General features: G+C 36.0%; 12 protein-coding genes and 1 long non-coding RNA gene across 19 annotated transcripts; 6 read left to right on the forward strand and 7 right to left on the reverse strand.

Moving 5' to 3' along the window:
* Positions 1 to 3,437: 3,437 nt before the first annotated feature.
* On the reverse strand, positions 3,438 to 3,917 carry LOC142550867 (monothiol glutaredoxin-S10-like). The gene has a single exon (XM_075659910.1). The coding sequence runs from the start codon at positions 3,874 to 3,876 to the stop codon at positions 3,568 to 3,570; it is 309 nt and encodes a 102-aa protein (XP_075516025.1). The 5' UTR covers positions 3,877 to 3,917; the 3' UTR covers positions 3,438 to 3,567.
* Positions 3,918 to 26,878: 22,961 nt separating this feature from the next.
* On the forward strand, positions 26,879 to 31,995 carry LOC142551283 (ribonucleases P/MRP protein subunit POP1). Of its 3 annotated transcripts, none has more exons than XM_075660431.1 (11): positions 26,879 to 27,146; positions 27,296 to 27,785; positions 28,038 to 28,134; positions 28,343 to 28,450; positions 28,521 to 28,736; positions 29,208 to 29,326; positions 29,416 to 29,871; positions 30,389 to 30,497; positions 30,563 to 31,140; positions 31,247 to 31,418; positions 31,518 to 31,995. In XM_075660431.1, the coding sequence occupies exons 2-11, from the start codon at positions 27,346 to 27,348 to the stop codon at positions 31,710 to 31,712; spliced, it is 2,490 nt and encodes an 829-aa protein (XP_075516546.1). In that variant the 5' UTR covers positions 26,879 to 27,146; positions 27,296 to 27,345; the 3' UTR covers positions 31,713 to 31,995. The 3 variants fall into 3 exon arrangements, with proteins under 3 accessions (XP_075516546.1, XP_075516548.1, XP_075516547.1); XM_075660433.1 differs by having other exon boundaries at positions 27,686 to 27,785; XM_075660432.1 differs by having other exon boundaries at positions 26,879 to 27,142.
* A 1,368-nt stretch (positions 31,996 to 33,363) lies between these two features.
* Positions 33,364 to 34,296, forward strand: LOC142550684 (uncharacterized). The gene has a single exon (XM_075659759.1). It carries the CDS (start codon positions 33,364 to 33,366, stop codon positions 34,294 to 34,296), a length of 933 nt encoding a protein of 310 aa, XP_075515874.1.
* A 3,571-nt stretch (positions 34,297 to 37,867) lies between these two features.
* LOC142551284 (uncharacterized) lies at positions 37,868 to 41,845 on the forward strand. The gene is made up of 2 exons (XR_012821558.1): positions 37,868 to 38,005; positions 38,995 to 41,845. It is a non-coding gene; the product is annotated as an uncharacterized LOC142551284 (long non-coding RNA).
* Positions 41,846 to 42,818: 973 nt separating this feature from the next.
* Positions 42,819 to 44,307, forward strand: LOC142551285 (uncharacterized). Its single transcript, XM_075660435.1, has one exon. The coding sequence runs from the start codon at positions 42,974 to 42,976 to the stop codon at positions 44,189 to 44,191; it is 1,218 nt and encodes a 405-aa protein (XP_075516550.1). The 5' UTR covers positions 42,819 to 42,973; the 3' UTR covers positions 44,192 to 44,307.
* A 432-nt stretch (positions 44,308 to 44,739) lies between these two features.
* On the reverse strand, positions 44,740 to 48,063 carry LOC142551286 (uncharacterized). The gene is made up of 8 exons (XM_075660436.1): positions 47,869 to 48,063; positions 47,493 to 47,633; positions 47,259 to 47,374; positions 46,731 to 46,823; positions 46,227 to 46,329; positions 46,046 to 46,120; positions 45,870 to 45,965; positions 44,740 to 44,958 (listed from the first exon to the last, which is right to left on the reverse strand). Exons 1-8 carry the CDS (start codon positions 47,956 to 47,958, stop codon positions 44,902 to 44,904), a joined length of 771 nt encoding a protein of 256 aa, XP_075516551.1. The 5' UTR covers positions 47,959 to 48,063; the 3' UTR covers positions 44,740 to 44,901.
* Positions 48,064 to 58,933: 10,870 nt separating this feature from the next.
* Positions 58,934 to 61,552, reverse strand: LOC142551287 (heat shock factor-binding protein-like). Its single transcript, XM_075660437.1, has 5 exons — positions 61,391 to 61,552; positions 59,845 to 59,898; positions 59,640 to 59,663; positions 59,514 to 59,556; positions 58,934 to 59,242 (listed from the first exon to the last, which is right to left on the reverse strand). Exons 1-5 carry the CDS (start codon positions 61,391 to 61,393, stop codon positions 59,103 to 59,105), a joined length of 264 nt encoding a protein of 87 aa, XP_075516552.1. The 5' UTR covers positions 61,394 to 61,552; the 3' UTR covers positions 58,934 to 59,102.
* A 776-nt stretch (positions 61,553 to 62,328) lies between these two features.
* LOC142551288 (xyloglucan 6-xylosyltransferase 2-like) lies at positions 62,329 to 64,171 on the forward strand. Its single transcript, XM_075660438.1, has one exon. The coding sequence runs from the start codon at positions 62,630 to 62,632 to the stop codon at positions 64,013 to 64,015; it is 1,386 nt and encodes a 461-aa protein (XP_075516553.1). The 5' UTR covers positions 62,329 to 62,629; the 3' UTR covers positions 64,016 to 64,171.
* Positions 64,172 to 73,839: 9,668 nt separating this feature from the next.
* Positions 73,840 to 81,798, forward strand: LOC142551291 (putative histone-arginine methyltransferase 1.4). Its single transcript, XM_075660442.1, has 15 exons — positions 73,840 to 74,128; positions 74,652 to 74,714; positions 75,082 to 75,184; positions 75,649 to 75,789; positions 75,971 to 76,074; positions 76,166 to 76,264; positions 76,381 to 76,450; positions 77,391 to 77,487; positions 78,069 to 78,123; positions 78,812 to 78,895; positions 79,718 to 79,795; positions 80,326 to 80,429; positions 80,639 to 80,811; positions 80,898 to 81,049; positions 81,570 to 81,798. The coding sequence occupies exons 1-15, from the start codon at positions 73,931 to 73,933 to the stop codon at positions 81,627 to 81,629; spliced, it is 1,581 nt and encodes a 526-aa protein (XP_075516557.1). The 5' UTR covers positions 73,840 to 73,930; the 3' UTR covers positions 81,630 to 81,798.
* Positions 81,799 to 82,362: 564 nt separating this feature from the next.
* LOC142551289 (isoleucine--tRNA ligase, chloroplastic/mitochondrial) lies at positions 82,363 to 91,763 on the reverse strand. 3 transcript variants are annotated; one of them, XM_075660440.1, is made up of 22 exons: positions 91,563 to 91,763; positions 90,649 to 90,847; positions 90,362 to 90,516; positions 90,181 to 90,282; positions 89,824 to 89,893; positions 89,367 to 89,479; positions 88,910 to 88,978; positions 88,686 to 88,793; positions 88,379 to 88,526; positions 88,035 to 88,239; positions 87,397 to 87,683; positions 87,150 to 87,286; positions 86,838 to 86,985; positions 86,581 to 86,712; positions 85,836 to 85,964; positions 85,233 to 85,360; positions 84,997 to 85,158; positions 84,623 to 84,748; positions 84,193 to 84,266; positions 83,751 to 84,000; positions 83,448 to 83,627; positions 82,363 to 82,806 (listed from the first exon to the last, which is right to left on the reverse strand). In XM_075660440.1, exons 1-22 carry the CDS (start codon positions 91,653 to 91,655, stop codon positions 82,567 to 82,569), a joined length of 3,255 nt encoding a protein of 1,084 aa, XP_075516555.1. In that variant the 5' UTR covers positions 91,656 to 91,763; the 3' UTR covers positions 82,363 to 82,566. The 3 variants fall into 3 exon arrangements, with proteins under 3 accessions (XP_075516555.1, XP_075516554.1, XP_075516556.1); XM_075660439.1 differs by having other exon boundaries at positions 90,181 to 90,277; positions 90,348 to 90,516; XM_075660441.1 differs by lacking the exons at positions 90,649 to 90,847; positions 91,563 to 91,763 and having other exon boundaries at positions 90,181 to 90,277; positions 90,362 to 90,488.
* A 2,193-nt stretch (positions 91,764 to 93,956) lies between these two features.
* On the reverse strand, positions 93,957 to 105,481 carry LOC142551292 (kinesin-like protein KIN-13A). 3 transcript variants are annotated; one of them, XM_075660444.1, is made up of 13 exons: positions 105,369 to 105,481; positions 104,711 to 104,961; positions 103,964 to 104,185; positions 103,674 to 103,865; positions 103,434 to 103,538; positions 103,250 to 103,327; positions 102,896 to 102,977; positions 97,063 to 97,225; positions 96,480 to 96,809; positions 95,581 to 95,799; positions 94,897 to 95,500; positions 94,720 to 94,785; positions 93,957 to 94,500 (listed from the first exon to the last, which is right to left on the reverse strand). In XM_075660444.1, exons 2-13 carry the CDS (start codon positions 104,894 to 104,896, stop codon positions 94,318 to 94,320), a joined length of 2,430 nt encoding a protein of 809 aa, XP_075516559.1. In that variant the 5' UTR covers positions 104,897 to 104,961; positions 105,369 to 105,481; the 3' UTR covers positions 93,957 to 94,317. The 3 variants fall into 3 exon arrangements, with proteins under 3 accessions (XP_075516559.1, XP_075516558.1, XP_075516561.1); XM_075660443.1 differs by having other exon boundaries at positions 105,296 to 105,427; XM_075660446.1 differs by lacking the exon at positions 105,369 to 105,481 and adding an exon at positions 105,113 to 105,134.
* Positions 105,482 to 106,780: 1,299 nt separating this feature from the next.
* On the reverse strand, positions 106,781 to 109,217 carry LOC142551293 (translationally-controlled tumor protein homolog). Its single transcript, XM_075660447.1, has 5 exons — positions 109,045 to 109,217; positions 107,996 to 108,069; positions 107,740 to 107,868; positions 107,504 to 107,661; positions 106,781 to 107,079 (listed from the first exon to the last, which is right to left on the reverse strand). Exons 1-5 carry the CDS (start codon positions 109,070 to 109,072, stop codon positions 106,962 to 106,964), a joined length of 507 nt encoding a protein of 168 aa, XP_075516562.1. The 5' UTR covers positions 109,073 to 109,217; the 3' UTR covers positions 106,781 to 106,961.
* An 18,476-nt stretch (positions 109,218 to 127,693) lies between these two features.
* LOC142550685 (uncharacterized) lies at positions 127,694 to 128,392 on the reverse strand. Its single transcript, XM_075659760.1, has 2 exons — positions 128,206 to 128,392; positions 127,694 to 128,091 (listed from the first exon to the last, which is right to left on the reverse strand). Exons 1-2 carry the CDS (start codon positions 128,390 to 128,392, stop codon positions 127,694 to 127,696), a joined length of 585 nt encoding a protein of 194 aa, XP_075515875.1.
* Between the last annotated feature and the right edge of the window lie 15,049 nt (positions 128,393 to 143,441).

Here is a 143,441-nt window from a genome sequence, read left to right on the forward strand (position 1 = left end):
ATATTTATTGTAAGTGGGCTGTTTTAAATGTTTAACTTTTCTATGGTTGCATGTGTTTGTTTTTTAAAAAAAAAAATCAGTCGAGCACCATCTTCCATCTATACGTTTTCTTTTGAAATTTTGGTACGTTACGTATTGGCACTGTGAGGATTCCCTGAAAATGGGTGAAATTCCAACATATGGCCCTCCACGGTGGGATATAACCGTTTTATGGCCTCGCCCCCTTAGAGGATTAAAATTTAGAGACTGACGTCAAAAAACCAAAGAAGGTGGAAAAATCGCAGTGCTATTATGGTATGAATATGATGTTACAATTATGAAAAGCATGATGTAATTATGTGTTATTTTCGAAAATGTTGTAAAATTTTTATGTTGTGCTCGATATCCCCACTTGCTGAGTATTTCCCAAAATACTCACCCCCCTTACAACCTGTCCCAGAGAAATAAAAAGAAGAAATAGAGAAAGAAGAATCAGACACCAGTTTTGGGGCTATTAATGGACGCATGAAGAATTTTAATTAATAATATGTTCTTGTGAGTTTTTAATTCAAGTTATAAACGCTTCCGCAGATTTTTATCAGAGTTACTCTTGTAAAGACGATTGTAAGGAATTTTTAGGATTTTATTACTATATTTTTTGGGTACTTATATTTTGAGGCGATATATTGAAATCCCTTGGAAATACACTATTAAGTCATGCATATCATGCATAATTTCGAAATTTGAGGAATATATTGCAAAGATGAGAAGGTAATATACTAAACCTAGAAGATTAAGGTATAAATATTGCATATTTTCGAAAATCCCCTCAATTAGCCACCATTTTCGAAAATATTAGGGTGGGAATCAAGGATTTAAATCCCACAAAATTGGAAGATAAATCAGCAACAATGGCAAGGAAATTGGAGTCAAATATTGTGAGATTTATGCCAATCTTGAGCATGATTTTAGTGCCATAATTAACTCCCTCTCCCTCACCTATAAATACCACATCAAAGCCTAGCATTCCCTAGACTAAAATCTCGAGTTCCCTTGCTGCAAAATTTCGAATTCCAGCAGTTTTCCCTAGCCAAAACTCTGCCCGAAAATCGTCCCGAAGCTTGCCTAAAAATCGAATCGAAGCGCTGCCTGTACGAGGGACGCGAAGTGATCCATTCCCGAAGCCAAGCAACCACGTTTTAGCACCAATATGTATTGTAAGTGGGCTGTTTTAAATGTTTAACTTTTCGGTGTTGCATGTGTTCGTTTTTTTTTAAAAAAAATTCGGTCGAGCACTGTCTTCCGTCTATACGTTTTCTTTTGAAATTTTGGTACGTTACGTGTTGACACTGTGAGGATTCCCTGAAAATTGGTGGAATTCCAACATATGGCCCTCCACGGTGGGATAGAACCGTTTTATGGCCTCGCCCCCTTAGAGGATTAAAATTTAGGGACTGAGGTCAGTAAACCAAATAAGGTGGAAAAATTGCAGTGCTATTATGGTATAAATATGATGTTACGATTATGAAAAGCATGATATAATTATGTGTTATTTTCAAAAATGTTGTAACATTTTTATGTTATGCTCGATATCCCCCACTTGCTGAGTATTTCCCAAAATATTCACCCCCCTTACAACTTGTCCCAGAGAAATCCGAGGAGGAATCTGACCAGTTTTGGAGCTGGTGAATGCGAGACTTCAAGATTTTAGATTAAGTGTAACTTTTAATTTAATTTTATGTTTCCGCAATCAAACTCTGTCGTTTTTTTGAGATTCGGTATTGTAAGACAATTGTTATTTAATTTGAATTATGATTTATAAACTGGTTTCGGTTTACACTGTGCTACAAATGCTTGTTGTTTCGATTGTGTAATTGTTAAATAACGCCGGTGTCAATCCTGAGTCTCGGGGAATGACAATTAGTCGTCCTTATTTGTGAACGATCATAATCTCTTAATATTGAACTAACGAATGATATAATTAAAAGTTCATTGATTTTTCATATGTGGCGAAGATTCGAGACGCCATAAAAATCATCATTCTATCTTATACGTGTAAAGTAAATTTTGCCACCCCAATCTCCCTTTTACGTAACAAAATAAAAAATAAAATCACGAAATATATTCCGTGGAAGTGGCGCAGGTGGAGAAAATAAATAATACTTTTCAGCGGAAAAAGGTATATCAATTTTATATTTTAAGATTTCGTGGTTTTATTGATAAAGTATCATTTTAATCGAATATCTTAAATCTTGGATATATTATAATTAAAAAGATTAAAGTAGACAAAAATTGGTTTACGAGCTCGTGGAGGTGTATATTTAATCAATAATCATGAGTTCGATTTTTCTGACAAACACTTTTTTGGACGAGTTTGTTGCTCGGTGCGGTTTTTCTGGATAGCATGGTTAGTATATTACTGCGTTAACCCGGAGTTTACGTAATACACATCGAAAAATATTTACGACGAGTTGTTACGTCACAGGAAAAAGTTAGATATAAGTTATATCTTTAAGGTATATTGTCAATCGTATCATATATATTAAATAATCTGTGTATACTCTGGATAAAGGCAATTACTCGTTTTTTTTCTAAATTGAAGAGAATCATGGTATACGCAGAAAGCCATGTTGATGACATAGGGAATATAGTAAAATGGAGGGATTTAATTAATCAAACTTTTTATATATACGACATGCTTGTGTCTCTCTACTACACACACGAATAAGTAAAAAAAAAACCAAATCACTAATTTACCCGAATTTAATATATTGTATATCCTCGTGCAAAAATCAAGTGGATCGACGTATAACTTTTTGTGCCTTAAAAATTCGAAGAAAATTGGATATTTGGCTAATAAATGAAAAATGGGCTAACATGACACTACAATTGAGCAACACTTCAGCAATATATATAAAGACCACATATATATAATTTACTTAAACACGTGAGGTTCATGGTTGATCCTACATTAAAAAAATTATACAACGGTGGTCGACGTTGGAAATACCCCTAATATAACAAACACCCTCGAGGTGCCAAGAACTCATCCAAATCGGCATCTTATATACTCCGGTTGATCTTCAACCGTAGCGACGCTAACCGACCCCGATATCGTAGGATGGGGTGAGCTCTCCTTTAAAACATGCATGGGGTTGTCTCGAATCATTGATTGCTCGTCGGCTGATTTACATCGAGTGTACGTGCGTAGAAAGTGTATAAGTTTTGAATGATTGTAACCTAATTGTAACTTCATCGGGCAACTTAGGTAAGAAATTAAATCTCGTACTTACAAGGAATATATGGTTTTTACAATCTCACGTATATATATATAAAGTTTTTTATATTATTTTCTGCCTTATTATTTGAGATTTTACTGCCTCACTCAAGCACAACCAAAATTATATATATATATATATATATGTTCTCACATAAGTGTGCACGATAGACGAGCAACATATCAAAAATCTATATAAATATATAAAAGTTAGACAAATTTCTTGTAATAACATTGTTATCACAAATACATCCATGCAAAAAGGATGTCAGAAGACGGATATTGATCTTATACAATCCGCGAAGCACTTGTCAAAGCCAAAGAGCTCCAGCATCTTTGAGCATTTTCTTCAGTGATCCATCAACTTGTAGAGTTAGTACATTGTTCGCCCGCCCAACAAATTTGCCCCCGATGAACACGGCTGGAACCGATGGGTTGCAACCGAGCCTTACTAAAGCACGTTCCATTTCCTTCCCATTTGCAAGCTCGTCTAGCTCGTACACCATCGGGCTGACGCCTTGCTCGTAGAAAAGCCTCTTGATCGCGTGACACATGCAACACGAGCTCTTGCTAAAGATCACCACTGCCTTTTGTGAAGCGAGTTGGAGTATGTAATCCATTATTTTGTACTAATTGGAGTGGACTTATGATGGAGATGATGAGGTTTTGTGTGTGTTTATATAGAGAAGTGAAAGATGTTGATATATATGAATATTTTGAGTTGTTTAATTCAGAGAATGTGGATGGAAAAAGTCAAAATTCTTTAAGATTGTGAATATATTCCATCATATCAAGAGGTGGCTAGCTAGCTATTTGCTGGTAGTAATCTTTGTTGGGGGACTTAATTGCACCAAATCAAAATTGACGTGACATTAGTACTGTCAACTTGGAAAAAATATCAAAATTGTAAAAAATTAACCAATAAATCGGAGTAAAACAAGAATTTAAGAATACATATGATCAGAATCGTAAAAAGAGAAATATATAATATAATTAACAAAAAAAATATATGCAATTTTTGCTTTTTCGTAAAATGCATATCATCATTATGATTGCTTATAATTTTTTTGTTTTTTTTTTCTGGTGATAGATACTCTGATGCATGCCTCGAGTTCATGGACACATAAATAATACGTACAATACATATATAATTTTAAGTATATGAGCCAACTTGTGGTCATGAGATTTATATGAAGTTATTTTGATATATTATTTATTTGATAAATGATAATTTTACGCTGGTGTTCTTTGTCTGTATGTATATCCACATTTTTGTACAAGTAAAGATCTTGAGATTGTTACAATATAAACGAAATGTATGTTGGACTCAGTTTTCTCGCATCCAAGCCACAACATAAATTCTAATTTTTTGTTTTGGCGTTCGAAATTGTCCTTGGACATCATAGGTTTATTTAACATTCATAGGATGTTTAGTTTTTATACCTGTGCGAATATAATGCTGCACACCAAACCAATCCGAAGTTAGTGGAGATGGTCCTTCTTGTATATCCTTACGAATAGATCTTCCTTCTCTTAATCATCAAATCAGGTCCACAATCAGAGACTGTGTTCCTCTCTTGGATCAAACTGGAGAAGCCAAATGATTCGTACGTTGAGACTGGATCATCCGAATTTCTAAAATCCGGAGTCGGTACAGCAGCGCAGGGCGCGGCCGTGGAAGACAAGCAGTGGCCGAAATTTTTCTCCAAAAGTTTGGTGATGTCCGAGAGCTTCAAAGGAGGGATGATGAATTTTTGTGAATTTTGTGTGCAAAAACTCGGGTTATGTTTTATGCCCCTTATGATATATGTATAGAGTGTGTTTCCTGATCCAATCAGTCATCTCTATCCCATCAGGATTCCTAATCCTTGTCTCTCTAGAACTCTTTAATTTTCATTAAATAAAATTCTCATATTATTATATCATGTATTTATCAACTTTTGATAATTCATTATATATTAATATTATATATACACATATTTTATATCTCCATATAAAAAGTGTGTATATATATAAATATATATACACATGTACATTTGATACATGCATAGACATACCATTATTTAATTTATATAATTAACTCATTAGTTAATTAATTCTAAATCATTCTAGATCATTTTATGAGATTTTGTACATATTAATAGTCATCACTACTGGTACAATCATTTAAATAGTAAATTCTTAATTCACTAAATAAATGATTTCAAACTCATTATAACCCTGATCGACGATCTATGTGTGAGATATATAAGTCTTTTTCATATAATGAAATCGAAAATTTCGAATATCAAAATTTTCACTTACCATATTGGACAGTTGTTAGTTTAGTAAACTTCTTTACCAAAATAGACAGTTCCACTCTCCTTCCTCAAATAGCAATTAAGCTAACTTCCATTTCTTCCATCTTATAGAATAAACTTATAAACTCCTTTATAAGCATCATGTTTCTATTAAATTATAGTCGTCAAATTCAACTCCTTGAGCTCTGACTTTCTCAACGGAAACACAGAATCTAATACTTGTGTGACCCTCAATGATTCAGGGATACAGCTAACTGCGGGTTCACATCTTCATGTGATTCAGAATAACCGTTATTCTTATCCGAGGTTAACCTAATTAGCCTCATTATTTTCTTCAACTCCTTGATCAAGAATGTCAGAACTCATTTCTGATTCCGTCCATCGGATCATGGTAAGAGCGTCTCGTAACATCACCCCATGATCCTCTAGGTATCGCTGATAGTGCCTGCAAGAACCTTAAGTCAAGATTAGCGTACAATACGGTCCCTTCAACACATATATCTCGATCGAATCTGCAAACATTGATATATCTAGAGTTGCATATGAATCCGATAACGATGTGATTTATCTTTTAGTCTAATAGTGGCATAATATGCACAACTAGGAAAACACCTTTCCCTAAAGCACATTTCTTGCTCTGGCAAGAGATTCCTTACATTATTAGCACATCAGATCACATAGGATATCTTCACTCGTAGGCAAACCGTAAATCCCCGACTACAGTACATTTGCTCCTACATATTTCAAAATTACACCCAACCTCGCCACCTGATGACCCTCAATGAAATTGTAAATGGATCAAAGTACATGCTAGTATGAATAACCCCTACATTGTCCCGGGTCAAAGGACTAATGGTGTACCATAACCACGGATTATTCCACTCGATAAGTGAGAATCACTTGGACAGTCCGATGGAGGGTTATTCTGTGCATCATCATATGATCACTTATCTGTATCAATGAACATCTTCATGCTCTAACCAATGAAACATGACATTTACATCACAGATACTAGTCTCAAGCTCAAGCGACCTTTATCCATATTTTAGGCGGTTAATTCGACTAGGAACATGATTAGATTATACAGTACACTTCCTAATGAGTTTCATGATCTTACATTGCAAGCAGACATGATGGTACCTATTGTATATTTAACGACTTTATCTATACAGCTTGCATGAGTATATAGATAAAACATAATGTCATAATTGAATAAAATTATAAAATATTATTAAAATAAAGATCATTTTACATTAGAGTCAATAAAAACTCAAGCCACAAGTTGACTTGCTGTGCACCTACTCAAACAATGTGGTTGTGTAAGAATTAGCAATTATGAAGTATATTAATTTCTAATTGATTTAAACCAGAATCCTAATGGACGAGTTGTCGGCGTCTATTCAAAAGGATATTGATATGCTCGATGGTAATAATATTTGTTTGTTATTGTTGTATTTATTAGCACAGATGTTGTGTTTTCGTAAGATATGATTGGATATGTGTGTCAATTCGGATGGGTCGGATCGATGTATATTACAATTTAGAAATTGCTCAACCCGAATTCGACCCGAACCCGATCCATATCAAAAACTCCCAACTTGAATACGAACCCGACTAATCTGATTTTTATAAAAAATTAAATAAAATTTAAAAAATAATTATAATATTTTAATTTAAACACAAAATAACAATATCTATAAATCTAATTGTAGAAAAATAAAGTATATTTACTAAATTAAATAAACAATTGTTTAAAAAATAAAAATATACAAAATAAATATTAAATTATGAAAATTTATAATATAAATATACAATAAATATTTTTTCAGAAATACAATATATAAAAATGTAGGCAATATGTATTAATTATATTTTGAAAAAAAAATTTGGGTCAACCGGGAACCCGACCCAACCCGATCATTTTTTTGGGGTCAGCTATCGGGTCCAATCTGATCTGACCCGAACCTCAAACCTCAAACCCAAACCTAATTTTTTTTCCGGGTTAAACTATGTTGGATTGGTGAGTCGGGTATGATTTTACACCACTATGCTTGGACACTAATTTATGACAAGCTCTGAAGTAATTGATTGAGTAATCTTACGGAGTGTTTGCAACATATTCTGCTTTAAAAAAATGAATAAATTTATAGATTATGAAAAAAATGACGAAAAATCAAAAGCTCATAATGTTAAAAAAAGTATAAAGCTGAAATTTATGAATAATGTTTGATAAATAAATTATTCCAACACTGATTTTTTTCAAAAATCACTTTTGTATAAGTAGAATTAATATCTCATCAGTTTTTGGATTTCAATTAAATTAAACAAAAGTTAACACAAAATTTGAGTTCAAAAAACACATAAAACTGATCTTTTTAAACCAAAAAATCACTTGTTTTTAGTGATTACAAACACTTTTTTAAAATTTATAAATTTTAGTACATTATTTACATATCCATGTAGATTATGAGTCTATTTAATGGAAAACTTAATTATTTTACTAGTTAAAGTAACTGATGTGATGGATTTTTTCATGAATCGCTGTGGGCAAAAACGAAGCTTGGTTTTCAAATCATAATATATTTTTTAAAATTTTTAAAAGAAAATAGTGATGAGTATACGATGCCTTAATCACACTCTCTTAATCTACCACGTGGCCATTATATTCACTTGCTTCTGTAGACATATATATTCACTTGGTTTCCCACACAAGCCATGTTTATATGGGAAACCGTTGCCGTTAATTTTTAGTGTGGATCAGGTAGATTTTCAGGATAGCACAATTGTTTGCAAACCACACATGTTAGTCAAATAAATCACATTGAACTCATCCAGTGCTAAAGACTCGTCCAAGCAAATGTTGGTAGAGAAATCGAACTCTTGACTATTAGTCAAGCGCTCAGTTACTTCACCATATCGAACTCTCGTGTTTAAATGTAGGGAAAACAAGTTTTTTGATTCAGTAAATTTTCTTATTTTTGGTTTTGGTCAACTAATTTTCAAAGTTAAATTTTGATACAATAACTTTGATTTTTGTAGGGTTTTGGTTCTATGTAGCCGATGTGCTGACGGAACATTAGAAGCACGCTGCCGCAGCGTGCTTTTAATGCGCGCCGTTAATAACATATACATTAGAAGCACGCTGCAGCGTGCTTCTAATGTATATGTTATTAACGGCGCGCATTAAAAGGACACTGCGAAAAGTATATAATATTTACGCAGCGTGCTTTTACTGTATATGTTATTAACGGCGCGCATTAAAAGCACGCTGCGAAAAGTATATAATATTCAGCGTGCTTCTAATGTATATGTTATTAACGGCGCGCATTAAAAGGACACTGCGAAAAGTATATAATATTTACGCAGCGTGCTTTTAATGTATATGTTATTAACGGCGCGCATTAAAAGCACGCTGCGAAAAGTATATAATATTTACAGCACACATAAATACACGATGCGGATATTACTTTCCGCAACGTACTTTTAATGCACGCCGTTATTTCTGTCAAGTGCAACAATATTAACAGCGCACATATTGATGCACGCCGTTAAAAGTACTATTCACAGCGTGATTTTAATGCACGCTGTTGATGATGTGCTGCGAAAAATCATTTTTCTTGTAGTGTGTAATTGAAAATTGCTGACTTGTATGATATCACGTCAACAGTTGAACCAATATATCTAAAAATTAACAGTTAGTGTACCAAAATAAAACTTTGAATACTTAATGAATCAAAAGCCAAAATTCAATGAGCTAGTGGACCAAAATATTTATTTTCTGTTAAATATATTTTGTATAATCTATCAATTCTTATATTAAATAATCGATACTCCAATAAACAAGAAAAAATGGTAAATAATCGATTCTATAATTTCCCGGGATGAACGTGTATGTATATCAGAATATGCATGCATACTTGACATTTTATAACTTGAATTATATAATGGTAGGAGAATAATATAATTTGTCGAATGTTTTTAATCTTTCAAAACTGAAATTGTATTATCTTGCAGTATTAATGATTTTTTCTTTATCATTGTTTATTATGTGCGCGAATAACAAAATAAAGATCACAATAATATCAGGATTTTAATGGAAGTCAAAAAACCTACGTCTATAGGGTCACTCCCAGATATCAAAAAAATCTACTAAACATAAAATACTAGGACTTAATCAAACTTAAAATTAAACACTCTCTCTTTTTTAATGACACATATGATGAACATGTTCAGTGAACTTCACTTGGCGAGGCGAGCATAACTAGTTTTCAACTCCGATTTGATTGAACTCTTTTTGATAATGGAGATTGTTCTCTTTCGGAAACGACACCTTCCTCTCTCGGGGAACGAATCACGAATCTATGAATGTGTGTATACCACCGACAATTGAAAAATTCTCAAAACAAAATGAATAAGTGATGCCGACATAACTATGTTTTAACAGTTGTCGCGACATAAAAAATGAGCATTTGACATTTTCTTCTTCTTCAAGGTCGTGTCTAACAACCGATACCTTCTTAGAATAATATATGTATTAACATGCTTGCATCTTCACCAAATTTTCATGTGCAAATCAAACAAATCTTTGTCTACATCTTGTCATTATCAATTATAGAATTTAGAATATGAACAATACGAACCTAGAACTTTTTCATTGCTTATTCATCAATCTTATCTAACCAATCACATATATTTATCAAATCTAAAAATATGGAAATAAAATCTCACAATAGGACATATCTTTTTACCAAATTTAACCTCAAGATAATTTCAAACATAAACCAACAACCACATCAAAATATCCTCATACTCAAACATCCAAATATATCATAATATTGAAAGACAAAAAATATCAAAACAAGCCAATAATAATAAGACAATACCAATTAAAAAATATTAAAATAGTTTTTTTAATAAATTGTTAAAAACTTATTTTATAAATAGTCCCTTCCAAATTTTTTCTTCAAAGATATTTCTATATAGCTTGTGAGTTGAGCCAAACTATTCTCTTAATCAAGTGGAAAATTATCATCGTATTTTTAATGACGATGAAACTTGAGGCCGCCACCCTCGGGTACACACTAGATAAATCTTTGGGGTTGACGCAGTATCCAAAAAATATATATCATTGTTTTGTTGCGCTAATCCGTGTGCCGTAATATCGATGAAACGGAACAATTTAAAGTGATTCTACCTACAAAGTTTGAGAATTTCATAAATCTTCTAGACACCTGATATGTAGAATCCTACTAGGGTTGTATGAAGAATATATCAATCATAGAGAATATTGGTAGAAAAGGAAAGAACTTATAGACGAGTACTTGTTGGAAAATTAATTAAACGAACTAAAAGATGCAATCTATGAAGGAATTTTTCTTTAAATCTTTCTCTTTTAAGAAAAATCATAGACACGTGAAGAACATATTTTAACTAACTCTAGAGCAATCCCATGCTTAATTTTAGTAGAGGATTTATAGCATTCCATGCCTGAATCTTCAATTTAAACAAAATATCTCAATGGTCGTTGGATGAACTCAACTATTTGATCAGATTGTAAAATAATTGATTTTTAAAACATACATATATTCGACTCAGATAGGTTCTTTAAGGAAAAAATACACATTGCGTCATTTGGTTAATTACATTTTCATGAATCTATTAAACGTAAAAGATTATTTAATATTTTATTATTACAAAGTTTAATGAAAAAAATAATAAGTTCCTCCATCTTTGTATATATAAGAGACTTGAATAAGCAAACGAGAAGCATTCATATATCTCCTATAAAGGAATTTTTTTTAAAAAAAAATCATTTTTCGTGTAAAATATTTTAAAAAGAAAATTATTTTTTTGATCATGCTTGTTTGTTTGTTTTTTTGTGATTTTGATTCTTTGTGTTATCATGTTTCAGTTTTAGTCATGCATCTTCCGATTTTTTACAATTTTAGTCTTTTTTTATCTGGAGTGCTGATGTGGTACTACACACGTCAGCACTGTATTGATGTCATGTGTCTCCGTTGTTAAACATGACTTGTTGTTTACAGGGCATATGGTACAAACTCAATGATTTTGGATCTGTTCACTAAGGTTTGATACCCACAATTTTTCTCGAGCATGCTGCTCGTATGGGTATTGTGCTTCCTCGTGATATTTAGTTTCAGTGGGACTTTGTGCGTTGAAATGCTCTAATGTTAAAAGTATACCTTCATTATTGGTTTGGAATTTCGGTTAAGTAAATTTCTAATTTATTTACACTTTGTTTTGTTAAGACATTTGATCTCACTAATATTTAAGAGAGTACCAGTTGGATAAAAAAAACATATTAGATCGCATTACATGTAATTTTCATGCTACATGTCCATTTTTTAGATCATATTACATGTAATTTCCATGCTATAAGTCCATTACTTTTATCTATGTCATTGAATTATGTTGGCATTTGTGATCATTGAAGGTTTAGTTGAGATCAATTCAACGAAGACCTCCTTAATCCAACATTGGGATAATTATATTGGATGGACAAGATTGTGCGGGATGCATTGGTTCAAGATAGAAAAAAATTTTAGCGTTCTTTGGAATGAATACATTTCTGGTTTAAAAAATGTATCTCAAGTGGGAGATTGTTGGAACATAATCGTATATATATTTAATTAAATGTTTTCAAGAATTGTTAGCTTAAAATATAGAAGTTAGAACCCAATTAAGTAATCTACTAAAGTTATATCTTATTTGATTGGAAGCATCAAATTTAAATATGTATATTATTTCGTGTAGATGTCTATTTTCTTATTTACTAATTTATGATGAACTAAATTAGAATTAAAGGAAGCTATAACTCTTTTAATTTTAATATGAGTTGAGGTCCCCATTCCATATGAAACTTTAAATTTATTGACATTCCATCATCATTGAATTCTTAAGAGATAGATTATTGATATGGAAGATTTCAACGTTTGTATCTTCATCAAACTTATGTCGTTAAGAGATAGATTATTGATATGGAGGCTGGATAACATTCAATATACGTAATATCTAATCGACTAGACAATGTGGCTGTGGCCTGAAAAGTGAGTCCAATGAACAAAGGATTACCAATTCGGGTATATGGTTCATCTGAACAACGTGACTTCAGTCCGAAAATGCGAGTTTACCTTAGTTCGTAAATGATCTATTGTATGGAGTCTTATATGAGTGTGTGGAGAAAAGTGTAACACCAAATGTTAGTGAGAGCCACTTCCTTAGCTCACGTTATTAATTTAATTAGAATCCAAAACAATCACTTCCTTATTCTAAAGCTGATTTCAGTGTCACAGTCATAGCATATTGGAATTTTGTACTGATATATTATTATTTGACTAGATGAATAATTAAAAAACCCGAGTTATTATCATCATTAAATTCTCAAAAACTTAACAGCTATTTTTTATATTTATGTATAAATTCTAAATATAGAAGAACAAAAAACATTTCCCGAAGAAAATTAAGGCAAACCCGTTGAATAAATCATGTTATGTCATATTGTGTTGTATTATCGTTTTGGCTTGCACTATTGTGACAATACATTGTAATTAAATAAATATGTGTATGCTTATGTTATTATCAGTTTGTTTAATTAGTTTATGAGTCGGGGCTTGCAGGTGGTATCAGAGCTAGGTTTATTAGTTAAAATATCGTACTAGTCATGTAATTCTGATATAAAAATATCATGATATATCTAATATTATTGTTTTATGTACTCCAGGATTACTGACCCCCACATTATGTACCGATAGTCATGGAGACCAAGATAGGCCGTTCGCAAAATGAATTGACTCACTTGTAGAATGAGATAGGACCTTAACTGGGAAACTCAAGGCTTATGAACAAGGATTAGGATATACTCAATATGTGTACGAGTATATGAGATTTTGTATGATTGATGTCCACGAGTATTATGAGCGCGAACTGAGGAGTTTATTAAGAGGATTGCCCGATACTTTGATACAACATGTTCTATCGTCAGGTCAGGATATGGTGGATTGTGTCTTACAGCACTTACAACAAGGCTCAGAGCCAGTTAGTATGTTCGAGGTATGAGAGACGAGCGCTACAACAAGTCGCAAGAATGCTCGTATGTCCATTCCACCTATTTCTGTAGAGATGGGACAGCCCGTCGTCACCCCTGTCACTTACCCTTTTCTCATTGTCACAATATTCTCATTTGATCCTCTGTTCAGTGTGTCTGGTGATTTCTTTACCAATTTGTTTGGGCTAGAGCCAGAACTGGTACTGAGAGGAGAGTTCCTGCCAATTAGTGACATAGCAGTTGCAGTGTCCACTGCAGTAGCACCATCACTAGAAGTACCGTTAGTTCCAGCTTGGATCCATGTTAGTGAGGAGTCAGATCCCTCAGAGTGTACCCAGTCAGAGGAGAGGGGGTTATGTAGAACCCGTAAGTCAGTAGACGTATAAGCCGTGCATAATTCTAGATTTTTAAATTTAATTGACTTCATTGCATGATTATTTTAAATGCATTTATTTGAAGTTAATTATTTTATTATTTCAGTTCAGTAGTTTGATTTTTAGCATTTCAGTTATTTCAGTGAGGCCGGACCGGAGTTGGAGTTTTGAGATAGAATTTAAGATTCGAGAAATATTTCCAGAAGTTAATTTAGCTAGCAACCAAGTTCATTTAAGTTAGAAAGGGAGGTTTGAGGATTTAATTTAATTATTTGAGGTGATTAAGAAATGAACTCATTTAAGTTATTAAATTAAGGGGTTAGCTCACTAAAATTATTTAAAAGATTAGTAAGGCTTTCAAGGATTATTAGTTGACTAGATAACCAACATTTCCCCTTTATTTTATTATGCATTTTTCGGCCACCCTTAGTTGCTAGAAGATTCATTTTCCAACTCATCAACTTTGACCAATTCTTTGCATGTAATTAGTAGGATAATTCTAAGATTTTTGAGAGCACAATTTAATTAATTAATGGACATATCCTAGACTAGAAAACAAGCTAATATTCGGCCACCTCATCCCCAAGTAGACTTGATATCAAACAACAATTCAAATTTCAAAGGAGAGTGGACTTAGTCTTGATTCATTCCTTATATCTTGCACCCTTTCTCCTCACCTTCCTAACCATTTTTCCCCCTCTCTTTTCTTTCGAAATCTGAGTGAAATTTTAAGCTGAGAACCGTGGGAATCCAGTAGGAAAATAAGGGAGAGAAATCGAGAGCAAGAAAGGTAGACAAGAAGCGCTCCACCTCCTCCGTGCCGCGTCGTCGTCGTTTCGTTCGTTTTCTTTCGAAACGAAACCAGGCATGTCTAGATCTCTTTCAAACCTCAATCAAGTCATATTATTAATTATTTTTTAGTACATGATCAGATTTTATCATTTCAAAAACCGAAATTTTCAGCAAAACAAGAAAGAAAATTCTGCACAGATTTTTATCGACTTCCATGCTTCACGATTGGTATGTTTTGTTTCGATTTCAAGGATGGATCGTTCCAGGGGCTCGAGGCTTCATATAGACATGTACTAGGACATGTTAGGGCCATGATAGATCGTGAGTTTCAGTTCCATACATGCTGGAACGAGCACATGACAGCAACCTCCCCATTAGTGCAGAATGTTGTTCGAAAAATTCAGTTTCTTGTCATGGAGGAAGGATCTGATCTTGGCTGCCCCAAGGGCCTATAGCCATGGTTGGATCACTTCCCTAGCATGTCTAAGACGTGACTAAGTTGCCCTTTTGGTGGCTTGGTCCATGGTTCATCGGTTTTTAATAAAAACGTCAAAACAGCCCCTATACCCCTTCGGCTTCTTCATTTGTTCAGCATATGGTTTCGGTTTGTGGTTGCTTGGTGTGGATCTTGGTTGGCCTATGGCCCTTAGCCACGGTTCATATCATGCTCCTAGATGTCTAGATCGTGCCATGGTCAATCAAATGGCCACTGGAACGACGCAAGACATCGATCTAAGCAAAACACTACACACGCATGCACGTTGGTTCTAGGTTGGAGTTTCGGTTGAGTTATGGTGTGATGCGGATTGTGGCTGGCCTAGGGCCCTTAGCCATGGTTCAAATCATTCCTTGGGATGTTGGTAAGAGTCTCTGGTCGGTGGTTCACTCCCCTAATGGCCGATAGTCTCGAAACCAACGCAAGTCTTGTAGTTGCGCAGCTGCTGGAAATTACAGCAAGTTGCTGTGTCGGTTCAGAGGCTCGTTCGAGTTCTTGGTTGGCTTTTAGCCCATGGCCTTGGACTGGACAGTGCCTCATTGAGTTAGGAAGGTCATGTTTTCGACCGTTTGTCATTTGGATCATTTTTGAGGTCGTACGAGAATTTACGGTGCAATGTGCCAAATTGACTCTCGAAAAAGCGTTTCGTATTTTGGCCTCCATTCCACCTAGATTTCGACCCTATCATTTTAGGAACATTATTTTATGATTTTTCAGCGTATTTTAATCATGACTATACGTCGGTTCAGTGTCGGTTCAGGTTGGCTCGGAGTCATGATTAAATGCGAAGTCATTAGGCGTCATAGTCGCATCTTTTGAACGTAAATTGCATAGTTGGTCAAGTTTAAGCTATTGCATAATTTTCATGGCACAGTTAGGTTGCAGTGAGCCTGGGAACGATCCAATCCAATCCAGTTGGTAAAATTACGGGACATTTTCATTATGCCAGTTAATTATTTTACGTGCATTAAATAGAAAATGATTATTTTTGAGATTTATGCGATATGGCTTGTGGTTCATTCACTATGTGAGAGTGTTATTTTATACGGTCGCCAGTGACCGATCAGTTCAGTATGGTACCACCCGGTCGCCAGTGACCGGCCAGCTCAGTTCAGTTTCAGCCTCCCCGGTAGCCAGTTACCGATCAGTTCAGCTTAGTGCAGTGGCCACAGGCGTAAAACATAATCTCAACAGAAAATTTTACCAGATATTTCAGTACAGGCTCCAAGGAGCAAATATTTTTACAGTGATTTCCAGTTCAATTATGCACGTATTATAATTGCTCAGTACAGATTATTTTCAGTATGCCTCAGGACAGGATATGTTAACTCATGCATATTTTAATTCAGATTTTTACTCGTTACCTGTGATATATGCATGCTGAATCTTTAGGCTCACTAGACTTGATTGTTGTAGGTACTGATGAGGCCAGGGCCGAGGGCGGGGACCAGTGAGCCAGCTTAGGTCGGCAGTAGTGGCACCCGAGGACCTCAGAGCAGCAGTTGTTATTTTTTTTCCGCAAACAATTTTATCAGTCGCTGGATATTTTTAAATCGTTGTTGTTGGCAAAACTTTAATTTTCTTCCGCTGCAATATTTTGAAATATTGAACTTGATTCACCAGTGATTTTATGAATGAGGCCATTTAAGTTCTTTTAAAAAGAAAATTTTTAATTTTCCGCAAATTTTCAAGAAAGGAGTTTTAGGCCCTTCACAGGTTAGGTTTTTTTACACTAACCATGATTTATGCCCGCCATCCTAGAGTATTCATGTTGTCGGATAATGAAGACTAGGATGTGCACTGCCATCTATAGTCTAGTGTTACTTGTAGCCAGATATGTAGATTCGTCTTTTTTGTTGTTGACTGACGACTTTTTTGCTAATATCATCGTTCTTTTGTTATTTTAATTCAAAGATGCATGTATTAACTACTAGTTTGACTATAAATGATGAAAAAAATATGTAAAATGACCTTAGTGATGCATTTTAATGAAATATGATATTATGTATTAAAGCATACATGTTATTCTATCTTTTTACTTATTATGACAATGCATTAGGATGTGACAGGATCGATTATGGGGATTATCGTTGAGTTACAATAGCTCGGTTCTTGATATATTGAACATCGATGAATTAAATCGAGTTTGATTTTCAAACCAAGCGGAAGACACTCAAAATAATCCTTCGTAGAAACTGATTAAACATTTTTGTAAAACATTTAAAATATATGAAGTTTAGTAAGTACAAATATTTTGTTGAAGCATTTTATAAAACAATTCGTATGCTATATTTTGGTATTTGAAGAACACATAAAATACTTCAACAATGCATCTTTAAAAATAATGGAAATGATAAATAAATGCAATAAATAAATAGACACAAATTTATTTATGGATGTTCGGATATTTACAACTCCTATGTCACCCCTTCTTTCCCTTGGGAAGGATCCACTAGAAGATTTTGATTTATACAACACCTTGTACAAACTCATTTCAACTTAGGACTTATCTCTTGCCTAATTGAAACTCCTAGCACACTCTCGATTGTAGGCCGAAACCTCACAATCCGCATAATATTTAATGTCTCTAATGCCAAGACTACAAACACAATCTTTAATGTCTTTGTGTGAAAACTCACTCAACTAAACTTTGAAGTTCAACTCTCTTGTATAAGTGTGAGTAATTGTGTGTGAGAAATTTATCATTTACAGCGTACATCTCAAATGCATCCTCACACAAGATTTTGTGCTCTCAACTAGCAGATTTCTTCATGCTAACTGACCATGCTTTGAATCCCTTTCAAAGGCTCTTGTTTTATCTTCAAGATGTTGTATTTATAGGCCCCAACAATGATATGTACATTAGATACAAGAATATGATCATTTGGAAAATTTATGTAATGTTTCTGAAATTGCAACGGTCAAATTTGCCTTGCTGGACATTTTCCTGAGCCTAAACTGGTCAACTTGGGTCAATCATTCAGAGGTTCAATCTGGTCAGCGGTTCAATCGGTCAGCAGTTCAACCTGTCAGCAGCTCAATCTACTCAGCAGTTCAACCGGTGTGGCTGATTTCAGTTTGTGCATAACCAGTAGCTTCATCATCATTTATCAGCATCTTAAGCTTTGATTCAGACTTTGACTTCTGAATATGATTTGTAGATCATCGTCTTCTCTTTCCAACGCATACTGAATTGCTTCATTCCATTAATTGATCTGAGAGATATGGCCAAAATACTGCAACTGCTCATACCCAACTGATTGCTATTTTCGTGTAATCAGTTTGGTCATCAGTGAATGGTTTGACCTAGATAATATCCGATTTTCCCAACTGACGTGAAGTACGACTCGTTCAAAATTGAGTTTTTTGATCGGTCCAATTGGCGGATTGTCATTTGAATCCTCCAGCTGAGAGATATAATCAAAACACCGAAACTTGCCAGAAATTCAATTTGGCTGAATTCTGTTTCAGCTTTGTTCTTGTGTTAATAACTTCACACTTGAGTAAATATGTTAGAAACAGAATAACAAGTTTTGTTAACATCAAAATCAGGAATGAAAATATGAAATGTTCCAACATGATGTCATCATCACATAATTCTTATACAAGACATAATATGGATAACCGAAATCAGGGAGAAATCCGCAACTCCCCACAAAATATAGAACAAGAAGAAGAGCAACCACGACCACAAAGAGTACCAAACAAAAACGTGTTCAAAATTCTGCAGCAATTTTACACTTCTGTTAACAAGTACCACCCAAGAATATCAGAAGATGTGAAAAAACTATGGACAAAGCATTGGAGTGCTTCTTAATGTTTTATCTGCCAAAATTTTATGGATCACCAAACGCTCAACATGCAAAATAATGGTTACTGAAACTTGAGAGAATTATTGGAGTACATAATTTCTCAGATGAACAAAGAGTCATTTTTTTATATCAATTTGAAGATGTTGCTCATCGTTGGTGAAGAGTTATAGAGCATCAACTGCAACAAGACTGGATGCAGGAGTCTGGGACAACTTCACCCATTTGAAAATACGTATATAACCCAAGTAACACTCTATATTCAAGAACGAGAATTCACATACTTAATATAGGGTAATCAGAGTGTAGTAAATATGAGGCCGAATTTCATCAATTGATACACTACGCACCTCATTATATGGATGATGAACCAAGAAAAACCAAGAAGTTTGTTTGGAAGCTAAATCTCGATATTCGTTTGGCCACACTATCTACTGAAACCACAGACTATGTGTCCATTGTCAACCAAGTCTTAAGATTGGTATTCGACATCAAATCTTTAGTCCAGAAGGAACAAAGAAAGAAAATTATGCTTATCAAATCCGGGTGAAGGAAATAATAAAAGAAGAAATTTTTGAAAGAAATGAGTGAAGGATTTGTCGGACAAAAACATCAAGGTGAAGCTGGAACCCGTTATAAGAAAAAAGTGTGGTTATTACAGGTTACCCAATAACGATGAAGCTAGCTATTGGAGGAAGAACAATAAAATGTTTGATTTTGGAAGAGAGCAACACCACATTCAATAGTATACGAAGAGAACCTGAAGGCACCGCTACAAAAACCGAAAATTCCAGCAAGAGCCTATGCTCTAATGGGAAATAATGAAGCTGATTTGATAGCCGTCGTGGAAAGTAATGTTACTCTACTCTCAAAAATTGGGAAAGTTTTGTTTGACCCTATTGCAACACATTTTTTATTTCCTTGGCTTTTTTGTGACTTATCAGTACCATTCGAACAATTACCCTATCACCTAGAGATCAATTTACCAACACGAAGTAAGTTAACCACTAACATTTTCTACAAAAAATTTCCATTGAAGTTCCACAATCAAGAATATCTAGCAGACTTAATTCAGCTGCCTATATACGATTATGACATCATATTATGCATGGATGGGTTGTTTTGACATCAAGCACAACTGAACTGTTACGCCAAAAAATGACTCTTTTAAGTCACCCCACTCTAACTAGTTCTCAAGATATCGATTCCAGGGGAACTTTAGAAGTGATTTCGACATCCAATACCCGGACCATTCTCAAAACAGGAGGACAGTGATTTTTGGCATATCTCTAAACATAGATTTTCTGATGTCTTTCCGTAAGAAATTATTTCCCTACCTCCTCACCACGATATCAAATTCACCATTGAACTAACTCCTAAAGCCAAGCCCAAATCAAGAACTTCATATTGGATGGCTTATTCAGAGTTAAAATAATTAAAGTTGTAGCTAGAGGAGTTGATTAGGAGAAATTACATCTTTTCAAGTACATCCCCCTGGAGATCTCTAGTTTTGTTCGTCAAAAAGAAGAATGGTACAATAATAATGTGTATAGACTATCGAGAACTCAACAATCTTACAATCAAAAATAAATATAAATTGCCTCGAATCGATGAAATATTTGATGAGTTGCAAGGATCGACATTATACTCCAAGATGGATCTTCGACAATGATATTATCAAATAAGGATATAGGAGGAAGACATCCCCAAGATAGCTTTCAATACCAGATATGGAAACTAACGAGTTTGTAGTAATTCCATTCGGTCTGATTAATGCTCAAGCAGCCTTCATAGTTATGATGCATCGAGTATTTCAACCATTCCTCGATAAGTTTGTTGTGATCTTCATTGATGATATCTTGGTTTAATCCAAAATCTGGGAAGAGCATTTGCAACATTTAAAAATTTTCCGTCAAACTTTAAAGAACAACAATTATATGCCAAATTCAGCAAGTGTGATTTCTAGCTAAACAAAGTAAACTTTCTCATATATTTTATTTCAGGAAATGGACTTGAAGTAGATCCAGCTAAGATAGAAGCCATCACCTAGTGGAAGCAACTTAAAAATGTCACGGAGGTGAGAAGTTTCCTTGGATTAGCAGGGTATAATCGAAGATTTATCAAGAATTTATCACAAATAGTTGTGCCAATCTCGCACTTAACCCACGAGGATCTTACACTCATATAGAATGAGGAATGTGAGAGAATCTTTGAGAAAGTTTTAAAAAAAAACTAATTACAACTGCTCCAGTACTTGCATTACCCAATGAAGTATATGGGTTTGTGGTCACGGATGCATCCGAAGCAGGTCTTGGGTGTGTACTAATGCAAAACAACAGTGTTATAGATGTGTCTAGAAAATTGAAAAATAATAAGGTTAACTACCACATACATGATCTAGAGTTGAGAGCTTTAATATTTTCATCATCCAAATGGTGACAATATTTATATGGAACGACTTTAGACATCTATACAGATCACAAGAGTTTGAATTACTTATTTACTCATAAATAACTTGATATGAGGCAGCGAAGATGGATGTAATTATTGGAGGACTATGATTGTTCTATACTATATTATTCGAGAAAAGCTAATATGGTAGCCGATGCGCTAAGACTAAAAACCCATCTTTTTCATTTAAATGTCAAAGGAACTTGCATCCCATCAAGGGAAAAATTACACATTCGGTCTTATGGATAGGCTATCGGGTTGAAAATTGAAACAGAATTCTACAATAGAATTAAATCAGCTCAAACACTTATCTTGACCTTTTCAAGTTAAGAACTATAGAAGAACACAATCCCGATTTTGCCACTAACTCGAGTATACTACTCTCCGAAACTGTAAATGTGTGCCTAACTCTGTGAAACAATAAATATTGGGAAAGGCTCATAAATTCTGATTCACAAACCATCTTGGAGGTTCCAAAATGTACCACGACTTGAAACAATGCTTTTGGTAGAAGTCAATGAAAAGAGATGTTGATTTTGTTAAACAATGTCTTTCATGTCACATGATAAAAACAGAACATCAGAGGCCATCGAGGCTTCTACGACCTTTACCCATAGCTAAGTGGAAATAAGATAACATCACCGTGGATTTTGTAACTGGACTTCAAACACTCTCAGGAGGCCATGACAACATTTGGGTAATAGTAGACTGTCTTACCAAATGACACACTTTACATATGTTAGTAAAAAATATGTAGTAGAAAATACCGACCCTATTAAAAAAGATCATTCTGTTACATGATATTCTTAACTATAGTCTCATACCGAAAATCCAAAATTTACATCAAGACTATGGAAAAAGCTACAAGAATGTTTGTGAACCAAACTAAACTTTAGCACAGCCGCACATCCAGATACGGATAGGCAATCGGAGTGCACCATTCAAACGCTAGAAGACATGTTGCGTGCTTGTGTACTGGATTTTTATGAGAATTGGGGAAGACACTTACCGCTTGTGGAATACGCCTATAATAACAGCGATCAACCTACAATTCAGAATATTACTTTCAAAGCTTTATATGGATGTCGTTCTCCTCTCAACTGGGACATGGAAAAATAGCGAAGTACCAAAGACGAAAAAACCATAAAAGTCTGATCTCATACAAGAGGCCATTGAGCAGGTATGAACCATCAAACAAAGAATGCAAACTGCGCAAAGTCAACAAAAAGTTATGCTGATAAGAAAAAAAATATTTATAATTTGAAGTAGGCAACTATGTACTTTTGAATGTAAAACCTAGAAAATTAATTCTTTGAGGGGGAGAAAGAGGAAAGTTGCAGCCATTATTTATTGGACCTTTTGAAATCATCAAGCAAAGAGGATACATGGCATATCAGCTACTGCTACCAGAAAACATTTCAGAAATACACGACCATTTTCCATGCAACTTCGAAAGTTAATGAACACAAATCAAGTTATCAATGACACCCATCAAATTAGAAAGATCTTTATCATTTGAGGAACGATCAATCCAAATAGTTGATGAAAAAACTTAGGAGCTACGCAATAGACATGATCAACTCGTAAAAGTGTTGTGGCGCAACCACAATATCGAAGAAGCCACCGGGGAAAAAGAAAAAAAGGTTAAACAACAGTACCTTGAGCTATTTAAGAGCAATGAGCAAATTTAGATAACAAATTTTTTTAAGGAGAGATTGTGACACACAAACATTAATCAAATATATAATGATTAAATAATAATAATGACATTAGTAATATTAATAATTATATGAAATTTAAAAATAATAATAATATAAACAAAAACAAAAATACAATTACTTTTATATATATATATATATATATATATATATATATAGGTTTTCTTTCCTAATTTAGTTATAATTAATAGGTGTCAACATATCCTATATACTTGGTACTATGTTTTTCATTTATTTTGCCTATACATAGCTATTTTGTCAGACAAAATAATGAAAATTCATTTAAGAAAATCAGAAGGAAAAAAAAGATTGTAAATGATGAGAAAAATGCAAGAAATAAGGAAAAATATTAAAAACTCTTAAAAAATTCAACAAAAATTACCTGAACTCCCTTTTCCAACCGGAAACAAGTTGGTACATGATGTGTAACAATATCGCTGACGGATTTGAACCAAAAAAATAAAAATCGTGAAGTTAAACAAAGTCTTAGCCCATAAACTATCTTGATCAGGAAATATCGAATTTATTGAAGACAAAAATAAACAAATCCGTAAGTTATAAAGGTGAGAATTTCTACGGTATATTTTATATCGTAAGGTTAACTACCGATTTCTTGGATAATAGCTTTGAAATCTGGCATGGAATTTACAATAAATTTTTATCAACTATTATTTTCACATTGCATCACACTGTGCATGTCGTAAATTTATTGATAATATTGTCCTGCATATTTGACTATCTGGTGAGTTTGATTTCTGATTAGTCGTTAATCTACTACTATAAATGGGTGAATGATTGAAGCTCGAATAACAGTCAATGTACCAGATTACTAGTGATCTACTGAACAATGTGGATTTGGCCCGAAAAGTGAGTATAATGAACAATAGATTATCAATTCTGGTATATAATTTATTTGAACAATGTGACTTATGTCCGAAAATGTTGGTTCGTATTAGCTCGTAAATGATCGATTATATCAAATCTTATATGTTTATGTCAAGAAAAGTGATACACCAAATGCTGGTATGAGTCATCTCTTTAGCTCACATTATTCTTTTAGAATCCAAAACAGGCATTGCCTTATTCTAAAACTGATTTCAGTGTCCCGATCATAGCATATTGAAATTTTGTACCGATATATTATTATGACTTAATCAATAATTAGCTAACCCAAGTTATTATCTTCACTAAGTTATCAAAAACTTAACCTCTATTTTCTTTTTATTTATCTGTAAATTCCAGATACAGGAGAACTGGAGCCGCTTCCCGAAGAAAATGAAGGCAAACGTGTTGAATAACCACCTTATGTCATATTATGTTTTATTATCATTTTGGCTTGCACTGTTGTGACAGTTACATTGTAATTAAATAAAATATGTGCATGCTTTAGCTATTATTAGTTTGTTTAATTAATTTATGAGTCGGGGCTCACATTAATGTTGCATTTGGATTGATGATTTCAAATCCATTGATTTAAATGTATTTTTTTTATAGTAATTTTAGATAAGCAGAATCATAAACTTCAAATCCACCACTTGCATGTTTATATAATGTTTCATGTTAATTATGATTGATATAAAGTTTACCCAATAATAGATGCATTTGAAATTCATTTTTCTTTGTACAACTAATTTATAAATAAGTAAGGTATGAATTTAAGATTTTGTATATTGTTTCATTGTTAACAATAAGATTATAATTGAAATCTATATATTTCAAATCTATATATCCAAATGCAACCTAAATACATTTATAGACTTTTATGGATTTGATAGATTTTTATTGACTTTCACTGAATCAAACAGATTTATAAACATATTTATGTGGATTCATGTAGACTTTTTTTGCAAGATTTTTATAAACTTTTGTGAATTTTTTTATAAAATTTAAATAATTTGTACTTAATTATAACATATTATTTTTTTATTAATTTCTTTGAACCAATAATTAATTAACATATATAACATATTCAGTTTGAAATAGTTTTTCAATATTTATATTAATATATGAATTTACTTATTTAACATTTAAATCATTTAATCTTTACATGTGTATATATGTGGGTTTGTATGCATACTTGTAATTTTTTTAAAATACATCAATTGATTAATATGTAACTTTGTTTTTTATATTGATAATATACATGTGAAAAAAATATTTGTGTGGATATAATTTTGTATAAAAATATCATAGCTTACATATTAATTGAAATTGAAAATGCTAAAAAGAATTTAAAAAATCATGGTTGTTGCGAGGCTATTCAATTATTAAGAATTAAACGATATTTTTTTGGATCATCTTTTATTATTATTGCATATTACATTAATTTGTATAAATCATAAATTAAAAATCACAAAATCAATTATGGAATTCAAAATTTCTTATGATATTAAAATAAAAATTATTAAATGAACAATCAGTCAAAAAATTAAAAATTTAAAAAAGAAAGATGAAAATATATATAGAGACACACTTCCAAAATTTGAGAGTGATAGAGTTAGATGAGAGGAGAGAAGATAAGAAAAGAGACGATGTGAAGCGTCAGAGAGAGAAATAAATAGCTTGTGTATGAGTTAGAAGTTTTAAAAATCCATCCAAATCTTTGGGTTGAACCAAATACAATTTTTGACAATTTATAGTTGTACATCAGGCTTTAATGTTTGTATGTTGATGAATTCCATTAAGTTATCAAAAGTCTATTGAAAATTTGAATACCTATAGAGTTTTATAGAGTTTTTAAAAGCCAATTGTTGAATACCACTTGACTTTTTAAAATTTTATAAAAGTCTATTTTGAATACCACTAGACTTCTATAGAGTATGTAAAAGTCTAAATTGAATACATCTAAACTTTTAAAATCTACAAAAGTCATTAAAAGTCAATAAATCTCCTACATTGAATACATCCCCTTAATCTCTAAAATGCAAACACAAAAACTCTTATGAGATAGTCTCATATATCAATTTTGTGAGACATATCTCTTGTCTGACTCAACCCTTCTTACGTGTAGGGGTGGGCGTTTATTTTCGGATATCGGGTACCCGATCCGACCCGATCGGGTTTTGGTATTTTTTTAAAAAAACTGGTTCGTCGGGTACCCGATCGGGTCGGGTGCCCGAAAATTTTTTAAAAAATACATTATGGGTCTATCCGTCTATTTATTAAAAAATACATGTATTTTTTTGTGGCTAGTCATAACCCGATATAATAACAAATGACTAATCATAAAATGATATAATGACATGATATTTTGTGAAATGTGAAAAATACATGTGCTTTTTTAATTTATTAGTCATAATATGATAAAATGACTAGTAATAACTCGATATAATGACATGATTTTTTGTGAAATGTGAAAAATATATATTTTTTTCAAAAAAATAAAAAATTAAATTTTTTTTTCCGGGTACCCGAAAATACCCGATCATTTCGGGTACCCCGACATGAACGAATTGGTGTCGAGTAGTAGAATTTACTATCTCGGGTACCCGAACCCAAAAACCCGACCCGCGACCACCCCTGCTAACGTGTATAAATTCAACTGATTTTTTTTAAAAAAATTTAATTTCGAAAAAATATATATTTGATTTAAACCCTAAACCCTTCCCTGGGAAAATTTATGAACTTTACCTTCAAGGCTTCAACATCTGAACACTGTCGAACCTTCTCTGACGAATTATCCGCCGCCCGCATCTTCTCCGTCTCCGCCCATAACCTCTGCTACTTCTCCGCAGATACGTCACATCCTCCCACTTCTACACCGCCTCCGAATTCTATTCTTCTCTCCATCCAAGTCCTAACTTCCTTGCCCCCTCTCCCCCGGCTCGGGGAATTAATATGACCATATTACTACCTGCCTCCATCCGCAGCGGCAGTCATTTGTAGGTAATTAATTTTACGTGAATTCTCAAGTATATTCGATTTTTGTCCGGACCATCTTTTAGGATTAGGAAGATAGCAAATGTTGTTTTTGCTTATATATTCTTTAAATATATCGTTTAAGAAGCTAACTTTAAAATTTTTCTTTCGTTTAGATTGTGAGCTCATAGCTAAAATATTGAGTTGGGCATAGAGCATTAGGAATATGGATGTTAATGCGAGCAAACCCCGAGTTTCAGCGATTCCACCACATGAACTTAATGTGAGGAAATTTGCAGAATCTCGAGCTTCTGAACTCGAGAGTCTTCACTCGGTGGTTGCTAATAGATTAAATAATGATTTCCGGTCTCAAAGGAATAAGAGGAAAAGAACAACTGGACATGACAACCGCGTTGCACATAAGAAGTTTAGAAAAAAGAAGAGAGTGGAATATGGAAATTCATGTAACAATGATTGTTTGAAAAAGCATGAGAAAAAAGTTTCCCGTCGCATACGTAGGAGCATTGAACTTAAAAAGAACCCACAAATTGGGTTTTGTACTTCAGGGGATGGGACGAAGAGACTGAGAACACATGTTTGGCATGCAAAGCGGTTCTCAATGACAAAAATTTGGGGATTTCACATTCCCCTTGGTCTTCATGGAAGGTAATTATCTGCAGCTTTTATTAAATTTAATTAAAAGTAATGTCGTATTTTAAATGACATATATGCTAGTTTTTAAACCAGTTTAGCAAAAGTGCTATGCAAGTGTTGTAACTTGTAAACTAATGAATTGATTTGAATGGCTCACAAAGTCTATTTAGTTTGGTATAAAAGTTTGGATTTTTCTAGTTATGAAGTTAAAATTTCCTATTTAACATAAATTTATTAGCAATTCACAATATATATGGGATACAGAGGAAGAGGTTCAAGGGCTCTGTTAAAGAAATTAAGAAGTGGAGTGCTTATCCATGATGCAAGTTACTATGGCACTGTCCAGTTGGAGGGTCCACAGGTAACAGTTTCCTTACCTTTTAACATATAACTTATACCTTTATTTCCTAGAGAAAATTTAACTCCAGTTCTTGTTGGTAGTTTCTGTTTGTATTTACAATGACAAACTTTATGGCAGCGGCAAATTTTTGTGGATATTTAGCCTATTATTGGTGTGGAAATTTAGTGTCCCTGCACAGTGATTTAATTTATGTGATGAATGTTTCCAGGACAAACTACTATCGGTTTTGAGTTCTGTTTTGGTACCTTCTCCATCAAAACACGATGGAGAAAATTTTGATGATATTCTTTCTGGTGACATCTTTGGAAGCGCTGTGGTAGGTAAATCTTTCTTTCTTGTTATTTTTTTAAAGTTCCTTACTAAATTTCTCGTATGTCATTTTTCAGCTTCATCATACTGGAAAACCTAGCTTCCCATCCGTAGCTCCTGTAACCTTCATGTGGCGACCTCTTCAACATATCACTATTCAAAAAGAAGGCCATAATGTCAATTTGCTTGATGAGTTGCAAAGCCATGATGATGGGACTACTTTCCGCCGGCTTTGGCTGTGTATACATGCTGCTGCTTTGAAAGAGGCATCTGAAGCTTTGACATATGCTTGTGTTAGTCACCTATTTACCAAAATCTTTTGAAACTTTAGCTGTTAAACTGTAACTTTCAGGAGTTCTATTCTAGTTGAAATTTCTTATCTTATGTCTCTACTTTTTACTTCAAACTACGAGTTAGAATGTTTTATGCGTCCAATAGTGATAATCTTGTCATAAAGTGAACAAAAGGAATAGGATAAACCAATGGCTTGGATACATGACTATTAGATTTTGAGTTCCATTAGTATATATTTGATTTAATTTTTGGTATTTGAAATGACTAATATTTATCCATCTTAATTTTTCTCGGTGATGAATTTATAAATTGGTTTTATATTGACTGTTACTTGTTTACAGTGATAGGAGACTACGCCTTGAGGCGTTACTTTCTAGAAGCATATATATGTACAATAACATTTTTCACTTCAATATACGCTCAAATGTTTATATATTTGTTTGAGTCGTGTTGAGAAGAAATTATTTCAGATGGATATGACTGGTGGTTCAGCTAGGTGTGTTTCTCTGGAGGGTGAGCTGGCAACGTTAGAATTGATTGGATCAAAAGCATCAGATCTTCTTGAGAAGATGCTACAACCTTCCTGCTGGTAAGACATACTCAATATTTTGTCTTCTTTCATGTTAATTCAGGCATGTGCTTTTGCTATGGTTCAGTGGAATTATATGGCTGGTGCAGTGTTTCTGAGAAATCATGCTATCCGAAGAAATCTAATGCAGATGAGAATAGCGATGCAGGCAAACTAGAGAAGACACCTATCTCTAAGATTAATAATCAGATTTCCTCTTCTTTAGTAATTCCATTAACTGTCAAGGATCCTCGTGCATTGACAAAGAAACAACAATCAATTGTTAACGAAGGAAATTCTTGTAACTTCTGTTTTGGAGAAGTTGAGACTAAGCATGAAAGTGAAAGTGTTGCCAATTACGGTGATTTGTGGGATGTTAGTGAAGGGTTATGTCCTCCAATGGAAGAAAGTGTTGCTTGCATGGAAAAATATTATCAGCGAAATGAGTATATTGGACTGCGCATTAAAAATTTTGGGAATCAAAATGCTCCAGCGAAGGTGAAATATTCTAGATATTGCCCTGTTTTGCTACTGAAGAACGAGAATCATGAAGATTCTGTCAAAAGGTAAATGTTCCCAGCAATAAATTTTAGTTGTCTTAAAAAAATATATCTTTAATTTGTTCTTTTCTTATTTTTAGAAAAAATGGGCTTGAAACTCATTTTTATCATGGTTTCAAGTGTAACTTGTTTTTTATTATTACAGTTATCCAGTACTTTGTGGCTTTCATGCATTGTTCGTGAAAATCATTAGTAACTTATGATGATTATTTTGTTCAAAATGATCGACACTTGTTTTATTCTTGTGATTTTGCAAACATCCCTTCTATGATCTGATATGCATGATTGTGTTCTTACGTATCTATGTAGATGGTAGAAAAAAATTCATCTGTTAGTAAACTTTTTGATGAAGAGATAAAATGTACTTGTGATAATTCCCTGATAATATAATTGGACTGCTTTCATGTTGTGTCTGAAAATGTGTCCTTGTTTCATTAATTGTTGTTTTGAGAAAAATTGAGGTAACTATGACAAGGATCTATTACATAAACATGATCGGTTTTGTTTTTTTTTTGTTTTTCAGGTGTTCAATTGTTCTCCCTCTAAGTTGGGTTAAAGTATTTTGGAATGCTTTTATTTTAAATGGTGCTCATGCCATAGGTTTAAGAGAGAAGCACTGGATTGCATGTGAAGTAAGTGCACAAATTTCATTCCCCCTAAGATTATCATGATTCCTAAAATCTTTTTCTTTATGTAGATTGGATTGCCGTATTTTCCATGGGACTATCCAGATTGCAGAGCTTACTCATATATTATGGAAATGGATGCCACTGCCACGAATCAGAAAGCAACACTACGTCCTCCATCCCAGCGGCCACTAGAAATTCCCATACCACCTCCATGGGATTGCGTGAAACTTATTGTGACTTCATCAAGTGAAGTGGATGATTCTCTTAATCATGATGAACGACATGGTTCTGCTGATGTCTTAGGGGACAACTTAGTGAGAAACAGTGTCTGTGGGCTATCAGATGCTACCACTATGTCATTTGAAGGTTTCGTGGCAAGGACTTCTTTCAGTCTGAATGATTTCTTGAACAATATCAGTGCCAATCATTTGCTTATATTCCCAAGAATGAAGGATCAAAAGATTAGCATGTATAAAGTCATGAATGATGAAGGACTTCTTGAACAAAATGCCAATGTATCAGGAATGCAGTGTGGCAACAAACAATGTTTTCTTCGAGTTCATCTTCACGCTCATAAAGAAGGTGTTTTTGAACAAGGGGCAGTGGTTTGTGCACCTGATGCTGTTGACATACTGTCGTGGAGAAGGTTCTCACTTTTTCAGAATTTTCATTTAGTCGTTTCTTGTTCTCACTTCTTGTGTTCTGACAAATTTTCATCACCAATTACTTCTTATGTGCTCTACATGGTACAGATCAGAATGTGACGAACATCAACTTCAAATACCTCAGTCTTCATTGAGATCGTACTTTGTTCGGTTGCCATCCGGTAAATGGGCACTTCAAATTCCTGAAGATTCAGCTGTCAGAGAATCATATAGGTGTCCTATTGGTTTTATTACTACTGGTTTTGTCCGGGGAAGGCAAGTTCTCTTAGCACTTCCATTATTGAAGAGCTTATTTTAAGACATTCATGGTCAAGTCAATTCACCACTGTTCTTCACCTTTTTTTTGCCATATAGCAAGAAACCAGTAGCAGGTGCGCTTTGTGAGGCAAGCTTACTTTCCAGGCTCAGATTGGAACAGTGGAAGGCATTACCTGCGAGACGGAGGAGGAAGGAGATTTTTGTCTTGGTCAGGAATATGAGATCCACAGCATATAGACTTGCTCTTGCTGCCATTGTCTTGGAGCAACAAGAAGAAGATGTCAAATTCATGTGATTTTTTGCTGCCCTTTTCGGTTGCTCACTCGCAGCGGATTCTGAGGCTCACTCAGGTCTTTTCATGTAAGAATTGCTGGAAATCATTGAACATATTTTTTTTTAATATAAATATAACACAAAAATATGATCATTGTTAATGCACGAAGCAACACATAGAGGAGTAAGTTTATGTCTCCTATTTCAGTTGTAATGCCACTTAATATAGTTCAATCTGTTAGGAATAGCGAATATGGACGGAAGTCGTCCTCATTTTTTCTTCAAACGCCATGCCGATTGCTTTATGTGTTCTAGATGCCACTGGGCCTTGCTCTTCAAGGACCCTTAAATATGCTAACTTCGGTCATGTATTGAATGCTGCAATAGTTCTATTTAAGTTTATCAATGCTCGAATTTTAGGTCAAATTAGTTTGTTTCAATTCTTCTTCCTGAGAATGTAGAATGAATGCTAGTTGATGAACAACTTAAAATGAGGTGCATTTCTGTAAAGTATGTTGATATTTTATTTCTTCTAATCCATTAAGGCAACTTTTTTGCACTTTTTTGGCCCCTACTCTCATTAAATGCCGTAAGAATTCGGATAAGATATGAGACATTGAAAATTCGCACACTTATTTTATTTTTTAGGGGACGAGTCACGAGTTCACAGCAAAGCCTCAAAAATCGAAACATAGTTTTCAATTAAAATGTAAATTATGTCTTTAAATAATGTGATGAGATTGTTAGTTTTTTCCTCAATCCGTTATTTGAAATTAAAACCATTTTGGCCCCTTGTTTTTTGAATCTATGAAGGTTCACCGACTTCAATTTTAGATTTTTTTTCCCGATGATATTGATTCATTGTTAAATATTAATGGAAAATGTGATTTGTGGGGAAAAAGAGGGATTAAAACAGTTTTGGTTGCCAAAAAACAAGAAAAAAATTAAGGATGAAAAATGTTGTATTGTTGTTTTTCTCCCATTAAGTGTAATTAACTTTTACCCTTTGACTTGGTAACAAAATAAAACATATTAAAGTAAATATTGACGAATGAAAGGTAGAATTAAGGAGGATAAATTATATGTATGAGCTCTTTGACTTACTTACGTGTGACAAAATGTGATGAATGTCAATATCGAATAAGCAAACCTTATCTCAACCATATGTATATTTGACTTCAGAGTACAGTAAGTATTCGGTTGAGCAATTATATATATTAGTTATTCTACGATCTTTTTTATCATTATCGATAGACTAAAGTGAAATTTGACAAATTATGGATGGACTAAATTGATATTTGAATTTTTAAATAAAAAATAAAAATAAAAGTGTGTGTTGAAATTTTTTAAAAAAACAAAAAAAAAATGTAATATTAGTATTATATAAGGATAATATTAGTATTATATATGTGTGTGTTCAATTAACAGTTGAGACAAATTAACATGCTTGTTTAATTTGGAAGAAAATTTTAATGAATTTTTTTTAAACAAATTTGTTTTGTTTCACAAAGAAACCATATGAAGGCCAATTTAAAGGGAAAATTATTCACATTCTAATTTTCAAATTAGGGCTTATATTAGAACACCGAACGAGAAAAATTGCCGGGACAATTTATCATGAATCTCGCCTGCAGAAAACAGCTGATGAGTTTTCTCCATTTTCGTAAACGAGTATGCTGAGCCTAATCTGCAGAAGAAACTTGGGCTCTCTAAGTAAACCCTATTTGCTCCAGTTCCCTTCGTTTTCATCGTTGATTAACAGTAGTACACCTGATTTCGATTCGGGAAATGGGAATGGGGATCCATTTGCGACCAGTTATCTCATAGAAAGATTTGGTTTTTCTCGAGAACGGGCTATAAAAGCTTATGCCCTGGTCAAATTCAGAAGCTCGGAAAAGCCAAATTCAGTCATTGCGTTCTTTAAAGAACATGGTTTCAGTGATGCCCAGATCAAGCGTATCGTCGAAAAAGGTCCTCTGGTTCTTAAATTGAAGCCCCGAGATAGCCTTTTACCCAAGATCGAATTTTTCCGTTCCTTGGGCATCTCTGATGGTGACATTGTCAAAATTATAACGACAGCTGGATTTATAATGACAAGAAGCTTGGAAAATCGAATTGCGCTGACTTTTGAGTTCGTCAAGAATATGCTGAAATCAGAAAAGGATGCAATACAAGCTATCAAAAGATTTCCCAGTATTCTTTCTCAGAATTTGAAAAAGAATGTGCCTCTGAATGCTGAAATGTTGCGCGAGGCAGGAGTCCCAGAAATTAATGTTGTATATTTGTTCAAGCGCCATCCAAGATCTCTAATATCAAGTCCTGACGAATTTAAGAAGCAAGTGGAGCGTGTTACTGAACTGGGGTTTAGCCCGCTGACAACTATTTTCATTTTAGGGGTAATTGCAATGAGAATGCTACCTAAACTGAGTTGGAACAAGAAGATGGACATATACAAGAGATGGGGTTATTCTGAGGATCAATTACTCATCGCTTTCAGAAGGTTCCCGCAGTGTATGGTGACTTCCGAAGAAAAGATTAATGGAGTATTGGGTCATATTATAAATAAAATGGGTTGGGACTTGGGATCCTTTAGTCTTTATTGGTAATCCAGTCATAATGTCTCTAAGCTTGGATAAAAATATCATTCCGAGGTGTTCAGTTTATCAAGTTTTGCAGTCAAAAGGTTTGCTCAAGATCAAGAAAAGAACTAACATCACGACCATTCTTAAGATATCAAAAAAATCATTTTTGGAGAAGTTTGTGTCGCCCTTTGCTGATGAAGTTCCCGAACTGTTGAAACTGTGTCCCTGTAATCAAATCTACCAATGGTTCCTGTATGATAATATACGGCTCAAAGAGTGTCAGAGCAAAGAAAGGAAAGCATACCGTGATGAGAAGATTTCTTCGTAACATATTTTCGGGCTTGTGCAACAAGAAGGGAGCAAACTCTTCTATGATGCAGCATCTTCTCTTTAGGGCCCCTATCCTTTCTAGCAATACAAGAAAAATGATTACGGGCATACTTTCTTTCTATTATGCCTCTAAACAAAGTGCTTAATGTAGATAAATTTTCTTGCTTTTTTTAATGCAATGATGCATTTTTAAAATTTACTTACATATATACAAACTCACGTATATAAACACACACAAATTTACTTACATACATACAAACTCACATATATAAACACATACACACAAATATATATAAGGATTAAATAATGGTAAAAAATTGTGTGAGACGGTCCCACGGGTCGTATTTTGTGAGACGACTCTCTTATTTGGGTCATCCATGAATTTTTTTTTTACTTTTTATGCTAAGACTATTACTTTTTATTGTGAATATCGGTATGATTGACTCATCTAACGCATAAAGATTCGTGATACCGTCTGAAAAGAAACCTACTCATAAATAATTTAACTTTTAAATAATTAAATTTATTTACTAATATGAATTTTAAAAAAAATATTTTAAACTGGATATGTTATCTATGTAAATTAATTATTAGTTCAAAAAAATTAATAAAATAACAATATATTATAATTAGGTACAAAACCATAAAATTCTATACAACAAATTTACAAAAATATATATAAATTTTGCAAAAAAATTTTATAGGAACCCAAAAAATGTGTTTGTAATTATGTGAGATTATGTAAAAATTATTATAAATCTATAATATTTTTCTAAAAAAAATTTTTGCCAATAATGTGCAATAAATTTAATAAAAGATATTAGAAGAAAAAAATATAAAATAAAGCAGAAATATTTTTATTTTGCTATAAAAAATTTGGCAGAAAATAAAAATTAATATATTCTCTCTCCAAAAGTTGTCGTCCTACGTTGTATGTGCTCAAATCTCATTTGTTCAATTCCCAGGTGCCACTCCGAAATTACTCACGCCACGCCACGCCACCTTATCCCTGTGTCAATAATAGCAGTTGCATGCAACTGTGATTCTCCACCGAAACGTAATCGCCGCAGTAATCTTAATGCCTGATGGCCATGAATCGATGCCGTTTCTTTCTCCGGTTGCCTGCGATTCTTGGTCAGTGTCTGCATGCTCGGGCGGAGTTTGTGTTGGATGTCGATCTAGTGAATTCTTTTCTTCGGTTGTTTTGTTTTGTTGGTTTTGCTTGTGCTAGAATTATAATCTAGGTTATAGAATTAGGAAAGTGGGGTTTCCCCTAATTTTCTTACTAAGTTGAATGTGTTGGATTTGGATGATTGAGATTCATCGTTGTGGGTTGTACTTGGATTTATGATCTATTGGGTTAATTATTGGAAAATTGAATTAATGGGTAGCTCTCAAATTAAAATAAGAGAGAGCCTGATTTTTTATTGGATTTTTGTGGAGAAATTTGTATATCTTAGATTGAGATATCGCAGACATTCGACTACGATGCCCCTTTTGTTATATGTAACAAATAATCGAAGATATTCTCCTTTGGTAGAGTACCCAAGAGTTTACTTCACCTTGTGAATCATATATATTTTAAGAAATACAGTTGGAATTAGAACAGTTTTCATCCGATCGGCCCTTCTCTCAGACACCAAAACTTGTCTCTCCTCCCCCGCCGACCCCAATGGATCATACTTTAGGATGCGACGAGTCATTGATTCAACTAGGTAGTAAGGTCGGCAGAAAATTTGACATCTTGTCATGAGTTCGTATTCATTTAATTCGAACGCCGTTTTTCCTCTTTTTTCCTCCTTCAAGCTCCGGAAAAGGGTTAACTTAATCTTCTAATTCCATGGCCTCGACTTTATGGAATTTTTACATGATTAAACATTATTTTTAGTGTGCTGTGATCATGATTAAACATTATTTTTAGTGTGATGTGTAATCAATACCATGTACAGCGAAAAAACAAATGGATAAATTCTTTTGTACAGAGTACAACAAGAGAACAAGTAAAATACTTATTCTACCTTTATTTGCATACTCTGTCAGGCAGACTAACACTTTACACAAGAGCGTGTAGGTTGCATATTAGCCCACTTTTATCCTCTCTTCATCATCGTTAGTAGTGTGCATATGTTCCTACATACCCAACTCTGACAATAAAAAACGTCAATGCCTGGATTAGAAGGTAAATATAGAAATGGTCGTTATCATATAGTATGTTGTGTATGGCACGTGTAGCAGAAATATTCCCATAATAAGTTCAGCTAAGTGGATCCTGTGTAACAAAATGAATTTAAGTTCATGACTGGTTACAATTTGAATTGTCTTTCACATGGGATGCATAGGATTTTGATCAATTAAGGGTTCATCTCTTACTTCCCCACAAAGTAGACGGAGATTCATAGACGTGGATTTTGGCCTTTCATGTGCTTGGTTACATCCATCATTTGTAAAATGTTTCTATTTTCGTTGTTGGATGGTTAACTTTCTAAATTCAGTCATCCACCTTCAGAATCTGGCAGATTGATCCCTAGCTGCTTTGGCAGATGGACTTCAGGCATTAAGATTTTTGCTGGGATTACGACACAGTAAAAGAAAACTGTAACCCATGTGCAATGCTCTTGTTTATTTTTACAAAGAAAAATGTGTGACACACAATGCAGTTAAGGAAGGGAAGTGGCATTTCATTTATGCTTTTTTTTTGTAATACTTGAGCATGCCAATCTCGCTGGTGTCTTTTGAATCTTACATTAAATAAGATGATACTTTCTAAATTTTATTGTCTTGACTTTTTTTTGGGAGAATTTCAAGTATAATGTCTTTGGCCTTACCAGATTTCCAACTTGCTTGAATCGAGCCCGATTCTTGGTTTTCAAGTAGGTAGGGGGATGGTCTTCCAGAGAGAATCTCCTGGCTGGAAATCTACATCAAAGATGACTACAAATTCACAAGCCTCAACATAATCCTGTTTTTTAAATCTTCTAGAATGGCGCCCGTTCCTTGTTTCATACTTTATAATCACACCTTTCTGGATCCATTTTTGGCACTCTAATTTGACCGGTGCCTGCCATTTAGTCTTCGAAATCTATATGCGGACAAGATTGTAACAGAAAACTTATGCAGATTACATCTGGATTCTGGGGCTGAGCTCTATACCCGTAAGAATTCATTGGTGGAATCATCAAGAACCTACACAATGAGTTAATTTGCTGGCCATGAAAGACTAGATACAGCTCCAATTGATATCTTATAAAACTATTTCAAAAAGAACCTTTTTTCATTATTTATCTCGTTGCTACACATTTTTAAGATTTGATTCTACGCCGCACAGTACGAATTTGAAAGCTTTAAAATCAGATCGTTTTCAGAGTGGATCCTATGCACGAGTCCACCCCTATGTACTACTGGTGTAAGCTTTTCTTCATTTGTGTTTAGCAGCTTTTATGAAGCTTTAAACACTGTTATGCTGTGTGTTCACTTTTATTGTGTTTTGAATTCATATTGATATTTTTTTTTCACTTTTTGTAATAATTTACAGAAACGTTGATTCATAGATGCTCATGGGATGTTTTAGTTTTGTATATGATAGGATTCTAATCAACTGCTTCTTCTATATGGAAATTATAAACTGGAATTTGTTGTGTTACATGTAAAATGCTTTATGTCTTGTATACATATTATGATCAAATCTTAAAAAACTTTTGGGGCTTTGGTGAAGTATTATGGTAACTGCTTTATGTCTTGTATACATAATTACATATTATGATCAAATTTTAAACTACTTTTGGGGCTTTGGCGAATTATTGTGGCAACGAAGTACTTTTGTACATTAACTTACTATATTTCTTATACGAGATTAATCATTGCTGTATGGAATTAAGTGTTCTACCTTTACGAGACTGAAGACCTACCTTTAAAGAAGTGGATAACAAACAATTATGCTCAACAATCTCGTACATTTGATGCAACAAAAAGTGCAAACAAGTAGATTATGCCAACCAATTGAACTCACATTTTTTATCAATCAAATAACTTGGAGAAAGAGAGAGAGAGAGAGAGAGAGAGAGAACATGCGACCGATTTGTTTAATTTACTGTGCAACTATGAAAGTATGCATGCTCCTCGTTATACAATATTAGAGATTTAGAATAACCAAGATAGTATCGTGGAAGCTCTGAGTTATAAAGTTATTGTTTGCAACACATTTCACTTCTCATTCAAGAAACTTAAACTCTTCATTTCTTATTATTCAAGAATCTTCAACTTTCTTTGAATCGTATATGCATGTAGCTATGTAATATGCATAGAATACTTCAATATCATGAAATTTGGAAAGGTGATTGCTTCTGATTCATTAAAATCTATGTGGTTATTCAATTGATTATTAACTGATGACAGGTATCATCGAAATGAATAATGAATCATTATTTCTGTGGAAGCCTGCTACACGATTGATGCACTTTATATGACCAGAAGAAAGCAGGTAAAGACACCAGCATTCAAACTAGAAACTCTAGTGTTTTACCTCCTTTTCGTGATTGGAATTTGAGCCAACACCATCTGATAGTTCCTTTTTTCTCCATCCGGTCTTCTTTTATGGTATCTAGCTGGTACTCTGTGTATCTTTCATTTTCCAGACATTTGACACATGATAACGATAGCCATGTAGCCCCGTTCAAAGAAAAGTATAATTGACATCCCTGTGAATGTGTAAAGTGCAATTTGTACAAGAGGTGCAATTATTTGAACTCTCATACTCTCCCAAGTATAGTTGATACTTCTCGTGGGATGGTAAGGATGATATGTTGAATCTAGACTCTAGAGTCAAAACATATGAGACATAAAGAAATTAAGGCGGTGATGAAGGTTGTGGTTACAATGCTTTAGGCAGCTTAGTTTTTTGCTTTAAATAGGTGTAGGGAAAGGCATGGGCAAGGACACATTAAATGGATTAGGTGGAAGATGCACCAAAGGACTTATTCTGTGGAAAGTAAACTTCTTGGTTTGAGAGACACTCGGAGTGCATGCAAATAAAGTTGATGCAACGTGGTACTTGCTAGCCGAAATTCTGGCCTTTTCAACAATGTTGCAGTTGAAGAATTAAATATGGATAGTTTTCTTTTGAGGACTTTTACCTTGAGTTGAATACAAAGGTAGAGGTGCAGCTTCACTTATTATCTACCATAGGGAAGTTGCTCCTTTAACCTGCGTTGATTTTTATTGATTTTAGTTTGCATAAACTGTCTTGCTTTCTTTAGTATGTTCATTACAAAAATTACAAATCTAACCCTATTGAAAAAACCGCCAAACTACCATTATTCTTCTTTTCTAATCTCAATCAAAGGAAGGGCAAGAAATGAAAAAGTTTCAGACCTGTAATTAACTTCTATCCTTCCCATATCTTTCCCCCATTTTGTGTCTCTCACTCATCTTTCCTAATAAACCTTCTTTTCCAAAACCAGCAAAACTGAATTGTTGAAATCCAAAACCCAAAAACAGAAATGATAACGAGGTTCAGATGGTCCTGGAAACCTACAAAGGCTGAGAGGGTTAAGTTGATGGAGTTACTGCTGAGAATTTCATGAAAACTATTGATCGTTAAGGTTGTTTTGAAGCTATTTTTCTTCCATTATAATGTTATTGATGCGATCAAAGATACTACTATTTTACTATGATTTTTTGTTAGACTAGGGCATTATTAACACGTTTAAACCTTTCTAACATTTATTGCAATTGAAGGAACTAAACATAAAATTAAAATGCAAGAGGTAAATTTATATTTTCAATTTCCTTATTTTCAGTTTCTACTGAAGTGTCATGAGTTTTATTTTTATGGGTTAATTTTTTTTCCCTGTCTCATTGTCAAACTTCCTTTGAATTTGGAATTCGATGGTCGTAGGCATGCTGCCTGTCAAACATGATTTCAAGTGACAAGTTAAATTTATTTTCTTAAGAATTTTTCCATTTGCCATCACCAAGTTTCCAATTTATATATTAGGTGTCATTCTTTATTATATTTATGGTGCTGTGATGAAATAGATATATTATGCCTACAACATGTCAGAAAAAGTGTGCTGATAAATTTTGTATTTATAGCTTTTCTCTGGGAATGCACCACATGCTATAGGATGTGGTATACTGCATGCTATAGGATTGATGTATGATTTTGGTATAATAGAGTACTGTAGTTAGCAATATTCACATAGCATCAAAAATACCTTTTAAAGGAAAATGGCGACAAATCAGTAAACTAAATCTGCCTTCCACTATATTATGTGATTTACAGTGGGTGAAACTGGGAAGTCATTTGTGGGACATCAAGTAAGCCGATTTAAATTTATTATTATAATTCCTGTTGGTTATTTTCCTCATCTTCTTTGCATTATTTAGCCAAAAATTTGACGGAGAGAAGCTAGGAAATAAATGATAGCTGTGCTCTTTTTCTGTACCTTTAAGTGATCTAAACAGCCTTGTGTGTATGCCAAGGAGTTACAGAAACACAGTTCATACTTTGGAGGAATGGGGTTCTTTTGCTATGTCTAAAAAATGAAGTACTGTTGCTATGGATATTAAGTTATTTGGTTGCAACAAGGGGACCTATGCTGTGTATGTTAGTTTGTTTTGTCCATGGATTATGATATTCTATGGTGTGTGGTTTTATTGGTATGGTATTCTATTTATAATGCAAACAAATTTTGTATTGGTTTGTGAATTGAGTATCTTTAAATGGAAGAAGCTTTTATTCATATGGAATTATATTTGTTCGATATGTGGATATAATTGCATGTGGATTCATGGATATAACTGCATGTGGATTCACTATATCTCTCACTACTATGGTTGTCAGCATATCAATGTCCCTATTCAACTACATTTTTTATGATGAAAATTTTGTTTAACATTTATTAAATTTCGTGGCTCTATTACGGAAAACCACCCAGGGCCTGCAACCATAAGGTAATTCCCAATTTTCCTTGGAATTTTATCATCTTCACTATAGATATTTATTTTTATTTTATGTTATTTGTTAATTTTTGTTATCATTTTCTTGTTGTGAAAGATATTATTCAGAAAATTGGAAGAGAAATGATGTTCATTTAGTTTCCTGTAGAAAACCAAATGAATTTTGGTGAAGATGCAGGCAGCGTTGAAAGCATAAATGGTGCTTTCTTTTATAGTGTGGATGGTCTTGCCAAGAAAATGGAAACTCTAATAAGAGTGAAGGTAATAACTTATTCACCACATTGCATTTAACTCTATCACTTGACGTTTTTAGCTACAGAGTAATATAAAATAGAGGCATTAGATGGTTTGAAAGTGTAATCTCAACTGAGTTTGGTTTGTACAAAAAGTTGTAAAAATCAAATCTTCTAGTGGAACTCTCCGAAGATTTAAAAGGATTTGCGTTTCGAACTTACATAAAATATTTTGCCTCACTTAATTTCTGCAATCTCTTCTCACTTTTAATATCAGTTTTATCGGTTCTGTTGAATATCAGCCTTCAGTGTGCTTGAATTGTTTCAGCAGATCTGTTAGAACTGTTTAGGTCCTACATTGCAGACCAGACATTAGGGTTTGAGCCATAATTTATCTTCTAAAAGTAAATAAATAAATACTCATAAATCTAGGTTTATTTATTATTTGCACAATCAAATTTGTACTACAATTATTATAACATATAAAATTCCATACAAAATTTCATTTATCAAAATCTTGTGATAAATTCAATACAAAATCTCATGAGTTAATAGCAAAATCTGACGACATTATTGTTGTAAATATCGATTTACGATATATTAGTTGTTTTATATCACTCTTATTACCCAAGTATCTAGCAAAAATTTTCAGTCGTAGAGTTTGTTCAATACGATTTATCTGAATAAATATTGAAAGATATCGACTATTTGTCTAGAACAATACTATATAGGTAACGTTTGGTTCGTGGTATGAGATAAATGATATGAAGATAAGTAATATTTTTTAATAATAAAATAAATATAAATGATAGTTAATATAATGTCTGATTTGATTGATTAATTTGAATATAATTGAGATAATGTGATATTAACGTTTTATCATTTTGAAAAAATTAATAAAATATTTATAATAATGCATCAAACATGAAATCAGATTAAATAAAATATAAATATAAATATAAATAAATAATATAACAAATCAAATGAGTAAAATATAAATATAAATATAAATAAATAATATAACAAATAAAATGATACTCATGATGTATGATGTAACGTCAAATTGGGGTTTAGGTTTATATGAAAGACGAACAGCGAAAAGTCGCCAGTATCTTACTTGATGGTTGATCTCTCCGGTAGAAGATAGCGGGCAAGTCTTCTCTATTTTTTTCCAATCGAGCATGCTAAACGTATTTTGCAGGAGAAATTTTGGTTCTGTGAGTAAACGTCATCTTCTCCAGTTTCATCTTTGTTCTTCGTTAAGCATAAGCACTCCTGATTACGATTCGAGAAATGGAAATGGGGACCCGTTTGCGGTCAATTATCTCTCGGAAAGATTAGGTTTTTCTAGGGAATGTGCTTTAAAAGCTTATACCAATGTCAAATTTAGGAGCTCAAGAAACCCGGATTCAGTCCTTGCGTTCCTCGAGGAAAATGGCCTTAGTGATGCCCAGATCAAGCATCTGATCAAACGTGTTCCCCAAATCCTAACATTGAAGCCCCAGGATAATCTTTTGCCCAAGATCGAATTCCTCCGTTCTTTGGGCATATCTAGGGATGATATCGTCAAGATCATGGCAGTCGCCGGAAGTTTCATGAGAAGAAGCTTGGAGAATCGAATCATCCCGTCTTTCGATTTCGTGAAGGATATGCTGAAATCAGAGAAGGATGCAGTAGATGTTATCAAGAGGTTTCCTAGTTTCCTATATATGGATTTACAAAAGACTCTGTGTCCGAATGTGGATATTTTGCTCGAGGCAGGGGTCCCGGAGATCAATGTTTGGCGTTTGTTCAAGCAACGTCCAAGAACTCTGTTGATGGATCCTGATGAATCTAAAGAGTATGTGGAGCGCGTTGCCGAGATGGGTTTCAGCCCCGAGAGTGCGAATTTTGTTGTAGCTTTCGCAGTGATGAGGAGGTTCTGTAAATCGAGTTGGACTAAGAAAATGGACGTGTACAAGAGATGGGGTTATTCGGAGGATCATATACTCCTTGCTTTCAGGAGATACCCGCAGTGTATAGCAAAGTCAGAAGATAAAATTGATGCAGTATTGGATCATATTATAAATAGAATGGGTTGTGATCCATCGGCTTTTATCACGTTTCCGGCAATGATGTCTCTAAGCTTGAAGATAACTATTATTCCAAGGTGTTCGGTTTATCAAGTTTTGAAATCAAAAGGTTTGATTTATAATGGAAGCATCACAGGTTTTCTTAGGCACACAAAAGAAAAATTTCTTGAGAAGTTTGTGTTGCCCTTTGTGGATGAAGTTCCGGAACTCTTGCAATTATATCCCTGTGATTTGAGTCCACCAAAAGGTTCATTGATGGTAATACATCGTCCTAAGAATGAAAAATGCGAAATGCCTGAACAAAAGGATGGTCCTAGGGGTAGATAAGCTAGATTGTAAATGATCGAATAGGTGTCCAACAAACCAATTTTGGCCGTGAGATTGATTTAATCATCCTTCTGTCAAACATTCACATTATTCAGTCAATGATAATTTTATTTTTTTATCCTTTTTGTCCATATACTCAATCTAGTGCACGGATAAAAACATAGAGTGAAATATGGTTGCGCAAATGTTGACGATCATGAAATTTAGTCTCCATACCTATTCGTGGTCTTAGGGTTATTTGTTGAGAAGGATATTGATTTGTTTCCTGCATAGCCCTTTTAATCTCTTATACGTATGTAGGGATCTTGAGTGATGGAGCTGGCTGAGTGTTAATCACGATTTAGTTGATTAAACCGAAATTGAGTTAAACCATAATGAACATGAAATATAAAAAATACAAGAAACATCAACTTAATTCTTTCAGTCCTGTATCGAATAACATGTTCACGTGCATATTTTTTTTTAATTTTAGATCGAAAACGGTCGAAATTATATTTCATTTCATGCTAAAATGTAAATTTAAAAAAAAAAATTGAAGAGAAAATCAATTGAAGAAGAGAAATCTTTTCTTCTAGGTTTACAGAAAATGAGGCAGTTTCAAAATAGTCTTACAAGTTTGGTTACAATCCTTTGGTGATAATATTTGTAGACCATGCAATCTTTTATCATAGCAAAATAATCTGAGTTTCAAATTCCCGATCGAGATTTGTTTATTCAACGTTGTAGAAAACTTTCGTCTGTCCTTTCTTTGTCCGAATTTGAGAAACCTGAACAAAGAACACCATGTGAATCTAAAAAATACAGTAGTGGATCTCTTGTAAGACGGTCTCACGAATTTTTATCTGTGAGACCGGTCAACCCTACCGATATTCACAATAAAAAGTAACACTCTTCGCATAAAAAGTAATACTTTTTCATGGATAACCCAAATAAGCAATCCGTCTCACAAAATACGACCCGTGAGACCGTCTCACACAAGTTTTTGCCAAAATACAGAAGGCATGGGGCTATTTCAAAGACGCAACACGAATAAAACGAAACCAGTTTGAATTCAAAGAAGTCGATATCGTCGTCTTCACCGATCAATCCTGAAAGACGGATTTTGGACATGGAGAAAGAACATCAAAGCTCAACGTCAGATACTCGGGATTTAAAAACATAATAGGACTATTAAAAGGAACCTAGGAATCCATGTGCATCAATTGCATCTCTCGTTTAACCAAGTGGTTTAAGAGCTTGCCTTTATGTTGCATTCACGCATTTTAAGTCAAATCTCCCTTCCAACATTCGAGGTGTAAAAATATTTTCCTTGCACTAACCAAACTAATTCGATTTCTTTGTAATGGCTTCTCGTGTTTCTAGTGGGGAGATCTTGGCATAATCCCTCTACCCACTATATCTTACCGTTTTCAATATTAGTCTACAGTGGTTCTCGAATGAATGCCGAATATATGCAGTGTTTCACCAAGTAAGGACGACGTAAATGTTAATCTCAACAATTGGTTAATCTCAACAATTAGCTACGCAAGATTGAAAAACAGCAAATTCCCCAACAACAAGATCAAAACAGACATTTCATTGGCTAGACAATCTCTTAACAACGTGCAAGTTGTGACTAAATACCGGGTACAGTAAAAATGATATATTTCAAATGATTACACTGTATGAAAGGGGGTACCTTTAATCTTGAAATCTCGCTTATGTCACTAACGTGAGTACCTCCGCAGGGACATCCTGGATTATCGTCAAACTTTACTATCCGAGGAGTGCTGTCCTGAAGAATCGGAAAGCAAAACGATGAGCAGAATAGCTGATGAGGACACAGTTAGAAGTATACTAGGAATAAGTTGTGACCTTGGGTATATAATCAGGCAGCGATCCACCACATAATTCAGAAGCTTTATCATATGGTAGGACAAAGACTGAAACCTGAATCACATATTAAATCATCGACAGATACATACACCATTATGAGTATAAAGTTCAATCAAAGGAGATAATTGTTTCAATATCGAATATGAAAGCATCTGCTTACTTTCCCGCCTTTCGTAATCAAATTGTTAGCTTCTACTTCGAGTTCGTTTTGTTTAGTTTTCAATTCATCCTGTGAAATCGCACCTTTGTATTCCACATATGGCCTGAAAAGATTTTTTTGATTATGATTAACTTGAATTGATAACAACTTGCAATCTGATGGCACTGCATATAAATACGAAAGAATCACGAGTAAATGAAAAGGTTAACATTGTTGGAGTGCCAAAATTGGTTTCAGGATGTACTTTGAGGAGTGGAAATGACATTGTGATTGTGGACGAAATGGCGCTGAGCAGTTAAAAAAACTCCCTCGATTTAATTTCCCTTTGGATTCGAAGGGAAGTCAATGATGGTGTTCGACTGGTTGATTTTTGTTTATTTTGGTAACCAAATTGATAATCGAGAAACATCAGATGCTAAAACCGATTTAGTTAAGTACATTTGGCACTGAAAATATACAAACTTTTTAATTTCATATGATCACAGAAACACCATAGATGCATACCCGTCTGGAAAATGGTATCCTTTAGTAGGCTCCAAGTGATCCCATCCCACATTTTTCATACAAACATCGAGCAAATGTCCAGCTGAGTGTAGCCTACAAAGTGGAAAGACTTGAAGTTACAGGGGAAAAAAGATGAGAATAGCAAGATTACTTGTATAACAGAATGGTTTTATTGACACAATACAGATTCTAGCAAATTGCTTGTACCAAAATGAAAAACTCTATATTCAAGAACCACTATTAACTAGCAGCACGAATCACCGATTTAGCGAATGTGTTTCCACCAGGGCACAAATGCACATTTGAGTAGAAACTATTTAGATCTGTCTTTGATTTTGAAGCAAAGTTAATCCGGTTCTCCAGACGTTAGTTTGAAAATCAACACAAATCTTGATCAGCTATACATGAAATGAAGTCGAGAACCAACAAAAAATTTCATCGAAAACGTCTATCCTCCTCGCACAATCAATATCCAATTTCGAGAACCAACATCCCACATACACAAGCTAAAGATCAAACATTTCATACCTAGAATTGATCCTTCGCCTCAGTTCATCCACGCGTAACAAAACTTGACTACCGCTCTCAATATTCCTTTCCGATGCCCCATCTTTGGAGCTCTCAAAATGCCCATAGTGATACACCTATCACATAATGAACCTAAAAGTAAGCGCAGCATACATAGAAACAAAAACAGAACTCGCACAAGACAGCAAACAGCAAAAAGAGAGAGAAGTTTAAAATTGGAACCAAGAAACACACAATTTTTTCCTTGGATCGAACATCTTGAACGACAAAACTGAACTCTGGATTGGATATGGAACCAGTATCTGAAGGTTGACCACCCCCTTGTGGATGAAAAATTGTAGAATCCAGCACCAATATATGCCTGCCATCCTCTCCCTTTTCAAAAACCCAATATCAAAATTCACAATACATTAGTAATTCTTCAACACTATTTCAGCACAGTTAAGTGTACCGTACCCTTCTTAATTTTTTCAACAACCCATCACCAAAATCGTAAAACATCAGTGAATCTTTAATACCACATACACTTCTAACACTGTGAGTGTTCAATAGTTAATATTTTCAATAACCCATCAAGAAAATCACTAAAAACGTGTGAAGAGGAACTGACCATCGAGGAGGAGAGGATGGTTCCAGTGGATTGAAGTTCCCGCATGTCATCATAGTATTTTAATGTTGTTGGTTTAAGATTCGGATTCATGATGCCAACGTTTCTGTTTCTCACTTCGTAGGTTTCACAAATAACAAGTATCCAACTATATAAAATCGAAAAAGGAGGAAGTATTCAACATTCAACGATAGATAATAATAATAATAATATTTTTCTTGATTGGTTGCCACAGTAATATCCTTTCTTATTGGTGAATATAAAATATTAGGGATGATATTTAAAATACAGAAAACAAACTTTTTAGAATTGTACAAGAAAGCCTTCAGATCAGTTGTTTCCCCGGTTCTGTCTTGTATTGAATATTTATTTTTTTCTTAGCAGGTTCACTGTAGGACGGTCTGGTCAATTTTGTTTTTTTTCATAATAATAAGTAATATTTTTTTAAGTATGAGACCGTCTCACAAAATTGACTCATGAGATCCTCTCACAAAAATTTTTTTTGAATAATTAAATCATGTTTTCTTTTCATTTACGTCGAAGTAACCTTGAATTTGTTGGATTATACATACATACATACATACATATATATATATATATATATATATATATTATATATATATATATATAATATTGGGTTGTGTGTGTTAATTAGCTTTTCATGTGTATGGATGGAAATTGAGGTTAATGAGATCCTACATATGTGCGCACTACCCTCACTTCATTTCAACGGGTAAGATCTTGCCACACATACAATTTCAGAAAAAAAAGTGGCTATATATGCATGGACAAATCTTGGTCACCCATCCTATCATGGGGGCAATGCACACATGGGTAGGATGAAATAAACCGGAAATTGGGGAATGATGAGTTTGTCCCATATAGGAAAATTAAGGTGATATAAAAGAACTTATATTGTATTACACTTTATGGAAGTGTAAGAATGATTGGTCAAGAGGTTTTCTCTCGCGTACGCCAGCATAGGGGCCTGATTTGAACTCGAAAAAGCTTGACGTGTGTGCAAGTGTACGAGCACGACCTGGATACGTCGAATGTCGGACAAATCAAGATAAAAATCGCCTAGCTAGGCTACGTCACTTTTTTTTCCCTCGGAAGAGACCTTCCACCTGCCCTGTGAGACCTTTCATATGCCTGACTGTTGGTGCTCAATCTGACTGGTTGTTGGCGTTTCGGATGCCTATTTATGGCAACCTCTGGCCTTCCGTGTGGATGTTATCGGCGTTTATAAATAGAGGATGTGCCAAGGCCAGAAAACACATCAACTTTCTCCTTCGTTCCTGCATTATGCCTCTTGCGTGCTCCGCTTATAAAGTTCAAGTATTATTTCGTTTATCAGTGTAGTGATTTGTGCAACACCACTGCAGGTCTACCCATTGTATTCTGAGAAACAGTTGTCCGATAAAATCCTCGAAGCACATACCGGAGAGGACGAATTTATTTTAAGAAAATTGTACAAGCTATAGGTCTCGGTTTAGTTTTGTTCTAATATACACGATATGTTAATATTTAGACTTGAACCAACTCAACTCCAAAAGATAGCTCAAGGGGGAGGATTGTCAAAGTTTATATATACAACTCCCATGTATTTTATCCAACAGATTTGAGACAACTAACACACCCTCTCACGCTCAGGAATGAACATTTGGAGCGTGAAGTTTACAAATGACCCAACTATGGGTAGAACGAGTGACCCAACTATGGGCAGTCTAACACATAACAGTGAAACTGAGCTATGATATCATATTAAGATTGAGACTTGGACATAATTCAACACCAAAAGCTAGCTCAAGAGGATAGGATTGTCCAAATCCATATATGCAACTCCCAGATATTTTATCCAATCGATGTGAGACAACTAACACACCCCCTGCAATGTGTTTTGTGAAAAGAAAATAGCTAAAAACTATGGAATCCCTTGACAGAAAGTAAAAAACCTAGGATGTTGGGGCCAAGAATTTTCTTGTAGACCGCTTTCTGGATTTTAAAATAGTGGATTATAAGCCGGTTATTAGTCAAGTTCAAGAAGCTCAAGTGATTCTTCATGAGATTCACACCGAAGGGATAACTTTGAGCTAATATTTTTCAAGTGGCCGCTATTGTTGAGAAGCTACCATCAGTTTGGAAAGATTTCAAAAACTATTTGAAGCACAAGCGTAAGGAGATGAATGTTGAAGAACTCATTATTTGAATTCGTATTGATGAAGACAACAAGAGTTCTGAAAGACGATTGTTTTTGTCCAGTTGCTGCCAAGGCAAATGTTGTCGAGCATGGTCAAAGCTCGAAAAAGAGAACATTTTCTTCTTCCAACAAAAAGGTGAACCTGGGACCCAAAGGAAGGATTTCAAATAAGAAGTTCTCTGGAAAATGAATGTGATGGTATGGGTCGCAAGGCCTCTGAGTGTAAGAAGCCGAAGAGAAATCGAGAGGCGAATGTGATAGAGAGCATTTCTCAAGAGGTTTCAAACATGAATCTCTGTGTTGTAATATCAGAAGTTAATTTGGTGGGTTCAAACCCAATGGAGTGGTGAATCGATACCGGTGTCGCTCGCCATGCTTGCTCGGACAAGGAGATGTTTGCAAATCTTGAGGAATATGAGATGAGAAATTTCTCTACTTCTAAAATCAAGGGTCAAGGAAAAGTGGTTCTAAATATGACATCTAGAATAGAGCTGACTCTGAACAATGTGCTGTATGTACCTGACATCCATAAGAATTTGGTGTTCGGGTCACTTCTTAACAAGCATGGTTTCCGCATTGTCTTTGAGTCAGATAAATTTTTTTTTGTCTAAAAGTAGAATGTTTGTTGGCTAATGTTATATTTTTAATGGTCTATTCAAACTAATGTAATGTCTATTAAGCATGTGATTAATAAAGTTAACATGTTTGCTTACTTGCTTGAGTCTTCTTGTTTGTAGAATAGTAGACTAGGACACGTTAATTATGATACAATCCGTAGACTAATTAACATGAAAAACATTCTTGTATTCCAAATTGATAAACACAAATGTGAAACTTGAGTTAAGGTAAAACTAACGATGTCATCTTTTCGAACAATTGAAAGAAATGGTGAATCATTGATATAATTCACATTGATATATGTGATTTAAAAGATGTGCAAACACGTGGTGAGATAAATACTTTAGTACTTTTGTTGATGATATCATAAAATTTTGTTATGTATATCTTCTTAAAAATAAAGATGAAGCAGTTGAGAAATTTGTTCACTACAAGAGTGAAGTTGAAAACCAATTTAGCAAGAAAATTAAGGTGCTAAGAAGTGATCGTGGAGGTGCACATGAATCACCATTTGCTGAGTTTTGTGCTCAGCATGGGATCAAACATGAAATAACAGTACCTTATTCTCCTCAGTAAAATGGCATTGCAAAGAGATAGAATCGCACCTTGAAAGAAATAATGAATACATTGTTATTAAGTTCTGGTTTATCATAGAACATGTGGGGGATAAGTTGTTCTAACAGCAAATTACCTTTTTAATAAAGTGCCTCGAAATAAACAAGATAAAAATCCATACAAGTTATGCAAAGGAAGAACTCCTTCCTACCAATACTTACGAGTGTGGGGGTGTCTTGCCAAGGTAATAATACTCACTCCGAAGAGAGTAAAGATAGGACCAAAGATTGTTGATTTCATTTTCATTGGATATGCTAAAAATAATAGCGCTTATCGCTTTCTTATACATGAATCTCGAATATCTGATATTCACAAGAATAAGATAATTGAATCTAGAAATGCTTTAACATTTGTTTACATTCAAATCTAAGGAAGAACCAAGTTCTTCCAAGAGATCATATGAGACAATTGAAAAAAGACAAGAGGTCAACCATGAGGTTGAACCTAGACAGAGTAAGAGAGCTAGGACAGAGAAATCATTTGGTCCGAATTTTCATCACCTTCGTGATAGAGATTGAACCTCAAAGCTTCAAGGAAACAACATATTCATCTGAGGGACCTCAATGGAAAGAGGCTATCAATTCTGAAATAGAATCTATTTACAAAATCATACATGGGAATCAGTGGATCTTCCTTTGGGAAGCAAACCACTAGGCTGTAAATGAATTTTCAAACAGAAAATGAAATCATATGGAACCATAGATAAGTATAAAGCCAGATTGGTAATCAAAGGTTACCATCAACATGAAGGTCTTGATTACTTTAACAAGTATTCTTCTGTAACGATAATAACCTCTATTTGTCTTATACTTGCAATTGCCACCTTGCAGAAACTTGAAGTACACCAAATGGATGTAAAGACATCTTTTCTACATGGAGATTTAGAAGATGAAATTTACATAGAACAACCTGAGGGATTTTCTGCAACTAGACAAAAAAATAAGATTTGCAAACTGGTTGGTGTGCAGTCGTTGACCCACCAAATTTAAATTCCTACTCTCTAGATAAAATTAGTGTAATGGTGAGCATGATCGAATCCACAAGGAACATAGGATGATTTCTTTCGAGCAAAATGCAAGTAAAATAAGGGGTTTTTGTATTAGAATTAAATAAACTACTAAACTAAATTTATCCACGAAAAAAAAACAATAAATTTAAATGACAATTAATCAACTAGAATAGAGTGAAGAATTTAATATGAGAAAGATCTGATTCAAATGAGCTCTACTATTTAATTATATCATTGTTCATCGGCTAACAAATAATTTATTCAAGTTGTTCCAAGCAATTAACCTTAGGATTATAGGGATAGCCGCTAAAATTATTGTGTTCTCCTAAATTAATTGACCGAACCCAGCATCCCGTCAAAACTTATCAATAACCAACTTGGCACGATAGCATTCCATATTAATTGATGATAGCTTTTAGATTTGTGAAAACAGTTAATCCTGAAATCTAACAACCGAGATAGTTGCAGTTGATAAATCCAGTTTTATTGATTTATTTAGATTAAATATATTATGATAGCACAACACATCTAATCTATGATACTCGTGTACCAATCATTCATGACAATTATGGATCACTGAATTCATGGTTAGCAGTAGAAAATCATATATCAAATTAAATTATCAGACTAATCGATATACAATATTCATATAATTAAATCATAAATCGACAAATACTTGGAATAAAAAGAATATTAAATCTAAGAACGAATACCTCACAGTGATAAATTAAACAATTAAAACAACCCTTAAATCAGACTAGAAAATTAGCCAAGCATAGCTCGGTTTACAATCTCCACAAAAATAAATAAAGAAAACAAAATTACTAGAGTCATGGAGAAAATTGAAGAAAATCATTCGCCCCCTTTTTTTCCCTTTTCTCTGCGTGAATTGTTGGAGAGGTTGGAGAAAAATCTGATTGTGCCGCCTCCACTGTACTCGTTGATTAGGTTGGAAAGAAAAAAAAAAGTATTCTTATTTTTGGGTAAAAAAAAAAAAGTATAAAAACCCCAAAAAATCTAAATATAAAACATAATCACTAAAATTTAAAATATATTAAGAAATATCCACTAAGAATATAGAGTTTTTTATGGAAAAAACTCTATCTTCTATTTATTTCTAAATATGAAAATTCATCAACTCTCACTAGGCAGCCGAGGAGTAGTCACAAGACGTGATCACGCTTGTCCAAAAACCACTTCTGCATTTTTCTGCTTCACGTCTTCCACTAAGATCAAATCGACAACTTTAATTGTGATATAAAATCACCCTTTTTAGCCCAGATTTATATCAAGAACAGAAAACTTCTTCCTACAATAAAATCACACAAAAATGTGTCAATTAAGCGAGTTGAAAATGGTAACAATGAGAGATATGACAACAAAAAATACAAACTATTATGAGCCTATCACTGGTGAAGTCTCTATTTGGTTTAAAACAAGCACAAAAGCAATTACACGAAAATTTTTATAAAGCAATGATAGAAAGTGGATGTAAATCCAGTGAATGCGACAAATGTCTATACGTAAAGTACAATGGAAATAGTTATGTCATTTTATGTTTTTGCGTAGATGACATACTGGTCATTGGTGGCAATGATAAGATGAATAAATCCACAAAGAAGTTGTTAAACTCAAGATTTGACATGAAAGATTTGGGCTTAGCCGATGTGATTCTTGAAAATAAAAAATCATAGAACATCATAAGGGCTAGTTCTAAGTCAGTCACATTATATGGACATCAATGAAAAATTCAATAATGATGACTCTGCATTGCTAGAACCCCGATATATACCAATCAACATCTATCAAAAAATCGAAGTGAGAGTATGTCTCAATTACAATACTCTCGAGTTATTGGAAGTCTGATGTACTTAATGAGTTGTATAAGACCAGACATAGCCTATGCAGTAAGCAAATTGAGTAGATTCGCAAGTAATCCATGATTTGAACACTGGAAAGAAATTATCAGATTGCTAAGATACTTAATGTACACTCGTGATCATGGATTGCACTATATCAGATATCCTATTGTTATTGAAGGATACAATGATGCAAACTGGATATATGATATGAAAGACTCAAAATCCACAAGTGGAATTGTATTCATTTTAATAGGTGCATCAAATGCGTGGAAATATTCTAAACAAACTGTAATAGCCAGATCTCCGATGGAATCTGAGTTTGTAGCTCTCGACAAATATGCTGAAGAGACTGAATGACTGCGTCAGTTCTTAAAAGATGTGCCAGGATGGGAAAAACATGTGCCGGCTATATGTATACATTGTGATAGTCAATCTGCGATTGGAAGAGCACAAAACAATGTGTATAATAGTAAGTCTAGGCTATACGTCGTAGACAAAATACAATTGGACAACTACTCTCAACTGAAGTTATCTCTCTTGATTACATAAAGTCAAAGGATAACGTAGCGGATCCGCTAATCAAAGGATTGAACAGAGAGTTAGTTGTGAAATCGTCAAAGAGAATGGGGCTTAAGCCTTTAAAATAAATTGGTGCAAAGAAAAACCCAACCTACCTGACTGGAGATCCCAAGAACTAGGTTTAATGCGACAACCTAATCGCACTAATTTGGAGAATCACTGTGTAGGGTTATCCCTAGTCCATTTCTATTATGAAACATTTGAATGTTGAGGATAATCTTACTGCTTTTAATGATTCTGATGAGAAGCGATATAAAATCACATATGTGAGACAGAAGTGGGGTCGCTTTGAAGGTATTGTTGGGCTCAATTTTAGACCTTCTTGCAGAACCAATATTGTGTTCACGGACAAAACAAACACAATTATGAGAATTTAATAGTATCATGGAGAGTCTTATGTGAAGTATATCTTAATTTACACAATCGGCTGTACAGTTGAAACGTCCACTACTTTTTAACTTAAAAATCCTACTAAATTTTTTTAAAAAAAATTGAAACCTTTAATTAAAAATAACACAACATTTCAAAATCCTAAATGCATAAAAATTCTATAAATCGTCAACCACCAAAATCATACGACAACATTTAAAAATAATCCAAAATTAAACTTCAAAATAAAGCATAAATCTCTAAATAGAAAATCCTCAAAATAATTTCGTAAAACTTTAAATAATAAGAAAATGCGAAAATAAATGTCCATCGAGAGTGTACTGCCGGACTCGATCACTCGATCCACTCAAGTGTCAGCGCCTCCCTCAATATCATCCTCACCTGCAACCATCCATATCTAGTGAGTCTAATGACTTAGCAGTTTTAACCATACATAAAAAATAATAAATATATAGGCACATGCAATAAAAATCATACTTTTATTTAAAATAGCTAGCATAGATTTGTAAGCATAAATAAATCGTAAATCATTAAATCGTAAAGCTTTCCATCATCATATATCATTTTTGGGTGAAGTTTGATTCTTGAAAGTGACTAGCTGTAATCGTATCATAATGTGGTGACTGATCAGTATTAGCTCACCATTGTACATGGGAACAGGCGCTGGCATCGTCAAAAATGAAAATATGATCGTCGGGCTTCCTCTGGGGCCTTCTTCCTCACAATATCCCCAATCATATCATATCATGTTTTTAATAGTCAATTAATATCTTTCAAAATATTTTATTTCCTTTTTATTCATAAAATATCGTGTCCTTCAAAATTCGTAAAATAGCATTTTTCCATGAAAAATTGTACAACTTTAGCATGTATCATAAAATTCCACATTTTCTTCATAAACGTTTTAAAATATCTTTTAGCTTGTATTATGATTCTTTGGGATACTGTCAGACCTTTCGTACTACCCGGGACGTAAAATGATTATTTTACCCTTGGACTCTAAATTCTCGATTTTAACTTTTTTCTTACTTTTATTGGCTCGAGGCTATCCCAATTCATCATATAAGCTTAAATTTGACCTCTTACATTTTTCTTAGACGTAACCCGAACCGTTCGATTTATTGACTTATTAACTAAACCGTGAACCGTTTTAATTCGAATAAATTCCAAACTTCATATTTTAATCCCAAATTTTAAACTTAAGCTTTTCATGCGTAAAATACCCCCGTGAGCCACGAACAACCTCCGTGAACCACGGTTCAAGCCCCTTTTCATCATAGCCCATGTTCGAACCCTTTTACCCAAACTCAAGCCATGCGCCCTATTCCATTGAACCACCCTTGAGCCTTCTTGGACCAACCCTTGACCAGACCCTCCTAGACCACCTTGAACTGTCATGGACCAGTGCACCTAGCCTCTAGCCCCAAGACAAGCTGCGCGCGCCTCTGCCTTAACCCTCCAACATCACGGACCTCACCAACCCGAGCCACCTTGTGCCATGGCTGCACCAGACAAAGCCTCCACCCCAAGCATCCTCCCTAGACCATACTGGACAAACCTAGCCACCCAACCAGTCGTGCACCCAACCAGCCGCAAACCCTAGCCCTAGTTTAGGCGTGTGGCTGCCCTCTTCTTCGAACCATGAGGAGTCATGTCACCCTAGGGCACTTCCTAGACTCTAACCCGAGCCACGCACAGGCCCTGCCCAAGCCCTGGTCGAGCCTTTGTGCGGTTCCTCTTTATCCGACCCAACCACAAGGAAAGCTCATGAAGAAACCCTAGGTTCATCTATCTAACCATGCACAGCCCTCACGCTACTATCCAGCCATCGTCTCCCTTTAATGTTTTATATTGGCAGCGTACCCATTAGAAATCATAACACGACTCATATATACATAGAATCATCAAAATTTTAAAAATAATTGTCAAAATATTAAGTGATTTGTACTCCAATATTTTTCATGCTAAAACACATAAATCATGCATAATATGATTTGAATGGTGCAAAAGAAAGATTAGTAGCGTGCCTTTGCGTTAAAAACGCTCGAACATTCGATCGTTGACGTTGGTTGCGAAGAGGGATGAACGGGCGATGAAATATCCTTGAATTTTTCTCTCCAAATTTTTGAAAATGTGTGTGTGTTGTGTGTGCAAGTTTCAGCTGCTATGGAACCTCAAAAGCCCTAGTTTTCTTTTTATCATTTCGCAAATTATGCGTTAATGGGTTAGGATTTTGGACTTTTTAGTTTATGAGTAATTAGGTCCACTAATATTAGGTAAATTAGGCCCATTAAAACCTATTTAATTGTGAAATAAAAGTTTACAAAAATTTGTTTTCAAAACAATAATTTTTGGGCCTTTAAAAATCATTCGTTTGGCTAAAATCGGTTTCCCAGATAAAATCGAGCTCGTCTCGTAAGAATGAAAGCGTAAGAATGATGATTCAAGATGTTTTCTAGGGTATAAATCATGGGCCCGGTTTGAACTGGAAAAGGCTTGACTTGTGTGCATGCGTACGAGCTCGACCTTGGTTCATCGAATGTCGGACTGATCAAGACAAAAATCGCTTAGCTAGGCTATGCCACCTTTTACAATTTTTTCCTCGGAAGAGACCTTCCATTGCCCTGTGAGACCTTTCACATGCCTGACTGTTGGTGCTCCAAGCTGACTGACTGTTGGTGCTTCGGCTGCCTATTGATGTCAACCTTTGACCTTTCGCATGGATGCTATCAGCGTGTATAAATAGAGGATGTGTCAAGGCTAGAAGACACACCAGAAAACACATCTACTTTCTCCCCCGTTCCTGCATTCGGCCTCCTGCTTGCATACTGCTTGCGTTCATACGTGTTTTCAGGCACTATTTCGTTTGCCGGCATGGTGATTTGTGCAACATCACTGCAAGTTTGCCTATTGTATCTGGGGAAACAGTTGTCCGGTAAAATGCTCGAAGCACATTCCGGAAGAGACGAATATGTTTTAAGAAAATTGTACAAGCTACAGGCCTCGATTTAGTTTTGTTCTTACATACACGATACTTATACTTTCAACAGTATACTTATTCTGATTTCTGTCTTGTCTTTACAAGTTTGCTTCTACAATTCTGTTATTAACAATTTTGATAACAGAATTATAATAAAGAGAACCTTGAAGTGATAGACAATGTCTTGTTTTTACAAGTAGTGTCGAATAATTATCACTATTATCTTGTGCCTTTAAGAATGAATCTTGAATTTTTGTAGTCTTTTTCACGTGATCTACATATTGATTAAGAAAGGCCCTTGAATTATGTTGAAGAAACCTTGAAGTTGCCAACAGTGCTCTGTTGCTTTTAAAATAAAGTGTTGAATAATTGTAACTGTTATCTCATGTTTAAAGAATGAATCTTGGATTATTAGTCTGTTTTGCGTGGTTGACATCTTGAGTTCTATGATCTCAATCACAATATACTTGAGCACATTGACTACGTCCTACATGTATAAAACAGTTGAAATTGAATTTAAAAAACATTAAAACTATACTTATATTTCATATTTCTAATCGCATCTTCGATTCATATGTATATCAAGTTACCTAAAACTGTCCTCTAGTTTATTAAAAACTCAATCTTCAAAACAAGTGATCTATTAAATAATTAAATATAACTCAACCGAATATATTATGGCACAACAAAACTCATGCTTAACTTATATACACTCGAGGTGATAGAACTCAATATCAATTTCAGATTTCTGTGCGTAAGATGATTCAAGTATTGCAGATTTCTGCTAATCAAGAAAGCTGCATACACGTCAAAGAAGCACAAAAAATATAAGTAATTTTGCCAACACATTGTCGCACATACTTGGACCATCCACCAAAAATCTCAACTTCAGAATTTCTCCAAATTGGGAAATTGGGGCTGGTACAGTTCCAATTCAAGAAATCATGAACAAAGAAGACACAACATCCAACGAGCCAATGTCATTTAACAATCGTCAGCAGACTTGGGGTCATCTCTTGCCTTCAATGGAGCTGAGGGCGATGGAGAGCCTTCTTGACCCATTTCATTCCTAAGGTCATTGATACTCTGCTCAAGTTCATCGATCCGGTTCCCCATTTCATCGAGTGCAATGTGGTCAAGGGTTGAAATCTCAATAAATAACATGTCAAAAAGGGCAGATCAGGTTTTCATGGAAGATTCACAATATATGGGTAATGCAATTGTGCAACTTCGATTCTCAATCCGCTACACTGAGTGAATTCTTGGGTGATATGTTTTGAAAAAACTTATAAGCATGCTTGAATATTGTGGTGAAATTAAATATCAAGAGCTAACATTGGTAGAAGTGTGTGCAAGGATCAATATCATGTCCTTTATATGGTATTTTAAGGATATTTTTCGAAATGATGGATTCAGACATTGTCTGAAACCTAGTTTGCTGCAAAGAGAGAATAAATATTAGCAATGCTATTGGGTGTAAAAGAAAATGAAGCACAATAAAGATTGATATTAATTACTAACCATTTGCTGAAGTAGGTTTTGCACCTAAGCATAAAAAGATAGATAAGTTAGTGTAAGGAGTATTAGCAATAAATCACTTCCAGAAAGTGAAAGAAATGTAACTGCCAGCACACCCCCTCTTTCCAGAACAAAGAATAAGGATGACAGAAAAATATAAAATAAGATAAAATAAATACGAAAAAGAAGTCCTTGGGATAAAACTTACAAATGCTGTCATATCAGAAGTGCTCTGTTTTGAGTTCTCTGCATCATGTCCATCCTGTCAGCAAAGAAGCGACAACGCATAAGTATTGCAAAGGAAGACGAATTATAACAAGGCACGGCTTCTGGTCTTAACAGGTCGCAACAATGAAGAACAGATTGACAGATTGAATGCATAAACAAAAAACTGATGGATTATGACAAAGACAAACGATAGATTAATTTACTCAAAAATAGATCGATATGCCCAATTAGAACAAGCAACATAAATTACATGATCCTCACTTATATAGTCCATATCAAATTAGGATGATAAAAAAGTACTTTCTCTCATAAATACCTCAATGTCAGTTCTAAACATTGACATATCATCTACATTCTAGCAGATAATCGACCCATTCCTCATCAAATTTAGTATAAATGAATATATCAACTTCACGGACACAACACCCCTCAGATATCATCACTTGGTCAAACTTGTCATGTTACCATACGAGGATTTACAAAGTTTATTGTAAACGAACATATCAAGTTCAAGAACTCAATACCCATTGGATGTCATCACATGGTCAAACTTGTCATGTCACTGATTAAGAACTTATTTAAATCCATACAAGGATTTACCAAGCTTACAAATATTTTCTCGTTTCCGCTGTAAAACCAAGAGCTAATTTATAAATTTCTTTATCAGCCTCCCCATTCAATAACATTTTTAACAATTATTAGTGGATAAATGGTAGGGAACTTAGACTTCGATTGAGGAACCTTAGAAGTTGATTGAGGAATATCCACTAACAACTCATCAGCTTACTCTCATTAGATTAATCAATGAAGTTCTAACTCCTAAACATGATAAAAAAAAATTGATTAAATCTCGTCAATAGTTGCTTCTCTCCAAAAGGGGACATCAAATGATATTATCACTTCGTCATAAAAGGGTTCATCATCAAAATTGGTAGGTTGCAATAATATCAAACTGGTAAGTTCCACTGATGCAATAATGGATTTTCTCAAACATAGATCAATATGCTCATTTGAAGCAAGTGATAAAATGATTCATGTTTCTTATCTCACAATAATACTTATATATTCACAACAATAATACGTTAAAATGTTTTGAATGTCAAAAAAGTTTGCTTTAACTATGTTAGGCAGCTAGCTTGTTGATGTATGATTCAGTCTAAGTGAAATGTTTAAATAACATTTCTTCATTTTTCAAATATAATCTAATTGATAGTACATACACAATTCCAGCCCTTACTAATCAATAATTGCTTTCAAAATTCAACAGAACACAGTAAAATATCCCATATTACGTAACTCAACACGACAACATTTTCCATTTTAAACAATTTACCATTTTTTTTTATCCGCACAGGGATCGGAAAGAAATTACTCAAACGAGGTTGAGATTCAAATTCTAAAATGTGCAATATAAGCAAAAAAGCGACACGAATCTCTGAAATTAACTATCAAACGATTCGAGAACAAGTTAAAGAGCTTCAGAAATGGGAAAATTAAACTGAAAAAAAAAAAAACAAGCAATTTACCATTTCTTCGTATCCGTACTGGGATTGGGTCGAGAAAATTTGCAGCAAAAATTTGTGAGATTTTGAAAGGGATGCTGAATTTAAACATGAAAGGCGGATGTTGGTTGGGCCGGCTGTGGCTCGAAGAATGGGTTGCCACAACCCAAACTTTTGGACGGTCTCTAAGCGTCCAACATGGCGGAGAAGTGTACAAGTCGGCCCATTACATGATTTTTAATTTACTTTTTTCAAGGGTTAGATTAATCGGGTGTCCGAGTTTCGGTCAACTATTTTTTTTTTAAGAACGGAGGATTTCATTAGGAATGAATAGGAGAGTAAACGAATCAAATCAAATATGATAAAAATTTGAAGGCCCTAATGCTCGAGTTATACTCGAAAAAAGTAAAAACATGTTCGAGTTCGTCTAAAATTAGATAAGATCGAATACAAATCAAATATTTTTTGAACCAACTCGAAAAGCTTATAAACCGATTCGATTCATTTACAGTATAAACCATATCCATATCCGGTCAATAAATCTTGGTTCGTGCCTAAGATAAATTAAGATACGATCACCTTATTTATATGGTCGATTTTAAAATTTAAAATTTAAAATAATGATTACTCAAACACTTGTTTAATGTTACTGTTAGTATTACATATTTAGGTATTATTATTACCAGAAAAATGAAATTATTATTTTATTTATTTTAAGTATTTTAATTATCATAATTTTTTTATTATTATTATAAATATAAAGCAGATGGGTCAAATTCTTGGTTTATATATAAATAAAAATGCCTAATAATTGATCAGATGCTAAATTTTTTATTTTATTATATTTATTTTTATTGTGAAAAAATTAAAATATAATATATATGTATGATCAAAACTAGATCAGAACGCGTCAAATATCATGGGCTGGTCGAGATATAAAACGACAGAAAACGAAGTAAAATATTCTTGTCCGAATCCCAAGTCTTTACACGGGTTAAACTAGCAGCTCCACCCTTTACTGCTCTCCACCGACGCAAATTTTTCACCTTCCCTCGAGAAACCCCTTACAATCTGTCAGCAGTTTCCTTCTATATCCCTTCTCCCCATATCCCTTTTTCTCCATTCAACCCTTTAAAATCATTCACAATCAACCTACCCCAGAAAAAACCCGGAAATTAGAGTTCTGGGATTTTTCACAGCTCATTCTTCACTGTCATAATCAAGATTTCACGCTGTCAGCTCCTTTGAAGTACCGGAGGCGTCATGCTAGCTCGGGTCCTCAGCCAGCGACGCGTGCTGCAGCTTCAGCGCCTTGCGCGCAATGGTAAGTTGACCCTTCTTTGTCTTTTCCTCACTGTGATAGTTCTGCGAGGAAATCTTGGAGCTGGTAGATTTGGGACGCCGGAGAAAGATCTAGATGATATCCGTGACACGATTTCGTATTTCCGCAAGCGGCACGAGCCGCGGCGGGTGTTGGAAGAGGCGACTCAAGGGGAGCGGGGAAGTGGTGTTAGTGTGGATAATGGGAACAATAACTATGCTGACTTTGATATAAGGAAGATTTTGAAGGATGAAGATGACGGGGTTGCTGAATTTACGAGGGATTTATCTAAGCCCTATACTTTAGGGCCGAAGATTACGAATTGGGATGAGCAGAGAGGCGAATGGTTGAAAAATAATTTGGATTTTCCGAATTTTCTGGGTCCGAATAAGCCGAGGGTTTTGTTGGTTACTGGATCTTCGCCTAAGCCCTGTGAGAATCCTGTGGGAGATCATTACTTGTTGAAGTCTATTAAGAATAAGATTGATTATTGCAGGGTTCATGGGATCGAGATCTTTTACAATATGGCATTGCTCGATGCGGAGATGTCTGGGTTTTGGGCGAAGTTGCCTTTGATCCGGAAGCTGTTGCTTTCGCATCCGGAGGTGGAGTTCTTGTGGTGGATGGATAGTGATGCTATGTTTACGGATATGGCGTTTGAGGTGCCATGGGAGAGGTATAAGGATCGTAATTTCGTGATGCACGGTTGGGACGAGATGGTTTACGACGACAAGAATTGGATTGGTTTAAACACGGGAAGTTTCTTGCTTCGGAACTGTCAATGGTCTTTGGATATTCTCGATACGTGGGCGCCTATGGGGCCTAAGGGGAAGATCAGAGAGGATGCAGGGGCGCTCTTGACTCGGGAGTTGAAGGATAGGCCGGTTTTTGAGGCAGATGATCAGTCTGCAATGGTGTATATATTGGGATCACAGAAGGATAAGTGGGGTGACAAGGTTTATCTGGAGAGTAAATATTATTTGCACGGTTATTGGGGGATTTTGGTGGATAAATACGAGGAAATGATGGATAATTATCATCCGGGGTTTGGTGATCACCGATGGCCGCTCGTGACTCACTTTGTGGGATGCAAGCCTTGTGGGAAATTCGGGGATTATCCAGTCGAGCGGTGCTTGAGGCAAATGGATCGTGCATTCAACTTTGGGGACAATCAGATTTTACAGATGTATGGATTCACTCACAGATCACTCGCTAGCAGGAGAGTGAAGAGAACGAGGAACGAGACTAGCAATCCACTTGAAGACATGAGCGATCATCTTGGATTGCTTCACCCTTCGTATAAAGCTATAAAGGTACCATCTACTTGAATATGACAGAAATGGATACCCGAATCGAAATCTAAATTTGAATATTATTTTTTGTTCTTGATATTTATGCATAATATCTTGTTCTTGGTAACAGTTTCTTAAGTATTGTGGTCATTGTATTCCTTTATTTATGGCAATTGTCCTGTGATGACTAAACTTGGTGTTCCTACGAAATTGTTCTAAGGCAATTGCTTGCAGATGTTGCCGATGAAATGCTACCAAAGCATTCCACCACCATATACTGTAAAGTGTAAACTTTCTTGTTGACATTGAAAGAATGAGAGTTTTCTTAAAAAAGAGTGAGAAGTTGGTGCAGAGTGCGAAAATGAATTCATGTTTTTGCGGCCTATCGGGTTTTTTTTTTAATCGGTAAATCAAAAGTCATTGATTAAAGAATGCATACGAATATATTGGGCATATCCAGGATAAAACGTCCATAAAGGAGGAATAGGGATATAGAATGTGCATACGTCTGCATGCATCTGGATTTCGAAAATCATGTTGTTTCGCGACGCCCATGTGGTGTAAACTCTGCAAGACATGGCAAGAAATCGAGCCTTCACAAGTCGAGAAGCGTACACCCTATTATGAGTACGCTTTCAAGGATGGTATCGGCCGGTCTAGTCGCAAGCCATTACCGAACCCCGTCTCAAGAGCTATTGCCGATGCTACATGCAAGAAATAAGTGACTGGTTGATTCCATGAACGCATTACATTGAAACACAGGTTTCTTGTCTGAAACCAGTGGTTAACAAATCCCTCCTTAAATTTTGGCATGGGCGCCAAGCCACAGAATGACCGCATGTTTGGGTTATATGCTTTCCAACTCGCAAAAGGCACATCATGAGACCAACTCCGGTCGATTCGATCGTGAGATGAGATAATAAATTATAAAAGTACAACAAATTTAGTCTTAACTCTAGTTATTGTAGAATTCGAGATAATACGCAATTAAATTTGGTGTTTAATATAAATTTTCATCTAAGAATTAGTGAAGATATAATTCTTGATCAATTGATTCTTAATTGTTATTCTTAGTTCTCTGTATTCTTTTTTTATACCAAATCTACATATGGACTTGTATTTCCTTGTACTAGATTATTCCTTTGTTGATACCTAATCTACACCTCTTACATGAAAATCAATGTTAGAAAAAGAAGTAAGATTGAGCAATGATCAGATGAGATTAAGCGTAAATTGCAAGTAAAATGAGACAATTTTTAAAAAAGTAGAAAAGTATAAGGTTAACCATACTTTAACGCATAGAAAAGCGTGGACATTATAGTTTCATCATCAATATAACAACGATATTGTTGCGAAAAAGTAAAAATTTATGATAAAAAGTAAAAATATCAAACTCTCAAAATTATCAAACTTCACACTTTATAATATTTTTCTCTCAACTCAAAAATTTCACAAATGAGAGATCTATTTATAGAATTTCTTTACAAATAATCCAAAAATAAATTCATCATTACATACATCATCACACACTAATTTTCAATATTTATAAATCTTATTTTCAACATTCAAATATTTAACTATTATTTTTCAACATTCAAAACATATTTTTCAACACTCCTCCTTGTGATGATGATCATGATACATTGATTGTCTTCATTACGTGTTTTATACTGCATCGTTAAAAACCTTACTAGGAAAAACCCATTGTGATAAAAAGCATAGCAAGGGAAAAAGAGTGCAGTCACGTAAACTCCCCCTCATTTTGACACGAACAATTTTTCACAAATTTCGTAGATTGCGCATCTCAATATTATATATATGATTTCTGAATATTGTTGTAGAAAATGTCTTTGTGAAGAGATCTGATGAGTTTTCACTTGATTGAATGTGACGAACATCAATATATTTATTCTTCTCAAGCTCTTTGGTGAATGTGAAGAACTTAGGAGGAATATGTTTAGTTCTGTCGCTTTTTATGTATCATTCTTTCATTTGAGCAACACATGCATCATTATCTTCATATAGTATCACAGGCTTATCGTCGGATGATAATCCACATGAGATTTGAATATGTTGGGTCATTGATTTTAACCACACACATTCACGGCTTGCTTCATGTAGTGCAATAATCTCGGCATGGTTTGATGAAGTTGTTACGAGTGTTTGTTTCTGTGAACGCCAAGAAATTGCAGTGTCTCCACGAGTAAATACATATCCAATTTGGGAACGTGCTTTATGTGGATCAGATAAGTATCCAGCATCGGCATAACCAATTATACTTGGATTAGCATCTTTTGAATTCAAAAGTCCTAAGTATGTCATTCCTCGTAGATAACGGAATATATGTTTAATTCCGTTCCAGTGTCTCTTTGTTGGATATGTGCTAAATCTTGCCAATAAATTTACGGTAAAAGATATATAAGGCCTTGTACAATTTGTAAGATACATAAGGGCACCGATAGCACTTAGATATGGTACTTCTGGATCAAGAATATCTTCATCATCTTCACATGGACGGAATGGATCATTGATCTAACAACCATTGGAGTACTTAAAGGATTTGATTTATCCATATTAAAACGTTTAAGGATCTTTTCTGTATAATTTGTATGGTGAACAAATATTCCACATTTTTTTTGTTTAATTTGTAAACCCAGACAATACTTGGTTTTTCCAATATCCTTCATTTCAAATTCTTCATTCAAGTATGACACAACTTCTTGAATTTTCTTATTCGTTCCAATGATGTTTAAATCATCAACATATACAGCAATAATTTCGCATCCAGATGTTGTTTTTTTAATGAAAACACAAGGGCGTATTGAATTATTTACATATCCCTTTTTCATCAAGTGATCACTTAGCCGATTATACCACATTCGACAGGATTGCTTTAACCCATATAATGATCTTTGTAATTTCACGGAATAACATTCTCTGGGTTTTGAACTTTGTGCTTCAGGCATCTTAAATCCTTCAGAGATTTTCATATATATATATATTACTATTAAGTGATCCATATAAGTAAGCTGCAACAACATCCATAAGACGCATTTCTAAATTTTCTGATACCGCCAAGCTAATCAAATACTGAAACGTAATTGCATCCATCACGGGAGAATACGTTTCTTCATAATCAATTCCAGGCCTTTGAGAAAAAACCTTGTGCAACAAGTCGAGCTTTATATCTTACTATTTCATTTTTCTCATTTCGCTTTCGAATAAAAACTCATTTGTATCCAACGGGTTTTACACCTTCAGGTGTAAAGACTATAGGTCCAAAAACATTACGTTTATTTAGCGAATCCAATTCAACCTGGATGACATCTTTCCATTTTATCCAATCCTGCCGATTTTTACATTCACCAACAGATTTTGGTTCATGATCTTCATTATCATCTATGATGTCGATTGCTACATTATAAGAAAATATATCATCAATTTCTTCTATATCTCTTCAGTTCCATATTTTTCCAGTATTAATATAATTGATAGAGCTTTCATGATTCTCGTCAGTTTGTGGTTCTGACAGAACATTTTCATCATCATGTGTTTTTTCAGAAACATCATTCTCTATTTTGTAATCCTCATGTGTTTCTTCAGGAACATCATTATCTATTTTGTGATCATCGTGTTTCTCTATGAATTTTTTTTTCGAGGATTTTTATCCTTGGAACCGACTGGCCTTCCACGCTTCAGGCGTTTTATGACATCATGTGTTTTTTGAATTTGTTTCTTTGGAATTCCAATTCGAGCATGATCATTTACAACATATATATATGATTTAGCTACCCCTTTTGCATCTGTAAATGCATCTGGTATTTGATTTGTTATTCTTTGCAAGTGCACAATTTGTTGTACATCTTTTTCACATTGTTTTGTTCTTGGATCCAGATGTAACAATGATGATACATACCATGTAATTTCTTTTTCGGTATGTTTCTTGTCTCCCCTTAACATTGGGAAGATTTCCTCATTAAAATGACAATCAGCAAAACGTGCTGTGAACATGTCGCATGTCTGAGGTTCAAGATATCGAATGATTGATGGACTATCATAACCTATATAAATTTCAATCTTTCTTTGAGGTCTCATGTTCTTTCGTTGAGGTGGTGCAATAGGCACATACACCATACATCCAAAAATTCTCAGATGAGAAATGTCTGGTTCTTTACCAAATGCAAGCTGCAATGGGGAGTGTTTATGATATGCACTTGGTCTGATGCGAATTAATGCAGCAGCATGTAAAATTGCATGTCCCCGTATAGAAATATGTATATTTGTTTTCATAATCATTGGTCTAACAATCAGTTGAAGACGTTTAATCAATGATTCAGCCAATTCATTATGTGTATGCATATGAGCAACATGATGCTCAACAGTGATTCCCATAGACATACAATAATCATTGAAAATTTGGGAAGTAAATTCACCAGCATTATCAAGTCTAATTTTCTTGATTGTATAATCGGGAAATTGATTCCTCAATTTTATTATTTGAGCAAGTAATCTTGCAAATGCAACATTTCGAGTTGACAATAAACATACATGTGACCATCTGCTGGAGGCATCAATCAATACCATAAATTATCTAAATGGTACACATGGTGGATGAATTGGTCCACAAATATCACCCTGAATACGTTCAAGAAACATTGGTGATTCAGTTTGAATTTTGGTTAGTGATGGTCTTATAATAAGTTTTCTAATAGAACATGATTTACATTGAAACTTATTATTCTGAAAGATCTTCTGGTCTTTCAGTGGATGACCATGTGTATTTTATATAATTCTTCGCATCATTGTTGAACCATGATGTCCTAATCGATCATACCAATTGGTTAATATTAAAGAATTATCAATTACCATGTTTGATTCAATGAGACTTATATGTGTATAATGCAATCCAATATGGAGCATTGGTAGTTTTTCAATCACATATTTCTTTCCTGATTTATATGTGGTAAGACACATATATTTCTCATTCCCTTCATTCATTGTTTGAGTATCATACCCATTGGAATATATATCATTAAAGCTCAACAAATTTCGTTTCGATTGTGGTGAATACAAAGCATCATTGATAAAAAAAATTTGTACCATTAGGTAACAAAAATTGTGCTTTACCACAACCTTTAATCAAGTCTACAGGACCTGATATTGTATTCACCATTGTTTTTGTTGGTTTTAGTTCCAAGAAATATCTTTTATCTCGAAGGATAGTGTGCGTTGTACAACTATCAGGTATGCAAACTTCAGCTTTGTTCATAGCATTTTCCATATTGAACTTAAAAAAAAATATGAAATGAAATAAAATTACTGACAATACATTTATAAAAATAAAATACTAGACAACACATATGTAAAAATATAACACACGACAAAGCATTATCATACGAGTACATGAAAAATTAAAATATTTTACATATTTATTCCACCAGCAAATTGATCATTGTCCGAGAAATCAATCAGAAAATCTCCAGCATCAAAATGAGTTGAATCACTCAAAGGTTCACCGTGTTCAGTGAAGTTGGTCTCCTTTTCTTTCCCGTTTATTGATTCTTTATAAATTTTACAAAGGTGATCAGTGGTTCGACAAATACGAGACCAATGTCCTGGAGTACCACATCTAAAACAAGAACCTGATGTCTTTTCAGTGGATGGTTTGGGACGCTCTTTTGAGATGAGTTATAGAAGTAACTATCTCGATTATTTTCAAAATCACGGCCGCGTCCACGACCATGATCACTTCCACATCCACGTCCACGACCTCGATTTCGTCCTCGACCAAAATCTTGTCTATAATTTTGATTTTGGTTTCCAGATTTAAATTCATTTTTGCTTATGACATTTACTTCAGGAAATGCCGTTGAACCAGTGGGTCATGCCTGATGATTTCTCATTAACAGCTCGTTATTCTTTTCCGCCACAAGGAGACATGCAATAAGTTCGGAATATCTCGAAAATCCACGCACTCTATATTGTTATTGTAGAGTTATATTCGATGCGTGAAAAGTGGAAAATGTTTTTTCAAGCATTTCCAATTCAATAATCTCGTGCCCACAAAATTTCGATTGCGAGATTATTCTATACATCGCCGAGTTGTAATCACTGACTTTTTTAAAATCTTGGAATCTCAACGTATTCCATTCATCCCGGGTGGTCGGAAGTATAACTTCCCTTATATGTTCGAATCTTTCTTTTATTCCCTTCCACAAAGCCATTGGATTTTTTTCAATTAGATATTCACATTTTAATCCCTCGTCGAGATGTCGACGCAAAAATATCATGGCTTTTGCATTTTCTTGTGCCGTGGATATGTCATTTTCTTTTATGGTTTAATTTAGACCCAATGACTCTAGATACATTTCTACATCGAGAGTCTATGACATATAACTTTTCCCCGTAATATTAAGACCGATGAATTCGAGCTTTGCCAAGTTTGACATGGTGGTACTAAAAAAAATTACGATGCATTTTATTAGTTAATGAATATTGTAATACAAAGTGATAAACAACAAGTACAAACATTCGTAAAAATAAAGAAATCACACGAGGAGGATATTCTCTAATAAATACAAGACTCGTGAGTATGATAACAAAAATAATTAAAAATAACCTTGAGAAAGCCATCTTCTTTTTTCTTCGAAAAATTTGATGAAGAATAATTGATTAGAGAAGAAGAGAAAGTTGGAGTGATTGAATGTGTTTGTGAGATCACATTTATAGGGCAAAAACTAGCCGTTTTGTTATCGTTTATGACCGTTGGTGTACAAAAAAATAAATGTATGTATTTGTATAATTTTATGGTAATAATATGATGTATATAATATTAGTCATGTTTAAATAATTATGTATATCATATCACATTATTATAATGAGGTGTCATAAGATATTTTGTTTTAAAAAAACTCTATAAGCTTTTATACTTGTCGTATCCCTTACCGGGAGTGTGGGATGTCGTCTTAACATTCAAAATATATTTTTCAACAGATATAATATTTTTTAGTAAAATAAAACATATTGTAACTTAATATTTTTTTGTCAATCATTTTTTTTATCGATATTAAAATTTAATATAATAAATTTTCATGTTTAATCGTCAATTATTTTTTTTACTCCAATGTTTGATCATGTGAGAAGTCGAAATTTCTATAGCGCTACTATTAGGTATGGACAGGGTAATCTTCAGGTTTATGTGGTAGTCTGCAAATCATTTTAGCTCGATAAATCATACCGAGCTAGATTTGCGCTACAGACTGGCTTGAAAACATGGATATGCCTTTTCTTTGTCCACACTGGTGGTGGCAAAGCCATAAATTTGATATTACCCGAGCTAAATAACTTCATAGCAATTTTATTTTCTAGGCTAAAATTTTAATTTTTATGGTGTTTTTTTTGTTCCCAATGCTTGGGCTAACTGGATTAAATACAAAAATTTTAACTTTTACAGGTTCCATTTTTTTTTACTCGAGCTACCTTTTAACTAAAATCTCCATGTCAAAAAAATTAAATATAGAAGAGTCCATCTGGACCTCTGCCTTGCACTGGACGGAAAACCATAAAAATATATTTATTTAATCAAATTTATAAAAATAGTAAATTATTGTAGTAATTGTTAATTTATCGTGGACTTCTTAAAATTCTAAACTTACACATTGTCAAAAAAAAAAAAAAAAAAATTCTAAACCTACATCATATGTCATATGTTATATAGTTTCATTTTCTTTTTGAAGAAAATTTGTCATACATTACTATACAATCACAATAAATTACTTTTAAATAGATAATCAAATTGTTAATATTAATATATTTTATATTAATTCTATCAGTTGCAAATGTAGATATGATGTTTTCAATAAAATGAACGATGATTGGAGGAATGATAGTTCATTGTCTATGTAAAAAATGAAATATTTTTAATAGTTGATAATGAAATTATTATACAAAGTTTTCAAAATATAATAGATCGAAAGACCGATTGTAAGAAAATCATAGTAATACGTAATTTTATTTGATCAGAAGATTTATATTGTTCGATTGATTAATTATAGTATATTATTGTGTACATTAAACTAACATTCAGGCTCCACTCCCGTTCGATATAGTATTGGTAATCAAACATTTATCTACTCTACCAATTCGGATATCCACGTTTTTATCATGCTTTGTGCTTTAACCATCTGTCAAATCGAATATTTCACTATTTTGGGGTACTTTTGTTTCATATTTTTGCTCAGTGTAGGGGCTTTGAATCAAAGCATCTTTAGTGTGTGGTTTGAAGTCACAGTAGCTTTATCTTTTGTCCCAAAAAAATTGATATTATTCCTTTCCTTGGTGATGTTAATATTCCTCAAATAATGTTGAGATTCCAACTTACACTTTTCAAATCAAACATATTTATGACACTTTAAATGTTATATAATTAAGAGTAGTTTTCTTCTGAAACGGTCTCACGAATCTTTATCTGTGATACGGGTCAAACCTACCGATATTTACAATAAAAAGTAATACTCTTAGGTACCATTTGGTTCATGGTATGAGATATATAGTATGGAGATAAGTAATATTTTGTAATAATAAAATAAATAGAAAATGATAGTTAATATAGTGTTTGATTTAATTGATTTGATTGATTGAATTTGAGATAATATGATATTACCATTTTGTCATTGTTGAAAATATTAATAGAATATTAATAATATTATTTATTAAGGATAATATCGTAATTTTATATTATTGATTTGATTGATGTGAGATTAATTATTACGAATTTGATTGATTTGCAATAAATAATTAATAATTTGATTGATCGAGATAAATAATACTTGTACAAAACAAGTGATATGATAATACTATTTATATTAGTACTTACAAGTACTTGAACCAAACAGTACCTTAGCATAAAAAATAATATTTTTTCATAGATGACCTCAATAAGAGATCTGTCTCACAAAATACGACTTGTGATACCGTCTTATACAAGTTTTTGCACATAGTTAATTCAACACTTTATATTTCTCAATGAAATTTAGTATGAAATAACATTTTATCGAAAACGATCATCGAAGAATATTATTTATCTGATAAGAGATCTCAAAAATTACTTCGGGCAAGATCGAAAATGACTTGTAAGAATTAATAGAGGACATATTTCACTGTCAATTTTGGCTCATTTAAACATCGACACAAGTTTATATGATAATTTATTTGTAATTTATTATTCATCAATTAATTATTCTAACTTAATGTATGTCTTAATATCGTAAATGCACTTTTTTTTATTTAAAAAAAGTTACTTTAAAATATTAATTATTTTAATAATAATTTATGTTACTCACTAATTTTTTTATTTTTTATTTTTAAATTTTTTTTTTCAATTTTGATTCTTGAGAGTAGTAATCGTAACACTAACACGTGACAATAATTATTTTTAAAAAGTTACCCCGACGTCTTATTAGTATTTTGGTATGAATAAATTATTTCGTGAACTCATTCGTAATTTCAACATATTTCATCAATTTTCCTTAGTTTCGTAAAAAATCATTATTAATCCGAACTTCTTAAAAATAAAAATATACTTCATGATATAAAGATCACATTTGATTTTTTTTTTTATTAGATACAAATAGATTTGATAAATTTGATTAGGAGTGTTAAAAAATCGAATTGAGCCGAATATTAGTAAAAATCTAATGTTCGGATTAGACTTGAATTAAACGTGTTCGAATTCGAACTCGAATCAAAACTCGAATTGTTTTTAATTTTTCTGCTTCCAATCTTCAAACTTATTCATAAGTTATTTTAACTATCTTTCGTATATTATTAATGTTCGAAAACTTGAAAGGTTCGAAATACATATATGCATTAATTACGAAGTCACCTTCTCCACTGTAACCCTAGTTTCTCTCAGGCGAATTCATTTGCAGTTTCGAACTACTTGTAGAGCTAATGGGGGTCTCAGCAGATGACAATAAGCCCAAGGAGCAAGACTTTTTGGTTGCTTCGATATCGCAGCTGTCGATTTCTAACTCCACTGCTTCGCCGGTGGTGGCGCGGTTTCGCTCCGAGTTAGGAGTGCCGGAGCTCCGGTTCGAAACGGAGTCGAACCCGAATGGTTCCGTACACTTCGACCTCCGAGCTTGCCAGGTCTTTTGTTTCTCTTTTGTCTTGCATACCCTTTTATGTTGTTCGGTTGTTTATTTATGTTTTTGAAGTTGCTTTGGCAATTTCTCTGGATGAAAGGTTGGGTTTTGTTGTGAATTTAGTGTGTTGAGAGTAAGTGTGTGTTTATATTATTATTTTTTATTATTATTTTTTTGCATTTGCTTGCTAGTGGCTGGGGGCTGGAATTCTTGATTGTAAAACACTGAAATTAGTTTTCGATACTGGTTGAAGTTGGAGTTTTTGCATATAATTCTTCAGGAGATGAGATTACCGAGTGAAGGATTAAAATGTTATGGTTCTCAATAACTTTCAGGGTTTTCCACTGGGAAAAGATTAAATTTTTCTACATCACTGACAAATTTGAATGCATTTATTAAATCATTCACACACAATTCGATGAATTCGGTTGGTTTGTAAAGATTTTATGTGCTAGTGTATTTCGTTTCCTTTTTTTTAAAAAAAGTTTAGGATGGCTTTCTTAGATATTATTGTATCGTTCGTCCAGCTTTACATGCTCAGTCCGATTGAATCAATTTGCATCCTTGAAGCTTCTGAACTAAATAAAGAGGTACGGTGTTGTTACTCTTCTTTAATTTGTTTGCATACTTATTCCATCTCATATTTTGATCTATTGTTTGTCAATAGTGGACATTTTGGGTTCTTTCACTCTGAGGATTATCATCACTGCCTGCTCTTAAAATAAATTTTCTTTTCTTATGAATTTGATTTATTCATCAAATGAAGTTTTTGTGGTCCTTGATAATATTGTAGTCGCAGAGTTTGCTAAAATGTTTCGTGCTCTAAATTATATACATTAGAATTAAAAAATCATGGCTGCTATTAATCAGCATTTTCCTTGGGAAAGACAGAAAAATTTTGTTTCCCGACTTAAATTATAGTGAATAACGCTATTTGACTTTTATGCTTTGAACCAGAAAAGCTATTCGAGGGGACTCACCATTCAATTTAGAAATGAAGAGGAAAGTAGGGCCTTCCATTGTGCATTTGAGCGATGTAAGAAGGAAGTGGTTGTTCAAGGTCGGTTTTTAATATGTATTATATGTCATGGAAGTTGTGATTGCCATGTTTCATAATCACATTTTCATGGGTTCTTACTATTTATTGCAGTTATGAGTTTATTGTAGAGGTTTAAGGGAATCATTCTTTAAATTCAATACTCGTTTGATTTTAATGCACAGCAATTTTAGTATATAGCATTTTCAGCGTGTTTATTTTCTTATTAATCATGATGCAGTCATTGCACCTTTTGCAAAAAATAAAATAAAATAAAATTACAGAAGTATGAAAACCTTGTTTAGATTGTATTTTTCTGTGATTTGTAGCCCCTTAGAGAAAGGCTATCTCTTCATGTCAGTTTGGATCATGTTTGCCTTTGTCATCATTACTTGGTTGTGAAGTAGACATAAGAGTTTGCAGGTGTTAACTTTTAATTTTAAAAAAGCGCCTAATCAGGTTGAAGTCTATGTCATTCAATTTCACAGGATCATTGTTGCCAAATGGACCTGTATCATCCAAAAGCAAGTTTGATGACAAAATAGAAGCATCTTCTGCCAAGATGTACTTTCATTACTACGGACAGCTTCTACACCAGCAAAATATGTTGCAAGATTATGTGAGGACAGGTTAGACCTCTGAACTTCTGTGGTTCTTGTTTTGAGTATATTGTCAAATGTTGAGGTCTAGTATTCATGCCCATTGGAAATCCATTCGTAGGATGCTCAAGAGCTTGTCGTACTTTTATAGTTGCACTATTTACCATAAGTCTGCCTCTGACTTACTCACATGATAAAATTTGTGTTCCAGGAAGTTATTATGCTGCAGTGATGGAGAATCGTGTGGATTTTCTTGATCGCATAGTAGTTGATGTTGGTGCTGGCAGTGGCATCTTGTCTTTATTTGCTGCTCAGGTTCTGAAGTACTCATTGATTCTTCACGGAGTTTATATTTAATCAGCTTATCATTAAATATCACAAATCAACACCAGTGATTTTCTCTCAGGCTGGTGCAAGACATGTTTATGCTGTGGAAGCATCAGAAATGTCAGAATATGCACGCAAACTTATAGCTGGTAATCCATTGCTTAGCCAAAGAATAACAGTGAGTGTTCTGTCATTGCACTTTAACTCTTTCTGAGAATAAACTTTTTACACTATTTGTTTTTTAAGACCTTTTTGCATACTCTAATTGGTATTAAAATATTTTATTCTCTTTAGGTGATAAAGGGTAAAGTTGAAGAGGTTGACTTACCTGAGCAAGCAGATGTGTTGATATCTGAACCAATGGGTACACTTGGTTACTTTACTTTTCTAATCTAGCATAGGGGTGTAAACGAACCGAACACGTTCACGAACTTTTCGAGCCGGTTCGAATAATATTTGGTTCGAATTCGAAACTATCGAATTCGAGCCGAACTCGAAATTATCGAATTCGAGCCGAACTCGAACATGTTCGAATATTTTTCGAATCGAATTCGAGCTAAAATTATATTGTTCGATTGTTCGCGAACAGTTCGCGAACTTTAGCATTATATTTAAAAAATAAATAAAATATTATTAAGTATATATATATATATATAATGTTCGAATATATATATATAATATTATTAAGTATATATATATATAATATTATTCGAGTTCGAATCGAATTCGAACTCGAGCCTCAGTTCGAATCGAAAATAATAAAAGTTCGAGTTTCGAATCGAGCTTCGTATATGTTTATTCGAATTCGAGCTCGAGCTCGAATGCTGAAAATTTCATAAAATTCGATTCGATTCGATTCGTTTACAGCCCTAATCTAGCATAAGGCAGCACTCAGAATCTGTTGGAATGATGCATTTAACTAAATTAAATGAGGACAAAAAGACATGCATCATGCATGTCTTTTTTCCGAGGGGCGTGGGGTAGCGGTTTTGACTTTTGCTAAATTTTCCAAAAATAATGGAATTAACTTTTCAATAACAAATTCTGAATGGTTCTTCAGTGCTGATATGTGTTGTACTATGGTATTAGTTTTTCATTTTTTTTTATCTTCCTGTGGAGCTTTCTCTCCCTCTTTTTTGGAGGAGGCAGGGGGTAGGGGTTTTTGGTGGCTTTTCTGTAGTTGCCTGCAAGTGAACATTATGCCTATGGCCGCAATCGAATTTTCTGTGCCCTCTATTTGACATAGTATGTTGTCTGAAATATAATCTCCCTACATTTCATGATGACTGTTTTTACTCTTGCAGGCACTTTGCTAGTCAACGAGAGAATGCTGGAGTCGTACGTAATTGCCAGAGACAGATTTCTTGATCCAAGTGGGAAAATGTTCCCAACTTTGGGAAGGTAAATCAAATTATAACAGGTTTTTTACGTTACTGCTTTGTATGCATGAAAAAAATTCAAAAGGTTATCTGATTTGTGTAATGAATTGAAGACCGACCATGCTGTTGTTTGATTATTTATGATTGAGTGGGGTTTGAAATTAATCTGGATCATGCTTATTCTTATTAATTTCTTTGTTTCCATCTCGCAATTCTCTCATCTATTTCCTTGATTTGTGAAATATATTCATATTGATGTTGCTTTGTCATTATTCACAACTTATCATAGGGTAAATCTTGGTAAAATTCTTGACCGATAATCCGTCAACATTTCTTTAAAAGGAATTCCTGGTATAGCTGATTCTTGTACCCCTTGAGCGGTAAATTTCTTGTTTTGTGCATCTATTTGGAAGAATTGACAGCTTTTTATTAAACCAAAAGAAAAGTAGAGTTGATGTTTCACCGAATTGTGGACGCCTTTTCTCCCACGCATCTTCATTCGATTCGATTTTGAACGCCAGTCGCCAGGACCAGTGGTCTTTTTTCCTCTGTATTGTCCAGGTTTTCCGTGTTTAACAATTTGCACCTGTTTTTGCCTTGTAGAATACATGTGGCACCATTCAGTGATGAATATTTATATATCGAGATCGCGAATAAGGTGTGACCTATTATTCCTATGGTTGTAATTAGTTTTTGATGCGGGGAAACCAACGAGACATTAGTATTCACTGATATAACATATACTATATATCCTATATACTGTGCTATTTAATAAAGTTTGGGCTTACCATAATAACTACTTTGGTATGGCAGAATCTCACCAAAATTTATTTCTCATTTAGCTTTTCTCTAACTTCTAATCCGAATCAGTAGAAATGCAATATTATCCCTATTCCCATATTTTCTCTAATTTCCGTTTCAAAATTTTTATTTGTAATAATTTCCTATTAAATTATCCACTACAAATCTTCAGCCATAACTTAGACACACCCTCGCATGCAATTTTTTTTCAAAATTTTTAATTATTGTGTTTCTTTTTCAAAAATAAGTATCAATGAAAATCATCTGATGAATCATTTATTTTTTAGTTATCTTTTGATGTACTTGAGATACGATGCAAACAATTGAAGATTTGATCGTCGTGGTCTTTGTATTTATTTTTTCATTCAATGTTATAATCCATTGTGTTATAATTTCATATTCTTATATTTTTCAAGTAACAAGTCTTTGATATATAATTGTGAATTGTCATAAAATCGCACTATTTTTTCTTTCGTTACCTTGCCTTTTATGTTGCTTCTACTGATGTAAATGGAGATTCAATTTATTTCTTAATATACATCCAGGCCTTGTTTTGGCAGCAGCAAAATTATTATGGCGTTAATTTGACATCTTTACATGGAACTGCATTTCAAGGATACTTCTCACAGGTTTCCTTCGATACTAATTGCTTCAGTATGCTTTTTATATTTTTATACATCCCTGCACCGGTTGTAGTTGTGTACCTCTTTTTTTTATCATCCTAAACTATTTTATAGTATTTTTATTTTTATAGGTAATCCATGATATAAGGATTCAAAACCACTCTATATTCTCATTTTTCTTATGATTCAAATATTCTCTCACATGACATAATAAATATCTGTGGATAACGATATATTTCCTGCTTTGAATTATGACTTATAGGTAACTTCTGTAACATTTTTTGCACAAAATATATAGATTTTATTATTTAAAAATGATCTACTGTGTAACTAATTTTCCCTTATTGTTTTATATTTTCTGATCTAAGTTGGCATGAAACCACATGTATTGTGAACATGACATGGTGCTAATATCAAATGATCTTGATGTATTTAAAAGATAATTTAAGTAATATAAGAGTTTTCAAGATATTTTGGAAAATATAGGGCATTGTAAACTTAATTTAGCAAATCATGTTTCATAAATTTCTCATTAAAAGATAAACAAATGTAAATTCTTCTGCCAAATTAGAAAGAGGTTACAACGTTGAAAGGTTTTCCTGTAATTTGCAAAACTTTGTTATTAATATGGACTTTACATATCACATTTAAATAATAAAGGTTATACGATTCTTTCCATTTTTTACTATCCGTACTAGGTTAAACTTGGTGATTTTCATGGTCTTCCATTCTTATCTCATTCTTAAGCCCAACCTAATGTACAATAGTTGGTATCCATCTGTATGTTACCTCAGAGGTGACCATACTAACATTCTCTAAACCTTGCAGCCAGTGGTAGATGCTTTTGATCCAAGATTATTGGTGGCTCCCCCAGTCTCCCATGTCATAGACTTCACTTCTTCAAAGGTGAATTTCAGCTTTACTACCATATCATGTGCACATACATCCAACTTCAGAATTCATGCAGTACTAATAGTTAATTTTCTCGTTATTTTGTTGCGTAAAAGAGAGTTGCTTCATGTGAAACAAGATAGTTCCTTAATCTATATTTCTTGACTATAGCTGTGTAAATAACTAATAAAATCAGCTAGAATCCATTCCTTAACATCGTTTATGTGTATAAAAACCGAAAGGTATTTGAATCATTTTAGAAGCTATTAACCCTACTCGTGGACATTTCATTTTCGTATCCTGTAAACAAATCTTGGAACCAATAGATGAATTAATAGTTCTTTTTAAATATATTCTCTACAAGTTCTATGATACATTATGTAAAATTCTGGTTATATCAAATGTTTGGACAAAGATGGAGAGAGCTTTGTATATTTTCTGACCAGCTGTTCAGATAATATGAAGGCGCAGACAGATTTGTTCTTGTCATAGAAACTTCAAAGTATGGTTTAATTTGTTAATGTATTCATCATTTTTTTTGACAGGAGGAAGATTTGTATGAAATTGACATTCCATTGAAGTTTGTTGCTTCCGTTGGCACCAGAGTCCATGGGTTAGCTTGTTGGTTTGATGTACTATTCAATGGGAGGTAATGGCTAGAAGTTGTGCGTAGTTGCATTTGTAGATGTATCTCAAACTTATTTCTTTGCCACATCTTGTAACTCATAGAACTACGGTATTTTGCTAGATGTGTTTATGTTTTTAAAGAATTCCCAATTAGGATAAAGTATTAAATGAGTTGTAGGTTGTTTGTAATGCTGTCTTTGACATTGATCATACAACTTATTTCATCCACAGCACCGTGCAAAGGTGGCTTACCACTTCCCCTGGTGCACCTACGACACACTGGTACCAGCTGCGCTGTGTCCTGTCCCAACCTATTTATGTGATGTCTGGACAAGAGATAACAGGTCGACTCTTTATGGTAGCCCATAAAGCTCAGAGTTATACCATTCACCTTACATTGTCAGGTTGATTCTTATTGTTATCTTAATCCTGACTAATCCTTTCTTATCTTTTATTTATTTGCTAATCAGTCATTCATTCGTTTATGTAGCTAAGATGTGGGGACCTGGTGCCGAACAAGGAGGAATACTACAGACATCATCCGGCAAACTTGAGCTCAAAGAGCCTTATTATCGGATGTCTCAACCTCAGGTATATCCGATGGCACAAGAACAACAATCACATCAGTTATTGCAATCACAGGTAATGATAACGTGATGGTACATAAAAGTACTGTCTTTGGGGTTTGCGGTTGCTTGGTGTACTATTTTATATAATGTCAGATTGCTTAATGAGAAATTCACCAGTTCCAGTTCATTACTATGATCTTTTTTCTCCCCTGTATTAAAATAAGGATATGCACGTTCGGTTTCATTACTTTCAACACTTCCTGAGCTTTGAACAAGTAAAAAGATCGGCCGTGAGGGTTGGTTGATCATATGACACTCAAATTTTGTTTACCTTACAGTTTATGACCTTGTCATGAGGAGTGTTTTTGTCACCTTACAAAACTGTGTTAGTGTTGCAGTCAGCCATATCTCATGGAGTATTTTACGTAGTCATATAAGGTTCAGTGGATGATGATGAATTTTACCTTAGCACCAAATGGCCTCTTGGTATCAAAACCTAAAAGCATTATGAAAATCTGAGACCTGTTTGTTATCTGGTTTGTTTCTCTTGTAGAGTATGTGCCCGTTACCTACATTTACAATCTGCATTACAGGATTTACAAATACAATCCCAGGATGAGGACGTTTCAGATTTGTTCCAACAACCAATGTGATTCCATGGACGAGTAAAATCCCACTGATTAGAGACACCTTTGAGTGCTTCTGGCATTCTCCTGTATTGGTAACAATATAGTGCATTGTAGCTCTTAACACAATCACCGAGTATGTTTCCTTCTCTATTGTAATTATGCCGGCATCCTTTGATATCCTATTGTTTTAGCATCCCCTAGAGCGCCTTGTACCATGCCTAAATATTGAATCAAACCAAAGTTATGTGCATCTCTGCTTCGAAAATCTAGAAGGAAAATATGTGCGCGTAGTTAAAAAAAATCTGCCTTCATGTGATGATGTGCCAGACTTCCACTCGGAACAAGATTTCATATTATTTGCAGGTTTTTTTTTCTTCTTAAAACTATGTTGTCTTCATTTGGTGTTGGCTTAGTCCGAGTTTCGATGGTCTTTTGCAGTAAGGGAAATTCCATGAAGGCATAGTTGTAGTAATCCATTTCCCCCCGTTATTTTCTTCTTTTGGTTTTGTCTTGTAAATGAATACTTACAAGAAACAAATACAGCGACTTTTATTGCCATGGGTTGAGAAACCTACATCGTGTGAGGCATTTCACTATGGCACGAGTATCGCAACGAATCGAAAAGTATGAATAAATATTTGGCGCATTATCATTCTTATGTTAAAAAAATTATAAATGAAAAAAATTGAGAATTTATTAGTTTGAAGGATACTGTTTTTTCACCTATGTCGTTATAGAAGGATTAAGAACCACCAACTACAAGGTCAAAATTTTTAATACAATAAAGTTGGCTCTCTGTTCATATAAAAATTCCAGGGCTCCTTCCAAGATAATGCAAAAATAAGCTTCAATGTGAAGCAAGTTCCACTATAGGTGGACGTTGTTGTGGTACTAGCTTATAAATACAGTCAATTTGCTGGCCAATCTTGACCACAATGTTGTGCAGTTAACTTGAGATAGCTCAACTGGCTGCTGCCATAGCTGGTAATGGCTGACTTATAACGCTGTGGCATCGACCACAAAGCGATGGATGGTCATGGTACTCACCAACTTGCGGCGAAAAATTCCAGCATCTCTCACATTTTGAACCGTTGGCACGCGACACACCAATCCAAACTTTGTTCTTGCCTTCAATAAGATATTCGCCAGTGCATGGTATGTCTTCACTCGTTACATCAACCAAAGACGGACGAATCTCTACCTGCATATTCAGAACCAACGTAAGAATCAATACTCAATTTCCTTGGTTAAGCTGAACTGACAATTAGTAAACATATTGTGAAAACCCTTTAAGTCAATTTTGAATCTTGATCATGTTTTACTGTTGATAACATCCATAACCCCAGAAGTTTGGTTTTCATACGGAACCATCTTTTTCTTCGAAAATTACTCGACCTCCAAGTTCCAACATTTACTCTCATCAACCTTGCCTTTTTTTAATCTACTCAGATGCTAACCACCATAACGGGTGGAAATGTAAGCTTATGAAGAACTTGGTCGAACTTTATGTATTTTTTGAGAATTCCAAGCTATGCTCCCTCAAATATAAAACCGCTACAATCTCTCTATCAAACCCTTGTAGAAAATCTTGTTCTGTCCTTGATGGGATGCCAATTTTCCAAATGGAGTGAAACTAAACCTAACTTCAAAAGGTAGACCTAATTTTCCTACTCTGAACACACTGATGTGCTGGAAAGAGCTGATTTTTATGTCTCCATATCTCCTATTGTGAGAGAATTAAGTGAACTTTCCTACGAGACATTGAGAAATACAATAATAGCAGAAAGAAAAATTTAATGTGATTCTGTTATTTTGGGCTGATAAACGTTCAATCTGGTATACCTGAGATGTCAAGAATATGCGGTGCAGTCCATCGGCATCATTTTCAGATGCACACATTTCTATCAATCTTGTAACCATACTCTTATCAGATGCATGGAGAGAAACCTTTGCCTCTAAACTCGAACCAATCATCTTCGCTGTACGAGCATTCTCCAGCACTTTGTTTACCTCCGTTCTCAGCTGTTAAAGGTAGCTTAAATTAGAACGAATACTGACATTTGGAATTTGTTGAAATGTCAATCTCAATGCTAAACTCTAGTTAACTATCGATGACATTTCCCAGGTTAAGCAATCACTATTCACCTCAAGAATCCTTCCCCAGAAAACAACTTCTTCTTCTGGAAAATCGAGATATATTTGGTTCAATACAGGCCATCTTAACTCAAAGACAGAACTTGCAACATGTCCATCTTCAGCAGCGAATTGAAACGGAAGATGCTGCCATACATCTTCCGCCAGATGTGGCAGAATTGGAGCAATGACCCTGACAACAGAAAGTAGATGTGCAGCAAGGACTGTTTGACAACTTCTCCTTGTAGCACTTGTGCTTCCCCTGCAAGTATGAAAAATAAGGTCAATAATAAACTCAAAACCATGTCAAACAGATAAGAAGCCTTGTACGGGGCAAATCATCGAGTCAATATCATTGGGTGTTACATAAGATTTGAAATGGCCAGACGACATATATATAAATGATAAAAGACTGTGCTAGGTTCAACCTATTGATGAAGCCCCCAATGCTTACCCAACATAAAGTCGATCTTTAGCAACGTCCAAGTAGAAATTTGAGAGATCGACTACCACAAACCTCTGAATGATCTGTAATTGTGATAAAAAAATGAAAGCAAAGAGGAAAAACTTCAGAACCACAAGATCATACATACGCATCAAAAGTTCGTCTAAAAGAAGGTCCCATTTCAGAACCAATAAATTCATCATTTACACTATCTATTTATAAAGCTAAAAACTCAAATCTGATCAAGAAATATAACCCCATTTTGCCACCTATTCTATTCTACCAATCACTTTCCAAACACAGTGTGAATGGCAAATATCACTCACATAAACCAAATTCTCATTTCTCTACCAACACTTCTATATCCATCCATCCATCCATCCATCCATATATGAATTTTACAGAAAATAGTAGGTTAACACCCTCGGGAGAAATATACCTGAAAAATTTTGAAGAACTGATAATTGTCATAGCTCTCTTGAATGTTCTTAACGACACTTTCTAGTTGAAATAATGCATAGCGATCGATCATTGGAAGTTCATTATGAGGAACAACATAAATGGGCTGCAAAAAGTCAACAGATAAAAGGGGACAAATGAGAAGGTTTATGAGAAACAACTCGTAATCCGATATGTTTACCATAACAACTAAATAACTAAGAAAGATTGAGAATATACTAAGAGTGAATAAGAGAAAAAAAAATTATGTTTGTGTAGACTAATGTAAAGCAGTTTTGCACCCTGCTAAAAAGAACAATTATAAAAGCTATTTCATGGCAGATATCTCAGGGTGACATCGATAGGATGGCTTACTTTCCAGTCATGCAGATTTCCCAAAAGAAATCGCAAGGTTCCTCTTAACTTCCTATATATGTCAGACATTTGACGAAGCACTGTAGTCCCAATTGTCACATCACTGGTATAATCAACACTTGAAACCCAGAGGCGAAGAACATCTGCACCAAAGGCAATGTCCTGTTTAAGAAAACAAAAAAATGTTATTCCAGAGCGGGTAAGATCTGCGAATATCTTCTAGCTGTCTAGTGTACATTTGGGTCTTTCCCTCCTTCAATTACAGTTTTTGGATCAACTACATTTCCAAGAGATTTGCTCATCTTGAACCCTTTCTCATCAAGTACAAATCCATGTGTTAAAACACCACGATACGGAGCCTTTCCTGTAAACAATAAGACGAACATTTGACAGATCTTGTCTCCAAAAAGAGATGATGAGCATAAGTGTCATTGCATACGTTATTATGCCATTGTATGAATAAAGTCAATTGCATAGCAACCTTGCCGATGTTATATCCATAAGTGAAGATCCATATTGCCTTGCAAAATATTATATGGGATTTTACTCAAGGCACCTTAAATTCAAAAAGGAATTTCAAGGGACAAAAGGGAAGAACAGAATACAGGACCCTGACACCACCTATAAACCTTGAGAAATTTCATCAGATTACCCCCTATCTTCAAACAGTTTAGGAACTTAAATGCACTAAAACCACTTCTTTTTATTCAGCAGATTTGAATCAACATCTACCTTCGCTCCACCACATGATTAGGGAAAATAGAATGGAAAGGGAAAAATGGATTACAATTTGCTTTAAATAAGATATAACCTTGAAAAATGATTGAAGTACTTCTTACCATTAGTAGCAACACTTGTTAACAACGAACTCTGAAACCAACCACGATGCTGATCTGTACCTTCGAGATACAAATCTGCAGGATATCTAGCACCATTTCTTTTGCCCAGAACAGCAGCCCAAGAAGAGCCTGAAACATACCACGTGATTAGTGGCTCATTACTGTAAAAGATGATTGTGAGGATTCTTTTTCGGTAGTAAAGGAAACTATATTGACATGAAAACCAAATTCTCGAGCTTAGAATTCAATAGACTATGCATACAATATCATGATTGATTACTGAAGCACTAATAAGAAACACTTGTCAATTCCAAAGTATAATAAATGTAATGACATGACACCACAAAATTTATAATGAGCTTGCATCTACGTGCCAGAACAATGCAGCAACATGTCATTTCGAGATAAAAAATGTGAAAGACTTTACCCATTTATATATGAAGTTTGATACTTGATGCTAACTCTAGCAATGATACGGGGACATAATTTGGATAAAACTGTCTTTCACTTTGCAGAGTTCCATAAAAAAGTTCCATAAACCCCGAGGAACGAACATTCTGTCCAAGTCCCCACATAAATAACTTCACAAAAATTATACATAAAAAATAAGTAAAGTGTTAAGCAGATGACAGACGATACATAGCTTATCGTAAAAATGTAAGTATTTAATTTATACCCCTAAAAAATGTAGCATGACTATCATAGCAGTTGTTCAAATTATTTTCAGGTCACTACCTAATAATACCTGAATCAAACCAAACATCCATTGTATCAGTCCCCTTTACATAGCTAGATGCTTCATTGCGATATTTTTCTGGAAGCAATTCCTCCACTGACATGTACCACCATGCATCACTTCCTTTTTGTGAAATTATAGCTGCTAAATAAAAGTTTGGGTCAAAATATCCTAAATAGAGAGGGAGAGATAAATGTAAAAGCTGAAGTAACTTCATGGATAACATTACGATTGGTGAATCACAGCGAACGTAAAATGGATCTTACACTTAATATGATCAATAGTCTCTTTATTCATCAATGGCTCCTTTGAATCCACATGATAAAAAACAGGGATAGGTACACCCCAAGTCCTTTGCCGGGAAATACACCAATCAGAACGAACTGAAGTCATCGAAGAAATTCGGTTTTCTGCCTATTAAAACCACAAGGTTGATTTTATGACTGTGATGCATGATTATAAAATACTTATGTTTAAAGAGCATTTTTGCCCAGGTCGAATTTCTTGACCTCTTCTAAAGGATCATCGGTGGACAGTTTATCTTCTATGAAAATTAAAAATGATGACTGGTAAATTACCTGCGAGGGAATCCATGTTACTTGGTTAATTGCATCCATTGCAGCCGTTCGGAAACCTTCAACCGAGGCAAACCACTGTTCGGTTGCCCTGAATATTGTTGGCTTCTTCGTTCGCCAATCATAAGGATACTTGTGCTCTGCATTTTCTCAAAAAATAATAAATTTCGACAAGCTCACAACAATCGTTGCCCAGTAACATAGTCCGAAAAGAAAAAAAACTGAATCCTAATTCGAAGACTAGACTTACTGTATGGCTCAACCATTATCAGCTTTGAGTTATTGCCCAAGTACTCGATAACAGCAGCATTACCACTGCCAAGCACATCAAGCCCTCTGAATCTTCCAGCTTCTTCAGTAAATATTCCTTCATCATCCACAGGGGAAAGCATGGGCAAATCATATTTAAGGCCGGTAACATAATCTTCTTGACCATGGCCAGGAGCAGTATGAACTAATCCTGTTCCTGACTCCGTAGTGATATAATCTCCACCAATGACAACTGGGCATTCTTCATTATCTATGGGATGGACATACCTGAAGTAACAATTGAAGGCTGAAGTTAGACATAACCACCAAACTTAGCCACCACAATATTTTCCCTCGAGTTTTGTGTTTGAGAATTGGCAGTTCACAAATAATTGTTGAGCACAACTATGATATTTACTTAAAATGGTATTCAACTCCCATGTTTATAAACCTCGATTGATGGCGTAACACATGCTTCAAATTAACTTCTATGTAGGGCCATTCCATACCACTACCTAATGCTGTTGGCCTTCCACCAGAATTATTTATAGAGGCAATCTGTGTGAAGAGCATGCAGTGGTGCTATTTAATATATTGTGAATCATTTAAAATACAGATTATTGTTATTAAAAAAATTACCTGCAATTTTCAAGTTCTGCACCAGTGATTGTTGCATTTACTTCAAGCTTCACGCCCCATTTTGCTTCTAGAGTTGGCACAAGGTCCAATGCCACAACTAGGAACTGCTTGTCATGATTCTTCAAGACATTTCCAAATCTTTTTTCTTTATCTGTGAAATGAACTTCAACAACAGCATATTGAAGCTTTGAATTGACTGCAACAGCTGAACAAAATAAAAATAATCACTCATAATCAATATATAACTTATATAATCACTAATACCAACCGAATAGCAAACATGGTACGTACATATGTAATATTTTGAAGCAGCCTAGCCTAAGAGACAAATAGGAAAAGCTTACCAGCATTAGCAGGAATAGTCCATGGAGTTGTAGTCCAAATAGCTAAGCCCACATTAGGAAGGAAATCCTCAAGCATTTTACAAGAAGTGGGAGCACTGAGTAATGGGAAAATTGCATACATGCTCTTTGATATATGTCCCTCAGGATACTGCATAAATTTCGATATAACAGCAAATATAAATGCTAAAGTTTCTGCTTGAAATGCCACATGTTCTGATCATGCTGAGCATTTTAATCTGTAACTTATTGTGTGGAAGGTTCAGGACAATCACGAATGTTTGGAAACGAAAAGATATGTGATTCATACCTCCAATTCAGCTTCTGCTAGAGCAGTGCGGGATGAGGGACTCCAGTGGACAGGTTTTCTGCCTCTGTAGATATACCCTTGTAACACCATTTGGCCAAACACTTCAATCTTACATAATTCATATGAACCATGTAACAAGAAAAATTAGATTACTTAGGAAACAATAAGAACATGATGAACTAAGGTATCCAAAAAGTTGAGACTGGTAGATGACTGAAGTTTACTTGAGCAGCCTCGTACTCGGGATCAAGAGTGAGATATGGATTATCCCAATCTGCCCAGACGCCATAGCGCTGTAACCAGTGTGAAAAACATTTGTCAAATACAAATTATTGGAGTCATACACTATTTACCAACAATGAAATCAAAATTTACCTTTATTAAAAGAAGTCGATCAAGAGTGACTTCACAATTTTCATTAATCTTTTGTAATTAACCACTTAAAGGGGAAAAAACCAGTTGTACTAGAATTAGAAAACCTCTTTACTCGGTAGCCATAGTTGCCAAAACATATCCACACAAGGAGATGTTTTTAATGGTCATCAGAAATGATTATGTAAATTAACACTTAAATTAACAATACTAATTTTTAATTCATGGCAGAGCAAAAAATTTTCCGTCCATGATACAGGAAACTGAATTGGAACATTCCCTCTTGATCCAAGAAATGAAAAATATAACCTTAAATGATATCATCTGGGTCTTGACAGTTGACTTTGCGAATTTGGCAGCCTTTGCCCTTAATTTTAGAGGTGTCAGTTCCTTTCTAGAATCTTGATCCAGTGACTGTAAAACTGCAACATTTCAACAAAATCCGTGATATCATCAACCCCACAAAAGATATTAACTTTTTTTAATCTTCACATGAATTAAGTGCATGCAAATGGCACTTACACAGCACTTAGATACAAAAAATAAAGGAACTGACTTCAGATCAACGCTGCTACCATAAATAAGGTAACTGTTAAATTGTTATTTTTTAATTCCATTTGAACAGTTGTTCTTTTACCACATACTGGAGTAAAGATAATTTATTCACACCTTTGGCAGGCATTTCAAGCAGTGAATCAGCTAATGAATTAAAATAATACCAAAGCCTTTTAGGTTCTTACAAACTAGGAAGATTCTTAACACTTGCCTTTCAATTCGATTGGTAAACCATGGCAATCCCAACCAGGTACAAAATGAACTTGAAAGTTCTGAAGAAGCTGCAACAACGAGAATAAATTAGTCTTGCAATCAGAAAATCTAATTCATGGTGTAAAAACTAGCTTATATTGATTCAAACGAGCCGACGAGGGAGTACTTTTGATTCATCATTTTCAACTTTAAGCCTCAAACGTGTCTTAATTTTTTGTTATATGCCACGATCGACATGTTAATTATTTCGGACCAATCGATCTGAAAGAAATGAAATCTCACACTTCATAGAATCAAATAATGCAAAGTAATATTTCTAATAAATAGGCATAATCCTCAAATCCGTCATTTTTACCTTATACCGGTTGATTACATCCTTCAAAATCTTATTCATGGCATGTCCCATATGTAAATCACCATTTGCATACGGAGGACCATCATGAAGGACAAAACTGCCCTGTCAAGATGATTAAAATTAACCAAAATTTAATGAAAACATAAAATTTAAGAATATCACTGAACCTGCAAGAACCAACCCCGTTATTCCTGCTGACAACCCTTCTAAACACCTGATTTTCTTCCCACATTTTCTGAATTTCAGGTTCCCTTACAACAGAATTTGCTCTTAACCCAAACGCAGTCTTGGGGAGATCAACTGTTTGCTTATACTTTCCATCTTCCTGCTTATCCCCTGGAAAACAATAAGCCTATAACTACTTACAGACGCACAAGTAAGTTCAGTATCGTAAAAGGAATTAAACGCAATCAAAGAAAGGATATGTGCAGCGGAAATACATATCATATGAATTAGATTCTTGGCAACCTTCAGATTTTCCCTTCGCCGCCATGAGAGGGCCACGCGATCTTCGCTTTGATGATGAGCTGTATTCTATACCAGAGCACGTAGAATAGCATGTCACGTTGAAGAGAGACAAGACTTTCACCGTTGAGCTGCTTCTGAAACGTAACAAGCTTAAACCAGTGGTATTCCTTAGATATGAGCAATTTCTCAACGATAGAGCCTGAATAAAAAATAATAAATATGGTAATACTAATGAGCAGTATCCAGCAACAGCGCGTGAGCAAATTAGAAATACTAGATTAGTTGTTTGAACCATGGGATAACATCAGCCGCGTGTGTTGACATAAGAAATCTTGTTCCATTTAATCAAGGATTGAAACTCTTTCAAATATAATAATCATTCATACCCACAACATAACCTTAACTTCCTAGAAGATTAAATCCCAGGAAAGAAGACGACTTTCCCTTCACTCCTTCCAATATTGTGTGTACAATACAATACTGACGCCCCAACCCATCCCACCCCCCGGCTGCGCGCGCACACGATTTTGGACCAAGGTCTTATATAACAGCAGAAGACCAAATGAATTATAAACAATTCGTCAAATACCCGGAAGTCATACAGCAGTAAAAACTTGCACCTACACTCAGTTCATCAGCAATAACCGCCAAAAGCTAAACTTGACAAGTCTCCGCCAATTTCATTGGCAATCCACATAAATCGAATTCTAAAAAGTTTTAATCTTTCGTGTATATTGACTCATTTTTAAACACAGACATCACTCCCAAATAACTTTAAAAAACTACCACATTCCAAGTCCAAAACTTGAAGACCAAGAAACGTAGCACTCAAGAAAATCATAAACAAACCCGAATACATCGTCAAATGCTACCGTACAGACACCAAATGTCTGCATGTAAGTAAGTGTCAGTACCTTGTAAGATGAACTCTGCGCAGCCATCACAGAAAGATAATAGAAATTACTGGGAATCGAGAGTTTAGTCAAGAGGGTCGACTCCATTTCCATTCATCTTTTTTATGAAGAATTTTCTTTTCCATCCATTGAAGAAATTGGAGGAGAAATGAAGGGATTCTGAATAAAATTTGATTTATTTTGTATCCTATCCTTATATTATGCATTTTTGTCTTTGTGGATAAAGAGGCTTTCCTAGGCTTGTGCCTTGTGTTGGTGGAGCTGGGAAATTTTCAATTTCAACCTTCTAGTTCATCATATTACATATTTCCCCGGATAAAATTTGAAACCTTGCAATTTTGACGGCCGAATTGCATCACCATCCTCGATAAAAAAAAATTAAATATTAAAAAGGAAAAAGAAAAACCCAGTGTGTAAAATTAATTGCAGATATAAAATCTTTACAAATAAGATAAACATAATTTTTCGATACGAGATTAACTGTGTCTAATTATAAAAATGAAAGATATATTAATTAAGAGTAGGTCTCTTGTGATTCCCAGATAAAATTTGAAACCTTGTAATTTTGACGGCCTAATTGTATCATCATCCTCGATAAAAAAAAGTTAAATATTAAAAAGGAAAAAGAAAAACCCAATGTGTAAAATTAATTGCAAATATAAAATCTTTACAAATAAGATAAACATAATTTTTCGATACAAGATTAACTGTGTCTAATTATAAAAATGGAAGATATTGCCATTAATTTATTAATATTTTAAATAGGTTTTATGATTTTTAGACCTTTTACCTGTGGTCTAGTGCAATTTTGACACTATGTTTTATTGTTTTTTCAAAGTATACTTGAATATGTTTGTCCATGTCTCTAAATTAGTTACTAGTCTAATATAAAATTAGACAATATTTTTGAAGTATACCAAATAAATAGATAGTTAAAATAATACTTATTCTTTGACAGGAGATGGTTGCAATTTCAAATATATTAATTTTTTTGAATAAAACATATTTATGATAGAATTTTTTTCCCATGTCAAACATTATGTTTTACTGGTTTATAAATATAAATTTTGTAGATTTTTATATTTTGGGTGAATTTAATATCTTATTGAGAAGAAGAAGGTGTTTCAAACACCCATAATCAATCTGAACAACAGACTGACTAATCAGAGCTGTATCTTTTTTGAGTTTCTTTTTTTTGAGGTAAAGATTAATAATTTTAATTTTTCATTGAGTTAATTATAATGAAATAATATTCTATAAACCTGGCCAGCTCTATATTTGAACATAAAATTTTTTTAAAAAAATATCTATTTGGAGTAAGAAAAAATTAGTGAAGATTTTAATCTCGCAATGTGACTCTGTATCAATGGATCATAAACAAGCATTCTGATGTTGGCTCGGAAAATAAGCTAAAAATATCAGCCCAATTCAAAATTTTGAACTCAATTGTAAACACAACTTGGCACAAAGATAAATTTTACGGGAGCTTCAAACGTGCGTTTTCGTAGCTTGATGTTTTATTTTCTATTCAAAATTTTGAATTCAGTTATTTTGTGAACACAACTTGACACAAAGATAGTTTTTACATGGGCTTCAAATGTGCGTTTTAGTAACTTGATGCTGTATTTCTTAGATTCTATTTCATATTCGAAGAGGAACTACAGATTAAGATGATATACGAGTTGATTTTTGTTATGATAAATTGATGAAATATTAGCAGGTCCAATAAATTTTGAGTCTTAACTTAAATGAAATGAGTGGACTCCTTCGTAAGCTGTTTGATCGGGATCCTATTACGTAGGTTTCTAAATTTCGAATGGATGACCGAGCATAAAGTTCATGAGTGGGATTTTGAAAAATGATAATCTATAACTATTTTTTAATTTTAATTATTGTAAACCTTGATTGAAATGCTGAAGAATGCAATGATATTGAATATTATCATTCACACTAAATGATGTCTTACTGATAAAATAGATGCATAAAGTAGGTGAAGTAAATAAAAACAAAGTTCTAGTGCCCTACCATCTATCTATTTCCAAAAATAAAATTTAGGAGTTAAAATAAAAAAAAGGAGGTTGAATTCCCATTTCTCACTAACATATGGTAATGATATAACAAATGATCCAGTTTGATTTGGCCATGCGGGTTCGATGAAAACAATGGACTCATATAGCCAAATTAAAATTGGGTAATTGGTTCTAACATGAAAGCAAATACTTGTGCTAACATCTCATTGACCCCAAATTTTTCTAAAATTTCAAAATATTCCTAACATAAAAAACTCCATTGCTATATGAATATAAGTGCTAGGGAAAGAAGGGACTAAAAATTGGAGAAAAAGTAAAGCACATCCGTCTTTACAAGGATTACATAACTGCAAGTGAAAGGACTAAAATTTCACACAATAACCTCTTTGTCAAAAGCTCAGAGTAAATAACACTTCACAAATTATAAGAATAAGGCAGCGTTTCCGTGATCAGATCACTGTAATTCATATGGAAATGTTACAAACGTAATCGACAGTAGAAAGATCATTCAAGTGATCCCCTGACAATATTTTTCTACAACAATTTCTTTGCTTTTCCTTTCCGTTTCTTGTTTCTTGTTTCTTCTGCTTCACAAATACATGCAGTACAAAGTGATTTGTATACATATTTGACAGTTAAGTGATATGTACCAAGTACAATAAACAATTGCAAGGGAATTATGAACAGAACACGGGGGTGTTGCATTCATTGGCAAGTAAACAGCCTTAGCGGTGTACCCTCTTTCTGCTCAGTATTTCTTGCTCCTTTAGCCGATGTTGGAACCTAGCAAGACGAGCTTGAAGGCTGACCAGACTAGCAGCTTTGCGTGATAGTACAAAACTCAATTGAGTCACGTAGTTGTCAATATGGCTGCCTGGTCGATCAACTTCTGCTAATAGTTTCATTTCCTGATGATTCGGAGGAAAAACGTGTCACACAAAAAAACACATCAGCATGGAAATGGTTAAATTCCTTCCTTCGAATTTGTTTGATTTATATTTACTTACTTAGCTTTAACATTAGCTGCTGAAAGTTAAAGCCATTCGGTCATTTGACATAAAAGGGATTCATGAAAATTATTGAGAGTTATAAGACAGAGAGAGAAAGAAGAATAAGTATCAACTTACTTCACGAGCTACCTCCATCGTATCTTCAATCTCTTTTCTATGGGCTACAATAAGGGCTTCTTCCTCCTACACAGAAAAATATTAGCTGCCTAATCATCAGCATATACTAAAAGTACTTAGATGAAATAAACCATATAACAGTTTTGGAATTTAGGAAGGAGATTCTTCAAGAACAACCTCAAGTATTTCATTGATGTTATCATCAGTGGTTCGTTCGGGCACATACTGTTTAGAACTGGTATTGGTTATATCAGAATGATTAGCATTTTGTTGCTTATAACTACTGGCTGACATATTCTGATATTCACTGCCTTTTCTTGTCTCAAGTCCTGGCCTTTCGAGCCTTTCATCCCGGTAAGCTTTTTGCCGAGGTGGAGACACTTTCTGCACCTTCACTTCTTTCTCAACTGAATTTTGTGAATACCCAATTGAGTTCAACTTCTGACTGGTGGAAACCTTGAAAGTACTTTTTATATCACGTTGCTCCTTTTCCAATCCACCAGCAGTGGCCACATTTTCTTCACGGTCATCAATGATGCTATTTGAAGACAAGTTAGAGGGTTGTCTCTCATCTTCGGTCAAATAAGTGTAAGACGAAGTTTCCTTCTCTAAAACTCTTCTACCGGGATCCACTAATTTAGCTTCTTGCTGCTGCTCGTAAAAATCCACTCTCTCGTTGGAAACAGACAAAGTTGGAGCTGATGAAGATTCCTTGAGGCCAGATGTTAATGAATTAGCCTGATCCTTCTTTGGGTTCCCAGTTTTGGAAAGACTTTTGACCCTGTCAGGCATTTGCCTTTTCAGATCAGCATATCTCAAGGTATTGAGAAAGAATTAAACTTGGAAAGAAAACAATCTCACCGATCAGCATATCTCAAGGTATTGAGAGTATGCTCGCAGGAGCCAGCATTTGGAGAAATGCACGAGATCATAACAGTTCTGGAATTGCCAACGAAGGAGTCTCGGAGCACCTCAGTGAGTTTGCTTCCACGGAATGGGATGTGAATCTGGTCATTGTCAAGAGCACGGATACACTCCTTTAGGGCCAGAAGAGACTTGTTTATTTCTGCCCCTTCAATCCTTACAAGAAAAATAACACATGTAGTTGTAAGGTATATATGCCAATGGTATTATCAACCAAGAGAAAAGAGCTACAAACAGGACAAAACTAATCAAGAAAGTAATAGAAGGTTCTTTTTAAAAAAAGTAAAGATGGATGGGAAAGTAAAGGAGATATAACTAAAAGTGTGCCAGTAAGAAACTGATGAGTACAGTGCAAGTCTCCAAAGGAACATTCTCCCTAAGACTAATATTAATCTTTATTGAAAGCCCAGAAATCAACTTACACAAAAATCCCATTTCCAATGGTTTAAAAAAGAATCCAAGTCCTTGTTTCTATTATCAGATGACCTATACGACATAAACAAAATTCTCAACGGTCAAGGGTGAAAATAAGAACCTCATCTCATTCATTGGCATTTGATCAGAGTATTTAAATATGAACTAAAAATTAGTTTACGGCTTCTGCAGAATTCAGTGAAAATCACTGATCTGGTTAAGAAGAGGCACAAAATCTAAGGTTGCACAAACACCAAGAAATTGAAATAGCATCAAAAGCTTCTAAAGATATAAACAGTTAACATGTCTATTGATTGATTGAATTATTCAATCGAAGAACCAATCAAACTGAAAAATTATTGCCTAGCCAAAACAAAGTAGAAATGCAAAAAAGCACAAACCATGTCCAAGAGAATTAATACCGTGTTTGTCGGTCATTATCTGTGGTGTCCGCACCTCTCTCACTACCAGCAAGATCAATGAAAGAAATTTTGCCAACAAGCTTCCCACTCCTGGATTCATCACCATCATTATTTCGCTTAGACTCTTTCACCTCATTATGCTTCTTCACAGCCAGTTGCAATATTGCATGAGATCTAGAAGATTCTTCATTAGCACCAGTGGAACCAGTACTTCTTGCAGCATTTCCTCTCTCAATATATTCTTTCACTAATTGGACATCTGATACTTCGAACTCCTGCAGTCCAACAATGCAAACTTGCTGTCTGCCATTTTCCCTCATACATAGTTTCCTACAACAAAAATACAGAAACGGCACAGGAACAAATTTAAAACAAATGGAAAAGTATGAGAATAATTGTTTGAACATTTGAGTTGGTAATGCGACTGGTGTTCAAGTTTAAGGTATGAAGTAGACAACAGGAAAATTAATTTTGGTTCCCTCCGATATGTTGAAGATACTTGACAATTTCAAATGCAAGATTTTCAATATCAACTAATTCTTGGTTTTAAATGGAAATGAAAAGAAACAGTCAGAATATTAACTTCCTATCATTAAGAAGATCAAAAAGTTTCCCGCCATATATCTCAAAGTAGCTCAGCCACAGCTTGAATCTTTGATTGCGATATATAGGCAGACGCAGCAATCTGACAAGGTCTTGAACAGCTCTAAGAGGCAGTGGCTGCATGGTGTATGTTTTACCACTTCCTATGAGAAAAAGGACAAGTGATCAGCAATCTCACATAATATAGACAATGAGACTGAAACCCAGTAATGCGCAACAAATCAGATGTGGACTAAAGTACAGCTACTCCTAAAATCGCTACCCTTCACCAGAATGCTGTCGCGTTCCCGCGTTAATGATCGAGTAACGGGTCTATTGGGAAAGGAAAACTTGGAGTCCAGATTCCACTTAGTTTTGTTAGACTTCCGGCCTTGACGACCTATTGTAAAGATGATGAGTATGAGGCTCGATAGAGAGAACCTCACGATCTCGTAACACCTTGTTTGGAAATTTTCTGAATGCCTTTCATTAAACGTAAGATGCAAATAAATACAAAGGAATCCTAGTTTATCTCATCCTAGAGATGATAACCATATTCCAAATCCTAACAAACCAGATCCTATCTACCCAATCCTAATAACTTACAAATAAACCGATAAGAACATAATCCTAATCTTTGCCCTTGAATCTGCCATGCGTGTGCCTCTTGTAGACATGTACATTCGGATTCCCTTGCTGGCCCTGGCCTGATGTGGAGGTCGTGACATCACCCACCCCCTGAGATAGTTGTTTGTCCGCAAACACAAATGCTGGAAAACGTTCTGTGAATAATGCCGCATCTTCCCATGAAGCCTCGGCTGGTGACAATCCTTGCCAATGAATCAGCAGCTCTGTTTTTCCCTTGTGAACACGTTGGTCTAGTATGGACTGTGGGGTAGGGAGTTGCTCTCCTGAATGTAGAGCAGGGAGTGAGGGCTCGCATGCTTCTGTCCCACGAAATGGCTTCAAGAAGGAGACGTGGAAAACTGGATGCATTTTGGCAGACTCTGGTAATTGGAGTTTATAAGCAACTGACCCAATCCGTTCCAAAACCGTAAAAGGCCCATAGAAGCGAGGGGATAACTTTCGATGAGCGCGGGCTGATAAACTTAAGTGGCGATACGGCTGGAGTTTCAACAAAACCTTATCATTCACCTGAAAATGTAATTCCCGGTGGTTATTGTCATATTGTACCTTCATGCGATTTTGTGCATGCATCAATCGATCTCTGATGTCTTGTAGCAGCTTGTCACGAGACAATAATGCTTGATCCACAGCCTCTAGGCGAGCGACCCCGGGGCAGTATGATAAGAGGCGAGGTGGTGGCCTCCCATAGATGACCTCAAATGGAGAGGTGCGTAATGATGAATGGAAACTCGTATTGTAGCAATATTCAGCCCATGCGAGCCACTCTCCCCACTTCTTCGGATGGTCGCTGGTAAAACAACGTAAATACATTTCCAACACTCGATTAACAGCCTCCGTTTGCCCATCAGATTGAGGGTGATATGAAGAACTGAAACAGAGCTTGGTCCCTTGCAAACGAAATAGTTCTTTCCAAAAAGAGCTCGTGAAGGTCACATCTCGATCACTGACAATAGACTCGGGTAGGCCGTGCAGCTTAAACACATTGTCAAAGAAGATTCGAGCCATTGAAACAGCCGTGTAAGGGTGGGCGATCGCAATAAAATGTGCATATTTTGACAAACGATCGACCACTACGAAGATCACATTTTTCCCATGTGAGGAGGGGAGACCCTCCACAAAGTCCATCGAAATATCTGCCCAAACCTGGTTAGGGACCGGTAGTGCTTGTAGGAGCCCCGCCGGTTGAAGGTGCTCAACTTTGTTCCGTTGACAGACAAGGCACGTGGCCACCAAGTCCAGCACCTGCCGTCGCATTCCTGACCAATAGAAGTCGCGCGTCACTCGCTGTAATGTCTTTTGATATCCTTCATGGCACGAATTGTGTATGGAACTAATAATTCGATTGGTCAATGGTGATGCCTTGTGTAGAAAAATGCGAGACTTATACAGTAAAAGTCCTTCGACATAAGCCCAGTGGTCATGTGACATAGCCCTGACATTTTGTTGAATGAACTGTTGGATTTCGTCCGAGTGTGCGTGTTCTGCTTTAATATCGTCTAAGAAATCCCAAGAGGGAGCCGAGACAGCGGTGGCGTATGCTGTGAGAGATTCTCGTCGGGACAAGGCGTCCGCCAAGATATTAGAACGTCCATTTTTGTATTCGATGGTAAACGTAAACCCCAATAACTTGCATAACCAGCGCTGTTGAGATGGCGTTGCGATTCTTTGTTCTAGAAGATACTTGAGGCTGTAGTGGTCCGTACGTACTACAAATGGCTGGCCCCAAAAATATGCGCGCCAATGGCGTATCGCTCTGGTCAAACCCATTAGTTCCTTCTCGTAGGCGGGTAATTTTTGATGGTGTTGAGCAAATGAATGACTAAAGAAAGCTATGGGGCGCTCATCTTGCTGAAGTACTGCACCCATTCCTGAGTCCGAAGCATCACATTCCACAACAAATGGCTTTGAAAAGTCCGGGAGGGCGAGGACCGGTGTTGTGGTGAGCGCTGTTTTGAGTTTTTCAAATGCCGTTGTGGCTTCCAAGGACCATTTAAAGGCATTTTTCCGCAGAAGAGATGTCAGCGGGGCAGCAATTAATCCATAGTCTTTGACAAAACGACGATAATAGCCCGTCAGACCGAGGAAGCCTCGTAGAGTTGTTGGCGAGGTCGGTTGTGGCCATTCGGCGATGGCTTCGATTTTAGATATATCCACCTTAGCCCCTGATTTCGAAATCACATGGCCCAGATATGCCACTTCCTGCTAAGCAAAGAAACAATTGGAGCGCTTTAAGAACAGTTGGTGATGCTGAAGTGTAGTGAGCACCACGTGTAAGTGCTGTAAATGACTCTCCCATGTAGGACTATAAATCAAGATATCGTCAAAAAATACGAGCACGAATTTTCGTAGGTAATCTTGGAACACATAATTCATAAGAGCTTGAAATGTGGCGGGCGCGTTGGTGAGACCGAAAGGCATAACTACGAATTCGTAGTGCCCATGGTGTGTTCGGAATGCTGTCAAGGGAATGCTTCCTGGGTCCATGCGAATCTGGTGATAACCTGCTCGCAAATCTAGTTTTGTAAAGAAGTAAGCACCAAATAATTCATCCAATAGTTCTTCGATGATTGGTATTGGAAATTTGTCCTTGACTGTCTTAGCATTTAGAGCACGGTAATCCACACAAAACCTCCAAGTTTTATCTGCCTTCGGAACTAGAATGACGGGTGATGAGAAAGGAGACGTACTATATCGAATAAAGCCCTTGGATAACATCTCGGTGCATTGTCTTTCAATTTCATCCTTCTGAGAATGCGCATAGCGATAAGGAAAGACAACAATTGGATTCGTCCCGCATTCGAGGCTGATCTTGTGCTGGAAGTGGCGGAGGGGAGGAAGGCCTGACGGCTCCGCAAATACTGCTGAAAACTCAAGGAGGAGATTATGTAAATCATGGTCTTTTGCCTTCTGGACGTGCATGGTAGCAAGGTGAGCATTCGATCGAGGGTTGTCTTTGGTGTTCCCTTGGAGAGTAATTGTCTGCCCTTGGTACACAAACCGCATGCACATCTTGGCGAAGTCCCATTGAATTGGTCCAAAGAGTTGGAGCCAATTGACCCCTAGAATTGCACCGAAACCACCCAGGGGGATGATAACAAAATCGATGCAAAACTTATATTCTCCCAAACCTAAAACGACGTTGTGGCAAACTCCCGTGCAAGGAATCCGTCTCCCATTGGCCACCAAAACTTGAAGAGAAGCCTTGGTTTCCATTGGAAGCCCCAAACTCTGTGCCACTGACTTGTCCAGAAAACAATGAGTGCTGCCCGAATCAATGAGGACGAGCAGTGGGTTGCGTGATATCGTCCCCTTGATCTGCATGGTTTGTGCTCCCTGAGTCCCTGTGATGGCATGAATTGAAACCTCTGGCTCGCCTTCTTCGATGGAAAGGTTCGGGTTATCTCGTTGTGTGTCATCATCCAATGTTTCTATCCAGAACAACTTCTTGCAGCGATGCCCCGGAAGATATCGTTCGTCACAATTATAGCACAGTCCCTTCGCCTTTCGTTCTTCCATCTCAGCGCGATTTAACCTCCGGATAAATGGACCTGTTGATTGTGGGGTAGCATTGCGGCGATTAGTAGGCGGGTTGCTGGCGGGACGCACCCCCGAGCGCATTTCATATAACCTTGCGAGGCGCATGGCCCTGGGTAAGTTCAGAGGTAGGTGAATGAGGACTTCCGCTGCTATAACCTCCTGTAACCCGCTGATAAAAAGTTCCACCAATTGATCTTGTGATAGGTTGGTCGCCCTAGCCATTAATCGCTCGAATTTCTGTTGATAGTCTTCCACGGAAGTGGTCTGTTTCAATTTAGATAGTTCCCCTAATTTAGTGCAGCGGAGGATGGGTTCGAAACGTAAGTGGCATTGCTCCTTGAAGTCATTCCACGTCATGTTGGGGCTGTTTTCCTCGGCCTTTAAAAACCATAAATGTGCATCCCCTTCCAAGTGGAACGCTGCAATCCCTACTCTGTCGTGGGTTGGCGTGTTTTGATGGCGGAAAAAATTTTCACAGTGAGTTAACCACCCTAGAGGATCGGCAAGCCCATCATATCGGGAAAGGTCCAGCCGTGCATAGCGCTGTCCTCCAAAACCTTCTCCTCTATCGGAGCCGCCCCGACGGTAGTCGTTCGAGCCCCGGACGTTACTGTCCATGTCCTGGTTTTGGTTGGATTCTGTGCGAACAGCCGCCAATGAGAGTGATAATTCTTCCAGTTGCTCTCGAAACCCTTGCTGAACCTGGTCTTGTACCTTCTTGTCCTCGATGTACATTTTCATGAAGGCATCGAGTTGTTTCGAGATTGCCGAGTCACCCATTACTCCCTGCTCTGATACCACTTTGTCGCGTTCCCGCGTTAATGATCGAGTAACGGGTCTATTGGGAAAGGAAAACTTGGAGTCCAGATTCCACTTAGTTTTGTTAGACTTCCGGCCTTGACGACCTATTGTAAAGATGATGAGTATGAGGCTCGATAGAGAGAACCTCACGATCTCGTAACACCTTGTTTGGAAATTTTCCGAATGCCTTTCATTAAACGTAAGATGCAAATAAATACAAAGGAGTCCTAGTTTATCTCATCCTAGAGATGATAACCATATTCCAAATCCTAACAAACCAGATCCTATCTACCCAATCCTAATAACTTAAAAATAAACTGATAAGAACATAATCCTAATCTTTGCCCTTGAATCTGCCATGCGTGTGCCTCTTGTAGACATGTACATTCGGATTCCCTTGCTGGCCCTGGCCTGATGTGGAGGTCGAGACAAATGCATTCAACCAGCAGGACCTTAGGAATGCCATTGAAGGCGGTTCAGTTACACAAGTGGCTTACATCGTAAAAAGGAGTTCAAGAAAGGAACTTTGGATGCATTAAACATATTAAAAATTAAATGTAACTGGAATCAAATTAAATGAATAAACTAAATAACATTTTTATCGCACAGTAAGCCGTCAAGGGTTCATCGAACGACGATACTATAGAAGTAAACCAAAATACATTTGTAAAGAATTACAGAAATGGAAAACATATATAAAACACAAATAACATTCATAATTTTAAACATTAAACATAAAACTTCATGAATTACAGATTGCCTACCATCATGAATAAAAAACGCCACTAGCAGGCAAGGCTTATCATCTACCACTGAATCTATAGACCAATGATAACAAAGAAACACACCTGTCTGGCCATATGCAAAACATGTGGCTTTGGTACTTTGAAAAATGGTGGGTATGATTGGCTCCACAGTTTCACGGTATACCTAATTAGAAAAAAAAATGCCTTCGATGAGAACAAACAAACCGAAATAAGGTAATATCAACAATAATGACTCCTTACCAAAGAAATGAAAGAATAAAAAGACCACCACAACTAACCAATAGAAAAATGAATTAAAAACAACTAATATGTGTCATTATAGCTAAGACCAAACAATAAGGAAAATGGAAACCCAAATCTTAACTAGAAGTGGAGTTGATATTCAACACAAATGTTTACCAGCATCAACTTCTAATCAGGGAACACATCACTTACCTCGTCGTTTGTCACGAACTCGCCTAGAACTGCATCAAAACAGAACTCATGCTTCTCCACATATGCAGTTAGGTCTACCTTCAAACCAATGTTCAAATGTAAATTCCTCAAGTCAGGCAAGAATAATAATTTATTCACTCTGTTGCCAATCAACCTCAACATCATAACATGCAAATTTTCAGACCTTTAATTTGGGTTCATGGACTGTTAAAAAAGTATCACCAGACACAGTCACGACGTCATCCTCTTTGCGAGTGACTTCCTTCTTATTGAGAGGTCTTTTGCGCACCTGTGACAAAAAAGTACACTCGTTTATATTATCCTATAGACTTGAGAATAACATCAACATAAATATCTTCCTATACGAAAAAATTTGGAGGCAATCCAGCTTGAGAAAGAGAATTCTGAAGGTTTTGCAACATACCACAACTTTAATCTTAGCAACATTACTTTCCCTTGCGGTGCATTCCTTTTCATTTGTAGGCAATACAGCAGGAGCCTCAGAATCCATTTTGCCACCCTGCAAAATGCTGTCCATTCCATCGAAATCACTATCATAGTCACTGGTCACAGCAGGCATGAAAGGTGATGGCTCAAAAGGCTCTGAGATAACATTCTGAAAACAAATATTAAGCGATCATCTATGATCAGCACAGATGTTATAGCTCTCACAAGTACAATGTAACTCTCCAGAGTCGAAATTTAGTGACATACATCAGATAAGAGTTCTGTGTCATCCATCGAATGTAGATCCAAAAGACCTGCTCCAAAATCACCTCTGAATTCAGGAGAATTATATCCATCTGACGCCGCAAATGGACCTGAACTTTGGGCGCTAGGAGTATAAGGCTCAGAAACAGTTTCACCATTGAAGTTCAAATTCCTCATTAATTTGAAAAGCCTCTGTTTCTCTTCCATAGACTGTGGTCCATAACCCTTAACAAAAACAACATTACACTCTACCCAATTGATGATGAATTAGAAATGCCAATGTTCATAGAGAGCAACAAATAAACTACTTTCGCTCATCAAATCAAAAAGAAAAAAAGGCATCCAACAATACTCAAGAAAAACCGAAAACACTGCTGTTTAAAAGAGCATTGCTGAATGCTGAGATATAATTTCCGGTAAAAACTCTAGACGAGAGACACAAACTGCTATATAATACAAAATATATAAAACAAAGTACAAGCATTTAAGCGTAAGGAATTCTAAAGCTCTCTTCCAACATCAATGTGACAAACATATACAAAGAGTGCCACTGATGCAAAACAGGTTAACCCATCAGAATCTCAGTCCCTGCTAATGAAAGTTGAATTTATTTTCCCTCAAAAAAAGTTAAAAATAATTCACAGACTAACATCAGATCAGACCAATTGCCATCACTGAATTATACATCAGATACAACATGCATAACATCAACAGGGATGAAAGTGGATCCTATAGAAAAAAAATATTTACCTGCATGAGAAGGTTAGGGAGCAGGCGATGATCAACTGCATTGGATGCCATTGGAGAGGCAAGATGCTGCAAGCCTGCAGACTGGAGCCACCTTGACATCACGGCATCCCCAGCATCTCCACTGGACACCCCAGGTCCATTGGTCTCATACAGAGCAGTGGCCGCCGCTGAACTGCTCTGGTGCATCTGGCCACCCACGTGGCGAACCGATCTCTTTTGTGGACCAATTTTTAAGATCTAATTCTTCCACGCTACAACGAAAAAGAGACAGGAAGAGATAATTCAAGACAATAACCAGCCTGATATACACCGTAAAAATAATCCCATCACTCCCAAACTTATTGTCAAAATGGACAAAAAGCATAACAGATTGACCAAATGTGAACGAAATTAACTACATACATACAACCGCCGTTTAAAACAAATGAATCTCTTGAATTCCAACTGATAATTTCTAGACTTGAATTTCACATAAATCGAAAATGCAACCCAAAATTCGTCGTAGAAAACAACCCATTTCATTACAAGTTATCTACTTTTATGCAAGTACCATAACAGAAGCGTGAAGAATTCGTGTGTGCATACCTGAAACAGAAAAAAGTATCGAGCATGGAAAGAACATAGATCTGATAGTTAAAAAAACCCTAAATATTTGCACCTGAATATTTTTTGGGGATTCTCTGAGTGTGAAATTACCGTAAGTTCGTTCAATAAGGAATGATAATTTATAGTAAACGTAATTTTTGTGTTGCTTACAACATTTTTGCATTTTATCAAAAATATTTTTGAACTAAAATTTTCATTTCCAAAGTTAAAAATATATATTGTTTTTTTATCAATCTTGTGATTGTCAAATAAATTTTTTGGAGGACAAAGCAGTTTATTGCTATTCAACAAAGTCAATTTTCATAAATTATATAGATGTTAACTATTTTTTATAAGATGTTTATATGCACATTTGAATTCAAAACAAAAATATTAACGCTCTCACCATATTTGTTTTGAATTCAAATGTTCATACAATAACTTCTTGAAAAATCAATTTTGTGAAGCGAATTTTCTACTTTATTTATAGAAAAATATTATTTTTTATGTCAAAAATATTATTGTTCACTCCAAATATAAACACAACCGATCTGTCTTACATATATAGATACATGACACTGTATCACAAAAGATATAATCTTTACGTGAACATCTTTTATAAAAATACATCAAAAGTGTTACTCTCACAATCTCGACGTAGCAGGTAATGAACAAATATTAATTACAATCAGTTCCACCATATTGCATTTATGATTACATCTTTCTCTTACTAGTACATACGAAAACACAATGATTGATGTTTTAACTGATGAGGAAGATGCTAAGATCGAATACAAATAATTAATGGAGTAACTCAAAATTTTTTGAACTAAAACACATTCGAAACATTATAGTAGATTCCAATATATATAATTTTGTTATTACTAACATATATTAAATCTTAATTGGTTCTTTGTGACGAGGATGCATTCAATTCCACGTACGTCAGAAAAGTTAAAAGATTTGAATCAAAGTCTCTACCATTAGTCGGCTGGCTTAAATAAACTCAATATTCCATGCTGTAATTCGACCCATTCTCCACCTCCCATCAAGCCTTGATGATACAAATAACATTCAAAGAATGATGCTTTTTAATTGGACTGATAGCGACTCACTAACTCGAAATACATCACATTCCATTTTATAAAGTGGGCAACACCCGTCGAAAACAATTTTCATGGAGAAAATACCAAGATTTGCATATGCGAGGCACCCAAATAATTAAAAATTATGAGCAAGTAGTAATTTTATTTGGTATTCATATGAACAAAGGAGTGAAACAACTATCTATTCTAATCATTAATCCTCAGTTACATAATCACATTTTAGCCTGGATATAAGTTAGCAAGATTCATCGACCATCAAATATATGGCTTGAACCGATGATCACCATTAGTTCTACCTTTCAGAATAAATAATATCCTCGGGACAGGTTCGGTGAATCATTCCAATCACACAAATAGTAGATTAAAACATTCATAAATCTAGTCAAAACTGGAATAAGTTACTTCATAAGTTGAATTTAAAATCCAAAAATAAAATGACCAACCAATTTAAAGTACTGAAACATCCCCCAAAAAAAAAAAAAAAACCACAAAACACAAAAGTAAAGACTAAAGCGATAGCTGACGCCACAACTTGTATGCTCTGATAGTTGTCGAGCTTCTCAACACTTGACTTCCTTCAAACCATGGCCGAAGTACAAGAATGTTGGATTAGTGGCTCCATCCTTGTAGTAAGCAAACACAACGGTGCAGTCATCATGCATGCTCTCTCCGACGAAACTAGCCAGGAAAAAAAAATGTCCTCCGTGATTAAAATCAAAATTCTTGGGTCAAAAAAAGCAGGGGTGGCGGCATAGCAGTTTGTACATGCAAGTACTTGAAAAAAGACTCTTAAAAGACGGTGATATTTTTGGATATAACTACGAAAATATCGATTTTACAGTATAAATAAAAGCTGACACATAAGCATCCAAAGCAACATTTGAAGCTTGCTTCTTGGTTTCTACTTCTTTACGTGTGTTTTGGAGAGTAAAAGCCCAACCAATCATCACTTTTCAAAAAACCAACATTTTTTTAAACAGAACGCTTTTTTTATGCCAACAACTCCATCCAAATGCAATCTATGTCAAATGGGCCATGTCCCGATGACATTCAGGAACGAAAAAAATTCAGAAATAATGAATGAAATACGATTATTTCTTACAATTGAAGGTCTTTGAGCTTTCCAAGCAAGAACTTGGTTGCCCCCTCGATGTTCTTCTTGAACACCTCAAGCTCCTCCCCTTCGAGCTTGGCTGTCAACAGCTTAATGTACTTCTTCATATAGCCAATGAACTGCTTCTTGTCAAAAGCAGGTTGCTCCTGTAAAAGCATTACAATTAGACCAAATATTGAAACTCACAAAATATAACATAAGAAATAAAGCATGAGATGCCCAACCTGGAGCCTGAATGTGTCAACAATGTCGACTACTTTTACAGCTTGATCATCAACACCTTCTTCCTCTTCGCCTCCTTCAGCTGACGGGTTTGCACCAATGTCTACATCAACTGCTCCCAAAGTAACCCACTGTAATTCACAGGTAAAAATGCAGTCAGTTCGAGTAAATAAGAAACAAATAAACCCCTTTCCAAAAGAAATTATCTGAAAGAATCCAAAAACATGATAATGAGGTGTAATGGGGAGAAAATCTAACCTTTCCCTCGACTTCCCAAAGAATCCCATTCTCGATTTCCTTGTACGGAAATGAGTCCGAGAGGAGTTCATCACCTGATAAGTATGAACAGCATGCATCAATGGTAAATATCTTATTATACAAGCAAGAAATCAAACACGTATAAATCAATACGTTTTCAACAAATCTCATGCATGCTGAAATAACTCAGATTTATAAACAAAATCAATAAGAATTCACAAATAAGGATAAATACACCACACCAAGTTATCACAAAGACCGCTATACTTTAAGAAAATAACATGATCCGGTAAAAGATATTTGGAAACTCGTCAACAAACTTTATCCCCAACAGGTTAATTTTCTTAAAGCTTTCTTCTGTATCCACAAAAAAACAAGTTTGATTTATAAAACGACCAATAAAAAAATAAGAAACAGGATTATAAAAAACAAAGTTCAAGCTATAAGCACACAAGACACCGCCAGGAAACAAAACAACAATTCTTTTTTTCTTGTTCAGCAAGAAACAATCAATATGACGCATGATACAATGAATAAAAAATTTATCTTTCTCACCGTCACTCAAGTTTGTTAACAAATAAAATTTACTCATCCAAAACAAATAATAAATTAAATCATTAATCAAAATTCATCGCGAACGGTGGAACAACCACCCATCAATTACTCAACAAAGAACATACAATAGTTTATCCTAAAGAGATATTAATAAATACGAATAGCCCACAAAAAATACAAATAAAACAACCAAAAAGCAAAAAAAGATCCACACATGTCGAACAAAGATCAGATCTTTGAAACATAAATAGTCGAATAAAGAACCATAGGTACAAAAAACAGTTACTTAAACAAATCAACCAGAAGAACCCAGAGATCCAAAATTCAACAACATAATCAACATCAAAATCACGATTCATCAAAACCCTATCGAGCCCACATAACAAAACACACAAACTCGAGCACGGATCTATAAAAATCATTAAAAAAAACCAAGATAAAGTAAATCGACACCCACAATTTCAGATTAAAAAATCGAACAAGAATCAAATCACCTGAAAGCTTATCTGTATATACCAACATGACTGCAAGCTTTGCGCTCTCGTATATTCCTCACACACGAAAGAGAGAGCAAGAGATCTGCAGAGAGAGCGAGAGAGGGATGAAGTTGTTACAGAGAGGGAGTACTTATAGGAGGAGCGAGGGTTTGGACGAAGAAGAGTCCAACTCGGAGAAGGAATCTTTTTTCTTTATTGCCTAAAATAGACATGGTTTTCCCTTTTATTACCAATCTGTCCCTTCCCAATAATTTTAGTTCTCTCCCAGGAGTGGGCCGGGCAAATTTTAAAGTCGTAATATTTTAATATATTAAATTGAACTATTTGGTCCAATATCAAATTAATTAATTTTTTTTAAAATTAATATATAAAAAATTTAATAAAAATAGTTAAATATTTTTGGAACACAAAGGTTTTCAAATTTGAATTAGAATTTTAAATTCTGTAATTCTTTAATATTTTAAATTAAACCATTCAGATTAACATAAAATTAATCCAATTTTTTAAAAAAATTAATACATAAAAAAATTTAAAATTTTTTGGATCACCCTAGCTAAAGCCCGGTGGTAAACACAGATAGCTGCTATTAGCTAACATGACACAATATCATACCTGGGATTTTAGATGGATAAGTCGAATATGAAAACTTAGTCTTCTTAACGAGAAGTTATTTTTTTCATCAAAAATGTTTTTTTTTCTTCCTAAACATAACAGTATCATCTGTGTGTGGACATTTTCCAACTAATAATTAGTGATGTTTTTATCAATTTTTCGTGATTTTCTGAATCATTAACAAGTTAAACAAAAACTCATGTGAGACGGTCTCACAGGTCAATTTTGTGAAACATATATTCTATATGGGATCACCCACGGAAAAATATTACTTTTTATGTCAAATATATTAATTTTTATTGTAAATATGAACATGATTGATCCGTCTCACGAATAAAGATTCGTGAGACCGTTTATGAAAGACCTACTCTAACAGTTAAGACAAACTAATTTTTTTTATTTTCTTGATATTTATTTTTATGTTAAACATTTTCGATAATATTAATATTATTTTCTCCATTCAATTATTTTATAACCAAATTTCAAATCAATTTTTTTTTATTATCGCTATCATTTATGTATGAATCAAGTTAGCAAACACTAACCCTAATGAAATTCTAAATCCAAATCCAAATCCAATGTAAATTCTAAGTGTTTCAAAATTCCAAATCGAAATCATATGAAACCCGAAACGAATGAAATTCAAATATGAATCCGAAGCCAAAGCCTATTTAAGCGATCTTGTTTTCTAGTTTTTGCCTCATCAAGAGCCCCTTTAATCTCACTCTGCCACATTCTCTCTCGAGTATCTCACAAGAATCATCCACAGATCACGATTCTAAGTTCAGTTCTAGCCATAATCAGATCCCCCAAGGTAGTTCCAATTTTTTTTCTTTTTAAAATTGTTATTTTTGTTTTTCTTGTTAATCCATGTGTTCTAATGTTTGTTTTGATTTGTTTATGTGGAATCATACAATTGAAGCTATTTGTTTGATTTCTTCTTGGTTTAGGGTTTTTATATAGGACTTTTTCTAAAAAAATCTTGTTTATATACATCTATGAATCTGATAAACAAATATACGAAAGCAGATCGAGTGTTACATCCAATCATTGAATAATTTATAAGTATTCTGTTTTCTCCCAATTGAAGCTTTCTAAGCACTCCAATTCTCTTCATAGATGATGTTTTTTGTTCTTATGAAGTGTGTTTAGGGACCTCAATCACTGGTATTTATAGACATTTCTCATATCATCAAAGAGTTGATTGAGAGCTCAATAGTTAAAAGAAGAGGCCCATGCATGTCTCAATTTTCGTCGGCACATGTCTATTTCCAAAAAATGCAGACTATGACCATCCCCAATGCGGACATGTTTATTCTTCTTTTGAATATAATTGATATGGACCATTTTTTGCATACATTCTCCCACTTTCCCCATATCTTATTTACCATAGGAGAAAACAAAATACATAAATCATAGTGATAAGTCATCTAAAAACGAGTATTATCTTTCATGTATCCCAATGTGTTATGTATCTCAAATGTATAACTTAATAAATAAACCCTATGTTTATTCGATGTCTAACTTTATTGATATTTTCGAATCAATGAATGTTTGTTTGCACAGTAAATATGAGAAAATATCACATCAGAGTTTCATTAACTTTTTCTTACAACAAAATTACATAAAAAAACCAAGTCTCATCATTTTTGTATGATCCTTAAATTTCAATGGTGGCATGCCCTTAGTCAAATGATCTGCAATCATCAATTCAGTGCTAATGTGATAGATTATTAATTTCTTATCTTTAACGCCTCGTATGATTAAATGCTTAATGTCGATGTGCTTGCTTCGACTAATACTTTTTTATTTTTAGCCTTAAAAACAACAGCTGAATTGTCACAACATATTCTTAATGGCTAAATATAGAATCCATAATTCTAATCTTCGAAATGAAACTCTTTAACCACACACCACGTGAGGTCACCTTAAAACAAGCTACGAACTCAGCTTCCATAGCGGAAGTAGCTGTCAATTTATGTTTTGCACTTTTCCAAGATACAGCTCCACGCTACATGAAAATATATCCGGTAGTGGATTTTCGTGAATCAATGTATTCATCGTAGTTTTAATTAGAGTAGCCAATTACTTTCAAATTCTCAGTTCGTCTGAACATAAGCATGTAATATTTAGTCCCTTAAAGGTATCCATCACTTTCTTTGCAATTTTCCAGTGGTCTAAATCTGGATTACTCTGATATCTTCCCAACATCTCAACAATAAATGCAATTTTAGGTCTAGTGAAAACTTGAGCATACATAAAGTTTCCGACAACAAAAACATAAGGAATGTTTTCATTTGTTCTCGCTCTAGATCATTCTTTGGACATTGACCCAAATTGAATTTATAACCTTTCACAATGAGAGCTATAATTTGTAAACAATCTTTCATCTGATATCTCTCTAAAAACTTTGTTTATATAGGTTTCTTGAGATATACCTAGAATACCTCGAATTCTGTCTCTATGTATCTTAATGCTAATGACATAAGATGCATCTCACATATCCTTCATACCAAAGTTTTTAGAGAGAAATTATTTCACCTCATATAACAAATCATTTTCATTGGTTATAAGTAATATATCATCCATATATAAAATAAGGAAACAAATCTTACTCTCACTGATCTTCTGGTATATAAAATGATCCATGAGGTTCTCTACGATCAGTTCCCCATATGTTACTCCTCTAAGATATGAGACTATATAACGGTTATTAACCCGCCTTGTTAGGCCATATCGTATCATAACTGATCATATTTTTAGATTTACTTTCTCACTTCGAACTCGAATCATGACATTTCTTAAAACCAACTTTTAATTTCAGAAACAAAATATATCAAATAATAATATGCTCAGTCGATTTAAAACATACACAAACTTTTTAAAATAGTAAGCCAACTTACTCGAACTCAAATTCATATAATGGAAAACTTGCGTGAACCATCCTCTATCATCAACTACACGGAAAACTTAAGAATTATATATGTCAATAATACATATATATCTAGTGCAACATACCCAGTATCTCAGCAGGAAAGACAATTATTTCTTATGGCTGTTGATCTTTCTATGCTTTAAATATTCGCCGCTATCATCTACTAGTACTTTTATTTATTTTTTGAAGGCATTGACAAGGAGATATTGTTATCAAAGTGTCACGCCCTCCGAAACTCAGGGTTGACATCGGCGTTGTTTAACAATCACACAATCGAAAATAACCAGCCTCCTAGCACAGTGTAAACAAAAACCAGTTTATATATCATAATTCAAACGAAATAACAATTGTCTTTACAATCCCAAAATTAAAAAAAAACGTCAGAATCTAGTGCGGAAGCGTTACAACTGAATAAAAAAACTTAAACTTAACTAAAATTTTAAAATCTCAAGTCTCAAATTTCACCAACCCCAAAACTGGTCCGACTCCTCTTCCTCGAGTTCTTCGTCGGTTTTATCTGGGAAATGATTGTAAGGGGGGTGTGTATTTTGAGAAATACTCAGCAAGTGTGGGTCGTTCGAGAACAATATAACAACATGCATAATTTCGAAAATCACATGACTTGCATAACATCATTCATATCACATGCATAACATTTACCAGGCACTGAGATTCGTCTACTTTCTATGGTTTACTGATATCAGTCCCTAATTTTTACTTCTCTAAGGGGGCGAGGCCGTATAGCGGTTACATCCCCACCGCATAAGGGTCATATCATGGTTGAGATTCCCACCCATATACAGTCGACTCCTCACAGTGTCCAAAACCATATGACAACCAACACAAGAAAAAATAATCTGTACTCGACAATTTTCCAAAACCGAACACATGCATAATTCAAAATTTAAACTTTTAAAACAAGCCCACTTACAATATATTTTGAGCGCTAAAACGTGAAATGCACGGCTTTGGATTGAATTGTTTCTTGCTCCTCGTTCGGGCAGCACTTCGGCTCACAGTCTAGGCTAACTCTGAGACGATTTTTGAGCAGAGTTTTGGCTAGGGAGAAGCTGTTAGAAATTCGAAATTTGCAGCAAGGGATTTTCGAATTTAGGTGTAGAGAATGGCTAGGATTGATGGTGTATTTATAGGTGAGGGGATTGGAGCTTAATAGGGCATCTAAATCCTGCATGATAGGCATCAAAATTTGCATCCCACAATTGAGTTATTTAGCTACCAAAGTGTGGGATTTATTCCTTAATTTTTAGGAATATCCAAGAATTAATTTATCTTATTTCCTTGCATCTTGTATGATATACCAATTTTGCAAATATTCTTCCTAATTTCGAAAATTTGCATGTTTATGCATAATTTATTAACTTAATATTGTATATCCAAGAGTATCCCCACATTTCCCATCCAAATATATACACCATAAAAATTTAATAATAAGCATCCTAAAATTTGAGCTACATGAGTAGGTTTTAACATTCCTCCCTCCTTATGGGAAGTTTTGTCCTTGAAACTTGAGTTGACTTGGTCTCCAAATAGGTAGTTCTTTCCGCATTTTCTCTTCAACTTCCCAAGTTGATTCTCGCTCTGTGTGGTTGGACCACTGCATTTTGTCGTAGGGAATGGTACGTCGTCTTAAAACTTGTTCCTTGGTGTCCACAATTCTGATAGAGACTTCTTCGTATTTCAGTTCTTCTCCCAAGTTTCCTTCGATCAAGAGCGGTTCTATCTCCAACACGTGACTTGGGTTCAGAATGTACCTCCTTAATTGGGATACGTGAACACGTTGTGGATCCTTGACATGGTTGTTGGCAGTGTCAGTCTGCATGCTAGCGTGCCCACACTTTCTCCAATATTTCAAAGGGTCCGATATATCGAGGGTTCAATTTCCCTGCCTTACTGAATCGGACAACTCCTCTCATATGCGAGACTTTCACATAAGCCTTCTCGCCCACGTTGAATTCTACATGCCTTTTTTTCAGATCCGCCCAGCTCTTCTGTCGGATCCCACCACGGCTTTCTCTCCCATTTCATCCCAATACAGTGGTGATTGACATTTCCTTCCATAAATGGCATCATATGGAGCCATTCCAATGCTACTGTGATAGCTGTTGTTGTATGCAAACTCAATTAAGGGTAAATGAGTGCTCCAGTTGCTACTGAATTGAATGGCGCATGCTCGCAGCATATCTTCTAAGGTTTGTATGGTTCTCTCAGTTTGCCCATCGGTTTGAGGATGATAGGCTGTACTTAGGGTCACTTTCTGTAGAACCCGTAAGTCAGTAGACGTATAAGCCATGCATAATTCTAGATTTTTAAATTTAATTGACTTCATTGCATGATTATTTTAAATGCATTTGTTTGAAGTTAATTACTTTATTATTTCAGTTCAGTAGTTTGATTTTTAGCATTTCAGTTATTTCAGTGAGGCCGGACCGGAGTTGGAGTTTTGAGATAGAATTTAAGATTTCGAGAAATATTTCCAGAAGTTAATTTAGCTAGCAAGTAAGTTCATTTAAGCTAGTAAGGGAGGTTTGAGGATTTAATTTAATTATTTGAGGTGATTAAGAAATGAACTCATTTAAGTTATTTAATTAAGGGGTTAGCTCACTAAAATTATTTAAAGGATTAGTAAGGCTTTCAAGGATTATTAGTTGACTAGATAATCAACATTTCCCTTTATTTTATCATGCATTTTTCGGCCACCCTTAGTGCTAGAAGATTCATTTTCCAACTCATCAACTTTGACCAATTCTTTGCATGTAATTAGTAGGATAATTCTAGGATTTTTGGGAGCACAATTTAATTAATTAATGGACATATCCTAGACTAAAAAATAAGCAAAATTTCGGCCACTACCTCCTAGAAGCATCCACCAACTCATTTGATATCAAACCATAATTCAAAATTCAAAAATGAGAAGACTCGGTCTTGATCCTTCCTTATATTTTGCACCCATCTTATCTCACCCCCCAACCATTTTCTCCCTCCCTCACCACCGAATTCAGCACCATTCAGATCCATTTTTCAGTGTAGAAAAATCGTGAGTCTTAGCTAGAGGGAAGGCAAGAAAATCGAGTTCAAGAAAGGTAGACAAGAAGCGCTCCACCTCCTCCGTGCCGCGTCGTCGTTGTTTCGTTCGTTTTCTTTCAAAACGAAACCAGGCATGTCTAGATTTCTTTCAAACCTCAATCAAGTCATATTATCATTTATTTTTCAGTACATGATCATGTTTTAGCAAGCAAAAACCGAGATACATGTCAAAATATTTTGGAACACACATGCAGAATTTCGGCTCTTCATGGCAAGCTTCACGATTTCTTTTGGTTTGTGAGTTTCAGGTATTGGATCGACTCCAGGCTCCCAAGGCGGCTTGTATACATGTAGTAGGATGCATTAGGACCATGTTGGTCCATCCAAACCAGCCCCATGCTTGCTGGAAAACCGAAATGACAGCAAGTTCCCCATAGGTGCAGAAATGTGATTCGAAAATTCAGTTTGGATGTCAAGGAGGAAGGATCTGATCTTGGCTGCCCCAAGGGCCTATAGCCATGGTTGGATCACTTCCATAGCATGTCTAAGACGTGACTAAGTTGCCCTTTTGGTGGCTTGGTCCATGGCCCCTCGGTTTTTAATCAAAACATCAAAACAGCCCCTTTCCCCATTCGGCTTCTTCATTTGTTCAGCTTTTGATTTCGTTCTTTTGTTGCTTGGTATGGATCTTGGTTGGCCTATGGCCCTTAGCCACGGTTCATATCATGCTCCTAGATGTCTAGATCGTGCCATGGTCAATCAAATGGCCACTGGAACGACGCAAGACATCGATCATAGCATAAACACTACACACGCATGCACGTTGCTCTCGGTTGGACCCTTCGGTTAAGATTTGGTGTGATGCGGATTGTGGCTGGCCTAGGGCCCTTAGCCATGGTTCAAATCATTCCTTGGGACGTTGTGGAGAGGCTTTGGTCGGTGGTTCAAGCCCCAATGGCCAAAAGTCTCGCAAACGACGCGATGCAAGCTAGGTCGCAGCTGCTGGAAATTACAGCAAGTTGCTGTGTCGTTTAGAAGGCTCGTTTGAGTTCTTGGTTGGCTTTTAGCCCATGGCCTTGGACTGGATAGTGCCTCATTGAGTTAGGAAGGTCATGTTTTTAACCGTTCGTCATTTGGATCATTTTTGAGGTCGTACGAGAATTTACAGTGCAATGTGCCAAATTGACTCTCGAAAGAGCGTTTCGTGTTTTGGCCTCCATTTCACCTAGATTTCGACCCTATCATTTTAGGAGCATTATTTCATGATTTTTTCAGCGTATTTTAATCATGACTATACGTCGGTTCAGTGTCAGTTCTAGTTGGCTCGGAGTCATGATTAAATGCGAAGTCATTAGGCGTCATAGTCGCATCTTTTGAACGTAAATTGCGTAGTTGGTCAAGTTTAAGCTATTGCATATTTTTTCATGGCACAGTTAGGTTGCAGCGAGACTGGGAACGATCCAATCCAATCCAGTTGGTAAAATTACAGGAATTTTCATTACGCCAGTTAATTATTTTACGTGCATTAAATAGAAAATGATTATTTTTGAGATTTATGCGATATGGCTTGTGGTTCATTCACTATGTGGGAGTGTTATTTTATACGGTCGCCAGTGACCGATCAGTTCAGTATGGTACCACCCGGTCGCCAGTGACCGGCCAGCTCAGATCAGTTTCAGCCTCCCCGGTAGCCAGTTACCGATCAGTTCAGCTTAGTGCAGTGGCCACACAACAGAAAATTTTACCAGATATTTCAGTACAGGCTCCAAGGAGCAAATATTTTTACAGTGATTTCCAGTTCAATTATGCACGTATTATAATTGCTCAGTACAGATTATTTTCAGTATGCCTCAGGACAGGATATGTTAACTCATGCATATTTTAAATTCAGATTTTTACTCGTTACCTGCGATATATGCATGCTGAGTCTTTAGGCTCACTAGACTTGATTGTTGTAGGTACTGATGAGGCCAGGGCCGAGGGTGGGGACCAGTGAGCCAGCTTGGGTCGGCAGTAGTGGCACCCGAGGACCTCAGAGCAGCAGTTGTTAATTTTTTTCGCAAACAATTTTATCAGTCGTTAGATATTTTTAAATCGTTGTTGTTGGAAAAACTTTAATTTTCTTCCGCTGCAATATTTTGAAATATTGAACTTGATTCACCAGTGATTTTATGAATGAGGCCATTTAAGTTCTTTTAAAAAGAAAATTTTTAATTTTCCGCAAATTTTCAAGAAAGGAGTTTTTGGCCCATTCACAGTTGGTATCAGAGCGGAGGTTCTGTATAGGGTTTCACTACTTCTGACCGCGAGAAGCTCACGAAGCCACGCCTTTGGTCTGTAAGTTTTTTTCAGTTCAGCATTTTGTTCAGCATTTCAGTTATAGCATGAATTATTTTGTCAGCATGTTTCCAGATTTTGAGTATTTCAGTAATAAAGTATGGAATTATGCATGTTAGTTACGTATGGGTTATGTTGGAACAGTATGCCCCCTAGACGCATTTTAGAGCGCAACAGAGAGGTGGAGCCTCGCCGAGAGGACAGAGAGGAGCATAGACCAGAGGGAGACCTACCACCTCCTCCACCGCCCCCACCGGACATGAGTGCCCAGATGTTAGCTGGGATGGCACAGTTCTTCGCACAGTTTGCGGGGGGCAATGCCGCAGCCGTAGCCGCAGCCGCAGCCAGGCCGACAGGGCCCGAGGCTGTGTATGAGCGATTCATGAAGATGCGCCCGAAGGAATTCTCTGGGGCATCTGACCCCATGGTTGCCGAGGGATGGATCAAATCCCTCGAGGTTATCTTCGATTTTATGGAGCTGGGGGACGCAGACCGAGTCCGATGTGCCACCTACTTGTTCACTGGAGACGCCCGCTTATGGTGGGAAGGAGCTTCGGTAGCCCTGACATTGGCTACACTTTCTTGGACCCGTTTTACGGAGGTTTTCTACTCCAAGTATTTTGCTGAGGAGGTTCGCACCAGGCTGACCACCGAGTTCATGAGTCTGAGACATGGGGATATGTCGGTTACGGAGTTTATCCGTAAGTTCGAGAGGGGCTGTCACTTTGTGCCCCTGATAGCGAATGATGCCAAAGCCAAGCTGATGCACTTCCTGGTGGGTTTACGGACGATCTTGCGCCGGGATGTTAGGGTATCTGACCCTGCTACTTATGAGATTGCCGTCTCCAAGGCCTTAGCCGCAGAGCAGGATCTGCGGGATATCGAGAGGGATCGTCAGGGCAAGCGCCCAGTCCAGGCACCGCACCGCCCTCCTCCTCTTCAGCATCAGCAGCAGAATAAGAGGCCTTTTCATGGACCGCCCAGGAACAGAGGCCAGCAGCAGCAGCAGCGGGGACGCCCAGCCCCGAGGACTCAGGAGCACCCAGTTTGTCCCAGGTGCTCACGTCGCCATCCTGGAGCATGTATGGCTGGCTCAGGAAAGTGTTTTAAGTGTGGCAGTCCAGACCACATGTTGCTGCAGTGCCCTCAGAGAAATCTGCCTACCCAAGGCAGAGTTTTTGCTCTCCATGCCGCGGAAGCCAACCCGGAGACTATGTTGTTGACAGGTACCTTTAAACTTTAAGTTATTATTTGAATTTCCGCGTTTTGGGAATCGGGATTTAGATTTTTGAACTTAGAACTGTTATAGGATTGCATGCTCTACTCAGATTTATTTCGGGGAAATTAAGCTAGAGGAACCTAGACCTTTGCATGTCTATAAGTTTAGATCTTGTAGTGGGATTCAACTTAGAGTTCCGATCTTTCAGGGAGAATTTTTATATCTGGTTCCGCTACCAAGGCCTTGATAGATTCAGGGGCCACTCAGTCGTTTATTTCGGAGATCTTTGCAAACTTTCTCAAGATCCAGACCATTGGGCTAGATACAGCCTTTTCAGTAGTGTTGCCGTCAGGAGAGGAGATGGCAGCTACCAATGTTATCCGAGATATAGACCTTGAGCTGCACGGTAATCTTGTTTATGCGGATCTGATCGTGTTACCGATGCCGGAATTTGACATCATCCTAGGGATGGACTGGCTATTGAGGAACAGAGTGTTGATAGACTTCCAGCGGAGATCCGTTCTTGTCCGACCGCCTGGAATGGAGCAGTTCTTATTTGAGCCGGACAGGTACTTTCCTTTACCGCGCATTATTCCTTATGTTCAGGCTAGGAAGCTCATGCATAGAGGGTGTCGGGCATTTCTGGCAACCTTTTTATCTGTCCCCGAGGAACCCAGCCAGTCAGCCTCAGATGTTCCGATAGTTAGAGATTTCTTAGATGTTTTTCCCGAAGACGTCTCTGGTATGCCACCAGAGAGAGAGGTGGAGTTTTCCATTGAGCTTATGCCAGGTACGGCTCCGATATCCAAAGCGCCGTACCGACTAGCACCGACAGAGATGGCAGAGCTTAAGAAGCAGATCCAGGAACTTCTCGACAAGGAGTTCATTCGCCCGAGCTTTTCTCCATGGGGCGCGCCAGTCTTATTCGTGAAAAAGAAGGATGGCACGATGAGGCTTTGCATTGACTACCGGGAGTTGAACAGGGTTACAGTGAAGAATAAATACCCACTGCCGAGGATTGAGGATCTGTTTGACCAGTTGCAGGGAGCTTCGATTTTCTCCAAGATAGATCTGCGTTCCGGTTATCACCAGTTGAGGGTGAGAGATGCTGATGTCTCGAAGACAGCTTTCAGGACTCGTTATGGCCACTACGAGTTCCTAGTGATGCCGTTCGGTCTGACGAATGCGCCAGCGATCTTCATGGATCTCATGAATCGCGTATTTCAGCCGTACCTCGACCAGTTTGTGATAGTGTTCATAGATGACATTCTCGTCTACTCCAAGAATCGGGAGGAGCACAGCAGGCATCTGACCACAGTGTTGCAGACATTGCAGAAGCACAAATTATTCGCAAAGTTCAGTAAGTGCGAATTATGGTTAGAGAAGGTGGCGTTCTTGGGCCACATTTTTTCTAACAGTGGTATTGAGGTAGACCACGCAAAAGTTGTAGCAGTCAGAGATTGGATTGTGCCTCAGAATGCATCCGAGATCCGCAGTTTCCTTGGGCTAGCAGGATATTACAGAAAATTCATCCAGGGATTCTCCTCCATTGCCGTTCCACTCACAGCACTGACCAAAAAAAATGTGAAGTTTGTGTGGAGCGAGGAGTGCCAGAAGAGCTTTGATACTTTGAAGCAAGCTCTTATCTCAGCACCCGTTTTGGCTGTACCGTCAGGATCTGGTGAGTTTGTCCTTTATACCGATGCTTCGAAGCTTGGTTTATGTGCAGTTTTGATGCAGCATGGGAGAGTGATAGCGTATGCTTCTCGACAGCTGAAAATCCACGAGAAGAATTACCCTACCCATGATCTGGAGTTAGCGGCCGTAGTTTTTGCTTTGAAGATTTGGAGGCACTATCTGTATGGAGAGAAGTGCCAGATCTTTACCGACCATAAGAGCCTCAAGTATTTCTTTACACAGAAGGAGCTGAACATGCGTCAGAGACGTTGGTTGGAGCTTGTGAAAGACTACGATTGTGACATTAGCTACCACCCGGGTAAAGCTAATGTAGTTGCGGATGCTTTGAGCAGGAAAGTCGCAGTGATGGCTCATTTGACGATGCAGAAACCTCTTCAGATTGAGATGCAGAGGTTTGATCTTGAGACTTACCCTCGAGGTAGAGTTCCTCGTTTATCTACCTTGACTATCCAGTCCTCTCTTATTGACCGTATTCGCAGCGGTCAGGCAGCAGATGAGCAGTTGGCACAGTGGAAGAAGAGAGATGAAGCTAAGGGCAGTGTTTTGTATTCAGTCAGCGACGGTATTGTGAGATACCGAGATAGGATATGGGTTCCTAGCAGTGATTCTATCCAAGCAGACATCTTATCAGAGGCCCATACGTCCCCGTACTCCATTCACCCTGGGAGTACGAAGATGTACAAAGATCTGCAGCTATTGTATTGGTGGCCAGGAATGAAGAAGGACATCAGGCGTTTTGTATCCGAGTGCCTGACTTGCCAGTTAGTGAAGGCCGATCATCAGAGACCAGCAGGTTTGCTCAAGCCTCTTCCTATTCCCGAGTGGAAGTGGGAGAACATTACCATGGACTTTGTGACCGGATTGCCGAGGTCAGCCAGAGGATCGAATGCTATCTGGGTGATTGTAGATCGTCTTACCAAATCAGCGCACTTCTTGCCTTTTAAGACGACTTTCACCATGGTTCAGTATGCAGAGCTGTATATCCGAGAGATAGTCCGACTCCACGGTATTCCAGTTTCTATCGTATCCGACAGAGATCCCAGATTCACTTCCTCGTTTTGGAAGAGTTTGCATTCGACTTTGGGTACGAAGTTGCTGTTTAGCACAGCTTTCCATCCGCAGACAGATGGACAGTCGGAGCGAGTTATTCAGATCTTAGAGGATCTTCTCCGTGCTTGCGTCATTGATTTCTCTGGGAGTTGGGAGTCGAACTTACCATTGGTAGAGTTCACCTATAACAACAGTTTCCAATCGTCTATAGGTATGGCTCCGTATGAAGCGCTGTATGGCCGCAAGTGTAGATCTCCTGTTCATTGGGATGAAGTAGGAGAGAGAGCAGAGTTGGGTCCAGAGATTGTTCAGCAGGCAGCAGATGTAGTAGTCAAGATTCGTGATAGAATGAGGACTGCTCAGAGCCGACAGAAGAGTTATGCCGATCAGCGGAGGAGAGAGTTAGAGTTTGCAGTGGGCGATCATGTCTTCGTGAAAGTGGCACCTATGAAGGGTGTCATGAGATTTGGCAAGAAAGGGAAGCTCAGTCCGAGATTCATTGGACCGTTTGAGATCCTTGACAGAGTTGGGACGCTAGCGTATCGTGTGGCTCTTCCGCCGAATCTGGCCGGAGTACACAATGTCTTTCACGTCTCCATGCTGAGGAAGTATATGGCAAATCCTTCGCATGTGCTGAATTTCGAGCCGTTGCAGCTTACTCCGAACTTATCTTATGAGGAGAGACCCGTGCAGATCCTAGACAGACAGGAGAAGAAACTTCGGAACAAGTTGGTTAAGCGAGTCAAAGTCAAATGGCTCAACCATTCAGAGGAGGAAGCTACGTGGGAGTCTGAGCCGGAGATGAGAAGTCGATACCCAGAGTTATTCGGTGAGTTCTAATTTCGAGGACGAAATTTATTTAAGGGGGGAAGGATTGTAGAACCCGTAAGTCAGTAGACGTATAAGCCATGCATAATTCTAGATTTTTAAATTTAATTGACTTCATTGCATGATTATTTTAAATGCATTTGTTTGAAGTTAATTACTTTATTATTTCAGTTCAGTAGTTTGATTTTTAGCATTTCAGTTATTTCAGTGAGGCCGGACCGGAGTTGGAGTTTTGAGATAGAATTTAAGATTTCGAGAAATATTTCCAGAAGTTAATTTAGCTAGCAAGTAAGTTCATTTAAGCTAGTAAGGGAGGTTTGAGGATTTAATTTAATTATTTGAGGTGATTAAGAAATGAACTCATTTAAGTTATTTAATTAAGGGGTTAGCTCACTAAAATTATTTAAAGGATTAGTAAGGCTTTCAAGGATTATTAGTTGACTAGATAATCAACATTTCCCTTTATTTTATCATGCATTTTTCGGCCACCCTTAGTGCTAGAAGATTCATTTTCCAACTCATCAACTTTGACCAATTCTTTGCATGTAATTAGTAGGATAATTCTAGGATTTTTGGGAGCACAATTTAATTAATTAATGGACATATCCTAGACTAGAAAATAAGCAAACTTTCGGCCACTACCTCCTAGAAGCATCCACCAACTCATTTGATATCAAACCATAATTCAAAATTCAAAAATGAGAAGACTTGGTCTTGATCCTTCCTTATATTTTGCACCCATCTTATCTCACTCCCCAACCATTTTCTCCCTCCCTCACCACCGAATTCAGCACCATTCAGATCCATTTTTCAGTGTAGAAAAATCGTGAGTCTTAGCTAGAGGGAAGGCAAGAAAATCGAGTTCAAGAAAGGTAGACAAGAAGCGCTCCACCTCCTCCGTGCCGCGTCGTCGTTGTTTCGTTCGTTTTCTTTCAAAACGAAACCAGGCATGTCTAGATTTCTTTCAAACCTCAATCAAGTCATATTATCATTTATTTTTCAGTACATGATCATGTTTTAGCAAGCAAAAACCGAGATACATGTCAAAATATTTTGGAACACACATGCAGAATTTCGGCTCTTCATGGCAAGCTTCACGATTTCTTTTGGTTTGTGAGTTTCAGGTATTGGATCGACTCCAGGCTCCCAAGGCGGCTTGTATACATGTAGTAGGATGCATTAGGACCATGTTGGTCCATCCAAACCAGCCCCATGCTTGCTGGAAAACCGAAATGACAGCAAGTTCCCCATAGGTGCAGAAATGTGATTCGAAAATTCAGTTTGGATGTCAAGGAGGAAGGATCTGATCTTGGCTGCCCCAAGGGCCTATAGCCATGGTTGGATCACTTCCCTAGCATGTCTAAGACGTGACTAAGTTGCCCTTTTGGTGGCTTGGTCCATGGCCCCTCGGTTTTTAATCAAAACATCAAAACAGCCCCTTTCCCCATTCGGCTTCTTCATTTGTTCAGCTTTTGATTTCGTTCTTTTGTTGCTTGGTATGGATCTTGGTTGGCCTATGGCCCTTAGCCACGGTTCATATCATGCTCCTAGATGTCTAGATCGTGCCATGGTCAATCAAATGGCCACTGGAATGACGCAAGACATCGATCATAGCATAAACACTACACACGCATGCACGTTGCTCTCGGTTGGACCCTTCGGTTAAGATTTGGTGTGATGCGGATTGTGGCTGGCCTAGGGCCCTTAGCCATGGTTCAAATCATTCCTTGGGACGTTGTGGAGAGGCTTTGGTCGGTGGTTCAAGCCCCAATGGCCAAAAGTCTCGCAAACGACGCGATGCAAGCTAGGTCGCAGCTGCTGGAAATTACAGCAAGTTGCTGTGTCGTTTAGAAGGCTCGTTTGAGTTCTTGGTTGGCTTTTAGCCCATGGCCTTGGACTGGACAGTGCCTCATTGAGTTAGGAAGGTCATGTTTTCGACCGTTCGTCATTTAGATCATTTTTGAGGTCGTACGAGAATTTACAGTGCAATGTGCCAAATTGACTCTCGAAAGAGCGTTTCGTGTTTTGGCCTCCATTTCACCTAGATTTCGACCCTATCATTTTAGGAGCATTATTTCATGATTTTTTCAGCGTATTTTAATCATGACTATACGTCGGTTCAGTGTCAGTTCTAGTTGGCTCGGAGTCATGATTAAATGCGAAGTCATTAGGCGTCATAGTCGCATCTTTTGAACGTAAATTGCGTAGTTGGTCAAGTTTAAGCTATTGCATATTTTTTCATGGCACAGTTAGGTTGCAGCGAGACTGGGAACGATCCAATCCAATCCAGTTGGTAAAATTACAGGAATTTTCATTACGCCAGTTAATTATTTTACGTGCATTAAATAGAAAATGATTATTTTTGAGATTTATGCGATATGGCTTGTGGTTCATTCACTATGTGGGAGTGTTATTTTATACGGTCGCCAGTGACCGATCAGTTCAGTATGGTACCACCCGGTCGCCAGTGACCGGCCAGCTCAGATCAGTTTCAGCCTCCCCGGTAGCCAGTTACCGATCAGTTCAGCTTAGTGCAGTGGCCACACAACAGAAAATTTTACCAGATATTTCAGTACAGGCTCCAAGGAGCAAATATTTTTACAGTGATTTCCAGTTCAATTATGCACGTATTATAATTGCTCAGTACAGATTATTTTCAGTATGCCTCAGGACAGGATATGTTAACTCATGCATATTTTAAATTCAGATTTTTACTCGTTACCTGCGATATATGCATGCTGAGTCTTTAGGCTCACTAGACTTGATTGTTGTAGGTACTGATGAGGCCAGGGCCGAGGGTGGGGACCAGTGAGCCAGCTTGGGTCGGCAGTAGTGGCACCCGAGGACCTCAGAGCAGCAGTTGTTAATTTTTTTCGCAAACAATTTTATCAGTCGTTAGATATTTTTAAATCGTTGTTGTTGGAAAAACTTTAATTTTCTTCCGCTGCAATATTTTGAAATATTGAACTTGATTCACCAGTGATTTTATGAATGAGGCCATTTAAGTTCTTTTAAAAAGAAAATTTTTAATTTTTCGCAAATTTTCAAGAAAGGAGTTTTTGGCCCATTCACACTTTCGTTCCCATGGCCTCTTGAAAGCTTTTCCAAAAGCGCGAGACGAGCCTCGGATCTCTATCAGATAGGATGCTCACTGGTACTCCGTCCAGCCTCACAATGTTGTCCATTTATAGTGAAGCCAGCTTGTCGAGATTGTAATTCATGCGAACGGGTAGAAAATGCGTAGATTTTGTGAGTCTGTCTACGATTACCCATATACCGTCCTGAATTTGCCTAGGCTTTGGCACTCCTACAATAAAGTCCATGGAAATATGCTCCCAATTCCATTCGAGAATTTCCAAAGGTTGCAGTATTCCTCCAAGCCGCTGATGTTCTGCTTTGACCTGCTGACATACCTGACATCTGGATACGAATTCTGCTACATCTCTTTTCATGCCATTCCACCAGAAATTATTCTTGAGATCTTTGTACATCTTTGTACTGCCTGGATGGACTGAGAATTTTGACTTGTGTGCCTCTGCCATTATCTCTTGGCGAAGGTTATCGCTGTCGGGCACACACAGTCTTCCTTTCATCCATAAGACTCCTTTATCGTCAATTTGATGATCTTGAGACTTCCCTTCTCTGAATTTATCTTTAAGTTTAGTCAGTAACATGTCTTGATCTTGGTTTAACTTGACGGTCTCCTGCAGACATGGCTGGGCTGAGAGGAAAACTAGAGTCACTTTGCCTGGGCCCTTCCGACTTAGCGCATCAGCCACTTTGTTTACTTTACCCGGATGATAGCTTATGGTCAAGTCATAGTCCTTCAGAAGTTTGATCCATCTCTTTTGCCTCATATTAAGTTCCTTATGGGTGAACAAGTACTTGAGGCTCTGATGATCGGTGAAGATTTCACATTTAGTACCATAGAGGTAGTGCCTCCAAATCTTCAAGGCAAAGATAACCGCTGCCAGTTCCTGATCATGCATAGGATAGTTCTGCTCATGTGATTTCAACTGCCTTGATGCGTAGGCGATCACGCTTCTTTCTTGGATGAGTACGCATCTTAGACCTTCCTTAGAGGCATCACTGTAGATAGTAAAGTCTTTATTCTTTGCGGGCAAGATCAATAGTTGCGTGGATGCGAGTTTCTCTTTCAATGTCTGGAAACTCTTCTCGCAACTTTCACTCCAGATGAACTTCGAATTTTTCTGTGTGAGTTTTGTCAATGGTACGGCTATCGAGGAAAACCATTCGACAAATTTCCGGTAGTAACCTGCCAATCCAAGAAAGCCTCTAATATCGGTGGCGTTCTTAGGTCTTGGCCACTCTGTAATTGCCTCTACTTTCCTTGGATCCACTGACACTCCTGCTTTCGAGATCACGTGTCCTAGAAAGGACACACTCCTTAACCCGAATTCACATTTGATAAACTTAGCATAGAGCTTATTCTCTCTTAGGGTTTGCAGAGCAAGGTGGGGATGCTCCTTGTGGCTCGTCTCGTCAGGGAAATAGACGAGGATGTCGTCGATGAATACCACTATGAATTGATCCAGGAATGACTTGAATACTCTGTTCATCAGATCCATGAATGGTGCCGGCGCGTTTGTCAGACCGAAAAGCATCATTGTGAATTCATAATGCCCATATTTGGTTAGAAAGGCTGTTTTGGGGATATCTTCATCCCTGACCTTCAACTGGTGGTAACATGTTCTCAAATCCAGTTTAGAAAATATGGCGGCTCCTTTAAGCTGATCAAACAGATCGTCTATCCGTGGTAGATGGTACATGTTCTTGATTGTGATCTTGTTCATTTCTTTATATTCGATGCACAATCTCATACTCCCGTCTTTCTTCTTCACGAAGAGTGCTAGAGCTCCCCACAGGGACACACTCGGTCGAATATGCCTTTTATCGAGCAATTATTGGAGTTGTTCTTTCAGCTCCTTGAGCTTAGCTGGTGCCATTCTGTAAGGTGCCTTAGAGATTGGTGCATTACCGGGGACCAAGTTGATTTCAAAGTCAACTTCGCGGTTCGGGACTATCCAAGAGAGTTCTTCTGGAAAAACATCTGGGAACTCTCTCACTATCGGGATGTCCTTCAGTTTTAGCTCGACTTCTTCTTCTACTTCGCTGACCATTGCTAGATAAATGTCTTCTCCGGATTTCATGGCTCTCCAAGCTTGAGATGCGGAAAGCAGTGACTTCTGCTCCTTGGATTTACCATGATACACGACTTCCTCCTGATTTGGGGTTTGGACTTTGAATCTCTTTCCCCTAAAATCTACTATTGCATTGTTCCTAGCTAAACAATCCATTCCTAGGATGACGTCGAAATCGACCATGATCAATTTTATCAAGTCGGCGCTAAAAGTCTGATTACCAATACTGATTTTACAACCTCTGTAAATTTCGTGAGTTCAAATAGACCTACTTGTAAGTGTGGCTATTCGAAAGGGCTCATTTAGTTTCTCGGGCTTACATCCTAACTTTTTAGCAAATCTCTTAGACATAAAGGAATGTGTAGCACCATAGTCAAATAACGCATAAGCAGACACTTTTTGAATTAGAACAATACCTGACACGACTTCACTGGCGTCGTCTGCCTCTTCCTGAGTCATGGCAAAGACTCTGGTGTTAGGTTTGTCCTATTTTGGTTTACTAGGGCCGGCTCCCGCGTTCGGACCAGTTCCTTTGTTCGGCCCTGATGGTCGGTTGGCGGCGGTAGAACACTCTGCAATTCTGTGCCCTGATTTTCCACATCCAAAGCATACACCGCTGGCCCTTCGGCATTCCCCTGCGTGTTTGAAGCCGCATTTTGGGCATGGCTTGAGTCCTTGATAGTTAGTGGCTGGGGATTACCCTAAGGGAGGTCCACCTGACTGATTGAGCCTCTTGAACATCTGTCTTCCTTGAGAAGGCTGGCTATTAGGAGGTTGCTTGTTCCTGTTTTCCCTTCTCTTCGATGAATGTCAGCTTCGGCTCGGATAGCCGCGCCCATCAGTTCTGAAACGTTGGCAGGTTGGTAGACTGCTAGAGCTGATTGGATCCGGCTGTTCAATCCCTTCTTAAAACTATGTAATTTCTGGACTTCGTCTGCCATGATTGCCGGAGCATATGATCCAAGGGCATTGAACTGGGAGGTGTATTCCACAACTGACATATCCAGAGCTTGAATGAAATTTTCAAACTCGCTCAGTTTCTGCAGTCTAACCTCGGCTGGATAATACTGCTTCAAAAAGGCTTCTCGAAAATTCTGTCATGTGATTGGTCCCACAGCTGTCATGGCTGGTGAGATTGCTTCCCACCATTTGCCTGCCCTGTCTTCTAGGAAAGGCACTATTACGTCCACCTTGAGTGCCTCAGGGACTTTCAGCAGTTGCAGCTGGGTTTCCACACTTTTTAGCCAGCTCTAGCTAACTTCCGGGTCGACAGATCCACTGAAGGTTGGACACCTGTTCTTGTGAAGTGACTCATAGTGAAACTTGATTCCATTCGGTGTTGGAGGTGGTGGGGGTTGATTGGCATTTGTATTCACTAACCCCTGCAGTGTTGTCACCACTATTGTGGCTAAAGCCATCAAATCTTCCTGGTTAAGAATGAATCCTGGCTGAGGCCCTTTGTCTTCTTCATTGGCGTGGTTGTTGTTAGCATAGCGGGGGTTGCGGTTTTGTCTTGGGAGTCTACCGGCCATTTCCTACAATTTAAACGTTTCCAAGAATTTGTTGTGCATAACAACATGATTGAATGAATAAGTTATGCTGGAAACAACTGAAATCAATGAATAATAAACATAACTTTATTGATTTCTGAATATAAAGGAACAACTGAATGAAAACAAATCGTACTGAATGAAATAACATAGCAACAATGGAAAATAAACTCCTAGTAATCGATACAGGCTCTGCTCTATGACCTCCTTTAAGTTCATGTTGTCTCCTCTCACTAGCTCTCCCTGATAGATTTCTTTGTTAAGCTGGACCCGTATCTCCTCTTTTTCTGTGGCTAGGGTCTCGATCTCTCATCTCCTCTCGCCTAGTCTGTCTCCAAGTCGGTTCATCTAGCGCGACTGATAACAAGGGTATGCTGCTGTTATGGATGCGGAATCGCAGGGGAGTCGATGGAGCCATTTCGTGAAATAAAAAATGAAAACGCTCAGAATCAGAAAGAGACAATAAAGAACAAGAGATATACATGAAATTTTTGAAAAAATATATATAAATAATTTTTTCCCCCAAAAATGGAAAGTTTGGAAATTGATACATGGCTTTGAAGCATATGTCGAGAGGATTCCAGAACAATCGACATAATCGAATTCGGAATTTTTTATGAGAAGTTATAGGGTCTACAAATATTTCCTAAAATGGCAAAAACGATGTTTCGGATGCCTAAACGAATTAATTTCGCAATTTGGACCCCTACCTCACGAAAAAGTCATGAAAATCGCTCGTTGGACCGTTTCGGAGGGGATAGCATCGGCCTTTCTCAAAAATCCCACCGAATTTTTTTTTTGTAAATTTGTTTCTCATTTTTACTCAATCAGATTATGAACCTGGCGGCTCTGATACCACTTAAATGTCACGCCCTGAAACTCAGGGTTGACATCGACGTTGTTTAACAATCACACAATCGGAAACAACGTGCCTCGTAGCACAATGTAAACCAAAACCAGTTTATATATCATGATTCAAACGAAATAACAATTGTCTTTACAATCCCAAAATAAAAAAAGACAGAATCTAGTGCAGAAGCGTTACAACTGAATAAAAAAATTTAAACTTAAATAAAATTTTAAAATCTCAAGTCTCAAATTTAACCAGCCCCAAAACTGGTCCGACTCCTCTTCCTCGAGTTCTTCCACGGGTTTATCTGGGAAATGATTGTAAGGGGGGTGTGTATTTTGGGAAATACTTAGCAAGTGGGGGCCGTTCGAGTACAATATAACAACATGCATAATTTCGAAAATCACATGACTTTCATAACATCATTCATATCACATGCATAACATTTACCAGGCACTGAGATTCGTCTATTTTCTATGGTTTACTGATATCAGTCCCTAATTTTTACTCTTCTAAGGGAGCGAGGCCATATAGCGGTTATATCCCACCGCGTAAGGGTCATATCATGGTTGGGATTCTCACCCATATACAGTCGGCTTCTCATAGTGCCCAATACCGTATGACAACCAACACAAGAAAGAATAATTTGTACTCGACAATTTTCCAAAACCGAACACATGCATAATCCGAAATTAAAATTTTTAAAATAAGACCACTTACAGTATATTTTGAGTGCTAAAAACGTGAAGTGCACAGCTTTGGATTGGATTGCTTCTTGCTCCTCGTTCTGATAGCACTTCGGCTCACAGACTAGGCTAACTCTGGGACGATTTTTGAGCAGATTTTTGGCTAGGGAGAAGCTGCTAGAAATTCGAAATTTGCAGCAAGGGATTTTTGAATTTAGATGTTGAGAATGGCTAGGCTTGATGGTGTATTTATAGGTGAGGGGAAGATAGCTTAATAGGGCATGTAAATCCTGCATGATAGGCATCAAAATCCCACAATTTTCTTTCCAATTTGCCACCAAATCTCACGTTTTCGCTTAGAAATCCCATCCCACAATTGAGTTATTTAGCTACCAAAGTGTGAGATTTATTCCTTAATTTTTAGGAATATCCAAGAATTAATTTATCTTATTTCCTTGCATCTTGTATGACATAACAATCTTGCAAATATTCTCCCCAATTTCAAAAATTTGCATGTTTATGCATAATTTATTAACTTAATATTGTATATCCAAGAGTATCCCCACATTTCCCATCCAAAATATATACACCATAAAAATTTAATAATAAGCATCCTAAAATTTGAGCTACATGAGTAGGTTTTCACACAAAGACAGGAAAGATGGCGATTAATTGATGAACAAATGGAGTACTAAAACTCAAGGAGAAAATGATTGAGTGATTTAGGATTGAGATTTGAAATTGGGAGAAAGGATGAGATGGGACTGCAGATATGTTACTGATGTAAGTACAAAGTGTTGAGGATCGGGTTGAGTTTAGAGGGGGGGGGGGGGGGGGTGAATAAACTCAACGGCAAACTTGCTCGATTTTTCAGAATGATGTGCTAGAATCCTGTTAGAGATGTTAGACGTTTTTTTTGTTCAAGTTTAAAGACCAGTAGATCACAAGATATTGTGCGGAAACGATCTGTTGGTTAGTGGGTGAAAAATAGTAAAACAGAAAAGCAGTAGATGGCACAGGGTTTGTTTCTGGAAGTTCTAAGATGAATCTTCTACGTCTCCCCTTCTTCTGTTTCCAGAAGGTATCACTAAAAGACTTTGGTGAATACAGTACAACAGTTGTACATACCCACTTCAACAGGACTTACCCTTCGCCTACTGAAACTCTTAGTTTTACAACTCAACTACTTGAATAATCTTAAGTTCTAGAAAGGACTCTTTTCCAGTTACAAATTCTTCTATTAATGAGATAGTGAAGTGAATAGCTTAAGAAGAGATAAAGAAAATAGCTTGCACAAATGATCTCAAATGATCAAATGTATGCAATGAAGCGTGTGCTGCTTTTTCAGTGTTGAGCTTTTGAGATAACTGAAAGTTCTAGCGATGATCGAATGAAATTTTTATTGAGATTCGTTCTCTTCTCTTTTTTTTGAAAAGTGCTTCGTCTCCATATATAGGCTTCATCCAACGTTCTAAAATCTAAACGGCTCTTTTGACTTTTCAGTGGTTCAGCTTTATTGCTGAAAATGGACCCTGCAGAATATATTAAAGCAATCAGTCTCAGTTCATATAAAAAATGGTAAGCCGTCTTAAATGTTCCCGTACAACATTTAATGGCATTTAATGAAGCAATAAATGCTAGTATCACGTTAATAGATTAACGGTAATATTTAAAGACTTGAGATACGCAAAATTCTGCTAGTGTTTATTTCGAGTTTGTATTTCTTCTAGTTCTGGTTTTAGCTAAGAAGTCATTTGTTAAGTAGATTAAGTAGTACTTGTTAAGTGCTGCTACTGGTTTTAGCGCGGTACAAGTGCTTCTGGTTTTTTGCTTATTTACATCTAATGGTTTTGTACTTAAGCCAGCATCTACTGGTTTTTTACTAGCATCTCCACAAAAAAATTAATTCTAACAATTTCCCCCTTTGTGGTGATGCCAAAACCTAGATGTCCCTTAAAACGTTAGTAGAATTGAGAAAACAGATTAAGAAGCAGATAAAAGCAATTAGTATCCAGAAAATCAAGACAAGAAAATAAAACTAATTTGTTTCAATATCTCTGAAAATAGCTTCATCTGGATTTTGATCCCTTCTAGAAGAATGAGGTCTGCTGCTACTCGCTCCAGTTCTATCTCCAGCAGTTCTATCTCCAGCTCTATCGTCTTCCCCCTTTTTGGCATCACTTTCTTTAAATTGAGTGATTAGATCATCAACTCGGCCTGTGAGGGTTTGGATTCCCGCATTCAGCATTTCCAAGTATGGTGCTTGGCTCGAAACTCTGTCTGACATATTTGTAAGAGATTGAAATTGAGATTCAATCTTGGTATCAAGGAGTTCCAGCTTCGAATCCAAGGCTTCGACTTTGGTAGAAACTGCTGAAATTGAGGAGTGATGATCAGATACGGTCTTGATGAGATCACTTTGACCAATCAAAATGAGACCTTGATTGTGGAAAATATTCTTCTTGAACAAACTGAATTCGATAACAAATCTCGTCAAAGAGTCGCTGGTGTTTGCGACTTCTTTTGATATACGTTCTTGACTAGATTTGACGTGACCGCTATGATCACTGTGTTCATAAGAGAGCTGTTTGACAATCTCAGATAGATTATTAAGTCCTCTTTGAAGAGTTCCATGGCATATTCAAGAGCAGAGGTCTCAGAAGGTGAAGGAGATTCTGCAAGAGCACGTTGCTTAATATCTTCCATTCTGGAGATGCGCTCAGGAGAATGCTGAGAAGAAATAGTAAGAGCAGTAGAAGGTGCAGCTTCTGCTTGAGTGATAAAAGCTGGTTCTGGTTCAGCAGAAGGACCTTCTGAAGCAGTAGTTTGATATGTTAGCCTCGTTTCTGGTTGTTGTAAATCAGCAGCAGGTTCAGTAATAGCTCTCGGCTCAACAGCAGAAGGTGAAGTAGGCAACAGAGTTGCCATTTCAGCTTGATGAGCTTCTGAAAAATGTTCAAGCTCTGGAAGAGATGAAGTAGCAGTAGCAGTAGCAGATTCTGGAATGGATTGGACTGGAGGAGGATCAGCAGAAGTGGAAATAATTGGCAGTGTGTCATCCTGTGCGGTTTGAGTCTGCACAATCGATTCGATCACTTCATCAACCGATGCCAGATCATGAACAGAGATAAGTGAGGATGATTGGGTAGCAGCTTCTTGAGGTGCAGGAGTACTAGAAACCTTGACTTTTGAAGAAGCTTTGGCCGGTTCCTTAACTGACTGAGTCTTCAATATGGTGGGGACAGTATTGACACTAAATTTTGGAGGCTGAGAAAAAGCCTTCTCCTTGGTAACAATTTGCTCAGACAAAATTGTCAGCTGCTACGACAAAATTTGAATGACATACTGATCATGAAAAGTAGCAGGACCAGTAAAGTCAAGACTTCAACGTTTTCAGAACAGTGTCCATATTCTGCTGTTTGGCTTGATCCACAATGTAGTTTCTGCGATTGATGGCTTCTATCACATTTTGTGTCTTGGCAGCAGCAAAAATCTTTTTCTCATTTTTCACAGTTTGAGCAAAAGCACCGGGAGTCCTCAAAAAAGTGATTGGATGGTAGACTCTTACCTTGAGCCAATCATCAAAGAATTTCATGTCTTCTAGATGAAGATCGATTGCTGTTTGAATGGTTGATGTGGCCACCGGTGACTGAGACAACTCGGTAATCTTGCCTTTCCCTTTTCCAGAAGTAGCAGGGACTACTGGTTTGAAAGCAGAAGAACCAGTAGCAGATTCTCTAATGAACACTCCAGAAGTTGGTCTGAGAAAATTGAGCAGTTGAAGGTCTTGATTCAATGGCTTTAGCTTTGGTGGATGGGACAGCTGGTGGAAAAACTTGTCGAAGAGGAACATCCTCTAATTCAGCAAGAGCTGTTGTTTTCTTGATGCGGATGGTGGTGCGAGGCTTCTTCTTGGATGGGGTGGGAGACAGTGAAGCTTGTTGAGTGGGTGATGCTGATTCTTCAGATTCCGTTTTGTCAGAATCAGACAAAACTACACCTCTTTTTCTTTTGATTTTCTTCTGCCCCTCAGCCTGAGATTCCCCAATCTCCTTCTTTATAGCCACAAACTCACCAACTGTTGGCTTTGGCCTTAAGGCAAGCACACTATCAGCATCAGTCATGGTGACCGAAGAGCCATCCTCTTCTGTTGTTCTGTGAAAACCAGCATCTTGCAACATTTTACTGATTTGCACAGCAAATCCAGTACCTTTCCTTACAACCATAGCTTTCATAATTCGAAACAGAAAGCGACCCCAATCCACTTTCTTTTCTGAAGTGATGGCCACCATCACTTGAACCTTCTCTTTGTTTAGTTTGTCGAATGTTTCAGCCTTGACCAACAAGGCTTTTGCCACGATATCAGCGAGTACCTGGTACTCAATTTTCAATAGCTTCTTGAAGCATGAAGGTGAAAGTTCTTCTCCAGTGGCTGAAAAGTTTGTCAAAGCAGTAGACATCTCTTCCTTTGTGATATTCGAAAGCTCGAAAAGTCCAGAAATTGGTAGAAAGAAAGTGGAACCGAGAAGTGCAGCATCAATGGAGATTGATGCATCTCCCTGTGTATAGTTAATCTTTCCTTAGACAACTTCTGCTTTGGCATAGAAATCTAGAAGAGCAGACTTGTAGATAATACCAGGCGATTCCAAGAATTTGCGAAGTCCAGATTTTTCCAAGGATTTGAACATCTTAACGAGGTTCTCATCCTTAATGGTGAGAACAGATGCAAAGTTCACCTGATAAGCATTCAAAGTATAAGATGCGGCCATTTCTGAGTTGAAAGAGATTAGAGGTAGATTAGCAGTAGATGCGAGAAAGCAGTAGATGCAAAATAATGATCTGAATTCGTAAAGTGCAATGAAAGAGAAAATGAACGGTTAAAAGGAATGAAATGTACAGCCGTCAGTAAACATAGGGACACGTGTCGATATGTTTATGGTTGGTAGAGAGAGAAAACAGGAGTGTCAGTTACTCTACTCATTTCAAATTTAAAAAAAAATTCAGTAAAAAAAATGGCGGGCTGTCCGAGGCGGTTGCTAAAAGAGCAGAAGCTGATTTGTCGTTTTATGATAATATCTACTGGAAGAAGGTAAAGTGCTGAAACAAATGCAGCACTTCGACAACTTCTGGTAGATACACTGTTTTATCGAAAAGACAAATCAATTTCTAATATAAATACCATAAAAATGTTCCCCCTCAATGAATGCAGTAATAAAGGATATTAAACTCCAAATGACTCTTGGCAAACTTTCAATTTGAACCATTGATAATGAACAGTCGCAAGGATCTTTATCTCCCTTGAATACCACTATAAATACCTGCACAAGTTAAACAAAGTTAAGCGTACATAAGATCAAATGAAAACTAATGTGAATGAAGAAGCAGAATCTGATCCAGAAGCCGAAGCAAGAATGTTCAGAAGACAACTTGCTGCGTTTTCTAAGAAGATGTTTGAAGATATCGTTCTTTATATAATGATCCTTCGACCAAACTCCTGGAGTTGTAATGTGAACAATCAAAAAGATTGTTTGCTCTTATTAGGATTGGGATGCAGCACCATTCCCTTCCATAAGCATTCTAATGCAATAAGAGAGTGCTAGTGGATCGATGATACTGAAAAGCTTAGTAGGATAATCTGTGTAATCATTCTGCTGATATCTTCAATTGTACCCCTTGTAATGTAATGCATCTGATTATATGAATAAAAGATTTCGTTTTTCCATACCTCTTGTGCTGTTCTTATTCCTGAATATTTCTACTAGATTAGAATAAAGAAACAGAAGACACGTGAAAACAGAAGATAATAAACAGTAGTTATGATAAATCAATTAATCCAAGAACATTACGAAAATACGAAAACTTATTCTCAGGAAGTGGTTTGGTAAAATGTCTGCTGCTTGCTGATCAGTAGGAATGTATTCCAGACGAATATTCTTCTTTTGCACATGATCTCTAATGAAATGATGTCTGATATCAATGTGCTTCGTTCTGGAATGGAGTATTGGATTATGCGATATAGCAATTGCACTGATATTGTCACAAAATATAGGTGATTCAGAGGCTTGAACTCCATAGTCTTTAAGTTGTTGTTGTATCCAAAGCATTTGAGAACAATAGCTTCCAGCAGCAAGATACTCTGCTTCTGCAGTAGACGTGGCTATAGAAGTCTGCTTTTTGCTAAACCAGGAGATCAACCTGTCACCAAGAAATTGACAAAAACCACTTGTGCTTTTCCTATCCAGTTTACATCCTGCATAATCAACATCTGAGTATCCAATAAGATTAAACGATGAGTCCTTGGGATACCAGAGGCCTACATTTTGAGTACCCTTCAGATATTTTAAAATTCTTTTACCAGCAATGAAATGTGATTGTTTAGGATTTGATTGAATTCTAGCACATATGCAAACAGCAAACATAATATCGGGTCTACTAGCAGTAAGATATAACAATGAGCCAATAAGACCACGATACTGAGTTACCTCTACTGTAGTCCCCCCTTCATCTTTATCAAGTTTGGTAGACGAGCTCATAGGAGTGGAAGCAGCAGAACATGCTTCCATCCCAAACTTTTTCAGTAGTTCCTTTGTATACTTAGCTTGATTGATGAAGATTTCAGTATCAAGTTGCTTGATTTGAAGTCCTAAGAAAAATGTTAATTCTCCCATCATGCTCATCTCGAACTGTTCCTACATTAACTTAGCAAACTTTGCACATAATTTGGGGTTAGTTGACCCAAATATAATATCATCAACATAAATTTAAACTAATAATATGTGTTTGTTTTTTACTAGGGTAAATAAAGTCTTGTCCACGGTACCAACGGTGAAATCATGATTAATAAGAAATTGTGAAAGTGTGTCGTACCAAGCCCTAGGTGCTTGTTTCAGACCATACAATGCTTTGTGTAATTTAAAAACATGATTCGGTAATAGATGATCAGAAAAACCTGGAGGCTGTTCAACATAGACTTCTTCTTGTATTAGACCATTGAGGAACGCACGCTTCACATCCATCTGATACACTTTGAAATTTTTGAAAGCAGCAAAGCCTAAAAATATTCTGATAGCTTCGAGCCTAGCTACTAGTGCAAAGGTTTCATCATAGTCTATTCCTTCTTCTTGTCTGAATCCTTGTGCAACCAATCTTGCTTTGTTTCTGACAACTGTTCCTTCTTCATTTAGTTTGTTTCTGAATACCCATCGGGTTCCAATGACAGCTTGGTGAGATGGTCTAGGTACTATAAACCAAACTTTATTCCTCTAAAATTGATTCAGCTTTTCTTGCATAGCTTCTATCCAATTGGGATCCAGAAGAGCTTCTTCAATCTTCTTTGGTTCATTTTGAGAAATAAAAGCATCATGCATGTATTCATTCATCATCTGTCTTCTGGTCCTTAGCGGAGCTGTTGGATTTCCAATCACCAAAGATGGAGGATGAGATTTTCTCCAAATAAAAGGATTTAGATTATCTTTATGTAAAGCAGTAGATTGTTTTGGAATATCAGCTGCTGGTTCTGGAATGTCAGCTGCTGGTTCTGCCATATGAATGTCTGGTTCTGGAATTTGAATATCCTTGACACTTGCTTCTGCATCATCTTCACTGTCTAGTTCCAGATGAACCTTGTCTAACCTGTTACTTAGATTAGATATGTTAGTAATCTCGGGAGCACTGCTGTCTTCATCAAAGACAACATGAATAGATTCTTCAACATTGAGTGTTTTATTATTGAAAATTCTAAATGCCTTACTAACTGCTGAATATCCAAGAAATATTCCAGCGTCAGATTTTGAATCAAATGCAGCTAAATGATTTTTACCATTATTATGCACAAAGCATCTACAACCAAAAACATGAAAATAAGATACATTCGGTTTACTCCCTTTCCATATTTCGTAAGGAGTCTGATTATTCCTCTTGTTGATCATTGTTCTGTTTTGTGTGTAGCAAGCAGTATTAATAGCTTCTGCCCAGAAGCGCTGAGAGATGTCTGCATCTGCTAGCATTGTTCTAGCAGCTTCTTTAAGTGTTCTGTTTCTCCTCTCAGCTACTCCATTTTTTTGGGGCGTCCTGGCAGCTGAATATTCATGATGAATGCCCTGTTCATCTAGATATATCTCAAGAGTCTTGTTAGTAAATTCAGTACCTCGATCACTTCTGATTCTAATGACAGAAACTGATTTTTCATTTTGAATCTTTTTCAGAAGTTTGATCAGGAGGCTAATGGTTTGATCTTTTCCAGCAAGAAAGATTACCCAAGTAAATCTAGAAAAATCATCAACAACAACAATGGTGTATCTCATTCCCCCTAAGCTCATGATAGGGATTGGACCAAATAAGTCCATATGCAATAATTCTAAACATCTTGAGGATGATTTGCTGCCTTTATTTTTGAAACTAGATCTTACTTGCTTACCAAGTTGACATGTAGAACATACATGATTCTTAACAAAATTTATGTCTGGCAATCCATCGACTAAGTTCTGCTTTTTGAGATTGTTGATAGACTTGAAATTCAGGTGATTCAATCTCTTGTGCCACAGCCAGTGTTTATCACTTAGAGATGCAACTAAACATGTAGGAGCAATGATATGATCTATGTTCCATGAAATTTTATAGGTGTTGCCTTTTCTAACTCCGGTTAAAACAGTAGAGTCATCAACATTTTTAACTGTGCAAGTGTGCTTCTGGAAAGCTACTGAAAATCCATTATCACATAATTGACTAATACTGATCAAGTTATAACAAAGATTTTCAGCTAAGAGTACATCCTTAATAGTGATGTTACCATTGATAATCTTACCCTTACCCACGGTTTTACCTTTTGAGTTGTCCCCAAAGGTTATCTCTGGTCCAGCACAACTCACTATTTCTGATAGTAGACTCTTCTGTCCAGTTATATGTCTGGAACATCCACTGTCCAAATACCATGTTGAGCTACTGATCTTGGCTTTCTTCACCTGTACCTGCAAACACAAATTTTAGTATCTGGTACCCAATCTACTTGGGTCCAAGCCTTATTAGTCCCTTTGGAACCCACATTTGTACAATTTTCGTACTTCGGGTATCCATGGAGGTATGTGCAACAGAGAGTCTGTTATTTCTAACATTATGCATCTTAGCATGTTGTTCTTCCCTTCTGTTTCTGTTGTCTGGCCTGTATCTCTTCTGAACAGGTCTAGAATTGTAGTACTGTTAGTTTTTAACCTTCATAGGAGGTTGTCTTCCTGAGTTGAATCTTCTACTGGATCCAGAACTCTGGTCAACTCTTTCCTTAGGTTCAACATAACCCAGACCATAATGCATCCTTTTGTTCATCTGATTTACATTCCTTTCAATTGAAGCAGTAGGTACTTCTGGTTTCTGTACCACACTAGATTTCACAAAATGAATGTACTTTCCTTTGCACATATCCAGTTTTGGTTTAGTATTCGTTTCAGAAGTGCCTTCATCATTACAAAATCCGAGACCACTCCTGTCTCCAGATTGTTTTTGTAACTCTTGCATCTTTTCGAGTGAAATAGAGGACTTGTTCCAAGCATTCACCAGTATCGATAACTTCTGGTTTTCAGAAAGCATCGTCTGGTAATCTGCTTTTACTCTTTCATTCTCAGTTTTTAATTTACTCATCTCAACTTGTAAATCATTACAGCTGTTTACTTGCAAGCAAGTTAACTTACTGTTCTGATCTCTTAAGTTCTGATTTTCAATCTTAACTTCATCGAATGATTGAGAAAGTCTTGAATACTCTTCTACCATGTCGTGTAATGCTTTGACTAAATCAGTGCGTGTAAATTCATCAGAGTCAAAGTCAAATACCTCTCCAGATGTCGAGGTTGATTCCGTATTTGCCATCAGACATTTGATCTCATCTTCATCACTGTCACTTGAATGGCTTTCAGAACCAGAAGATTCGGAACTTGAGTCTGCCCATTTGGACTTACTTTCTTCTGCAATCATTGCCTTTCTGTCTCTTCTGGTCTTTTTATCATTGCGTTTGACACCCTTCTTCTTCTGGTCATCCTTCTTTGGTTTTGGACAATCAGCAATGAAGTGTCCAACTTTTCCGCAGTTAAAGCATGCCATATCACCAGATGGTGATTCCTTTTTGAAATTGCGGTTGGGACTTTGAAATGTTCTTTGATTCTTTCTCATGAATCTGGAAAACTTCTTAACAAATAATGACATTGCTTCATTGCTTATCTGTTCAGCGCTTCTCTCAGAAGTACTTTCTATAGCAGTAGCAGAAGATGAACTTGGGGCAACTGTAGCAGTAGAGTTAACAGTATCTGCGAGAGCTTTGGTTGGTGGAATTGCTAAGGGCTCTTCTCCATTTCGAACTTCAAGTTCAAACTCATATGCCTTTAGATATGAGAACAACTCATGTAGTTCTAACTTGTTTAGATCCCTGGAAGCTCTCATTGCCATCGTTTTGACGTCCCATTCTCTGGGTAGGGCTCTCATCACCTTTAATGCAACTTCCCTGTTGCCAAAATCTTTCCCAAGAGCTGAGAGTTCATTGACAAGGCTACTGAAGCGTTCATCAAACTCATTCATAGTTTCTCCAGCCTTCATCTTCATATTCTCAAACTTCTGCATGGCTACAGAAAGTTTGTTTTCCTTAGTTTCTTCGTTTCCTTCACAGATCTGAATCAATTTTTCCCAGATTTCCTTGGCAGTAGGGCACATCTTGATTTTACTGAAGGTATTTTTGTCGAGTGTCTTGTACAGAATGTCCTTTGCAACGTTGTCAAGATTGGCTTTCTTCTTGTCCTCACTTGTCCATTCATATCTTGGTTTTTCCAGCATCTGAGGTGCACCTTTGGTGATAGCAACAGCTGGATTTGGCTTTAAGATCTTTAATGGACCATCTATGATGACATACCACATGTCATCATCTTGAGCTGCAAGATGAGCTTGCATTCTGATTTTTCAGTCATCAAAGTCTTCTTTTGAGAACATTGGAATTTTGCTGAAGTGAGCCATTTCTGTTAAATATTTTTCAGAACAAGAATAACCTGCTCTGATACCACTTGTTGAGGGTCGGGTTGAGTTTAGATGGGGGGTGAATAAACTCAACGGCAAACTTACTCGATTTTTCAGAATGATGTGCTAGAATCCTGTTAGAGATGCTAGCGGTTTTTTTTTGTTCAAGTTTAAAGACCAGCAGATCACAAGATAATGTGCGGAAACGATCTGTTGGTTAGTGGGTGAAAAATAGTAAAACAGAAAAGCAGTAGCTGGCACATGATTTGTTTCTGGAAGTTCGAAGATGAATCTTCTACGTCTCCCCTTCTTCTGTTTCCAGAAGGTATCACTAAAAGACTTTGGTGAATACAATACAACAGTTGTACACACCCACTTCAACAGGACTTACCCTTCGCCTACTGAAACTCTTAGTTTTACAACTCAACTACTTGAATAATCTTAAGTTCTGGAAAGGACTCTTTTCCTGTTACACATTCTTCTATTAATGAGATAGTGAAGTGAATAGCTTAAGAACTGATAAAGAAAATAGCTAGCACAAATGATCTCAAATGATCAAATGTATGCAATGAAGCGTGTGCTGCTTTTTCAGTGTTGAGCTTTTGAGATAACTGAAAGTTCTAGGGATGCTCGATTGAAATTTTTGATTGAGATTCGTTCTCTTATCTTTTTTTTTTGAAAAGTGCTTCGTCTCCATATATAGGCTTCATCCAACGTTCTAAAATCTGAACGGTTCTTTTGACTTTTCAGTGGTTCAGCTTTATTGCTGAAAATGGACCCTGCAGAATACATTAAAGCAATCAGTCTCAGTTCATACCAAAAATAGTAAGCCGTCTTAAATGTTCCCGTACAACATTTAATGGCATTTAATGAAGCAATAAATGCTAGTATCACGTTAATAGATTAACGGTAATATTTAAAGACTTGAGATACGCAAAATTCTGCTAGTGTTTATTTCGAGTTTGTATTTCTTCTAGTTCTGGTTTTAGCTAAGAAGTCATTTGTTAAGTAGATTAAGCAGTACTTGATAAGTGCTGCTACTGGTTTTAGCGCAGTACAAGTGCTTCTGGTTTTCTGCTTATTTACATCTACTGGTTTTGTACTTAAGCCAGCATCTACTGGTTTTTTACTAGCATCTCCACAACAAAATTAATTCTAACACAAATATTTTTTTTGGTTTCTTAAGTTGATTTCCTAAGGTATCAATTAAATGGGTTTTGTACACCTCAAGAAGAAAACTGTTTTAATATATAGTAAATGAGAGGATAAAATTTTATGGCTCCCATTCATTCTTCTTTTGCATAATTCAAAATTAAATTATTCATTTAACCAAAAATTATATAATATGTAGCAATATTATTCTTTACATTCGGATGAGCTAAAGGTGCGCAACAAGAACTCGTCTCAGTATCAATGTCGCTCGTCAGGCGTCACAT

This window comes from Primulina tabacum, chromosome 7 (assembly GCF_025594145.1).
Source record: "Primulina tabacum isolate GXHZ01 chromosome 7, ASM2559414v2, whole genome shotgun sequence".
Taxonomy (NCBI): Eukaryota; Viridiplantae; Streptophyta; class Magnoliopsida; order Lamiales; family Gesneriaceae; genus Primulina; species Primulina tabacum.

What these genes read in the sequence shown, in the direction of transcription:
- LOC142550684 (XM_075659759.1), top strand. Translation starts at nt 33,364, where the DNA reads ATGCTGAGCCTAATCTGCAGAAGAAACTTGGGCTCTCTAAGTAAACCC.
- LOC142551287 (XM_075660437.1), bottom strand. An exon ending in AAAACCTACTTCAGCAAATG is followed by an intron (nt 59,557 to 59,639) that starts GTTAGTAATTAA and finishes CTCTCTTTGCAG; the next exon opens with CAAACTAGGTTTCAGACAAT. An exon ending in TGAATCCATCATTTCGAAAA is followed by an intron (nt 59,243 to 59,513) that starts ATATCCTTAAAA and finishes ACCACATTGCAC; the next exon opens with TCGATGAAATGGGGAACCGG.
- LOC142550867 (XM_075659910.1), bottom strand. Translation starts at nt 3,876, where the DNA reads ATGGATTACATACTCCAACTCGCTTCACAAAAGGCAGTGGTGATCTTT.
- LOC142550685 (XM_075659760.1), bottom strand. Translation starts at nt 128,392, where the DNA reads ATGACTCAGGAAGAGGCAGACGACGCCAGTGAAGTCGTGTCAGGTATT. An exon ending in TCGAATAGCCACACTTACAA is followed by an intron (nt 128,092 to 128,205) that starts GTAGGTCTATTT and finishes ACGTCATCCTAG; the next exon opens with GAATGGATTGTTTAGCTAGG.
- LOC142551291 (XM_075660442.1), top strand. Translation starts at nt 73,931, where the DNA reads ATGGGGGTCTCAGCAGATGACAATAAGCCCAAGGAGCAAGACTTTTTG. An exon ending in ATATCGAGATCGCGAATAAG is followed by an intron (nt 78,124 to 78,811) that starts GTGTGACCTATT and finishes ATATACATCCAG; the next exon opens with GCCTTGTTTTGGCAGCAGCA. An exon ending in TTCAAGGATACTTCTCACAG is followed by an intron (nt 78,896 to 79,717) that starts GTTTCCTTCGAT and finishes TAAACCTTGCAG; the next exon opens with CCAGTGGTAGATGCTTTTGA.
- LOC142551286 (XM_075660436.1), bottom strand. Translation starts at nt 47,958, where the DNA reads ATGAATCCGAATCTTAAACCAACAACATTAAAATACTATGATGACATG. An exon ending in CCATCCTCTCCTCCTCGATG is followed by an intron (nt 47,634 to 47,868) that starts GTCAGTTCCTCT and finishes GTTTTTGAAAAG; the next exon opens with GGAGAGGATGGCAGGCATAT. An exon ending in GCGAGATTTCAAGATTAAAG is followed by an intron (nt 44,959 to 45,869) that starts GTACCCCCTTTC and finishes TTCTTTGTTCAG; the next exon opens with GTTTCTCAAATTCGGACAAA.
- LOC142551289 (XM_075660439.1), bottom strand. Translation starts at nt 91,655, where the DNA reads ATGGAAATGGAGTCGACCCTCTTGACTAAACTCTCGATTCCCAGTAAT. An exon ending in GGCGAAGGGAAAATCTGAAG is followed by an intron (nt 90,517 to 90,648) that starts GTTGCCAAGAAT and finishes ATTGTTTTCCAG; the next exon opens with GGGATAAGCAGGAAGATGGA. An exon ending in GAAATCTGCATGACTGGAAA is followed by an intron (nt 84,749 to 84,996) that starts GTAAGCCATCCT and finishes GACTTTTTGCAG; the next exon opens with CCCATTTATGTTGTTCCTCA.
- LOC142551292 (XM_075660444.1), bottom strand. Translation starts at nt 104,896, where the DNA reads ATGCACCAGAGCAGTTCAGCGGCGGCCACTGCTCTGTATGAGACCAAT. An exon ending in ACACAGAACTCTTATCTGAT is followed by an intron (nt 103,866 to 103,963) that starts GTATGTCACTAA and finishes ATTTGTTTTCAG; the next exon opens with AATGTTATCTCAGAGCCTTT. An exon ending in TTTTGCATATGGCCAGACAG is followed by an intron (nt 97,226 to 102,895) that starts GTGTGTTTCTTT and finishes TTTTTCTCATAG; the next exon opens with GAAGTGGTAAAACATACACC.
- LOC142551288 (XM_075660438.1), top strand. Translation starts at nt 62,630, where the DNA reads ATGCTAGCTCGGGTCCTCAGCCAGCGACGCGTGCTGCAGCTTCAGCGC.
- LOC142551285 (XM_075660435.1), top strand. Translation starts at nt 42,974, where the DNA reads ATGCTAAACGTATTTTGCAGGAGAAATTTTGGTTCTGTGAGTAAACGT.
- LOC142551293 (XM_075660447.1), bottom strand. Translation starts at nt 109,072, where the DNA reads ATGTTGGTATATACAGATAAGCTTTCAG. An exon ending in ATATACAGATAAGCTTTCAG is followed by an intron (nt 108,070 to 109,044) that starts GTGATTTGATTC and finishes CATACTTATCAG; the next exon opens with GTGATGAACTCCTCTCGGAC. An exon ending in AAGCTCAAAGACCTTCAATT is followed by an intron (nt 107,080 to 107,503) that starts GTAAGAAATAAT and finishes TTTCCTGGCTAG; the next exon opens with TTTCGTCGGAGAGAGCATGC.
- LOC142551283 (XM_075660431.1), top strand. Translation starts at nt 27,346, where the DNA reads ATGGATGTTAATGCGAGCAAACCCCGAGTTTCAGCGATTCCACCACAT. An exon ending in CCCCTTGGTCTTCATGGAAG is followed by an intron (nt 27,786 to 28,037) that starts GTAATTATCTGC and finishes TATGGGATACAG; the next exon opens with AGGAAGAGGTTCAAGGGCTC. An exon ending in GACATACTGTCGTGGAGAAG is followed by an intron (nt 31,141 to 31,246) that starts GTTCTCACTTTT and finishes TACATGGTACAG; the next exon opens with ATCAGAATGTGACGAACATC.